General features: G+C 40.1%; 2 protein-coding genes across 3 annotated transcripts; one reads left to right on the top strand and one right to left on the bottom strand.

The window, feature by feature from the left end:
• The first annotated feature begins 10098 nt into the window (after positions 1 to 10098).
• Positions 10099 to 40928, top strand: NSG1 (neuronal vesicle trafficking associated 1). Of its 2 annotated transcripts, none has more exons than XM_074587592.1 (5): positions 10099 to 10772; positions 11359 to 11509; positions 15086 to 15202; positions 33243 to 33353; positions 38677 to 40928. In XM_074587592.1, exons 2-5 carry the CDS (start codon positions 11381 to 11383, stop codon positions 38875 to 38877), a joined length of 558 nt encoding a protein of 185 aa, XP_074443693.1. In that variant the 5' UTR covers positions 10099 to 10772; positions 11359 to 11380; the 3' UTR covers positions 38878 to 40928. The 2 variants fall into 2 exon arrangements, with proteins under 2 accessions (XP_074443693.1, XP_074443694.1); XM_074587593.1 differs by having other exon boundaries at positions 10253 to 10772; positions 11356 to 11509; positions 38677 to 40869.
• On the bottom strand, positions 40320 to 111555 carry STX18 (syntaxin 18). The gene is made up of 11 exons (XM_074587591.1): positions 111224 to 111555; positions 74665 to 74732; positions 63018 to 63133; positions 61028 to 61105; positions 60858 to 60924; positions 57418 to 57533; positions 52593 to 52681; positions 44730 to 44788; positions 44098 to 44167; positions 43452 to 43532; positions 40320 to 41851 (listed from the first exon to the last, which is right to left on the bottom strand). The coding sequence occupies exons 1-11, from the start codon at positions 111383 to 111385 to the stop codon at positions 41756 to 41758; spliced, it is 1002 nt and encodes a 333-aa protein (XP_074443692.1). The 5' UTR covers positions 111386 to 111555; the 3' UTR covers positions 40320 to 41755.
• Positions 111556 to 117870: the final 6315 nt, after the last annotated feature.

Here is a 117870-nt window from a genome sequence, read left to right as displayed (position 1 = left end):
CCTGAGCGCGCAGCAGCTGATAACCACAGTGCTATGCTTACTGGAAGCATTTTAAGTACTCAGCTCTCCCAGAACTGACTGTCAATTGCTTTACTAATAGGCAGGTTTGTAACAGAGATCTGTTAAAATACTGTTCCCCAAAAGCATTCTAAACCAACTTGAATCAATTATTTTGGAGAAAACAATTACTTTCCAAATCTTTGCGTCTCGGCAACCAGGTTTTCTTTAAGTAATCTAAATAAGTTATGTACATTGGACAAGAATGTTAAGGATATTCAGGCTGTTAGACTTGTAAAAGCACTTAGGTGTTTCAAAAAGACACCCTCCCGTACCTCACTGTATACAGGTACCCACAGATACATGTAAAAATGTCTTTAAAAGTTGGCCTTCAGTTTCCAGCAGAGCTGGACATTGGCATTCTTTAAAGTTTGTGTACACAACGTACATTGAGTTGGTTAGACTATTGAAGGAACATGTGAACCATATTTGTGATCCATTTGTACTCAATATCATTATTTATGCTTGACATAAGTGTAATTTTTCCAAGATGAGAGGAACAATAAGCTTCAGGATGAGATGTCAGGATGATCGGATGAGATGTCTCTATACAAATGGAATGGCCATTGCACTATGCTGTTCTGTGGGCATGATGATACCGTTTTTTTTTAAAAAAATCATGTCCCAAACTGACATAGTTATAGCCTGAGCAAAAAGCATGTTTTGAACAGGCCTAAACTTTCTCTGAAATTCGATGAGTTAATATGCTGATCTTCTAGACAAATGTCAAGTAAGAAAGTAACTAAAAAACCCTACAAATTAACATCACAGCTTTTCCCCAAAAGCAAATATTAGAGACTTAGACGTACTCAATATGATCTAGTTTAGAAGCTCAATATGATCTAGTTTAAGAAAAAATGTCTATATGGATTAAAAGTTATTCCCCTGCAGCGGGGAGAAGGCGGCCAGTCCCTGCTGCTGATACTTCTAGAATGTTTTATAATATCGGTAGCTGCACAGTAGGACTAGATTGGCAGAACATTCAGCATAGCTCTTGAATGGCTGATGCCCTCCTTTAGTAGAAGTGATAGATACTTCCTTGCCTTAGCCGAGTATTTCCTTATGCAGCACTCCTTTTTGACTTTCTAGTAGCCGACATCTATGCGTGGTAATTGGAGATAGATGAAAACAAGAACAGACTACTGGGAAATGACAAAAATATCCATCTGCTCCTCTCTGTGTCTGGTGAGCTGTTGCTTTATGATCTTATGACTATCTGCAAATTCTTTTTTTTTTGTTAAGAGCCAGTTGGATCGAGTTCAGCTGAGCAAAATGCAGTTAGGCGGTTGGGAAGGTATTACAAAACACCACTTTAGACTTCTTTGTAGGGATTATAACCTGGAGATTGTCACTAAAGTACTACTGTGAATTAGCTTGGCCACGCCAACGCTCTTGAAAAATTGTCCTTTTCTGTCTCTGAAGCCTCAGGCCTGATTTGCTTTTCTTTTGGAATTCAGCTTTATCTGTAATGGGAAATGGAGCAGGGAATTGTTAGTTCATCTTTGTCCAGTGCTTTGATGATGTAAAGTATATTGGAAGCTGCTTGGTACAGCTGCTCATATTCTCCTCAGGCAAAGGAATCTAACATTTGCTCTCCACAGCCTGCCCTTAGCCGAGCATTCAAGGAGCTCTTGCTCCCCTTCCGTTCCCACAAGGCAACTGGATGTCTTTACTGGCAGTTCTGATTGAACACTGATTCAAGAACCCAATTTATAGAGTCCTGAATGTGTGTGGCAATTTCCTCAGCTGCTGTACTTTACCGCTCAGTAGGAACCCTGTCTTTCTGGAATTGTTCCTCACTTGTCATTTTTATTTTCTATTTTTCACTGTCTTTTCATTTTGACTAATTCTTTTTCAAATGTGCACCACGCTTAGAGATTTGATTTATTTAAAATTCGTAAGTACTGGGTTTAGATTTCTTAGCATTTAGGGTGCTTAATGCTCTCAGTTGCGGTTTCCTAAAGTAACATAAGTAATTCAAATACAGTGGTGACAATGCTGCATATTTTACAGCATGCAAGTAGGTTTTTTTAAGTTCTTAGATCTCTTGCTGTGAAGTACCAGTAATCCCTGTGCGCGTCAACATCTGTGCTGTCTGGGTGTAGCTGGTCTTGGTTTTCATTTTTTTCAGCTAGTAAGTAGAGCAGGAATTATTCCTGTGGCAACCAGATCCTGGAGGGTTAATACTATTTCTTTGAAGTTACTACTGTTATTGCTTGCTACACCTTTTTGTCATCTTCTCGTGCATAGATTGTCAGTTTAAAGCAATGCAAAATGGGTTACCAGGAGAGGAAAAACTCTGCTGTTTTAAAGCCATGATAAAGCTCTAATCTTACAAATGCGTGTGATACGCAGTGCATGTAATCTGTGAATGCGGTTTGGTTTTTTACGGCTCTTAGTAACAGGCAAGACTTGCACGTGTAAAATCCTTTCCATCCAGGGTATGAAATTAATAATATTATATGTTAATAGCAATACACCTTTAAGTCAAGAGTACCCTTCTGATATTAGTTAATTAGTTACACAGTTTTACTTCATTGAGTTATTCTATTTCATGTGGGAATGGTTCAAAACTGCACCGGGGAAGTTTATACTGGACGTTAGGAGGGATTTCTTTACCAAGAGGGGTGTCAAACACTGGAAGTGGCTTCCTAGGGAGGTGGTGAATGCCCCAAGCCTGTCAATGTTTAAGAGCCATTTGGACAATGCCCTTAATAACGTGCTTGAACTTTTGGTCAGCCCTGAAGTGGTCAGGCAGTTGGACTTGATGATCATTGTAGGTCCCTTCCAAATGAAAATATTCTATTCTATTCGCTTCATTTCCTTGCTCCAGGCACCCAGAAAAATATGACTATAATAGTAAGCACGGTACCTTGCTGTTTAGTAACCTCTGTTCGCAGTTCTCTGTTTTTCAGTGTACTGTATTTAGAGATTTACTAAAACGAAATGAATAATTACTTACAGTGGAGAGCTGCTGCAGTCTAGGCACCTAATAATAATTCATCCTTTCAGTAAAGGTGGCTGGCTCATTCATGACTTGCTTTGCAGGCTCCCTCTTATTTTTCACTTGTTAATCATCTGGAGTGAGCAGGTGTTTTGGACATGCCCCTCTCTTTGTCTTTCGACATTTACATATCTTTGCAAATAAGCATATTTAGGAGCCACAAAACAACATGTACAAAAACTGCCATAGTCAATCAATGAATTCCCTACAGATTTAGGCTCCTCTGTCATTTGGCTGTTTTGGAAAACTTTTCCCATTTTGCTACATCCCTTTCCATTAATTTCAGCATTTCTTCTCATCATATATTTAAATATCGAACAACTTTTTAAAGTGTTGAGCAAAATTATCAAAGGTGATCATTATTTTCCCATTCTTCAGCTTTTAGGTGTTCAAATTAAGAGTGGGTCTTGGCTAGCTGGCTCCCTTCCCTTTGCTTCCTCGAAGCCTTTCAGTTTCCGTGCTAAAGACTGAAATACCCCAGAATCACTTGCTGCTTTTGGTAATTTCAGTCAGTGGATACTGAAGTGAAAGCGAAATCTTAGAATTCTGTCACAAGTACAAACTGAATGAAAAAGCACAGACACAAAGATACAGAGGTTTGAATTTACATGTATGTTAGAAAATGTCTGATTTCTTTTTTTTTTTCTCTGGACAAATTCTATTTGCAAACCGAAATACAGCAAGATCAATGCCATGTGCAAAAACTTACATGGCAGCTTTTGAAAAATTGCCCCGTTAACTTGATAAGTTTCTAATTACAGTAAGATGTAAAAGCTTTTTTCCCCATGCTATGTAGGATTTTGTCCTAACAGTTTTTTTTAAAGCTACCCTGCTGTTAAAATAATTTAACTGCAGTGTTTGAGTATAATTTGTCCTATATTTCTTTTTCTTTCTCTGAGGAGTTACATAACTTTTTCCATTTCTAATGAGTTTTCCTAAATATAAATTGTGATGTTATATTATGCACCTCCTTTGGCTCCAAACCAATTAATTTGAAGTGGTTCAAGGCCAACGAGAAGTCCAGGATCGCATCCTAGTGAAAGGTTTGTTTATGCACTTTTTGTTTTAAATAAATTGTTCTGTGGTTAAGTCAATCTTCTGTTGAAATTGATCTTATCCTTTAAATTCATGTAATACTCTAAATTATTGGAGGATCATTTGGATAGCTGCATGACCTTGGGTTACTTACATGCTGTTTAAAATCCATTTGTGTAATAGCCAAAACATTATTGTACTTTCCTAAATCACATAACTTCAGCCATTTAAATAACTGTTTAAATCATAAGCAGGATTAACCTGGGGAGAGATCAGTAAAAGATCAACCTCGCTTTACCGCTAAAGCAGTGCTGCTTTGCCTTTATGTACCTCCCATCACTGCTGTCTTCCCAGATCCTTCTGCCGGAGCTCTGCCGCCTCCTCCTCAGGACTGTCACCTTTCTGCCCCAGCTTAGCAAAGCGGTGGGTCTGGTAGCTGGGACTAGCAAGAGGCCTGGAGAGCAACTTGTCTGTCCCTACTGCCTCTCCCTTTCTCCCCCAGCCCCAGAGCACTCATCTCCCTTGCTGTATCTTGGCACCCGACCTTCACTAAGAGATGAATCTGCAGGTCTACAGAGGGAGTGAGGAGGTAGGGTACGTAGTCTGCCTTGCAGCACGATTTCTCCCTCCTGCTGCATCCGCAGGCTCAGAGTACTGACTCTCAGGGCGATCCTTCTGGCTTTTACTGCGCTGTATTTTATGCGGGTATACGGCTGGTGTTTGCTTCACCATTTGAGAAGTTCTGCTCTTAAGAATCCAAGTGCTTAGAACCTCCTCTGTCTCATTGTCATTTCAATGCGTGGACTATTTTCCTTCTGAAAAATCTTACTTAGATGTCTACACATGAATTCAGGATGATTAACATTAGGAAGCCAGACCTGATGAATTGTTTGATGTTTTAAAGAATTTCACAGCTTTCCAGTGACCATTTCTCAATTTTCCCCAGTCGAAAAAGAATTCAATCTCCTCCTTTTCAGTGAGTTTGGAAATAACAGATATGCATTTTTCAATATCAATACCTTTATTTCCATTCGGTGATTCTACAAATCAGACAGTGACTGCCAGTAACTGAAAAATCACAATTATTTCATTTTGCTGTTTTCTGCCATCAACAAGGTATTACTTTTCTTCATGCACAGTTTCACTAGCCATTTATCCATTTCGGCACGAGTGTAACAATTCTAGAATTGTTCACACATATGCCAAGCCCATACACAAATCAGATAATAAAATCCTAAAGAGGGAGTTCAGCTTTAGCTTCATTGCTGTCCTGGTGTGGATTTACTGGGCAGAGAGAGGGACTTAAAGAGGCTATATAAACCTTAGCACTATCTGGTGAGGGGAACTCCTGGTTGTATCATGGGCTAGTAGCCCTGCAGCTGGCTCTGCCTGTCTGACTTTGCCATGCATTTCTTGCATATCCTTTGGTACATCACTTAATCAGTGTTTCCCTATCACTGACTAAGAGTTTGATATAATTTCTGAAGATTATTGGCTTGTTAAAACACACTAGTGGTTCGTGAGCATTTAAATGAGAATGCTATTTTTTGGTATTTGTAAGTAACCTCAGATATCGAAGGGATGGACCACTTGATGCTTTAGGGTGAATAAACTGCTGGGACACCTGACAAACAATAGGTAGTGCTGCTCTACTTCAGCAGAGTTTGTCCCTTATTCATGAATGCTTATGTTGCAGAAGCAATTGCTGCATTGCACTGCATCAGCACTGTTCCTAATCCTGATTTGGAAACATCAACTGTTAACTTGACAAAGCGTGACACATGGTATGTTGAAGTGTTTTCAGCTGCACTAACACAACAAATTGTAATGGCTCCAGAAGAGCCATTTCAGTTGATTGTGTCAATAAACTACAACCCACAAAGAAAAAGACATGTGGCCAACCTGAATAAAGCATCATCAAATCACAAATAATAGGTTAATGGTCACAATTTTTGTCCTCATTTTTAGAAAAAGTATTTTGCAAGAAAAAAGCCCTGTAATTTCTAGAGCTTTTGCCTGTGATGACTCTAAAGTCCAGCCCTATGGCACTTACCAGTTTACAGTATTTCCTTCGTTTCCATACGTAGACAGTGTGTGACTTTATTCTTCATACTTCTGCTACAAAATAAGGACTTGGCGTGTGTTCCCAGTTTAGGTCAAAATGCAGGCTATCCCATGCAATTGGTCTTTCCCCAGCTTTTGTGAGACATAGGCCTACTGTTATTTACAGAAGACTTCCATATCACTTTCTGGACCAAGTGCCAGCAGACACAAGCTTAGCATTACGTCCTATTTTTTTCCTCCATTGCTTAGCTCATTAGGAAGAACTACATCTGCTTGATGGCAGTGCAAATTTTCTGCTTTCATAGTTAGGCTGATGGTACACACAGTGAATTCTAACCTCGCTGAGACCATTAAGGTTTCAGAGTAAGTAAATCAGGGTACAATCTGACTTAATGAGACTAGCCGCTAGGTCATCAATTCTGTGCTTTGGCTGCTTTTTCTGTTGCCTATGTGCCAGTCAAAACCCACAAGGAGCTATTGTGTTTCCTCAGAGATCACTAACATTAGATAAAGATTGCTGGCCATGACACTTAAGTGGCTCAGCAAGGATGTGCGTTATTTGTTAAGGAGCTGGAACTTGAGTTACTCTGTAGAAGGTACAGAGGAGGACACTCCTTTCCCCAAATTTACAACCCCCTGAATAACTGTAGCCAAATGACCTACAGCAGAGCCCTGGAGGAAAGAGGTGTGCTATTTTTGAAGACACGTTTCAAATATTCTTTACATTAATATATACCTTTTCACATCTTTAAGGCAGCAACTTCTGACTAGGAAGCATGCCAGTTTTCTTATTCTTTCCTTCTAAAACCATCAGTAGCAAACTATAGCTGGTTATTTGATATCAGAAATGAAATCCTTTTAGCTGCTCATTTCACATACCTGGTAAATAAAGACACTTATCAGTCATGGATATTTGTGTGTGTGTATGTATATGCACATGCACACACAAACACATAGCTTTTCTCTGCTACATCACAGTATATGGGATGAAACGCATTTAAAATGAAAAATGGTAAGCCAAGTGTTTGTAGAGGTACTGAGTGGCAACAGTGCAGTATGTAGCTCCTTAACAAAAATGCTATCTAAGGATTTTTCTGTAAAACTAGAGAACTGGATAAGACTACGTCTAGTTAGTTTAAGTTCATAAAAGGCAGATTACCATTAAAGAAATGCAGAGCACCAAAGAGAATAACTTACACCATAGAGAGGCTATCCAAAATTTTCTTTTTCTCTACAAGAGACACTAAGACAGAGTACCCTGTGAATATGCTCAAATATCTGGAAAAAAAAAAAACGCCTCACCAGTCAACTGGGGAATTTACATCCATTCATCTTAATCTGATACTGATACTTCCTCAGGCACACACTTAATACACAGTTGCCCATTGCTTTTGACCATCTTCAGCCAACAGGAGAGCTCAAATATAAAATCACAGAAGCTAGAGATGAAAGGACCGAGTCAGCCAATTTGTTAAACTATTTGCTGTGTTATTTTGGCTCCCTATAGTATACTGTCAAATATACTTCTGATCATCAGTTGGACTTTTGATGTCATCTGGATTCTGAATGACTTTGGCTTCACATACAAATGAATGGATTACACTTATCCGTTGTGCGTGATTCATCTGTTCTGTTCAAAAACACTTGCTTGTAAGACAAGGATATTGTCAAAAATAAATAAGTGCTTCTTGTTTTCTGAGAAACCCTTTCATTTCCACTCACAGGTGCAATTTTCTGTATAAAATGAATAACTTTTTTTTTCTGCTTAACATATCCAAGCATGACTTATGAAATGTTACTCAAGTAAGACAAGCTTATTTTACACTTTATTTACTCAGAACAGAACACTGATGGGAGAAATAAACGAAACAGACAAGATGATCCATAGTCAGAGACATGACTTGCTTTATGCCACAGCCAAGAAGGGAATCTGGGCCTCCAGCATTGCAGACCATTGACCTTGGAAAAAGAGAGATGGAATGCATTTTGGACTGGACAACTGGAACAAACCACATAAGAAATGAGTATTTATTGAGAGCTAGTGACTGAATGCCAGCCATATCTGCCAGACATATGGGCCAAGATGCTCTCAACATGAAAGGCTGCAAAAATAAAGCATTGAGAGGTATCTAAATGCTGCTGCCCTCAGAATGCTCAGAGGTAAATTCACTATTTCAGAGTCCTCCTCTTCTCTATTTCGTATGATCATCAACAACAAAATCAGAACCACTGGCTCCAGTAATTGAGAGGCACAACAATCAATTTCTACCTTGAAAACGTTTTGTTTGGGAGTATTCTGTTCCGTACTTGAAGCTATTCCATTGAGAATGTCTTACAAATAAGCATTAGCCCACTGATCATCTTCGAGTATGTTTATTTGGCTGCTGCAAAGGTAGTTATCCAGCCAGCAGTTTAACTAATTAAGTCTTACTTCCCAGAACTGTGCTGACGACACTAGCATTATCAATGGTGTTTATGACAAAAAACAAAGCTGATGAAGGAAAATCCATTGTTCTGTGCCCTCTGAGAAAGAAAGGAGAAAAAAAAAATCAATTATTTGCCAAAGAGAAAAAAGGAAAAGAGATGACAGGAACCAGAGCATCTTCCTTTAAGCGACCAACAACAAAAAAATCATATTACCATTTAAATGATGAGATTGAGATTTATTTTTATAGCAATGGGATGTTAAAGTCTCGAGTACATTTTTTTTCATTAATTCTGTACCAGATTTGCTGAGATTCTTCTGTGTGAAGTGAGTGAAATGCTGACTCCAATGAAGTCAACAGGAGTTTCTCCAGTGACTGTAATTGAACTCAGGTTTCATTTGCACTCTTGACACCCACTGAAGAGCTTGCACAAGAGCCAAAAAAAGAATGTAGATAGCTAACGTGATTTTCAGACAAAATAGAATTCTTAGATTAAAAACAATACTCACAAAAAAATACGGGTGGGCTTTTTTTGAGATTTGAAAAAAAAACCAAACCAAAACAAAACCCCAAGCAACCCTTAGTTTTGCTGTGCTCTGCATATAAAAGCCTAAATTCCCCTTCAAGCCATGAAATTCTGACGTGTATGTGTAAGGCTCACTGCTGAAATATCTCCGCTGTTTGTCTGTCTACACACATCACAACCTTGCCCATTTTAGAATTAGCCCAAATTCAGCCACCGATGACCAGTGTCTGGTGCTTTTAAACGCAAAGCAGGAAAGCCGTGTCTGTAATGTAGCAGTTCCTAGGGTAAGAGCAGCTGTGATCAGCACGGCTTGACTTTTATCTGCAGTTCACATTTGCATCAGCACTGTTAAATATTTCTGTGGACTGACAGCCGTATCCCAAGCACAAGCAAACCTTCAGTCCCTGCCCCCTGTGGTACCAAGAAAAATGTCGTCCGAATGGTAGAATAAATGAACACAGCGATGCTCTGAGAGCAAGAAAATTTGAGATGAGAATGGAAGTCACTTCCAAGCTCCTGACTATAGTCTCATTTGCGATACTTTGCAGTATTTTGCCTATTAATTTGTGCTCGCTCAAAGCACAGAAGGGAAAAGAGGGGCAGCTCATGCCGTCCCCCATGAGAAGAGGCTGGCTGGGTTTGAGACACAAGGCTGGCTGTAGGCCGGGCACCGATGCCTGCCCCTTCTCTGCCCAGAGCCGCCTGCCATGGCCTCACCTGTTGCGTCCCCCACCGTGGTCCTGCCCTCCACACGCTGGAAGGCGGGCGCCTGCCAGGCCGCCACAGGGGCATGCTGGTGGCCTCGGGCTGTAGGAGACAGCACAGGGAATATGAATCTCTTTTTTTATTTTTTTTTTTTATTTAAGACAGACAAGACCGTAAGACGTTCTCTCTCCCTGGGGCTGCAAAGTCCTGCAATACGCATTTACCTTGAAGTGACGCGAGCACCGGCTCCAATATTCCTGTTTCCCTCCCCCCCCCGCCCCGCTTTGCAGAGAGGAGACTCGGCTTCACCGCCCTTTCCCTGCAGGAACGGCTGGAGGGGGCAAAAAAAAGGAGACGGGCGAAGGACGAAGCCAACCGACCGGCGACAACCTCCCCCCCAGGCTCTCTCGCCGCCTCACGGCCCGCCGGCGGGGAAGGCGAGGCCGAGCCCCCTCACGTAGCGCCGTTTCCCCGCTCGAGGCAAGGGCTGATCCCCGCCGGGGCTCCGCTGGGGCGGGGCGGCCGGGCCAGGAGACCCCCACCTCAGGGGCAAGAGGGCTGCCGTGAGGAGCAGGGCATCAGCCCGCCCCAGCAGCCGGTAGCCCCCGTACCGCACCGTACCGTACGGCTCCGTCAGGGGAGGGGCGCGGAGGGCGGCGCGTCCCGTCCCGTCCCCCCAGCCGCCTCCTCCTCCTCCTCCACCTGCTGCCGCTGCGCCAGTCGCCGGCTGGGGGGAGCCGCCCGCCTCATCCCCTTTGTGCTGCCGCTGCTGCTCTAGAGCTGCCCTCAGCCAAGCGGCGGCTGCCTCAGGGCCCAGGCGCTGCGGCCGCCCCGAGTCGCCCCGCGGAGGGAGAGACGCCGCCTCGCCCCCTCCCACCCCACTCCGCCATTGCTGCGCGGGCCGCGGCGGAACGACGCCTCGCCGCCCCCCGAGGAAGGGCCGGGAGCCGCGGCGGTGAGTGGCGGGGCCGTCGCCTCGCACCGCGCCGGGAGCCGGGGCGGTGAACGGCGGGGGCGCCGCCCGCCCGCCCGGGGGGGCCGTTGTCCCCTGTGAGGGGAGGCCGGGGAAGCGCCATGGCGGGGTGCGGCGGGAGGGGGGCGCGGGGATCCCGTCGGGCACGGCCCCGCTGCCGGGGGCAGGCACTGGAGGGAGCCGGGGCTGGGCGGGCGGGCGGGGAGATGCGGCGGCGGGGCCGGGGCGGGGGCCGGTACCGGAGCCCGCCCGAGCCCGCGGGCTGAGGGGCGATGCCGCACCGGGGCCGTGAAGGGGAGGCGTCGCTCGGATCAGGCTAAGGTGGCGGGGATTTTTGGGTTGTCTTTGGGTTTTTGATGTGCCTTTTTTTTTTTTTTTTTTTTTAACTTGGACAATAAAAGCAGTGGCTTTTACTTCCCAAAACGCAACTGAGTCACAGAGACCAATGCGTAATTTTCTTTTTCCGTAAGATATTTGGGGTTCCCCGGGGGCTGGGGAGAGGTCTGGCGCATCCCGAGTTTCTGACGTTTTGCGTTTCTGTTGTGTGCGTGCCTGTGTGCGCCAGCAGAAAATCCCTCTATCCTGGAAGAATGGTGAAACTGGGGAATAATTTCAGCGAGAAGAGCACAAAGCAGCCCCTTTTGGAGGATGGATTTGACACCATCCCCCTGATCACACCCCTGGATGTCAATCAGCTCCAGTTCCCACCTCCTGATAAGGTACAGTAGGCTTTAGTTTCCACCCTGGAGAATCACACCCAAATCTCTGGCAAACAACAAAAGAATAGGTTACATGTAACGAGCAGCTTAGAAATGTCAAGAAATACAGAGTGTTTTAAGCCATGCTAGTTCCCTCTGGGTAAAAAAACCGTAACGGTTAAGCTGATGAAAATCTAGTAGTAGTGATTTGCATTAAAAAGCAGTGGGAAATGTTAGGAATAAGCATATACAGATTTCATTGCTGCTGTATGAAATATATAAAAATACAAATGCAACCTTCTCTATGCAGTATTGTCGTAGCCCTTCATATTCTGTATCTTTCTTTTTTGTATCTGGAAGGTACTGTGTGTTCTCTGTGAACGACGTGAATTTTCTCTGTCCAGAAAAAGCCCCCCCTGATGAGGGGATAAAGCACTGCTTTATGTCTCCGCAAGATGTAAGCATGCAGACTGGCCACAGAGAAAAAGAACTTCCATGTTCCTTCTGTGCTTCAGTAGGAAATAAATGCTAGCCCCAGACAACCTGAAATAACAAGATGAGAACAGGCCACCGAGTTTTCTCCTTGTCAACGTATTTGGTTCAGAACCCTCCAAATAGGTGATTCAGATGCTCCGTAACTCGAAGGGAGCAGTCCAACATGGTGCTTACAGGTTGGAAGGGAAATGTGCGTCCTGGATTCATCATTACATGTCTTGATTACTAAGGATTTAATCTTAAGTATGTAGGAAGGGGATGTGATAGTCTGTAAGTATGTTTATTCTGCTCACAATAAAGAATTTGGTTAAGTGTTACTACAGGTAAGGCATACAGTAGTAGGATACTTTTAAAGATATTTCAGTATTCTGTTTTTCAGTATCCTATTTTAGAAGGATACTTACTTGCACATTTCTCACAAATGCATCTGGCAAAAAAGCTTTGCAGTTTATGAAAAATGCAAAATTTAACTGGAAAATCATCAGTAATATCTTCATGCTGATTTTTATTTTCAGCATTGTGTCCTTCATGAGCTCAATTCTGCTTGTAGATAAACTGATAACTGTACGTTCCTCATAGCTCAAAAAAAATCATATGATCTTATCTTGGGGTAAAGAATTTTAGCTTGTGAAATTTGCCTTGGTAGGATGTTGCTTGTAGGCAATACAGATAAATTTGTGACCTCCATTTTAATTGCTATCAGCATCATTTTGTGTTGTGTGTGGTGACCAGTTGGCAGGCATAAATGCAGTAAGTCGTAACAGCTGTTAGAGAGCCTGAGGGTCTATTTTCTGCCCTTGGTTACATAGGTGTAAATCTTGTAACTGAGGTCAAAATTGCACCCTAAGGCTTTAAAACAAGTTAGGTCTTACAGCGTCTGATACGCCTGCCAACTAGTGACTGGATATAACCGATTACCAAGGACCAACATCCAAAGGAATTTGTTGCGTTACTGCACTGCTAAGCAGAAGTCTGAAGTAGGGACCTGTATGGTAATAGCTTTAACCTGAGCGGAGCTCTAGTGAACCCAGGAGGTTCTCTGCCAGCCTGATTGCTCCTGCTAGAATGGGGCGGAACTCCTCCCACCTTCATGATGTTTGCCTCTAACAAAAGCAACTGTACAACTGGGATAGAAGCTTAAATAAAGGAATACTTGATTGGCTTTTCTGCACTTTCCACTGTCTGTTTGTGTTTTAGCTTTCCTTTCCTTTCCTTTCCTTTTGCGAACATAGAGGGGGGAAAAATAAAAACGTGTATTTATTGGTCCTACTTGCTTCCCTCTGTCTGGTTAGTCATGTCAGTGTGTCTTTACTGATTGCTACAGGCTCCAAGGCAGTAGTAGAGTGACTGATGTGAAAAAAAGAAACAGTATTAAGTCAAGATTGACACACACATCAAATTCTGAAGTATGAAGACACTCATGTATAATGAATAGGAGCACATACTTCATATATCTATGCTTACAGCATTCCAGTGTGGCAGTGAAGCATAACTTCTTGAACAGTAGTGCCTACAGCGCTAAGAGTTTGATGATTTTGACAGATTCTAAATTAAAGGAATGAACTGATTTAAATTCATATTTAGGTATGTTAAACAAAAGACGACATTACATAACCAAGCAGGTAGAACTGTATGTTCAGTGTCAGCTGAATCTGATTTGAGTTGCCTGAGATTATGCAAAGTAAATGGGGGGAGGAAGGGAAGTAAAATGTTAAAAAACATTCCAGAAATCTTCAGATGTTTTACTTCTGTGGTGCTGTTGAACAATCATGAAGTTACACAGTTAAAATTGTTATCCTATTAATTTTAGCTGAAATAGGTTTAGAAACTAGCTATGTCCTGCGCGTATGTGTATAATGCTGTAAAAGTGTCTAATAAGCTTTATGGTACTGAGTCTAGGTACAGTTACACATTCTAGGTACCGTTTCAGGGAAGTGAGGAGAGGGGAACCCAAAGCTTTAATTTGAGTACCTGGCTACCTGTGAGTGTCACAGTCTTATTTTCAGAATAATGTAGTTGCTATTGATACCAGGGGCTGCTCTAAAGATAGAATCTGGTTCTGAAAATCTAAAAGCATCTAGATATTTATTCTTTGTAACAACAGAGAAAGTCGAGCAAATCTTACTAGCACTGTTGGTATGATAAACTGCAGCCTACCTGAAGAAGTGATACTTTGAAAAAGATCCTGAAAAATTGTAGATGAAAAAGATCCTGAAAAATTGTAGATGAAAAAGATCCTGAAAAATTGTAGAAGGCAAAAATGAGGCAAATAGGTTAGGTTTGTGAAAATTTTGTACAGTTAGAATGCCTAGGAGAGCACTAAAGAGATGACTGACGTAATGAATATTTTAGGAATACAGGTAAGGTGCTAAATTGCGTAGCTTGGGGCAATAGCTCATAGCAAGGAATAAACTGAAGCTAAAGAGCCCTGGGTGTTTAAAGAAACCTCATTAACACAAGGGTTTGTGTGCATCTTGCTGCTTGCAGCTGATAATTCAAAAGTTAGATGTTAAAAATAAAGAGTGCCAAGAGCTATAGTCTGTCACATAGTGAATAGCAACTAGATGGGTCATTTCACTTTTTTTAAACTCAAAATCTTGCCATCAAAGAACATGGCTACTGGCAGTATCATCATCTGCAACATTTCTGTGGGCACTCTTCAATACTCATCTCATCCTATTGGTCTCCAGTTTGAAATCCCAATAATGAGATCTCCTGAAGCAAATGGAGGTGGTTATTTTCAAATTATACAAAGCGGGAAGCTTCATGACTTGGATTTGAACTAAGTTAGGTGCTTGCCTAGTATAGCAGTGCATTACCACCACAGCTGAAAAAATTGATCGTTTGTGAAGTTGTTGCATAACAAGCCTTCTGTAGGTCTATCAGAACCACTTTGAGAGATAATTTAGTTGATGATTGCTGTGGTAGGAAAAATAACTAACAGCTTAGAGCTTCCTAAGAAGAATTGCATAAAGTGGGGGTAGAAAAACCATTGTGCTAGATGTACTTGTAAGCAGGTAAAAAAAGAGTTAATGAATAAATAAGATTCCTGTGGCCAGTTTCAGCTGACAGCTTTTTGATTATTTATTTTTTTTTTAACAGGTTGTGGTCAAAACGAAAACAGAATATGAACCGGATCGCAAGAAGGGAAAGTTCCGTACTCCTAAAATAGCTGAATTCACGATCAGCATCACTGAAGGGGTTTCAGAAAGATTTAAGGTAAGCAGTGCTATCTGAAGGTGTTAATGACTCGGTGGTACTCACAGAAGTGCTTAAAATCAATTGCTGATGGTAGTCAAAACTGGCTGTAACTAACAGAGTGGCTGTTGTGGGGGTATAGCTGGCCATGAGAAAAATAAACTCGATGTTATAATAGGTCAGTATTTATCAATTAGAAGCAAAAGCACATCTTGCAGCATTATTGCTTGTAATCCCTCAGTGGCAGATGAATTCAGAGGCACTTCTGTCAGCGTGTGGGTTTCAGAATGTGGCTGGCCAGGTTGTATGTGGGCTGCACGCAGGTAGTTCTCGTGGCACGGATAAAGCTCCTGTTAGTGTTGAAGGACAGGAACCACAGGAGTATATGTTTTCTTTTTGGCTTGTCATTTTTCACTGTGGCCAAACCATTCTCTTAAAAGCACTGTCATAGTCCATTATGTATTTTTTTTTTATAGTCAAACGTATGACTTGGCAGCTCAGGGATGTATACCAGAGCTCTTTGCTATCAGTTTTCCAGGTCCAATTGTATCTTACAGCTTGGTGACGACTGTTACTGGCAGATGGCAGTTCAGCAAGAATCTGACTCAGATTTACTCTTTAGTGTCCACACCCCTATTACTCCCTTTAGTGGTCCACAAGGAAAGCTGAGAGCTTAACTGGTGCAAGGATTGAATTACCTTTCCCCCATCCATGTCACTGGAGGGTAGGTTTTCTCATTCTGTGTAAGTAAAACAAAGCAGGAAAGTTGTCACTTCAGCTCATGCTTTCCTACCTTTTCCCTTAACAAAGGAAGACTGCAGCTTTTCAGTGCTGTTAATTTGGCATCTTACCTAAAGGTGCCAAAGCGTTTTTAAACCGTAGGTAACCACACTGCTCAGTACACAAGTACAAATACATTTGCAAAGCCTAATGTTTAGTAGGAGGGAAAAATACAGAGTTTCAATAAAGAAGTATATTCTCTTTATATTGCGCACTTCTGACCTCTGTTTGCATGATAGAAGTTTTAGGGCACACCCAAAGATTCTAGTTCTGTAATTTGAAGAATAAAACACAGGAGCTGTGCCTGACCGGTGATTCTAAAAGCTGCCCAGGCCCAAGCCTACCTCCCAAGTGTATCTGCAGCTCTCTGTGGAATTGGAGCATGCTCAACAAACAGTGAAGTGTCAAGGAGGGGTTAGATGCTTTAGGCTACACTTGCAAAAGAACTTTGCAGGGTATTGCCAGGACAAACGGTGGAGTCTTCAGCCATACAGTGAAGCATGTAGGTTCCCAGTAAGATGTGGGGGGAACCACCCCATGTAGCTAATAAGAGATGTTATGGGGTGTGGCAGGGATTTACTAAGGCGGTAATAAACCTAGTTCCAGTTTTTCTATTCCTGGATTTGGAGCAAGGGCATCCCATCCCTCAGGGAAAATGCTACATTCTGACAAAGGTTCTCTTTCTCCTCCTGGCACCATAGTACCAGTCATTGGGAGTAATCCCCATCCTCTCAGGTGAGGGTTGTGCACACTCTATTGTTGGGTAAGATGCAGATGGACAGCTCAGAACAAGGAGGACTTCTGTCTGGCTGTCTTTTGTGCATGTCCTGGTCACACTAAGGTGATCTGAAAATGCTTGCTACATTGTAGAAGAGAAAGAGGAGACAGTGTTTAGTCTGGGTACCCTGTTAGGACTTTGGTTCCAAGCAACTGAGCAGAACCTATGCCTGAGGAATTTTGCACGTATCCACTAAGTGTAGGGACTAAGGGATTTCATCGCTCAAATTGTAGTAAGGATGGGTTTTGAATATCTCAGTTGCATCTAAATGTTTTGCACATCCCTTTGTAGATCTGGGTTCTTTCTGTCTTTGTTGGGAGAGCTGAGCAAATGAGAGCTCGCTGAACAACAAATAAATAGCTTGTTGTGCTGTTGGGTCATCTTTTCTAATTTGTATAACTGAACAGTTAGAAGCCTGAGCATTTCTGCATTGCGTTTTATATACCTTTGGATGGCATACTTAAATAAAATGTCTTTTAGATACTACTTTATGATGATCACTCTGGGATTAATCTCATACTACGGGGTTGCTAGGTTTTGCTGCTAGGTAACTACTGCATCAGAGAGAGGTTTCGGTAAGATTTGGTATCTCTTGGGAATTGCAGGGTGATTCACACTGTGGCTGTAAGTCTAGGCTTTAAAAGAAGAGTGTGGGAGTTGATCAATTAGGAAAATTGTGGTTCAGTTAATTGAAAACAATAGTTTCACGCAGAACGTTCAGATCCTAAAAATGTCCCTTAATCTCTATCTAACAGTTTTACATTGAATTATGCTGCTTGCAACATTTTAAAGAGAACTGACTGGTTCTCCGTCAGGGATGATAGTCATATTCACCACTCCCAGTAGTAAATATTACATGAATAATTGATGAAATTTCATAAATATGTAGATGAAAAGTACTGATTGTGTGAGGTTTTCTCCTGGGTCCTTATTAATTGTGAACCATCATGTTAACTGCTGCTGTTGATTCTGAGAGAGCAAAAGGATATTTGTTTGAAAATTAAATATTTGCTATAATTATGAAATGCATTATTTAACTGGTGGGATATTGACTTTGGCTTGTGTTCATGAAAAAAGCTTCAGATGCTGTTTTAATGACTTTAATATTGTACATCACTGATGCATAAACTTCTCACAAGACACAGCCCAAATGTTGTGCTAAAAATAAAAGAAGTCAGTCAGTCATATTTACAAATAATTCACATGTGTATTCTAAGATGTACTTCTTAAATAAGGACAAAGCAGATTGCATTTTTGGGATTCAGCAATGCAGATCATCTAAAGCTGTTTTTGAGAAATTACACATTATAACAAATGAAGCAACTCCAGCATGTGTGTATGTCATGTAGATCATTTGGTGTTTTAGCAGCTGGGTGAATAAGAAATTATAAAATGTATTTTCTGCATTCGATCCACATTACCACAGTTATTACAACAGAGCGGGGAATGTTTACAAAGAAAACTGCAAGTATAATTTTCCTGTATGAAGCCACATTCTGAATTCAAATCAGGATCTGTCAGAAGAATGTGAAGACTTCCTGATCCTGAGAACCGTGTTGTCTTAATTTAGTTTTATGGCACTAACCGCACCAAGGAAGATATGATTTTTGAGTGAAGATTATTTTTCATTGAGAAATAGAAGTCTTGCTTTTGTTCTTTGAACAATGTAGGCTTGTGTGGGGAGTTGGTCCTTCACATCTGGAAAGCAACTTTGAACGAGGCAGATTTTTTTTTCTCCTATAAATTATTCACTGTACAGAATAATGTAACAAGGCTGGAAATGTCATTTCGAAGGAGTCTTATGAATCAGGACATAGGAGGAAGCTATTGCAGGAGAAAATTGATGGTATCAGTTACCAAAGCCAAACCTTTGCCTCCCCCTTGACAGAGCAGCGTTTTTACGAACTCCAATTGGATTTTGCAGTAGGATGTCTGTTCTGGCACCCATTGAATTGGTCTACAATTGACAGTTGTGCATAAACACAAAAATGTCTGTTGTATCGAAGCGCGAGATGTTTTTCTGTCTTTGGGGAAGCCTGAATAAAGAACATTCAGAAGTATTTTGAAAGCAAACACTTATGTTTCCCGATAAATTTCAAGCCTTTAAATAAACCCAAGCTGTGGTATGCCTTCAACAATTTGGTTCTATTCAAAGGCAATTCAGTTCTTCAGCCTTTACCCTTGACATCTCTACATACATCTAACTGCGGAGCCAAAGCCTCAAGCTTATTTCTGTGGTAAGACCATATGGTGCAAGCCACGTACTATCAAGTAGCAAGTAGTTGTTGAAATGTCTGCATGAGGTTATGGAAGAGGAATCGAGACTTCCTTTCAAAATCAGTTCTCGCAGTTCTACCTGGTCATTTTAAGACTGCAAAAACATGCAATACATATTTAAATATTCCTTTTTTGATCTCTTTAAAGGGGCATCCTTTAAAACATGTTTCTGCCTCAAGACTTTTTTACCTGTTCTTAGTAATACCAATGATGATGATTGCAGCAAAAATAATCAGACAAGGAAAATACTTTTCTCTCTGTTTCTGTGTGATTATTCTGTGTGTTGAGTAGCTCTTTCTTCCCACTTAAAAAGTTTCTGAGGTTCATGAGGTGTCAGCTGATTCCTGTATGGGATATCACTTCCTTAAGTATATTCTGTGTCTGTCACTTAGTGCTGGAAGAGTGACAGGTACTTACTGCCATGAGTAGTTCTGTTTTCTTCAGTAGGACTACTCACAGGATTAAAGTTGCACACAAGTATAAGCATTTGGCAGGTTTTGAATTTTTCTGTTGCTACTTCAAGCAAGAAAAATAAAGGAGATTCTTCTTCCAGTGTAACTGCTATTTTAAAACAATTGATGTAAGTAAAGCACTGCATGGCAACTGACATTTTTCCATTTTTTTAAATGTTTAATAATTCTCTGATACGACATTGATGATCCTCCTGCTAAATTCTTGGCTAAAAGGAAGTTTTTAAAGTCAGAGATGGAAGATGTAAGTAAAGTGGATGCCTAACAGCAGCTCCGCTGCTCTAAGTCAGGTGTCCTCTGCCATTGTATCCATTACAAATCCTTTTCTTGAAGCAGAACCAATGACTCTGGTGACACAGAAGATGTTTTGGATCTCTCCAGATACAACACTTAACACAGAGACTTTTTCCTCTTCTGTAGTAGCGTTTTCCATCCTTTCTTCTGGCCTCAGTAACGTCTTCTGGGTTTATATGGGAAGGTAACAAGGTTCTTATCTCCAGGCCACAGGGTTTCTTGAACTGCTTCCTCAGATCTCGGTAGTTAAGAAACTAATAGATGGTGCCATATGATGGAAAATGATGGGAACACTGTCATGAACAACTCTGTTAAGCCACAGCGCTAGGTGCTCAAGGCCACTGCCTTGTTAACCTGTTTTTGTCTATAGGTATCTCCCTCAGGTTTCACTAATTGACTCCCTTGCAGGCTGGTTCTGTTGTCTTGCACTGTCACTGTTAATAAGCACTGGGTCTGTAGCTTCTTTTCAGTTACTGTCTTTCATGAATCTGCTTTTTTTGCTGCTACTCCCAGTCATCTCCAGGTAAGCGTCCAGGCCTCTCTTCCTCTTCGACATCTCTGTTTGAGAAGGACAGTCTTTTGATTTCTCCTGCTTTTTCTGTACAGTCTACCCCAAAACTATCATCCTCTTTGAGCACAAATGTTTGATGGCAATGTTCTGGTGAAGGAGTTTAATACATAGATACCAGTCATACAGCTAAACATGACATGTGGTGTTAGAAATACTCTTCTGACATGAGGCACCTGGTTGTCCTTTGAGTCATTGGGCATATTCTATGTGTATGTATATTCCTGTAGCAAGTATGGGAAATTGTGCCAGGTTGTTCTATATAACTTGGGTTGTTCCGTATGATTTGTATTAATTGTAAATGAATACGAGTCAAATGTTGCATGTATAGATGTGACTGTTCCTTTTTTTCTTTCATGTTGCCTTTTACTTCAAACTGATAACTTCTTAACCCTTAAGTGCATTGTTTCGGACATGTTTTCATGTATAGTTCTAGGGACAGGCCCAGGTAATAGCAAACAAGAATATAGTTTTGGAAAAGCAGGAATGTTAGGGCAAGTGGAAAGCTGATTTCAGTGTTCTCTAACACGCTGGTAGAGGGCATTGTGCAGCTGGAGACGTGAAATTTTCGTGGAGAGGGGTGAAATGGAGGTCATGGCCATTTGCAGGGAAGTCAATGTGGTGTTTTACGAATTTTAGTCTGTGAGATATAGCCAGACGCAATCTATTGTAATTACAGTCTGCCTGCCTAAAATTCTCTTGTAGTTTAAATTGGGTAGCAATAATCTCAATTTCCTGTCCTAAATGGTTGTACAGAGTTGCTGTATTTCATCCCAGAGGGTTTTGCATTTCGCTGGTGCGCAAAGCATAGATTGGTTATAAATCTTTTCATACGGAAGTTGCTCTATTAATGTATGTCTTCACTCTTTTTGTTTGGTGCTAGCACCAGGTCTGTGCCTAGCACTTCAGAGACAAATCAGAAATGAAAGCTGTGTTCCCAGGAGTCTGCAATTGAAATAGATAATGCATAGGTGTAGAGCAGAGATGAGATGTGACCAAGTGCTAGTGATTGAGCAGTGAAAATTACTGCATGTCTTGTTAGTTCCACTTTAGTTTCACTTCTCGTGATTATAGGAACGCTCCTAGGTGGGACTGTATGCTGAAAGGTGCATGATGGAAGGAAAAGCACGAAGCAAAGCAGGTGCAAAGCAGCACAGTAAGAGTAGGTTAATGAAAGAATTTCAGGGAAGAGGAGAAGGCATGACGAGAAGAGTGGAGGTGAAAACAGAGGGAAAACAGGTGGCACACAGGCTGTAGCGGGACAGCAGGATACAGGCAAAATGGAAGGAGATAAAGCTAAGAGGAGCAAAAGGGGCAGACTTGTGCATGCCTTGAAACATGGCTTGTAATTTGTTCAGAAAGGGACAGGAGCCGGGAAAGGGTGTGAAGACAACCTGGCACAGTTGGTGCAATTAATGAATTTTGCCATAATACTCTGGCTTGATTAAAAAGGGAGCACAATAAATGTTAGCAAAGTGAGGAAGGAGGAGAATGCAGTAGCTGGGCTGAGAAAATAGAGCTTTCAGTGTTTTGCAGGTGTAGCAAAGTAGGGTGGACTGACTGGGAAGATCTAGCAGATCTTGATGGTAAAGCCTTATCACGAGCTGTTTGCACGTTGGTGTAGCTGTCAGATCTGGTGAGTTTCTCGTTTGTTCGGCTAAATGCTTACAGAGACTGAAGACAGTTTTTTTTTGCTGTGGGTACACTTAGTTCATTCATTAGTCATCTCTCATTTCGATTACTGTAATGGCTTCTGGCTAGACATTGTCCTTCTGCTCTTCACTTACAATCTATTAAAAAATCTGCAACATACATAATATCTTGTCATCTTTTCTTTTCACTTAGTTTTGCTGCCAGATCCCCTTAAAACCAACTTTAAAGGACACTCTCAATATGAAAACAAAACTACACTTTGAGGTCCTAGTTAAAAGAAACGGTTGTTTGTGCTATCTTGTAGTTGTTTCATAAAAAGTATTTTAAAAGCCCATCACTGGTGTGGTGTGACAGGCACCTTGGAGTTCTGCAGGATGTACGTGGCAGTGAGTGATCATAGTAATTCAAAAGACTTCTGCTCCCACTGTGTGGGGTCCTGCACTCAGCCAGCTGGCTACCCACAAGGAGAAGAAATTCAAGATTTCCCTCTAGAAGAGAGGGAGCGGTGCTTGCGCATGAATTGTATCCTCTCCTACCTTCAAGAGAGGAAGAGGGCAAGTTGCTGCTAGTGCCTTGGTAGGAAGAAGAGAATAACTTTCCTTTGGTTTGTAGTGAGTATGCAAAGTTGCTCTGGAAGAAAGCAATAAAATGACAGCATTGGTAGCACTTGTGGTCTAAAGAGCAGCTTGTCGCCTTCCCTCTCCCCATGCTTTTATTTCTGAAAGGCCTCTGGGAGGAGAGGGCTCTAAGGTGAAGCAGAGAGGTAGGGTCGCACTGCGTTACTGGCAGGGGAGGGAAGCTGACTGTCTCAGGTTAGAAGTGATCTGACAGCCGTGGACCGTTGGTGGTAGGTGATTATGAGAGTGAAGAAAATGGTTATTAGAAGAAAGTGAAGGATTTTCCATTTATAAGGGAGAAGTGGATTGGATTAACAGGTGATTGGTATCACCTTGGAATCCAGCGATGTATTTCTTTCCACCTGTGATGTTTGAATGTGCAACCGTCCTTTATGTAAATAGAAGTTACTGGTATCCTGAAGGATGGTAAGGGAAGGGAGCATCTCTTCTGAAAGGAAGGAGACAAGCTTACTTGATTAGGGATTTGCAAATGGAGTATGGTTGCAAATTATTGGATATAATGAGAAAAATTTTACATGTTAATACCAAAATTAGTAACATTAGGAAATATAGTAAGTGAGAGAGGAAGATTCCATGAGAGTTATGAATGAAGAGCCCTGAGAGCCCTTCCCAGTGGCTTACTGTGTGTCAGTGGAAGAACTGTGCTGGGCGTGACTTGTACAAGCAGTGAGAACTTCCAGCTCCACGTACATCGATGAGACAAGTAAATGTTCCACATCTCAGCAAATCAGCCCCGAGGCTGTGACTCTGCAACTTGCCAGGCTCCACGAATCCACACAACACTGGGTTTTTGACCTCTTTCACAAAACATAATTACTTTCCAAAACAGTTTCAGAGCCTTGGAGAGAGTGATTCTGCAGTGATTGTGGAAACACAAATATTTTTCTATTGTAAAATATTTGGCCTCAACTACAAAATAGCTTGTTAGCTTTACAGAGTGTTCCTGAGGCCTCATCTGTATGTCAGAATGGTTATGAATGGGAAATAATGTTGTAATTCTACTATTCCTTGCTAGTAGGATGTCCAGGGAATATGGTTAAAATGCTTTGAAATTTGAGAATCTTTTTCAAAGCATTTTAAACTGTTTATGCCTGTCTGTGGAGGAGACAAACGTGAGCTGATTTGACCTGTACCATAGCAATTGTTCTGCTTGGTCTCCGTGTCCCGTGGCACAGACTTGTGCTCCTGGAGAGAGAAGCCTTTCTGGAAGGCAGTGTGGAATATATCTTGTAGGGCATGGGGAGCCTCAGCAATAATCCCATTTGGATTTTATCTTTTCTGTCCCCTCTTGCTAGTCTCTGTTTTCTGTTTCTTCTCTAAGGGAAAGAGCAGTGACTGTCAGAGCAAAAGGCACAGGATAACATACGCTTTGAGTCAGTGGGAAGTGAATGACCCAAAACCTGCAACTTGGGCCAGGCCATGTGTATTGTAGAGCTGCTGGGCTGGGTGAGGAGTGCTCCCTTCTTTCTGGTTCCTCATCTTCTCATGCTGCCCAGCAGCAGCTGGAGCTCAGTAGGGGAAGAAGTCCTTGTGCCCATGGGCAGACAGGGCTGCAGACCTGCGCTGGTGCCCAGGCATGGTTAGGGCTCCTTGGCCTGGTGGGGCAGGTGGACCGTGGGCATCCGCATACGGGTACAGTGTGACACAGGCAGTATGTGGGACTTAGAGACACCAGCAAGGGGTTGGGGAGGTGGGACATGGAGGCCCAAGTGGGAACAGCAAGCTTAGGGGAGAAAGGTGCCTGGAGTGCAAGGAGAATTTTGGGAGGAGAATAGAGAATGAGACTCGTCACAGTTGTGGGGAGGGGAAAACACTGGAAGATGGGATGCAAGGTTTAGGCCAAACCAGGGTGCGTGAAGATGGTTGGGTGGTGAGTGGGATGGCTGAGGAAACACGGGAAAGGGCCCCAAACAACAGTAGAAGAAAAAAAGGAGAGGTCTGATTAAAAACACATGAGAAGGGCTGGGCTAGGGCATGGCTTGGCCAGGAAAGGGGGGGAGATTATGTTCATTACTAATCTGGGCCACAGAGAATGACCAGGAAGGAAAATGTGTGTTATCTCTTTGGCTTAATGGAGGACATACTGAGACGTGGGACATGTGAGCAGAAAGTAGGAGGTTGGCAAGACAGAGTGATCTATCCGTGTTAACCTTTGTGTATGCAAACGAGTAACAAACTTGGGGGAAGACTAATTGGATTTGAAAATTGATGTCAGTGTGATATTTTTGGAGGGTAATTAAGACTGTGATTTTTTGGTTTTTTTTTGCAATCCAGTGACTGTTCTGACAAAATGAAGATGTTGCTATTAACCAGAAAGGTCCTTGTCGTGGTTTAGCCTCAGATGGCAACAAAGAACCACGTGCCGCTCGCACGTGCCTTCCTAACACAGGAAGGATCGTAAGAAAAGGCAAGACTCTTGGGTTGGGACAAAGGCAGTTTAACAGAACAGCAAAGGGAACAGGCAAACAACAACAACACGGATAGGGGAATATACAAACGCGATTACGGAACCGCCGCTCCCCGCCGCTCGCCGACCGGCCGGACCCGGGACGCCCCAGCCCGCTTTTAAGCAGCAACTTCCTGCCCCCTCCCCCGGCAGCTCAGGGTGGGCGTGGCTCACATGGCATGGAATACCAGGAAAAGTTAACCCTATCCCCACCGGAACCAGGACATTATCCACCCCTTATTCCATACCATCTATGCCATGCCCAGCAGGTTCCAATGAATTGCCACCACTTTCCCCTGTTATATATATATATATACACACATATAATGCCCTTAGTTTATGGGTCATCCCTCCAAAGTGTCCGTTGAGTTCTTTTAATCCACGGCTTTAGGCTCCATCTGTTAGAACAGTCTCTCAGGGCAGGTGAGATGCTGGGTGGTGCTGGTCTGTTGCATGCTGTATTTTTCGGAGCTTGTGACTGGTGCACCTGGTGTGGCTCACGCACGCAGTCCGTGGGCTGAAGATGTAGATCTTGAGGAAACTGCTGGGCGCCAGCTGCTGAGATCAGTTCTTATCCCATCATCCCTGTGCCTTACTTGTAGTACAACTGATATCAATTATAGCAATGAGGACATACAGTGACAGTGTTACTTATCAATTAACAGCACACAATCTGATTCATTGGCTATTCTCGCCCAAAATCAGATCCCCATGAGGTACACATCGGACTTCCCCATCCTGCCGCATCACCCACCAAGTGCACCCAGGTCCTTGGGCAAAAGCAATCCCACGGATGGGTTTGCCTTTGCCTGAGGCAGGACTAACCCAGACTGTCTTCCCTAGCATATTCTTCATATGCACTACGGGGACTTTATCCCCTTCTACAGTACGTGGAAGTTTTGATTGGGCAGGGCCAGCCCGATTGTTAGATCCCCTGGTGTTAACTAGCCAGGTAGCTTTTGCTAAATGAGTATCCCAGTGTTTGAAAGTCCCACCACCCATTGCTCTCAGTGTAGTTTTTAACAGTCCATTGTATCGTTCTATCTTCCCAGAGGCTGGTGCGTGATAGGGGATGTGATACACCCACTCGATACCATGCTCTTTGGCCCAGGTGTCTATGAGGCTGTTTCGGAAATGAGTCCCGTTGTCCGACTCAATTCTCTCTGGGGTACCATGTCGCCACAGGACTTGCTTTTCAAGGCCCAGGATAGTGTTCCGGGCAGTGGCATGGGGCACAGGGTATGTTTCCAGCCATCCAGTGGTTGCTTCCACCATTGTGAGCACATAGCGCTTGCCTTGACGGGTTTGTGGCAGTGTGATATAATCAATCTGCCAGGCCTCCCCATATTTGTATTTCAGCCATCGCCCTCCATACCAAAGAGGCTTCAAACGCTTGGCTTGTTTGATCGCAGCGCATGTCTCACATTCATGGATGACCTGTGCAATAGTGTCCATGGTCAAGTCCACCCCTCGGTCACGAGCCCATCTATATGTCGCATCTCTCCCTTGATGGCCTGAGGAGTCATGGGCCCACCGAGCTATGAATAGTTCACCCTTACGTTGCCAGTCCAGATCCACTTGAGCCACTTCAATCCTGGCGGCCCGATCCACCTGCTGGTTGTTCTGATGTTCCTCCGTGGCCCGATTCTTCGGTACATGGGCGTCTACATGGCGTACTTTCACAACCAGATTCTCTATCCGGGCAGCAATATCTTTCCACAGTTCAGCAGCCCAGATGGGTTTGCCTCTGCGCTGCCAGTTGCCCTGCTTCCACTGCTGTAACCACCCCCACAGAGCATTTGCCACCATCCATGAGTCAGTGTAGAGATAAAGTACTGGCCATTTTTCTCGCTCAGCAATGTCCAAAGCCAGCTGAATAGCCTTCACCTCTGCAAACTGGCTCGATTCACCCTGTCCTTCACTGGCTTCTGCAACCCGTCGTGTAGGACTCCACACAGCAGCCTTCCACTTTCGATGCTTTCCCACAATACGGCAGGACCCATCAGTGAACAGGGCATATTTCTTCTCATTTTCTGGCAGTTTATTATATGGTGGGGCCTCTTCTGCACGTGTCACCTCCTCCTCTGGTGACATTCCGAAATCCTTGCCTTCTGGCCAGTCCATGATCACTTCCAGAATTCCTGGGCGACTGGGGTTTCCCATTCGAGTTCGCTGCGTGATCAGTGCAATCCACTTACTCCATGTAGCATCGGTTGCATGATGTGTGGTGGGGACCCTTTCTTTGAACATCCAACCCAGCACCGGCAGTCGAGGTGCTAAGAGGAGCTGTGCTTCTGTACCAACTACTTCCGAAGCAGCTCGAACCCCTTCATATGCTGCCAATATCTCTTTTTCTGTTGGAGTGTAGCGGGCTTCGGATCCTCTGTATCCACGACTCCAAAACCCTAGGGGTCGACCTCGAGTCTCCCCTGGTGCTTTCTGCCAGAGGCTCCAGGTAGGGCCGTTCTCCCCGGCTGCGGTATAGAGCACATTTTTAACATCTTGTCCTGCCCGGACTGGCCCCAGGGCCACTGCATGGACTATTTCCTGTTTGATTTGTTCAAAAGCTTGTCGTTGCTCAGGACCCCATTTAAAATCATTCTTCTTCCGGGTTACTTGATACAGAGGGCTTACAATTTGACTGTAATCTGGGATATGCATTCTCCAAAAACCCACAATACCTAAGAAAGCCTGTGTTTCCTTTTTACTAGTTGGTGGAGACATAGCTGCTATTTTGTTGATCACATCCATTGGGATCTGACGGCGTCCATCTTGCCATTTTATTCCTAAAAACTGGATCTCCTGCGCAGGTCCCTTGACCTTACTTCGCTTTATAGCAAAACCAGCATTCAGAAGGATTTGGACTATTTTACTCCCTTTCTCAAAAACTTCTGCTGCTGTGTTTCCCCATACAATGATGTCATCAATGTACTGCAGATGTTCTGGAGCTTCACCCTGTTCCAGTGCAGTCTGGATCAGTCCATGGCAAATGGTGGGGCTGTGTTTCCACCCCTGGGGCAGTCGATTCCAGGTGTATTGGACGCCCCTCCAAGTGAAAGCAAACTGTGGCCGGCACTCTGCTGCCAAAGGGATTGAGAAGAATGCATTCGCTATATCAATCGTGGCATACCACTTGGCTGCCTTGGACTCCAGTTCGTACTGGAGTTCTAGCATGTCCGGCACGGCAGCACTCAGCGGTGGCGTGACTTCATTCAGACCACGATAGTCTACAGTTAACCTCCACTCTCCATTAGATTTTCGCACCGGCCATATGGGACTGTTAAAGGGTGAGCGAGTCTTGCTGATCACTCCTTGAACCTCTAGTTGACGAATCAGCTCATGGATGGGAATCAGAGAGTCTCGGTTAGTGCGATACTGCCGCCGATGCACCGTTGTGGTAGCAATCGGCACCTGTTGTTCTTTGACCCTCAACAACCCCACAACAGAAGAATCCTCCGAGAGACCAGGCAAGGCAGACAACTGTTTAACTTCCTCTGTCTCCAAAGCAGCTATGCCAAAGGCCCAGCGGTACCCTTTTGGGTCCTTAAAATACCCTCTCCTGAGGTAATCTATACCAAGGATGCATGGAGCCTCTGGGCCAGTCACAATGGGATGCTTTTGCCACTCATTCCCAGTTAGGCTCACTTCTGCCTCCAGTACAGTCAACTCTTGGGATCCCCCTGTCACCCCAGAAATACAAATGGTTTCTGCCCCTCTATAGCTTGATGGTATTAAAGTACACTGCGCACCCGTGTCCACTAGAGCCTTATACTCCTGTGGGTCTGATGTGCCAGGCCATCGAATCCACACCGTCCAATAAACCCGGTTGTCCCTTTCCTCCACCTGGCCGGAGGCAGGGCCCCCCTAATACTCGTCATAGTATCCATTACTCACTTCTTGCATAAATGACTTGGAAGTTCCTTCAAGAGGATCAGAAGCAAGATCAGGCCTTCTGCTTTGTCTGGGGAACGGCCCACTGGAAACTGGGGCGGCACTTTTCCTGGAGGGATCCCCTTTTGTGGTTGTCCTTCCTTGCAACTCCTGTACCCGTGTCCGCAGGATTGAAGTAGGTCGTCCATCCCACTTCCTCATGTCCTCTCCGTGGTCCCGCAGGTAGAACCACAGGGTGCCTCGTGGTGTGTACCCTCTGTACTCTCTCTCTTGAGTGGGGAAATGCCTGCTTCTAATAGCTGAGATACTGGCCCGTGCAGGTGGGGAGTAGAACATATTCTCTTCAAGTTGCTGGACCTTCCGCGATAGTTTCTCCACAGCTGAGACAAGGGGGGAAGAGAGACTTTCTTCATATCGCCGGAGCCGGCCAGCTACCTCATCCACCGTTGGTCCCTCTTCACCTTTCCATTCCATTACTGCCAGGGAGTTGGCATATGACGATGGTGCGCTCCGTACAAACTTCCGCCACATGGGCCTTGTGCATCGCACCTCATCAGGGTCTGTGGGTAAGTCGGCATTGTCCAAGTCATAATAAATCATCTCCCGCACGGCTAATTCTCTCAGGTACTGGATACCTCTTTCCATGGTAGTCCACTTGCTTGGCTGACATACAACATCCTCACTGAAGGGGTACCTCTCCCTCACGCCTAACAGGAGTCGTTTCCAGAGGCTGAGGGCTTGGGTCTTTTTCCCAATCGCCTTGTCAATGCCGCCTTCCCTAGACAGGGATCCCAGCTGCCTGGCCTCCCTACCCTCTAATTCCAGGCTACTGGCCCCATTATCCCAGCACCGGAGCAGCCAGGTGACAATGTGCTCGCCTGAAAGTCGGCTGAAATCTTTTCGCATATCCCGCAGCTCACTCAAGGATAGGGATCGAGTAATTATCTCTGGTTCTGCCTCTTCCTCCTGCTCTCGTGATGGCCCTGGTTCATCATCATCTCTTACTAAGCGAACTGATTTCTTTGTGTACTTCTTCTTCTGGATGGGGGCAACTGATACCGGCACGGGTTGGTTCTCTGGTTCAGTGGCAGTGGCTACCACGGGGGTTGCAGTAGCCGCAGTGTCTGTCACAGGGGTTGCAGTAGCCGCAGTGTCCGTCGCAGGGGCCGCCGCAGGCGCAGGGGCCGCTGCAGGGGCTGCAGCAGCCGCAGGGGCCGCCGCAGGGGCTGCAGCAGCCGCAGGGGCTGCAGCAGCCGCAGGGGCCGCCGCAGGGGCCGCCGCAGGGGCTGCAGCAGCCGCAGGGGCCGCCGGTCTGGTTTCCATCTCTTCCCCTTGAGGGTGCTGCATAATTCTGAGCAGTGCCTGGTAGATACTAGCCAGGGCCCAGCACAGCGCGGTGAGTTGTGCCTCTCTAGAATAGCCACAACATTTTCCCTTCAGATATTCTACCACTTTATCAGGGTCCTGTAATTGTTCAGGGGTGAAGTCCCAGACCATTGGAGGCGAGTAGTTCTCTAGGTACCTGCCCATGCTCTCCCACATGCCATGCCACCCCTGACTATCCAGCCTCGGAGCAGATCTCCGGGTGGTAGTCTTAAATAGTTGCTTAACCCTAAACAAGACCTGGAACGTATTCAGGAGACATAGCACTAGGAACACACTAGTTTGAGTATCCCAAGGATATTCAAGATTCTCAAAAGCTGTCATACCTGACCCGAAGGAGAAAAGGGAGGCAAAAGGGCTGGGGAAACTATTAACAAATTCTGAGAGACGGTGTCCAATGTACGGACAGGACAACAAAACCACATAAACACCCCAAAATAACCGTCTGAACAGTGATGTTATCATATCATAAACAGATATCGCACAGGACAGCAGAATGATAATCCTCATCCCTCTTCCAGACATGGTAAACAGCATCGCAGGGAGTACATAAGCCATATAGGAATTTATGTAACACAGCCATGAGAACAAACCAAGCAACATGATGACCAGTGACTACTTACCTAATAAAATAAATGCATACAAGAGAAAAAAAAAAAAAAACCAAAACCGTTTTTTCCACGTTCTAGTTGGATTCTGTCGTTATGTCAACCCTTGAAGCCCCACGTTGGGCGCCAAAAAGGACTGTCGTGGTTTAGCCTCAGATGGCAACAAAGAACCACGTGCCGCTCGCACGTGCCTTCCTAACACAGGAAGGATCGTAAGAAAAGGCAAGACTCTTGGGTTGGGACAAAGGCAGTTTAACAGAACAGCAAAGGGAACAGGCAAACAACAACAACACGGATAGGGGAATATACAAACGCGATTACGGAACCGCCGCTCCCCGCCGCTCGCCGACCGGCCGGACCCGGGACGCCCCAGCCCGCTTTTAAGCAGCAACTTCCTGCCCCCTCCCCCGGCAGCTCAGGGTGGGCGTGGCTCACATGGCATGGAATACCAGGAAAAGTTAACCCTATCCCCACCGGAACCAGGACAGTCCTTTGCTGCATGTCTCGTTTCAATTGGCATTGTTACATTAATACCTACATTTCTTCTGCTAGATTACTTTCTGATCTGCAGTTCTCCCTGCCTCTTCTCTGGCCCTCCTTTTTTTGCTTTTTTCTATGGAAAATTTTTATAAAATCCTTGGCTTCAGCAGTACACGATCCTCCCCAACCTTGTTTCAGCCAGGAAATTCAGCACTGGCTGTTGTCTGCCCACGGTGAAGTTCGCTTGCCCAGCATGAGACGTCCCTAAAAGTTCATTTCAGTCCTTCAATGTACCAGTCCCGCTGCCTCACACAGTTTGCAGTGTTGCAGATGCTGTTAGTTCTGGGGTTTATCGTAAAGGGGGTGTGTGATGGTTTTTTTACCAAGATGAAAAGCTACAAATTTTTTTGTTGCTTTCTCAAATACCATATTATTCTTGTTTGCATAAGTGACACTACTGTGCCTAAATTCTCTTTTTAGGAAGTGTATGGAGCTGGTTTACTCCTCTTCCTTTAAAATTTAGATCATATCATACTTTGTTTTAATTGATCACATAATCTTGTTTGTTTCTGTTTATTACTATTTCTTATGCTGGAGCACATGCTGGTTTCTTTCTAACTTGCCAAAAAGAAAAAAAAAATGCTCAACCACTCTTAATCTGTAATCTCCTCAAGCTATTAATTTGTCTGTCAGTAGAAACTTTAGAATAATAAACAAACACATCTGGGACACTCTTCCAGGTAATGAATATTTGCTTAGCTCACACCTTCTCCAAAAGTGGGTCTGAATTAGGGAGCTTTGCAGCGTAACTGCTAAGCCAAAATCTTGTGCTTTCTCTTGTCAGGGGGTGAGGTAGTTCTAGAGGTAGTTCTGTCTCCCATCTCATCTGGGCTGCTGGTCTGCAGTTGCTCAGACTTTATTCCTGGGAAAGGTTAGCTTGGTACTGACACTGATTTCAGATTCAGCTTAAAGTGTATCTTGGGTTTTCCTCCTGCCCAAATTGAGGACCAGAGAGGTACTTAAGGACACGGTGAAAAGCCAGTGCTGTGTAATGCAGTCTGTAATGGCTTCTCTGTGAGCGCTGTGGAAGGAGGTGCAACAGAACTGCTTGAGGCTAGCCCGATGTTGAACACGGTGTATTCCCTTACGGACCTGGCAGTGAGCTATTCCTGTGCAGTCTCAGTGTGATGAAGAAGTGCTGTTTCAACCTATAAAGTAAGGAGCATTGAGCAGCCAAGCATGCAGGCTACTGGTGTAACTATGCATATGTTCATAGCAGGCGCAACAAACTCTCATCCTAACAAGGGAGGGCAGACGTTACTTCCTCCTTGCCCTGCTAGAGTCACCTTTGTATTATCTGGATGACACCTGTGCCACTTACTGTCACCCGACTCCATTTTTGGACAGGCACAAGGAAGACAAACATGCTTATCAGCTGACATAAACTAGACTTACATTTACATCATCCAGATACTGAAAAAGCTGCAGACCCGAGCTGCTGTGTCCTTCTGGCCTCACGTGTGCACTGAACAGGAATGCAGCCAAAAAAGCCTTGCAGTACAGAGGCAACAGGCCACTGACCAGATCATGCGCTTTATTCTCCAAGAAGGGGGAGGTGGAAGCACTTACGTGCTGCCTCCCTGTTCTCCCTCAATAATTAAGAAGCTGGTTTTATTCTTTGCTTGATTTTACTGTAAAAGTGTGTTCATAGCTGGCTTCTGCTGCCTGTAGTAACAAACAGACATGTAATAACCAGTGCATTACTAACATGAGCATGTTTTATCTTTCTTTACAGGTAACTGTGCTGGTCCTTTTTGCCCTTGCGTTCTTAACGTGTGTTGTATTTCTGGTAGTCTACAAGGTTTACAAGTATGATCATACCTGTCCAGAAGGATTTGTTTTCAAGGTAAATCACATACATGTTCTAGAAAAATAGAAGAGTATTTAACATTCTCTGTGTTGTTTTCTGCATAACCTTGGTTAAGTCATGCTGTATTGCGTAGAAATTTGTGTTTGGTTTCATAGGTTAGTGTGCGTCCTGCTGTGGTTTTTTTCTGCCTAATTTATAGTTGAGGTTCTACTATTGCACAGTTTTCGTAATGTTACTTTGCTAACGCTTTAAGCATTGAAAATATAGCAGAAGTCCCAACACCAGTGTCCTTCAAACTTACTTCATCTGCAGCTGTCTGGACAAAGCCCTCATTTATTGGGTCATATGGTTTAATGTTGCATGTCCCTCCAAATTCGTGTGTCTTAGGAAAGAGGAGAATGATAAAACCTGGAGGACAAAAAAATGACTCTGGAATACGTGTCAAAGAAGCAGTAGAGTGATGTTCTCATTAAGAGTAGCAGAGTTACCTTAGGGTTATTTTTGTAGAAAGAACTTCTTGTTCTAGAACACTGACCTCCGAGTCCTACTGCCACAGGCCAAAAGTGATGCCAAAAAAAGGGAAAACACAGTTATTGGAAAAAATACTGGTTCTAACCGAAAGGGAGGCTGGGGCTCACTTATTCCGCGAGATGGTAGTGCTGGCTTCTCAGCTCAGACCTGGGCTGAAAGTCAGAAAGGTAACATTGATTTCTCCATTGTAAATTTAGCAGGATTGAACTTGGCTGCAATTAGATAAGAAAAGTAGCAGTGATGATGGCATTCTTCCCTCTAATTTTTTAAGAATATTTAGTCACATAATGAATCAAGTGGGTACCTAGCATGATCTTCAAAAGGATTTAAGAAGGAACAGCTGCCTCAGCACTCCTTGACGATCCTGTTCAGGACTTTGGATTCTGTCACTTCGGGCATGTGAATATCTTTACAAGAATCTAGTCCAAAGTTACAATCAGCGATGCCCTGCTGGATTAACGTGGCTCCAGGCATTCAGTTTTAGGTTACTGCGTTCCCTTGGTTCAAGGGGAAAAGCTACTGTGATTAAAATATTTGGCTGTAACTCAGGAGATCCAGCTTTTGGTTCTGCTGTTGGTTTTTTGTGTTGTCTCAGGCAAGCACTGAAACCCCTCCGTCCTCTTGGCTCAGGGGCCCTTTTTTCCTAAGCTTTCTCTTGGCTTTGAGTAATTTGGAAGAAGGACTGTATGTTCCTACCAAGCCTATCTTGATGAGATCCTGACTTGACAGGGATGGCCAGTTACATGCTCCTGTCATAAGTCTAGTAACAGTCTGCTGCTTCTGCTTCCTTTCATGCCACCTTGTCCTTTCCTTTGAGTTGCAGCCTTCTGGCTTCTTCCTAGTGTCACAAACATTTAAGAAGAGAACAGTTTCTCAGCTATATTTCAGTTGCACTGTGATCAGAGTCTGGTTGGGTTTCTCTCCTTCGGGCGCTGCATTTGAAACAGAAGTTAGGCAGAAGATCCATAGCTCATGCTTTGTTTTTACGGTGCAGCACAACCAGGGCTGTGTTACTGTTACCCTCCGGGTGTTGGGTTTTGCGGAGGTGGTTTCCTAGCTGCTCGGTGGCATAACGCCAGGAGACACAGCATCTTGGTCATGTAACTCTTCAGAGTTTTACAGGATAAACATGTTAACAAATGACACGAGGCCTGAAACTACCGGCGTTGGCATGAATTTTGTATTTGCTGCCTTTGCATCTTTTTTGGGGAGCGTCCATAATACATCATGGCATAGCCTGGCACAGATGTCCTAAGAGAGCCGAAGAAGTCTGTCACCTTGTGACCAATGTCTCTCTGGACTGGCTTTGTGCTTCAGGTGGACTCAACAGCATTCTCTGGCTGGGATGTCACCAGGCTTTGGATGCTGATGTGATTTCCTGGTTAAGGGCAGAGGTGTCCCCTGCCTTAGGAAGCCCAAAGGCATAAAGGCTGAACTACCGCAGCTGTGAGTCAGACTCGCCCTTCTCTGCTCTGATGCTTTCCTACATGGAGTAGTTCCAAAGGTTTCAGTGTTTTCAGCCTTTCTTCTGCCCTACACATCCAGGGCATGAAGGTGTGCTTAAAAAGGTGCTTATTTTCCTTTGTATGGCAATCTTAAACTGCTCCAGCCTCAGTTTTGTGCTTGCTCAAGCTTTCTGACACAGCCCTGATACTGCTGTTGTGTAGATCACTCCTCTGAAGCGCTCTTCACTGGCTGTTGGTGGGACTCACTGGAGTATTCCTCAAAGACCTGAGTGCACTTACATCCTGGAGGAATTTCTGCAGGGCTTCAGTGTGCTCCATACTGCATCTGTTACCCTTTAGCTTTCCCTGCCAAGGCACCTGCGTTCTGTCAGACTCATGGACACTACAACAAAGTAATTTCAATGCATTAAAGACAAGATTGTCAGCTATTAAGTTTGGAATTCCTGACCCAGCAAAGTGAATATGACAGAAGATACTATTTAAAGTGGATACCACTGGGGTCTTTATGTCCAAGGACCAAAAGCCAGATACAGACTGGCAACCAGGATTTTCTCTGGTTAGGCTTTTGAAAGCCTTAACCTTAACTAATTTCTGAAATAGAAGGGTTGTGAAAGAAACCAGAGACTGGTGACTCACTCTGGAGCATCCCAGTGTCTCCTCGTGGCTTTCCTTTTGACTTCTCTCACCTGGGAACCATGGAAACAAACAAAAAGGCTGGAGAGAAATGTTCTGCATAAGCTGAAGGTCTCGGGCAGGCAGCAGGAAGAGAATGGGCACCAGTTGCCATCGCTCCAGTCACTCCCGAATGCTGCGTGGCTTGGGCAGTACACAAGGAGCAATGAGTAAACGGGGAGGTTTTTCCCGTCTTTTCTAGAAGCATGAAATCTGGGGAGCAAAAACGCAGTCGGGATGGAATCTCTGCTGTGTGTTTCTTTAGGCTCTTCTGTCAGATGTTGTGTGTGTTTGTGACTACAAAAAATAACGTTACTGAGTCATTTTGTCTGTTACAAAGCAAATGGCTTCTAAAAGCAGCAAAAGATACTGTGGCATTTTGTTAGACTGGCAGTAATCTTGGCTTGTCTTCAGCACTAATAATTATATTTGCTTGCATTTCCTTGGCAGATTTCATTAGATCAATGGATTGTGTTCCTTCTTCCATTTTAAATATTTAGAATTGTGACTACATCCCATGACTGGGTGAAATAATCACTACAAAGATGTCTGTGTCTATGTAATTCTTAGTCATTTTATCACATTGGAAGTAGTGTCAGTTATTCCAGATAAAGCATGGATAACACTTCCAGAAGAAGGTATCGTTGATGTAGATGATGTAGTTGAACACGCACATCAAATAGCTCTATTCCAGAGTTGTCCTGGATTATTATTTTTTTTAAAAATATGGTTTTTGCAGCTGGCATATACGATGATTACTGCCATGGGGAAACCTCCATGGACTTTAACGGTGCTGAACAGGCCCAAGTGTCTGCTTAGCCGGAGTGAAATCCCATCTGCTCCGTAGTGCTACTCCAAACAAAACTGCGAGGGAAGATTTGCCCTGGCTGCTAAGTTGACAAAAGATAATGAATAAACGGCACCTGGGTGGATGTGGTGGCTTTGAGCGCTGTCGCGAGTCTGTCGCTTATCCAGGCTTCCATCGCACAAGCAGGTTGGAAGCACCGCGGTGTCGGCTCCGTGGGAGGGCTGTTGGTCTTGTGATTGGCGAGTCTTCTTTCAGCACTCAAATTTGCCACAAGATCGTATTCATGGGCAGCTGGCAGGGTCGTAAGACTACCTGTAGGCCTGCTGTCTTGCTTTTTTTTCTTTTATACCTTTTGATACTTTTTTTTACTCTTAACATTTCTAGGATGCAAAATTAATTAATTATATTAAGCTAAGACTGTCCGCTGGATCTTTCCCCAATCATTTTGTGCTTTATCTTTTAAACCTGTTGTGACTACAAAAAGCCTGTTGTTACTGGTGTTTATTTATGCCACTTCTGTGGGTTTTTTTCTCTTTTTTTTTTTTTTTCTGAGAAGGACAAGAGTCAACGCAAAAATAAACATGGACATGTGGACACATTTGAGATAGCGTCTGGTCCTAAACCCCATGACATCTCTGCATGTGTTTTTGTGCTCAGAAATCTGCAATATTAAGTTTTGTTTGCCAGGCTCTGTGAGAACAGTGGCAGTTCAAAGTTGCTGTGCTGCAGTATTGTAAATTTTAGTCTTCCAGGGCTGGAAGCAGGAAGACCAAACAGCCTATTTCTTTTTAAAACAGTCAGAGTGGAAATGATTAAACTTATTTTTTCTTAAGCTGCAGCTACTCATAGCTTATATTTTAGGGGGTCAATCAGTTGCCCAGGTGAGTGCCCCAGCACTCTGCGGTATCAGGCAAGAGTGGCAGATGCAGCAGGGGACCTGCGGAGAGACCCCAACCTTCTGGAGCAAAACCCAGGGGCTCACAGGATACGTCTTAAGTCATTTTTTTCCCCTTCAGTGCAACTCGCTGTTTCGTAGGCTTTTACCGCATCATCACTGGAGCGGTTGCTAGATGATACCTGCTGACTAATGCACTGCACGCGCACCTTCACTTTGGTTTTTAAGATGACGGCAAAGTTTGGATCCTACTTAGCATTTAACTCTCTAAAATCAGGTATTTCACTTCCAAAAGCTCTGAGCATCGAGCAGTTTCTGTGTAGCACTCTTACACGTCTGGGAAATTAAATAATGTAGTCCCATAGCTAAAGATAGCTTTTTAAAAGCCTACTGTTGGCTACATCTTTCTGACAATCAAGAGTGAAGTATTTTGTATGTGTGTACGCGCTTGCACATAAGCTTGGCCACCCACAATGTTTTCCCTGTATGTCTTATTTACTGGGCTATAAAACTGTTCGTTCCTTGGCACCAATATATCTCTATTAATTTCTGTCCCTCAGACTGAAAACACCATATTTGAGAGAGTTAAGTGCCTGCAGCTGATCTAAGGGTAGGATGCAGCCATCTGTAGTCATAGCCCAAACAGCTGGAACTAGGTGGGGAGGAAAAAACAGCACAATATGGCTGGAACTAGAGATCGAGTACTTCGAAAAGTAATTTTAGGCAGGCGTGTTTCTTGTATGTTAATTATTCTGGCACATAAACCCAGATAGGTCTTCTGGCAAATGCAGGAGCAGTTGAAGGATGGCAGGGAAGAACATTTTGAACACAGTAGGACAACACTGTAGTTAATTGCTGTATGTTGCTTCTTGACTCACAGAAAGCCAATGTTGCCTCCGACTAAAAGGAAAAGAGAAAAAGAAACTAACCTCCTTGTGGTGTGTGTGGGGCCGTATCCGTAATCTAAGTGATGGATTTTCTTTTCAGAATAATCAATGCATTCCAGCTGGGTTGGAAAACTACTACTCCGAACAAGACTCCAGTGCTCGAGGGAAATTTTACACAGTCATAAACCACTACAATCTGGCCAAACAAACCATCACGCGTTCAGTGTCCCCGTGGATGACGGTACTGTCAGAAGAGAAACTATCTGAACAGGAGACTGAAGCTGCTGAGAAATCAGCTTAGTATGATAAGCTAATTATTAACATCTATGTCATTTGAAGGTAACTAAGGGACTTTAAGGAACTTTTCATTAAATATAATTATGGATAATTTAGAGGTTACTCATGTTTATGGTGCAATTGCTTCTGTTTGCTGATACTGCTTTGCAAAAAAAAAAACCAACAAAAACTTGCTGCAGAACATTCATGGGCATAAAACAAGGTGCATATCAGCATTGCTTTAGAGCTTTGACACCATTTTCAATGTTAAAAAAGAAAAAAATCCAATATTAGATATGTTCTTGCAGTTTATTGGATACTGACAGATTTCTTCACTGGATTTTCAGGGCTTGGACCTTAGAGAAATCATGTGTTCCGTTGTCTGAACTGATACTTTATTCATTAATTTTTTTTATTCTTTGTCATTTTGCAAACTGAAACACCCCAGCCATAACTAGAGTGATCTCTTGTTTAGCTGAAAGCTATATTTAATAATTAGTTTTGGCTCAAGCAAGAATGCTAGTCAGCATTGATATCAAGGGCATAATGTAATGACTTGTATGGAGGAAGACACTGTCGGGTAGCATTTTTCTTACGTTTTCTTTACTGTTGTTTATTTGTAAGTGATAATGAAGTTCTCTGCAACAAGGCATGCTCAATGTTTTATTCTTGCTGTCAACAGGATTTAACTGCATTTCCACTGTGGCTTTAGCATCTTGGTACGGATGTGCACTGAAACACAAACTAGATAGACATTATGGAAAAAAACACAGGCAGTTTTAGTGATGGATGTTGAGGATAGTGTAAAAAATATACAGTTTGGGATGTTCTAATGAGAAATGACATCTTTTGATCATACTTAAGAGGCAGAAAGCCTCTTCACAGTAGATGTAGTCCACTATGTAATTTGTTGGATACAGCTGAGGGAGTAATATGTCTAAATTTTCTCTTCTTATTACATTAACATTTTCCCTTTTTACGAAGTAGACGGAGCTTTCAGTTTATGTATGGTTTGCAGTTTGATATTTTTTAAAACACAGAGCATCACGAGCGAAACAATAGCATATTAGATAACACAACTGGCTGTTTTAAAGCTACATGTGAACCTGAGTGAAGAGTAGAACTGTTTATGTATGGCTTGGGAGGGGAAAAGATGTAGAAGAACATAGTATTGTGGATGCACGTTAAAAGTTCCATTGTAATTACAAACTTATCTATTCTTTGTGTGAAACCATGTTTTCATTTTTATTATAAATCTTAAATATATATTACAAAAAAGAGACATCTTATTAACTTAACAGTTGGACAAAGTAAGTGTGTGAAGCATCTGGGCAAGCAAGTCACCTTTTTTCTTCATGTAACTTAAATGGGACAAGGTGTAGTGGACATGTCAAAAGTTCTAGATTATTTATTATTTTTTTTTTAGTATGAAGCGAAAACATCAAGATCTATAGTAGAACAAACATGGTCAGCTCTACCTTTATTTTTTTCTCTGGTAGAATTACTTTATTGACAATACAGTAAAAATAACCACTGTTACTTAATTCTCTCGGTTTGATCTGAAACGTGCATTACACAGTAATAGCTGTAAAAGGCTTTTTATTAAGTCGTTATGGTATGTGGAATGCATAAAAAGCAATAAATTGTGTGCCAAATTTTTCTTTGCATTTAAAAACGTCAAGCTTACATTAAGATATTCAAAACATACCATGTTTGTATTTTCTAATAGGCATATGCTTTATTAAATGTAATTAATTCAATTCACATGTAACTTTTGACATTTTCACTCTGCGCAGAGTACAGAATAAGGATGCTGCTGCTTGTTGCTTATAATGTATAGAAGTACACATTTCAGAGGAGTGATAGCAAACCCCACCATTCATATCAACATCTTTACAGAGGACATTTCAGATTTTACAAGATGGAAAGATCTGTCCCCCCAGAGTGTCCTACATAGAAATGATTCATGATACATCTCCCCTTAAATTTAGGACAATAAAAACTTTAATGCACAAGTAAATACTGATGAGAAACAACTTGTTTTTCTCTCTTATAACAATAAATATTAAAAACCACTGAGCTTTACCATCTAGGAGAAAGAGATTGATTATATTTCTTGAAGTCAAAACCATTTTTTTCCTCTGATTTAAGAGGAGGGAATGTATTGATTCATCTGTGCAGTTGGTTTTGAGATCTTTTATTTTGCTCCCCATTTTAGTACTTTGAGTATTTTGGCTTTAATATTGTCTGTCCTTTGACTTTGTTCTGACATCTCAGAACATCTGTTTGATGGCACAGTCTGTTTGTGGTGTATTCTCTCTTTTCACCTAGAAGTAAAGCTTTTTAGTTGACTTTTTATCATTATTACTAAATCAACCTGATCTCTGCCTGGAGGAGTTTGAAAGGCTGAGGAGTTGAGCTCCTACACGTGCAAAGCGGTCCCTGTGTGCCAAAGTGGTGGCATTGCATTAACAGCCTGAGAGGGTGCCGATGCTTTTGCACAGTGACAGTTTCCTCTTGATCTGGTCTGCACGCTGGGAGCGGGACTTGGAACCTTCATCGCTGATGTGTGGGAGACTACGATAAAACCATTGTCCTGTTTGGTTTTTTCCCTATGTGAGCTGGGCTCCAGCTTGTGGCTTTCTTACCGGCACTTTCAAAGGTTTCTGTGTTCTTTGCGGGATTAAGTGGGGATTTATGTTCCATAAAGGGATTTAAAATGAATGCTGTCAGCCCCCTCTGCACTAGTGGCTATGTACACAGGCTTAGTTATTGCAAAATATTTCCATCATAGCGGTATGAAAAAATGCATAGAATATACAGGTATGCTGTATACCCTGCTCCATAGAAAAAAATGTCAAAAGTTCTACAAACAAAGCATGTAAACAATAGTAGACTTTTAATTAATTATCATACCAGTCCAGGAAAAGCAAGGAAAATGAACACATCACAAGGAAGAACAGGATCCATACTCTAAATCCAGCATTGTTTTTGATGGCCTGTGAGGAAAAGATTATCTCCGTTACCATCACCAGTAAACATACCCTAGAATTCCAACAGTGGCAACCCAGGATGGCTGTTAGTGGCTCCGCTCGTCCCTCCCACAGGAGAAAGAACAAAACTTGCTCTTAATTTCAGGTGAATAAAAGTCAGGTTGGCTGCACCTCTTTAGTTTGGTAACACTAAAGTTTCTCTCTAAATCTTAAAATTGGTCATTTAAAAAAAAAAAAAGCCCAAGATCACACACCATGGACATATACTCAAAACATTAATAACAACATCAAAACTTAAATGTTTAAAGGTTGGGTTTAAGTTCCAAAAGTGAAATTCTGTGATTAAAAATAATCAAGACCTTCGTCATTCTAATAAACACCTTCTGACTAAAACAAACCAAAACCTGACACCTGTATCTGGAGGTTTTACCTGACACTGGCAGTCCCCTGTTTCAGTCTCAGAGCAAGGGACCAGTATAGCAAGTATTTTTCTTGGATTTTTCCTTCACAGAATTGAGTCCGGCACACAGCAGGGGGCCTGTTTTTCATTTTTCAGCTTTACACATGGAGTAGATTATTTTTTTTTTTATGTGGTACCAACATTAACATGAGTGACGAAGGTTTGTATTTATCACCTTTCTCTACTGTTTCTCAGTGTGGTTTAGGAAACAACTCTACCTACAAATGTAAAAAATGAAGCAAAAGTAACTTCAGTTCATGCCGTGTTGTTGAATACTGATCTCTTAACTACGAACACGGGGGCACTCAGCTGACATCTCTGTACCCCCCAAGCAGCCTGTCTGAGGTGCTTAAGAACCACGATTTAAAAGCATATTAACTGCATGCTAGATTTAAGTCTTTAAAAAGCCAAACATCTTGCCCACCCTGTGCCATGCCACCATGCCTATTGGACAGCTACTGAAAAGAATACTCCAGATATTCTACTCTACTTGAAGAAACGTGGAAATAAGTTTCAGATCAGAAATTTTAAGTCCTTAAGTTACGCTTGCTAACGTAGCTTTGATGCGCTTTCCAGGAGAGCTGAGCAGTAGATATAACTCATCCTTGAGTTACGTATTCTGTGGTGCTTTCAGGAGGGAGAGGAAAAAAAGGAACTGAGCCACTTACTTAGTAGCCTAATTTAGGAACTGTGTGTTTTATTGAAATCTCAGTTCCTGAAAGAAAACATCATTTCGTTCTAATTAGAAAGACAATGGGATAGATTTGTTTACTAGGAGCACGCGAGATGCGTTCAGCATGGTAAAGAGACTCTTCTGCTAATGCTCAACATTTCTCCAGTTTCAACGATTTCAGCGCCGTCTTTTATTCTTAGTCTCCAATTTCTCCCACTTTTTTTATTTTTTTTAAACACATCACAGGTGCTTAAATGCATGCTAGGTGACCTTCGTGTACAAATCATGGTTAGCGAGACAAGCAAGCAAACCTCAGCTAGCTCGTACAGTTTTTCCAGCATCACGTCCTGCATCCCAGCAGACGCTGCACCTGCGCTGCAGCGAGCTTCTGCCTGCTGTTTAAAACAACTTTCAGGTTTGCCCAAGCGTTAAGAGAAACAAGTGAGTTTAAAAACCCAAATCAGAGACCTTACCTCTCGTATGTCTTCGTTCCCTTCTTTGATATTCTCTGTTGCACCCACAACTAATTGATGGATATTGTCAATATCAGTTTCCTGTTAAAAAAAAAAAATAAATTCATCACTGTTTATCAATTTTAGGAAAAACACACTTGTAAGGACCTGGGGAACAAGCAGAACTCAAGAAGAAAATAAAATCCAGTATTATTAACATCTTAGTTTCAATGATGCGTAAGGTATACAAGCAATTAAGTTGTAATTTCTTTACCTGTGACTTTATGAGCCTGAACGGAGACCACCAAGATCACAGGAGGTCTCCCATTTATCTAGAATCAAATCTAACCTGTCTAATTGTTGCCAGCTCTTTTGGAAGAGGTGCCACCATTTACAGAGAATAGCGCATCCAACAGGACACTAATTCTGAGGCAGAGGCATCGCCCTGACACATCTGTTGCATTTTCCATTCCCAGTACACGCCGATAAATAACAACACTAAATATGTTGATTTTGCGTTTGAAAAACACACAAAAAAATCTTTTCCTTCATATTTGCATGAAAGATTCACTAATCTTACGTTTACATCTTGCATGCAACCAAGACCAAAATACCCCCCAGAAAACTGTCAAGCTGTATTTGCTCTGTAGTATTAAATTATACTGACCTGTTGCAAGACTTTTTCAGTGAATATCTCTTGCAATCTGGAGATTTCCACCACTTTTCCTTCGATTTGTCTTGGCAAAGAACAGAAACATTCTGTTAGAAACCAGGGCAAACATTTCCTGCTCCTGCAGATTCAGGCTGCAGGCCAGTAGGGGGGCTGTTCAGAAGGGCTGGCTGTTCGTAGCCGTGGGCCCTGCAGCAGTAGCTGCCATGAGTGCTCTGAGAATTCAGGGTTGGAAGTGGACCAGCCCACAGCCAAGCTCTGGGAAAGGCTCCAGCCGGGAAGTGGCTCCCTGCGAGAGCTTCACCTCACCTCTCTTCCTTCTTTCATCTAATGGGCAAGCTTTTAAAACTTAGATAAGCGAGACAGAACCTAAACCTTCCAAATTTAACCAAGACTATTTTGGATAGTTTGTGTGTCACTCAGAACCATTCCTTACACTGTGGGACAGCACAATGTGTAAACTCCTACAGTTCAACTCCTGGGCACTCCTGTTTTGTCCCCCCTCCTACCACAGCACCACCACTCGGGCTGCCGGGTGTCCCGCAGCAAATTCACTCTCCGCGGATGTTGCCCGGGGTCTGGCACTGGCACATGCCCGCACACATCCATCAAGGACCAGAAAACTCTACCTGACTTCATCAAAGAGATTATTCATTTCGCCAACAAGCCTCTGGTTCTCCTGTTCGAACTGGAAGAAAGAAATCGCACACGTGAGTTCACATGCTTGGACCCAGGGAACTTTCTTCAACCCCCCCCACCCCTGACCGGCCGACTTCCACCCTTCCCTACAACCCATGTACAACTTCTCAGCTAAAATGATCTTACAGAATTACTAATACCGGCCTAAACGAACAATATGAATCTGCTTATTTATTTGGAACCAGTCACTGCAACACTTGTCATTCTCCTCCCATTAACGAAACGAAGCCCAAAATATCTTGAAGATCTTCCTCAAGTTACTTTGCAGTAAGGAAAGAGATGGCAGATGAAATCTGTCCTTTTTTATTATTTCAGAAATTTGAGTGGGGAAAGCTTTCATGCTTGTGAAAGCGTTTGATGCTCTTCGTGCTGTCTTTGTATTGTCATTCACATTATTCGTGTGCTGCCCCTGGCATGAAGTTAAGAGCTTGTAGATTGCGCTACGATATGAAATATTTTGACATCTGGTACTTTATACTTACAAATGCATTGGCTTCAGTTATTCCAGCAGACCTCTGCCATTTGAAACTCAGGAGTAATCAATGAAACATTTAAATACACTTTTAGCACTAAATTTTTCAAAATCCAAGCATAAATAGAAGCCTTTATAGAGGAAAGTAAGGTTTGACTTTTGAGATGTACTTGACTGTCGGATCATTCGGGGTTCGTTACAGAACGAGTGATCACGCAGCAAGTATGACGACAGGCTTTGCTGAAACATCTGCGCAGCCACAACACGGGCGAGAAAGGTGTCCCGTGGTCGGAAACCGCATCCTAAGGACTGTGTTTTAGAAAGGAGCCGTGAGGACACCCCGAGCTGGGATTTTCAAGGTGCCCGAGTGAGCTGCATCCCGCAGCCTGGCAGCGGCCACCCACTGGTGAAAAGCCGGAGCGTGCGGCTCCCGGCCCCCCCAGCCCCTGGGCCAGCCCCGGCCCAAAGGCTCCTGCCAGGAAGGGTGACAATCCCGTACTGGGGGAAGGAGGGGAAGCATATTCCCAGGTGTTCTGCCAATGAATCCTGCATGGGCAGAGCCCCGGTAAGAGCTCAGCCTTTGTGGTATGGACCCAACCGGATGGATCTTTGCGCTTTTCTCACAAAGTTGGAAAAGACCTGGTCTATGCGGTTATATAGAAACAGCACATGGGATTTACGTTTCTGCTGAAAACATTGCCTGCTACGCGCCTCTGACAAACCCAAGTGAAACATGCGGCAGTGCGAATAGCAGAAAACAGGACGCAGAATGCAAAGAACTTGACGCAGGAGCGGTGCAAGACAGCAAGGCCTGTCTAGGTCAGTTAATCTCCTTATTTTGAACCAGCCTACAGAACGCGCCGGGATTTTGGCATCATTCAATCACGCTACAATTCCATTAGCAGTAAAAGCGCAGCAGTCCTCTCAGCCACCTTGCAAGGTCTCGTTGTCCTTTTCAAGGCAGAGCAGCGTGCTGTCAAAGATGAGAACGCCGGCAGAGCGGCACCACGTACAGGTCAGGCGCGGGCTGCAGGCGGTGCAGTAGGGGCTGCTCGCTCTCTGAGCACGCGCCCAACGCCTGAGCTTGCAAGAAAAGGAGGCGTTGCCCAGAGAATATAGCGAGTATTTGAAAACAACCTGTGCAAAAAGCAAAAGAAGGAAGGAGGGGGGAAGAAGTCTGAATCGCAGAGAATTGTGGTAACAGAGGGGGGCGCGTTACATCAGTGAAAGGCGAATGGGCGTTTCGCTTTTAGAGCAGTCCTACCAAAATAGCTGAAAACGAAGCACTTGGTATTTCAAAGTAGTTTAAACAACAACCCAGTTCGTTATTAAGATGCAACATGAAAATCAGTGGCTATAAAATGACATACAGTTCATCTGACCCATAGCTTCTTTCACAGAGCCAGTCTGTCGGAGTACGTGAACTGAGCATTATTACAGTGCTGCGTTTCGTAACCATCTTTGGCTCATGGCTGTGACCCCCCCACCCTGCCCCACACGCGCCACCAGTGTCTCTATCCCAGGTCTTTTAAGTCCTTCCTTACACAGGTTGTGCAGCTCCTCATGTGCATCGCTTTGGATGCCGATGTATCTGGAAATGATCCAGAATGTTCCAGCTGAAACTTCTGCCATACCAAGTACTTTGATAATACTAACACCGAGGAGAAATAGTGTGTCTGTGCTACACAGGGTGAGGTGGAAAAGATCTAGTGCAGCCACTGAGAAATTTGTCCTGCTCCTCTCTCCCCCCACATACAGAGTCCTAAGGAAGCGCTGCTGCTCGTCTGATGTCACAGTATGACATCATAGCTCACTGACCCCTTCTTCCTCCTGAGTTTTCTGGTAGATGAGTAAACTGAATCCCTCCACAGGAGCAGGTGATAGCGCTGGCTGAAGGGAGAGTGGCTGGCGGGAGCGGAGCGGGACCTCTGCACTGCCACAGACCAACGCAGAAAAGGAAGACAGCAAGAGAAGGCAAGCCACCCTTCATACCCGCCACCTTCACCCCCCTGCTCACACCCCGCACCATCGCCGCTGCCCCCCCACGCTCTGTGCTCTAACAGTTCTCAGCTTGCTTCAGGCCCATCAGGACCTCAGAGAAACAGAACCTGACTCTCTGCCAATGGCAAATTAAATGTCAACTGGCATGACATGGGGGAAATGGGGACTGTGTTAAAAATCAGGAATTTGTAGGTTTCATTTGGCAGAAGTGAGTGTGAAATGACAGGTATGTTTAAAGAAGGGTAACAGTGAATCTCATAGAAAAAGGTTTAGTCTTCTGACATGGGCAATTTACGTCATGAAGAATAATGCAAAATTATTATTTCTTTTAAAATAGAAATTTCTTTTTGTACTAGAGATTCACTATCTACCTGATTGGCAAGAGCCGCTTTCTCTCCTTGGTTAAGGACTCCAGAGAGTCCAAGATCACAGAGGAGGAGGAGGGCTGTCAGGTACTGTCACCTTCACCGTGGGGCAGAGGCCTCAGGGAAGGACCAGCCCCGTGGGCCGAGGGGGAACAGAGAGGAACATGCTGCACAGCTCCCTGAAGCCCCACTGATTTCCACCCTAAAGATCCAACGGTTTTGTTAAATTAAAAAGTATCAGCGTTGCAACACATTCAAATGTCATTGTCACTGCAGTCTGTAGTGTCTCCTACAGAGCAGAGCATTTGTTAAAATATAATTGACTGGTACAGTGATATTTACTTCACAGCGGCGGATGGTTAGAGGTGTTTCATCCCTGCACTCCTTTACGTTGGCACCACCGTATGTCTCTGGTTTTAGTGGAGTCACCTCAGAACAAAGCCGAGGAACAGAGCAATGAAACAGCCACGAGATTTAGCACCGAGTCACTGGTTGGTCCTTAAGTGACTAAATGAGGCCAGCAGACTCTAATTGGTTTTTTGACTTCTGTAAGGATGAGTATTTCTATACAAATATTCAACGTCGAAAATTCCCTATTTTGCTGCCTTAGTAAAACTGAGATGGTAACTAATTTAGAACACAAATTTTCAATAAAGAAAGAGTGAATGATTTTAATCCCTTACAGATAGCACAAATCCATTTCAGGACGTATTCTTTAAAAAGTCCCTTTGATATTTAAAAACCTCCGCTGGCACGGATCGCCTTTTAAACTGCTAAATGATCTTTGCAATTTGAAATCACGGCTGATGGATGGCCTGGCGCAGACAGCGGTAAGATATGCTAAAATGGTCAACTGAACAAAAGGTTCCAGCGCAGAACACATCATATTCCGGTGTGTCGCAAAGGGATTTACATGATGGGAACACAAGCCAAACTCTAGCAATCAGTACATACAGCTCAATGATTTATGGCTTTTAAAAGTCGCCTCTTTTATGCCAGTGAAATATTCTGTTATCAAAATAGAGCATAAAGTGACGAACTGCTTAAGATGTGGCTAAAAATCTAATGCATATTAGAAATAATCACAGTTCTGTTCTGCTGCCCATGAGATAAGTCGTTATATGTACTGTACCTGAGTTTAAGACAAAACCAACCAAGCAAAAAAAGATGAAGTCAGGGAAAACGAGATATTTTCACAACTCAAACAGCAGAGCCAGATTTTTTCCCACTCGATGCAACCACAAGACATCTGCTCACAATAACTATAAAAACCATTAATACACCTGTACGCAGAGTTATAAACTGAAATTTATTGTGCAAATCATACAATAGCCTGCAACCACTTGGAACGACGTAAAGCTCGCTCCTGTGGGTAAAATACCGATCGAAATCGCTGCTGTAGCAATACGATAGGGCTTTAATTCATTATTTTACCCACAGGAAGGATCACGGAACCCTGACTGACAATTGTTAAGTATGATTTGACACAACACATTCCAATTTAAAACCAACACAGCAGCTTCTACACTGTAACCTCCCCTCTTCTGAGAGCTGCGGGATTTTCTCAGTAACTTAAATGCAGCTGGCCTACGCTTCACAAATTGGATGTTCAAAAAGTAGAAATTAACTTCTCTGTAACAGTAAACGTAACGCAGAGGAGAAATAATTAACTGTCCCTTGAGTGAATAAATTAACAGAAGCTGTAAGGGTTTGTGATGTGTTTGTGAAAACCCTTTGATTCCTGCATTAAAAGCACAATGAAGTTATTAAATATTGCCATGTTAGCATGAAGGATTTGTGTGAGCAATGAAAAAAGCAACGCACGTTCAAATACTCAAATGATTTCCAAGTTACACCTGTGTTTACACCTTGGACTCAAATGTACCTGAAAATGAGAATAATGGATCCAGTGACTTTAAAGTCTTGTTAGGAGTGAAATTATACAGTACCCAACTTTTACTAATAAAGGTCATCTCTTAGCTATAAGTTTCTTCAAAAATGCACTGAAAGAGCAGTTTCTCTATGGAATAGTCACGACATACATCCCTAGCCTTTGTAAATTAGCTCATTTTAGTGTTCATAAAACAACAAAAAAAACCCAACCCCTCCAAAAAAAATCACATTAGGTCCAGAGAACAGAGGGATGGCTTGCTCAGCTCTGAGCATCAACGTCTTAGTAGCAACATTTTACATTTGACGCCCTGCTGTGCGCATATAGGTATGACACAAACACAACTCTCTGTGTATGGCTTAAGAACTCCAATAATATGCAATCCAGTCCAATGGTAAAAGAAGTGACCCTCACTGGGGGACATTAACTATAATAACTTCCTATAACTAGAAAGAATCCGCTCACTTTCTACGTGACAACAGGCGGAGAAAGAAAAAAATGTCTGCATCAATGCTGCCACGAACGCTGACTCACTTTTACATCATGATAAATGTAGACTCCTTCCAAGGCGTAACGTGGCAGCAACTGATGGCTGTTAGTTTTCAGGAGAGGCAGAAAGCAAGCCTCCGTTTCTTCACAAGAGTGCCAGAAGCACAGACGGTGCGAGAAGCAGCTGAGATACGGCCAGCCCTGACTTGTGGTGGCGGCACGGCCAGAGCCTGCAGTGAGGCACAGCAGGAGGCAACGGCTCCGGGGGAGATGAGAACCACAGCGAGATGCAAGGGGAGATTCAGACATCCAGCTCAGAGCCAGCCTTCTGCAAAACTTAGAATAATTTATAAGCAGAGAGGAGGCTGTTCTAGTGGTAACTTCCCTTTGTATGCTTTTTTCCAATTCTGGTTTAGTTTTAGTACCAGTACTAAAACACAAGTACTGAGAGTACATAAAAATAAATTTTAAATGAAATTCGCACATGGAAATTTAAGAATAAACTATAGCACAAGAGCAGTAATAATTTTTCAGTGTATTAATATACATAGGTCTTCAAATACGCTATTTGTATTTTGGTAGCATTTTGATCTTCTGCTTCTCTAACCAGTCTCGTAAATTTGTTGCTCTTTTCCCATGGAACAGGCCAGTGAACTTAAAGCTGAGATCTAAAGTCTCCAGCACGAGTCATTTTTCAAGGCTTAATCGTGGCACTGACATCAAGGCACCTTTATATACTATAAGTTTTCTGGCAAACTGTAGGCAGAACTGCGTAAGTTAAGAGTAAGGATGTATTATAGTCTATCTGAGCTAAAAGTTTATTTAATTTGGAGCATCAGTGTTATTTTTACACCCCTGTTCACAGGGAGCACAACAGAAATAAATCAGTGTAAAACAACAAGTTTAAAAAAATATAATGATAAAAAAAGCATAGCACAGGAGAGCTCTGAATGGGTAAAGAATAATAATGCATTTTTAAAAAATGTCTGTTAGTTCTCCCCTAGGAAGAGCTGTCTGAACGCCTGATAAGAAGCAGTTTAGGACTGCAGATTTAGGAGTCTGGAAATCCTTCAAAACATTACAATATGAACATAGATTTTTCTCTTACTTAGGCCCCTTCACAGGTCAATAAAGGGAACTTATTCCAGGGAAAAATTCAAATCCTCAGTGGGCAAAAATCAGCATTTTAAGATGTTCATCTTTCTTCGCTCTTGATAATAGAAATAGAGAAAAACTCACAGAGTTCGTCAGCTCATCTAAATCGTGAGGTATCTGGGGCCTTACTCTAAAAAGGATAAAAGGATTTAATGAAAAAGAAATGTATTTATTCCCAAAGTACCATGGCAAGGGATGTAACACATTTAAAACTTAATTACAGTGTGAGGCCTAGAAAAAGCAATCCAACATTTAGTAGTCAGTTATTAGTGAGCGCTCTCAGAGCCATTGTCTCCCATGCTTGTTTCCTCCTGATCCTCTGGAAGCTTACAGCAAGGGGGCTAATAATATTGTGCCTACACAGAGAAGAATGAAAATACGTAAAGAATTCTCTTTAAAAAGAAAACAGAAAGCAGGAGTAAGCCTTTTGATTTCAGGCTGGCACTCAAGAACAATATGAGAGCCTCAAAAGCAGCCTCTGAAGAACCTTTTCTCTTTGACAAACCTCACCGTAATTATGTGCAACTTACTCATCTCTGATGGGAAGAGCGATGCATATTGTGCTTGGGAACATCTCTCATCACTGCCAAGGAAGCTTCACACATTCATACTGCAGCAGCCCTTTCCCTTAGTGGAGCTCACCACTTTGAAAACAGCACATCTACTGGCTGGTTATAAATCAGTTTTTCTTTCTTTATATAAGAGAAGACAATGTGTGCTAAGGTAGAAAGGTATTCTAAGAATTTTGAGCCATGTTCAAAATGGTAAATTTTAAAAATATCAAAAAATCTAACAGATAGGTTGTTGGCAAGCATGCCTATGTCAGAAATTTTGTAGTGTAGCAGTTCAACTGTAAGCAGAAATGGATCAAATAATAAATGTGCTGATAATCAGGAAATGCAGAAAAAAATGAATGAGATTCTGTTGTGACAGAAAGCTTGTAGCTATTCCTTCTAATAAACCAATCTGATTTTGATAATCCAAAAAAATAAAAAAGCAATAAAATGAAGTATAACTTCATAGTTATACTTCAAATAGTTTAACTATTTAAAGTGTGTTCTAGAAAGTCCAAGTAAAAAATGGCCAGCACTTTCTTCTTTCAGAAGTTTCATAATGCTTTTTCTAATGTTGCCTTGACTTCTATTGTTTCGTGACTAAAAAAAGCAATTAATAATTGTTGAAAAATAGTTACTAATAGTTACTAATTTCATGGCTCCATGTAAGTATTTTGTAGCAATTTTAAATACTAGCAGCTACCAGAAGAACCCAGAAACCATGTGCAAATGTATACCTTGTTATGGCATTATTCTCCATAAAATGAAAGCTGAAAATGAATTTGGGTGAACCTGTACTTTCTTAACACATATGAATACAGCAGAAAATATAATAAAACGGACGATAAGACACGAGATATACCTACCATTTGTATTTCTTCAGGTGACAGCTCATCTTCACCTTTGCCATCCCCCCATAATCCAAGGTTACTTTCGGTATCAGGCAGATTCCTGTCTGTAAAAGAGCCACCAAACGCTTGAGACAATGCAGGACACTGAGTAGTGAAGTGAAAATCATTTTTTATCCATTTCAGAATGCTAATGAAATTGTTATATCTCAATTGAAATTCACTGAGATTCACCCTATATTTACAGCACAAAATTACACCAATAACCTTTAACTTTAAACTGGGACAACAGCCTATGCATATGTTTAATTTTGTGAATTACAAGGAGTTGCACTAATATATTGATGGTGAAGGATGTAAAACAACTCACAAAACACTAAGACTTGTTAGGGCACAAAATACCGTAGCATTTGTCTTTTAACAGAATAAAACACATGATTTTCCAAATGCCAGTCTATTTGCAAACTATTGTCTTCCAATGCAACTTGACAGAACCACCAGCTCCTCATTCCAAAAGGTAAAAACAGAATCTCAAAGACATTTTGAGCAAAGTTCAGTGGACAAACTATTTCCTCATGCTGTTCAAACTGCATATTACAGTGCAAATCCTCCAGCACGCTGTGCAAGGGATCTTCCTGCGTGTAAGAGGAATCCGATCCCACAAACGAACCCCTACACATCACGGCTGCTTCATTGATTTCAATAGTACTTCCCCTTTGATTGAAGCTAATCATCTGCGTAAATCTTAGCAGGAGCTGGGCATAAAAGATCATAAAAACGGCTATTTCTGGGATATTCCCTTCTGGAAGTTTTATTTTTAGGCTTAATTATATACTTCTGATTATAGATGAAGAAGTTAGAATGGGAAAGACAAGAAAGTATGCTGCAGGAACCTACTGTTTCTGAAGCTGTTCTTGCGTCAGTGTTTGAAATCCTAACGGTGAGACTGCACTCTTGAGAAGGCCCCTCTTCTCCCCGCTGCCTGTCAACATTTTTACAAAACCCAAAAGAGGGATTTACACCACCCCACAGTGGATCAAAGCTGAACCTGCTTGATTCAATCAGATGCAGGTTGCAAATTAAAAATACAGAAAGATTTACTTTTTACTTTTTCATAGATTTCAGACTTCCTGTTTATGCCAGTCAATTTTTTCAGGCACTTACAAGTATTTTCAATTGTTTTGTTATAACCTTCTAAACCTATTTTTTTTTTCAATTGCATACGCAGCACTGCTGTGTCATCATTCAGATTCTCTTGGGAAGCCTCTGAAAGGAATAGTCCTATTTATAAACAAATATATGAAAAGGATTATAAACAGAATTTTCCCCCTTTATCCTTCAAGAGTGAAAACTCTTGAAAAATAAATAAGAGCATTATTGTGTATGTCTCCTTTATAAATGTATATTTTGCTTCCCAACAACCAAACCAGGATATACAAACAATAACAATGTTACAAATGAGGGATGTGGATAAGGAATATAATAAATTAAAAAAAATAAAAATCCAACAAAACCAGATCTGTTCTTTCTTACAAGAAATAAAAACAAGAATATCTTTACAGATTGTTTAGAAAGGACTCAACTCTATGTTTTCCATGGAGTATCATGACTATTTCAAGCCTATTTCACAGAAACACAAAACTAATTTTCTTAGGTAATCAATGTATTTACATTATATCAAGATTACAATGAATTATTTACTGGATTCAAAGAAAAGAAGATAATTAGTTCACGGAGACAAGAAATAAGGTATATTCCTATTTTATCCCAGAGGAACCAATTACTTTCAGGAACTGTCAGCCCTGTTAAAAACCCAGCACCTGTACCCAATGTGATTGCTAATAAGCAAATATACTTATGGTAAGAGGTAAGTGAGAAACATGTATCTCCCCAGGGTTCCTCCTGTCCCTGCGGTACGTTTGTGGCTACTGGGAAAGTTGTTCTGCAGCTTTCATTGAGCTGACATTAATGCTTTTCTACAATTCATCCGGCAAAAGCCAAACTACGCTTCTTTTGCGGAAAGAGAAGTAGTTAACGCACGACGGAGGTACAAAGTAATGATCAAATCCTCTGAACCCTTTTCCATGCTGAAAGCAGACAGCTGCTAAGCTTATGGACCACTTCAAAAGCTACTCATCATTTACATTTATATCCATAAACAAAATGTCAAATTTGTAATATGCAAACAAATACTGTCGGCATGTAAAAGCAATCTCCAGAGAGACTATTTTCCTACCATGAGCCATGTCCCGTATAATCCTAATGTAAACAGGTGCTTTGCCTCAAAACAAACGTAATCACATTTTGCTTTGGTTTCTGACCAAAAAAACCAGACAAAACCCAAGTTGTGCTTCAGCACACTAAGTTGGACATTCAGCTGTTCAACCGTAACGTTCAATTTCAGGACAGGACCGCAAGCTGCTCTCAGAAGAACTGTCTTTACAGCTGAGATATTTATGCAAGGAACCCAGGCATGCTGATGATGGCTAATTCATAAATGCGAATGATCACCATTCTCTAAACCACCAACATCCTGAGGATGAAATAGTTTATTTCTAAACATGGTGATTTCTTAAAAATTTGAAAAGTTACTTGTAAAAAAAAAAATAAATTATCAAAGGCTACAAGATTTAAACGGAGCTTCTTGTTTCCTAGTCATCTCGTTCATGCTATTCCCATGCTTTGACAACCACCTACCAGTGAAGTCACAAGGCTGATTTCTATAAGCAGCAGCAACCAACACTTACACTTAGGTGAAGAATCACAGGCTGTGTGCATTTATAAACTGTTTCAGACAGATTTATTTTGACATACAAGTTTCATTGTTTTCTCAAAGCCTAGTCAGCAATCCCTCATAAGTGTTGCATCAGCATCACTTATGTGATGGGACCCCTACTTTCTAATTAAAAAAATTAAAGCATAAACTAATAAAAGTGAAAACTGGAGTACTCAAAATTAATGTGCAAGAAATAAAGCTTCATTTCTGTTTATTGCAGTGGTTTTCTGTGTCCAAGGCAACCAAAGAACAGCGTTTTCCACGGTGTGACACAGATTTTTGGAGCTAAAAATTCTAACGACATGATGTGGTGGGAGTGGGGACTTTCAGAGATTGCAGAGACGTTCTGTAACAAGGCGAGAGCACAGGGCAACAGAGATGCTACTACGCTGCCGCTTCTCTGCTGGCACTAGCTCACAGCTGCAAAACGCTGATAACGGGTTAAGGTGAAACTCATCTATATGCCCGTGTGCTGCATCACTTAAGACATACTATGAAAACGTAGTAAGCACTAGAAATGACACATAATCAAAACCTTTACTCCTTACAACAAATTCAGTGGCAGGGATAAAAAAAAGCATACTGATAGGGCTGCAGGAGTACAAACTGGTTAGGAAGATAAGCAATGCTGTATCAGAAAATGAAACCGTTTGCCCGCCGGAGGTAATTCAGTATTAGAGTCTTCATCTAGAGATAGAGTACCCACTTCACATGAATCCACCCCTTGTATGGCCCTGAAGCCACCAACAAGAGGAACTTTACTCTTTTAATAAAGATCACCAAAGAAACAATAACTGATTATCAGAATAATATGGCTATCCAGTGCATTTCTTCTATCTTGATGAAGTATTATCTTAATGTAGTGTCACATTTCATACAGTTTGTTTCTCTCCAAAAATAATTTTCACGCTGTAAATCACAGGGTTACCTTGGACTCTGCTAGACCAAGCGGGTGTCTGAAGCAGGAGAACTCAAGCCAGGGAAAGCAACTCCAGAAAATTAGAAACGAGATTTCTCTTTAGGTATGCAACCTGCAATTATCTGCATAGTGGTGGTACTCCAAAAGGCACTCTGCAATGAAGTTCTGCCAGCGTACTGGCAGGACAGACCGAAATGGCTAAGAGAAAGGACTTACATCTCCTGGCCTCAGAAGCAGGCCACCAAAGAATCGGAAGCAGTGTTTGCAAGTTTCAGAATCACAGAATGGTTCGGGTTGGAAGGGACCTTAAAGATCACCTAGTTCCAACCCCCCTGCCCTGGGCAGGGACACCTCCCACTAGACCAGGCTGCTCAAAGCCCCATCCAGCCTGGCCTTGAACACTTCCAGGGATGAGGCATCCACAACTTCTCTGGGCAACCTGTTCCAGTGCCTCACCCTTCCCTAGTATCTAATCTAAATCTACCCGCTTTTAGTTTAAAACTGTTACCCCTCGTCCTAGTGCTACACTCCCTGAAAGAGTCCCTCTCCACCTTTTCTGTGGGCCCCCTTTAAGTACTAGAAGGCTGCTATAAGGTCTCCCAGGAGCCAGCCTCCCCCGGCCAACCTCCATTTATATGCGGAGCGTGACATCGGTGGTACAGAATATTCCTATTGGCCATTCCATTGTTCTGTCTGTGCTCCTTCTCAGCTTCTGTGGGAAGCTGAAAAGAGTCCTTGAAAATTATAAAACATCACTTGGCAACAAATAAACAAATACACATGATTGATTGACATTTTTTTCACAGCAATCACTAGAAAGAAAATTAACTGTTTCCCAGCTGAAACCAGGACAATCGATAGTGACAAAAATAAATAAACGGAAAGAGTTAACACGGAGTTTATGGAGAGGATGAGGAATCCAGCAAGGCATAAGACACTTCTATCTGGTTGGAAAAAGCATGTAAAAAAGTTGAAGATTTTGCTTCCTCAGTCTCACAACGTGCTTCACAAAAGCGTGATCAACTCAGAGAAGATGAAAATAGAAAAGGTGTCAGTCACAGGAACAGGCCTTTGTGATGTGAAGGAAATACTATTGACCAGACAGGCCTTGCCACAAAAGGTAAAATATAACTACGTTTTATTCTTACCTTTGCTTTCCTCAGCAGAAAGCTTTTCTTCAGAATCATCTGAAGGATTCTGTGAAGATTTTTCCGGGGAAAGAGGTGATTTGGACACATTGCTCTGCTCCGGTTCAAGTCTGGACCTAGAAGCACAAGAGCCTATAATTTAACTGATTTATTCCACAGTTGAATTTCTCTAAAATAAGAGCAAGCACAGATTGCTAAATTCGACACTTTAACTCTTGCAAACTTCACATTAAAGGTTTCCCAGACAAGATACAAAATGTACTTAGCAACTTTCACTGAAATATTATTACAAAAGCAAAGAGGGCACGAATAGTATTCCTGAACAAAGCACATTACATGTTCAGAGTTGGGGAGAATTTTGAAGGCTATAGCATAAAAACACAGATATTTTATTAAACTTCCTTTCAAAAATCCAGTGTATTGAAATATATACATTTAAAAAACCAAAACAACCAACATTTTGGTCATACTGAAAATTCTTTTTAGTAGCAACGGCTAACACCACTACTTTTTTTTTTTCAAGTAGTAATTACAATTTTACTTTATATTGTTAATTATCATAAAGGAAAAGTAAGAAAATACAATAGAATCACCTTTTTCCTGAAACAGCTATTTTTCTTTAACTAGCTTTAAAGAATAATTTAAACAGGATGAAACTGATCCTTCCTCGTCTGCCAAAAGACACTTCAGAAGCAAGGAAAAGAAAAAAACATATGCAGTGGACAGATATATACTACGATTAAGTTCCTGCTATGTAATTTTAATACAAAGACAATGTAAAAAATGAGGCATATTCATGGATTATATATTAAGTACTTGTCAAGTACGTTTCACTGTGGCACCAAAAAAAGTTTAAAATTAGTGTCAACATATTTTTTGCAGTAAACTTCTCTGGTTTATCATTGTCTACAATGAATTCTATAACTGCAACGTAGTGGACAGTTAAATGTTTATTAATTACGCTGTTAGAGAAGCTAAAGAACAAAAAACCCAAAAGCAATGGGCTGAATCACCTGCTGTGCCACCTTCATCACTTCCTCCCCTCTTAAATGCAATCAACAGTTAATCTCATCATAATCTGTAATTTTCCCCTGCTGCTTAACAGAAGGTGTTGCATTGTGTGTTCCTTTCCTTCTTTGTATTGTGTCTAAGTTCTAACCCATAATTAGAAAATTCTGAGAAAAACAGAATATAATGCATTAGTCATCACTGAACAACTGTTATTTAAACAAGAAAAAGCTGTAACAGTGAACCTTTCTTAGTTCTAATAACTCTGCAAGTACTGGCCTTTTGGTAATTTTACAAAAAAATAACTCTTCTTCTCTCATCTACTTCCTCTCAAGTCCCAAATTTGCCTAATAATGAGTAAAAGACGACTTATCTGGATGTCCATGCAGTTCGAATAATAGTTTTGATACTGAGAAAACACCAGTTCCCCAGATAATAAAAACATCAGCTTGATTTGAATAACTGCATACATAATTCACAAGATATTCTAATGGCAAAAGAAGTTTAAAATTGAAATCAAATATAATTTTGGATACTAATAAACATAAAAACTGAAAATCACAACCTTTACAGAAAAAAAAGCTATTTGTGTTTTTATTTCTCAACTTTTCATTCTGGGGAACCAGTCCTATGTAATTGGCAGAACTTGGCAGAATCAAAAATTATGAGTTAATAATTAAAGGCAACTTACGTAAGAAAATTATAACACTCAGTCGATTTGTTGAAGAGCTTAGGATGTTTATCAATATAAAAGGAAACATGATGAAGTGTATTTCTACTGCAGACACCTTTCAGTATTGCCTGAGACACACATATTTTAAGTTGACTAAATTGCAGGAAAGAAGATGTGCACTAGGATTAATTTACTTTTAAAGAAATTTATTCCTTTATTGTTTGTTGTCCTTACTTTGCACTAATCTATGAAGTTTTCAATTAAAAATGAACAAAATGCCTGGGATGCACTATATAAAGAAAGCTTAGTTCTTTTAAGTAATGGAACGCATTCTTATTATCACATTGAGCGTCTGCTGAAATCCTTGGGGAAATTATGAATCAACATGAAAAATATCACAGAGTTTGTTTCTGTATGTTTTTTCAGAGAAGTTACGGGAGTTACAAAAATACCACTGCCTTACTTTTCTCTCATTACTTCCTACCAAATTTCAGAACTGGTCTGGGGTATCTTGTTTACTTGGTTTTGGCTTGTACTACTATCAATGTCTCAGGAGGATACATCTCAGTGAATCTAATTGTGCTTAATCATGCTGAATCAACCTGAATATAATGCACTTATGGACTTCTGAAAACTTCTGTCTAATGTCAACGTAAATAGTTGATCAAGCCAAACACCAAACTGAAAAGCAGCATCGAGTCTTGGAAAAAAAAAAAATCAAGAATTTATGTATTGATATGTATGTTCTATAATTTGTTCTTTTTAAATTAAAATGTACATAACTGAACTTAAGGTTAGAATTCAAATAATGCAGATTGAGAAGACATGGCAAGTCCTTCAGGTATTAAATAAATTGCAAACCTTTTCACTCCCCCTGTCATTCTTACACCTGGGAGCGTGCAGAAAAAGAAACTTGAAAAAGTATGTTTTTTGATACTCGACTGGTAAAAAACCCAGACAAACCAACCAAACCAAAAAGCCAGCAAGTACATCATCTTGATCTTCTACTAGACATTGCCACCTCTACATTAGCAGCCTGAATGTATGCTACGATTGGAAATAGAAACTCTTTTGTTTTAGTTAAGAAGTTGCATTCAAGATTTTTATTTTAATCATGTTTCTACTTGCCACAAAGACCCGCCATCTCAAGTAGCATTTATTCACAACATAATAACTTGCTTTAGCAGATAGATAGTGGCTTAAAAAAAAAAAACAACCAAACAAAAACCAAAAAAACACTCTCTTTGCCTTTGTAATAATATTTCAGTAAAGTAGTTAAGTGCTAAGTACATTTTGCATCTTGACTGGGAAACCTTTAATGTGAAGTTTGCAAGAATTAAAGCGTCTCTTTTACCTAAACGTCTAGACAGTAGCCTAAATAGCATCTTTGAGACCTATGACCTATGTCCTTCTAAATTATTTTATGCAGAATATTACTTAATGGGACACACAAAAACACTTTGTTGCATCTGTAGAAGTTCAATAGGTTTATTAACCCATATTTTACTGATCTGATGCTTTAATCATTTATGTAAATGAGAAGTAAAACACTATACTGGCACTCTGCCATTTACAGATTTAACTTCACATGCCAGAAGTGTAAAAGAGTCCTGGAATGCACCCACTGACAGCAAAAGTTGCTCATCCAACTACAGATTTCCACTAAAACGATCTCTTTAGAATCTAAACATGAATAATAGTTTTGTTGACAGTCCTACAAACAAAAGGCAGAGTTAAACTATTTTTTGACACTACTTACAGTCTCTTCTTATCTATTACTCGCTTAACACGGATGGCTCTTTGTTCAGAATACAGCTTACACACTCCTGTTCAAGATTGCAGCAAACAAAACTTCAGGTTAGAAAAGCATGATTTCTTTCTTGGAAAATAAAATCATTAATTTTTAACCACTCAATAAATACTAATTACTTTTTAAGTAATCTTCAATGAAGTCCAAGACAGCTGTTCTATGCTCCTTTACCTGAGCAGACTGGACACCCTTGTGTGCTGAGAAAAAAAAAAGAGATATAACACAATCTTTTAACTTCTTACTGAATTGCACAAAAGTTTGTGTTTTCAGTTGATAGGCAAGTTATATTGACAAGTCTATTAACAATTTATATTACATATTAGTATTTATTTTAAACATAGCTATATTTAAATATAGGTTCTGTAAACCAGCAAATCATTACAACGACCAAAAGCTGAAAACAACTAGTGCCTTACAATATTTATGTTATTGATTTTTTACCTATGCCACTGACTCATATCAATTAAATTGTATGAGGTTTAATAAGGCCAAGTGCCAGGTCCTGCATTTCGGTCACAACAACCCCAAGCGATGCTACAGGCTTGGGGAAGAGTGGCTGGAAAGCTGCCCGGCAGAAAAGGACCTGGGGGTGCTGGTGGACGGCCAGCTTAACATGAGCCAGCAGTGTGCCCAGGTGGCCAGGAAGGCCAACAGCATAGTTGTGTGTAGTGTAGAATAGTGTGGCCAGCAGGAGCAGGGAAGTGATTGTGCCTCTGTACTCGGCACTGGAGAGGCCGCACCTCGAGTACTGTGTTCAGTTCTGGGCCCCTCTGTACCAGAGGGACATTGAAGTGCTGGAGCATGTCCAGAGGAGAGCTACCAGGCTGGTGAGGGGTCTGGAGACCAGGTCATATGAGGAGAGGCTGAGGGAGCTGGCCATGTTTAGCTTGGAGAAGAGGAGGCTGAGGGGAGACCTCATTGCCCTCTACAACTACCTGAAAGGAGGTTGGAGAGAGGTGGGTGTTGGCCTCTTCTCCCAGGTGAATCATGACAGGACCAGAGGAAATGGTCTGAAGTTGCGGCAGGGGAGGTTTAGATTAGATATTAGGAGGAATTACTTTACTGAAAGAGTGGTCAGGCACTGGAACAGCCTGCCCAGGGAGGTGGTTGAGTCACCATCCCTAGAGGTATTTAACAAATGTCTAGATGTGGCACTTCAGGGCATGCTCTAGTGGCAGAGATTGTAGGGTTTTTTGTGTGTGTGTATGGTTGGACTCGATGATTTCAAAGGTCCTTTCCAGCCATGAAGATCCTATGATTCTACGATTCTAAATTTCTAAACAAGAATAGTTGTCACCAAGTTAAGCACAGCAAAACAGATCTAGAGATTTAACTTGCTTAAAACATTGAACTTCTAACATTTTAAATTCTCCAGTGTATAGATTATGTGGAAATCTTTGGGATTTATTATGTCAAGCATCCTTTTAATTCACATACATTAATATTTCTTATTTTGATACTATGTAGTTCCCATGCGTGACTTTCAGTGATTCTGAATAATGCCACAACTATGTTTAGATAGCACTTCAAAGCTGATGAAAGTCTTTGGCATATTGATAAATAACCCACACATACAGCAAATCAACTTGAAAATGGCAAACCAGAAGTTCTCTCTACAACTTTCACAAGATAGTGTCGTAAAGGTACGGTCCCATACTCAAGTTGTCAAAAAACGCAGTTACTTTATCAGGACTGTGTTAAAGTTATTTAATTAACTCAAACTTGGAAAGATTATACTTGTAATACCTTACAGGTGGACAAACTAGAAAGAGACAGCCATTGAATCTAGTGAGCTTAGGTTCAGGCCTCTATGGCACAGTGCTAAATTACTATCCAAGTAGTAAATATTTAAGACTATGTTTTTTACATTTCCAAGTTAGTGTATTTTAACAAATAAAATTCTACCCTCTAGCTTCTCCTTCCACTAACATTAAAGAAAATTAAGTACAGTACTAATCAGCCAATGGGATTACACAGATGCAAACAAAAAGGCAATGAGACTTCACCAATCTCTTTCCAAAAGCATCTGAGATTCACCATCCAATATTCAGCATTATATTAGCCTTTATCAATAACAAAGGAAAAACATTTAAGAGTTGCTCAGTTTACCTTCTGTTCGCAGCTGATGAATGGCATCGGCACAGGTCCTCATAAATATCTGAGCATCTTGGTCTATCTGATCACGCTCCGTATCTGTCATCCTCACATAGTCAGACATAATATGGCTGAGAAAGAAGACAAACTGTCACTTAAGCAATCCTCAACATAAAATACACAAGTACACATGTTAGACCTTCTTCCCACTCACCATCTCCACAGCAGCTTTTCTGCAACACTTATTTTCACAGAAAAAGAAGTAAAAAATACAATAACCATCACTGATAAAAATGCCACTTCTATAAAGCTGAGAGGTTTTTTAAAACATTTTTTGACTAGTAAAAGATAAGAGAAAAAGCAATATATGCTATCATCTCGTACATAATAAAATACTCAGCAGATAAGGAGAAAATACAACTAGAAAATCTATCATTACCCTCAGTACTTATTCCAGTGAGGCATATTTCAAACCTAAAAATGTGAAAACAAGTAGATAAAGGAATAGCTCAAATGTTGAAAGAAGTACAAAAAATTGGAACTCATTTTACTTAAATGTATGCTTTCATTATCCTAAATACTGAGCTTCATTTTTAAAGTAGCTGTACTATGAAATCTGTGAATTCAAACCATAGTAAAGAAGAATATTGGAAAATAATGCACATTTTTAATATTGAGTCAATTATAAGACTTATTAAAACCTGTTCCTGTTGCTTATTTCTGTTTTAGATTATATATTATGTAATATTTTCTTATAGGATTAATATATCTTTTTGTTACTGAATTAATAAAAATGGAGGCCTGTCAGTAAAATATTAACACATTGTAGACAACCACCAGAAAAGCATACTGTATAAAGGTATTTAACCGTGTTTCTGCAGCCAGAGATAACAGGATGATAAAACTCTGCTACAGCAGCTTATCTTATGTTCATCTTGGGTTTCCTGATGATACAGTCATCACAGCTTATTATATTTGCCTTTTAGAACAGGAAAGAAAGCCTTAACTCATATCCTCATTTTAATTCAGATTTTTGTTTACATGTGAAAATTTCCCCGCTTGCTCAAGTTATGCATAATGCAACTATATTAATGCAGTAACGCAAGTAAAAAGAAAGGATCTTCAATTTGCAAAGCTAGCCTGATACCCTTAGAGTTCTCTCACATACTTCACTGCAGCCATGCCAAATCTTCCCTGTGCCTGCTGCAATCCCTGGCATGGGAATGCCCTACAACCAATTCACATCACCCCACCGAATCATCTCTCATCACATACAAAACCACCAGCTCCTTCCTGCATCGTCAGTGTGCTGTCAATGTGGGTCTCCCAAATCTCCTCCAAAAAGCTTTAAGTTTACTCTAATGTCCCTCAGTATTACACGAAAATGTCTTCATTCCCATCCCACGTGACTGATCGCACATGAAAAAAGTGGCACATGGTTCACCTGGCTTGAAAATTAGCTTCTGCTTACTGGCCAGCTAGTGCACAAGCACAGATTAGCCAGCAAACAGTAAGGCAAACTGATTAAAAGTAATATTCTGTATTTTACGTGTTTTGTTTCCAACATTACCGTGTACTTGCCTTCTAAACATGAGGATTTTTCCTCCCTCTCATTAAAACTACTCTAAATGTCATAAAATTATTTTTTATAACTTACAGGAAAGCAGCCTTATATAGTGTTTCTATTCATATTTTACTAGCCGAATTGTTGTTCTTTGGTCAGGACAAATGGGTTTCATAAATTTGTAGCAAAATCCCTATTGCAACTGTAATCAGTGGTCTTCTAAGCTGTAACTCTAATTCGCACTCTCTGAAAAAGTAGCTTCTGAATGATGGAAGATTTGAAATAGTCCAATTTTAGAGACATCTGATGGAAAGGCTTTCCACAGCGTGGTTAAGATGACATATTGATAGTTACGTATGCAATATAAGTTACTCATGCTGTTAAATATATTAGGACAGATCTCTCCCCCACTACCTTTGCACAGCTTATATAGATGTTTCTTTTTATCACCAGTTCACGGCATAAGCAAGCTCTCAGCATGCATAAAGCCAGAAAATCCATTCTTACATCCATCTCTGCACAGGCCCAGACAGAAGGGGACCATTAAGATCAGCTGGTTTGGGATAACGCTTAACATCGTTCTGCGATCCATGCCTAGAGTTACTTCAGCATGTCAGTGCACATGGATTCAGATGGAAAATGAGGATGGAGTAACAGCTTCACAATGGCCCCTTGATGAAGCAAAAAAAATTTCCACTCTTCTATTTCAGATTACAATAATAAGTTCTGGCTGGTCTGCTACTGAACAGAGTATAAAGTTCTTGTTCTGTACGCGTCTAGGTTCTTGTACCCTGCCCAGCTTTGTGGTATTTGCAGAGTTCTATGCTTTCAATGCACTTTTCACATTACAGGGAAAAATAATGATTAGAAAATACAAATCAGAATTTTCTTTTAAATCAGACATATGGAAAAACCTGCCTCAGGCACACTTTATTTTTTACTATCAGTGTAACCAGTAGTAATATAGTGATATACTGAGGATAACTGTAACAGCTTTAATGTTGGGAAACAAGGTTGTTCAGTTACTTTTCATAGTTCCTAATACAAAATTATGGTAGATCAAATTCTTAAATAGGAGTTTCTCAGCTTCAAAGGTAGCAAAATGCAGCTTAATCCAGTAAAAAGAGAAATAGAAAACTTTTCCTTTTATAACTGCTTACATCTTACATAGTGTCTGGTACCAGCACTTTTGAACGAGAGCTGGTCAAGCCACTCGGCGGCAAGGGTACCTGAAACCGAGCCTCCTTGGGAAGGCAAGAATGGAGTCACACAATCCCATCCCATTATATCCAAACACATATGGCATCCACTAGTACTAACAGGGTACTGAAGTCCCCACTGCACTCCCCAGTAAATCTGCATGCAGATGTTATACTGAAAATCCATCTAATCACCATCCTGTAAGCCTTACCGTAAAAAGAACCATTCATTTAAAAAGAACAGGCCAAGGAAAAACAAAAAACACACCAAGAAAAACCACAACTGAACAAAAAACAATCCAGCTGTGTCCTGTATGTCAGAGATACAAATACTTGCTCAGAAGTGCAGCAGCAGTATCACAGCAATGGGCTGATACACCACCAAATCAAGAAATGTTGAACGAACAAGGTTTCAGCAGCAATCAGAAGAATTAGCTAAGACAAACACTGCCTAATGCATGCAGATAAAGAAGGGAGAAAGGGGAAAAGAAATTCTTCTATATTTTTATCCTAATCAGTAGGAGAAAGCTTCATGAGAGACTTGGGCTGGAAGGCAACTTGGGTAATTTGTGATTTTTAAGAAGGTGGGTGAAGTGTAAGATAAAGACGGTGTCCATCAAGTAGGCAGACTTCAATAGTCTAGAAAAATTAGTAGGTTAAATTGCATAGAAAAGGCAAACATAAAAAGGAATGGAAAAGAATTCAGGTGAACTAGTAGTTTTTGTACAGAAGTGACATTACAATAATTTGCAATTCTGCCCTTGATGAAAGAGAAGAATAGGTAATGCAGTAAGAGATCAACTTAGCTGCTTCATGAGCTCTTCAGTGAGCTCAAACACAAAAACCAGAATACTGAAAGTGCAAATTAGGTCTGATTGCTACTGACAAGTCTAAAGGAACACAGCACGTAGGGACAGAATCAGAAAAGGGTCAAGTGCAGGATGAGACACAACCAGCAAGGGACACCAACGATAACAAGATTACTCTGAAATATTACCAAGAGAAACACCTAAAATAGGAAATGCGTCAAATGAAAGGATGTATCCTCAATGCCAAGAACGAGGGGAGAACAAGGGAATGCTAGGTCAATGAAAAGATGAAGTATAACAACTTATTTTTAAAAATAGCGTTAAGGAAAAAAGAAAGCAGAGGACTTACAGAGCACTCAGACTAGGAAAATATAGGAATAAATAATGAAACAATTTTTCAGCACTTAGGGAAGAACAAAAAGATAACCAGTAGCCAAGATATATCAAGAATAAGTCGTACGCAGTGTAATTTACTTCTGGGGTGCAATAACAGGTCTTATGGATGGATGAAAAGCAATCATTGCTATATATCTTCTCTTTAGTGGGGCTTTTGTTACCATCTCACATGATATTCTCACAAGCTACCTGCAAATAAATGAGTTAGAAACAAGCACCACATGGATGTGAAACTGTTTGAAAAGCAGAACTTGGAGCAGTTATATACCAAAACAGAAGGACACGCCGAGTTGTGTTCCACAGGAGTTTGTCCAGAATCTGACGCTATTTAATACTGTAACAACAGTATTGAGAATGGAGTATACACTGATTAGCTTTATGCCTCTGCAAATTTAAGTGAATTAAAATTGTATCAAGGCAACCAGACTTCAATTCAAAACAATACTGCCAACTTGGAGAACTGACATGAAGAATTTAAATAAGGAATGGTCAGAGGCTCTTTGTTGCAGCAGGAACAATTATCTGAACCCACAGAGAATGGGGAATAACTGATTAGGGAACAGTTCTTCAGAAAGCCATCTGGGATCACACTGGATCATAAACCAAACATAACAACGACGTGCTGCTGCGTCAAAAGTCATCATTACAATGGGAAGCATAAATGCAGTATAATCTATTACAAATGAAAGGTAACTTTTCTGCTACCCTTGGCTTTGGGCAAGGCCTCAGCTGGAGTTTTGTTTCATTTCAGCACCTCACCGCAACACCAACCGGGAGAGTGGCCAAAGGAGAGGAAAACGCACGATCAAAGGTCAAAGAGAACACATATGAAACCCCAAATATACAGTAATTGTTGTTCTAGAAGAGACTGAGGAGAAATCAAAATAAGCTAATGTAAACCAAAAAATTCTAGTAGCATGGGTAAGGAAACAGGAAAAAGCAGAGGGAAGATATGGAATCTCCACTGAAAGAAATATTTAAAAGCAAGCAAAACACGGTGGTGGAATGGCCTAGTCATTCTCTTTTTGAATGTGTCAGCCGTTCTCCTTCCCACCTACCATTTCTATGATCCTATTTTGCTGGCAAAGCAGAAGGAACCACAGCTGATGGAGGCGTTACACCAGCTTTTGGAATTAGTAACTCTTTCTGCTGGTGCATAAAATATTTTCTGCTTACTGGTTCAATAAAGACACCGAATCAAGCAGAAAAACTTGATTTTCCTCCAGCAATGTATTACAAAAGAGAGAGAAGCGATAAGCTGAAATAAACCAGTTCTAAAATACTGATTTGTAGTGTTTTAGCAGAGATAGGCCCCATTTACCACCTGCAAATATTGCCTTACAAATACATACATAAATGTCCCCCCGCCACATACACATATGTATAACCTTAATTGTAAATACAGCAGACATTTTTAAATTTCTTCCCTTTGAGCATCTAGTATGTTGTAAATTATTTAAATTTTAAATTATTTTATTTCTTATTTAACTACTAAATTTAAACATTATTTATTATGTTTTGTGCATTTTAATTTACTACCTTTTTCCATCCAAATGCTGTCTGGTAAAAACCTGTCTAATTCAAATGGCAAAACATTCCACAACAACATATTTAAAACTTTTTTTTTTTTTTTTTTTTTTTTAAGTCTGTGGGAAAGCTTCAGCTACTAGAGCAGGCAGTATGGGCATACCTGAATTAGTATTTTCAGTTTTGTAAAATATCGCTGAGAAATTCCAGAATGCTACTATGAAGAATTACTATTTATAAAATGTAATATATGAACATAGTACAATCAAAAAAGAGGAGAAATAATTTGAAAATAATTCCCTTGAGAACTATATACTCCTCCATGAAGAAAGTCCTTACAGATTATCTACATGTTTTACTATCTTAGTATAACAAACAAAGCCTCACTTCTTGTAAAAACACAATTAAGTGAAGACAAGAAAGCAGTCTGGCTTTGTACGGCAGCCAGTAAGGCACTATTTTTAGAGTCCTTCTTTTCTTTTATTGGTTAGGCCAAGGGAACACTCTCCACAAAACACAGGGTAAACATTCAACAATTTTCTGCTCGGTGGAAAACCTGTAACTGATTTGTTGCTTCTTTTTTTTTTTTTGCTTTACTAAGTAGATAATTGCTAGGGCAAGAGGCATAATTACTGGGCACCAACATGATTTTTTAAGACACATAATTTGTTAAGAATTTTTTCAAAGTGTATTATTTGCAATAAACAACATATGAAATGTTCAAACACTTAACTGTACAGAAGGACCACAGAAGCATGCAATGAAGACACACCAGAAGCCACCCATCCAGCCTTTCCCATGGAAAAAGCATCATTTCTACTCAGAACTAATCAATGCTACACTGATGAAGTATATGAGCATCTCTGCAGTTGCAAAAGACAATAAATTAGATGTCTAATAATCCCAGATGGAAAGCTCTTCTCAAACATTTTCTTTGAGAAGTACAAGGTGTTCTGTAGTCAAAAATCTAGAATTCTCTCAATTCTTTTCCAATGCTTGATTAAAACAGTAGGAGTAACTACTGGTCTTTAAACTGTCTAAACCTTGAAAGATCCTTCAGGGAAACTGGAGGCTGTGAAGGAATCCCAAGAGGACCATTTCAAATTCCCAAGTGTTAGGACACTACAGCTAGTTCCTCAAACTATATTTAACACAAACATACAAACTGTCTCGGTGGCTCAACGATCAAAAACATGAAGGAGCCGATGATGACAAGCGAAGGCACAAGTTGTTCACAGACGAAACATTAGACAATTTACCAAAGACTGAAGGCAGGATCTCACACAGCACAGTGTAGAAAGCAATGTAGGAATTCATTACAGCAAATGGTCTGACAGGAAGAATATATAGAATATATAGCAGTCACACTAAAAATGGAAGGTAAGTAACAATCCTCATCTGAAAGGAGTGATCAGTTTGCTTAATAAGCAAAAATAAAAAAGCACCTACACATTGTTAACATCTTCAGGAACCAAGAGTCCCTGCTTTCTCCTTTCCAGGAAGAGAGATCACCTTGTTCTGCTGGAAACAGTTTATGACCAAAGGGAGACAAAAGGAATAGCCCCTACCCTTACAGCTAATTCTCTACAGAACTGAAAAAAGGAAAGGTACTATTCATTTTTCTGTTATGGCAACATAAATGAGAAATTATTCCCTAAGGTCCATAAAGTCTCATCAGCATATCACTTATGAAAGACGACTAAGAATCTGATATTCAGCCTTTATAGAGTCGGGAGGGGCTTTTTTTTTTTTTTTTTAAGGTAGTGTTCATCACTAACTCACTAAAGATATGCATTAACCAAATGCAACAATGCTGGGAAAGCCCTAAAAGATCACACGTTAGAGGGGATAATTTTCTAATATATAAGTGTCTGGTGTTTAACATATTTACTTATCAATTGAAAATTACTTTTGTGATTATCAAATAAACTTTTAAAAAAAGTTAATCGGTTCTGTTTTAAGGAAAAGTCCTTAGTTATTTTTCTTATACATTGCCTCAAGGATCACACCCCATATGTGCTTTCTGAACAACACTCTGAAGCTTAATAACCCTACTTGAAAAAGCTGGTGAGGAAGTCCTTGAGATAAACCATAAACCAGGTATGAACAAATAGCCAAATACTGTTTACCATTGCTGTTTTTAAGTATCGCCCGAGCATTTTCCAATAGAAAATAATTAATTTGCAAATAGTCTGAGATGTCCTAAAGCATTTCTTGATTGTTTAGTTTCACTTCTTTCCAAAGATTCTTGGCAAGATACTGCAGTTAACAACATCACAAGTGATAGCTCCGAGACAGCTGTTATTAGCAAGAACAGTGATGATGCAATGGCCCATGATTTAGCTACACATTTCTTATGAAATACCCTGCCACCGAATGCGTTCACTGATCATGAGTGTGATACCCAAAGGGCTTCCTTAGGTTTCAAATGTGTATACAAAACCAGGAAGAAAATAATTTAAATGATTTAAGTTATTTTTCTTTAAGACAAGGCTCTAATGTTAAATAAAAGCAATGGTACATATAGTGAGTGGTTCTTCCTTTAGTAGGCATAATAACAACACAGTCTTTGATACTCATTCAGCGTTTTCACTATTTAATACTTCTCCTTAAAATGGGTGTTATAGAAAAAGCCCAAGTTTTCACTATTATTGCCATGATTTTAAGATTAATACAACCTCCAATTTTCAAGCCGAATTACGAGAAATAAACACACATTTGGAGAGAAGTTTGAACGAGGACCTTCTATATGTGCCTCTGTATATCAGAGTTTTCTAACAGGCCATTTCACATTTATTTCCACTGTAACTCATGCTGTCAGTGGAAGATGATACCACATCTCTGGTACTGCTAAACCTCTCAGAAGTTCTATCCAAAGGAGAGAATCATGGTAGACAGGATAAAACTGGCAAGATGACAAAACAGAAAAGCTCCTTATCACAGAAAGCTGAAAACCAAGGTGTAAGAGAAAGCAAATGAATCCTGATAAACAGGAGAGGATAAACATGCAATTGCTTGAAAGTCTGTAAGCTTAGATCACTGTATGATTAGTTCCATGTGTTTTGCCATTTGCATATTTTATAGCTAACAGCCAAATCAAGAAGAAAGAAGGTAAATAAGCAACTATTAATTCTTGAGCTTTTGGGAGTCAGTTTAGGTATTTCAGTTAAATATTTAAATCTTGATAAAATGGGTCAGGGCCTTCATTTCAATTAACCCTTCTTCCAGTTGTCTTTTGCATTGCTAAAAATATTCCTCTAAAAATTAATTAAAGACATCCCCTCTGTAGCAGGATATTTTATGTATGCCAAAAATAAAAACTCTATTAATAAAGAATTTATAGTCTGCAAAAGTAAGGTCAAAGAAGCAATCAAGGACTTGGATGTAACAAGGCATACAATAATTCAACTTAGTAACTCAAAAGCCAAATCATGCTATAGTTGAAAACACATCATGCTATAGTTGAAAAACAAATAGCAGGGTTGACAAAAAATTTTCCCCATAGCTTAATTATTGAAAAGGTATTAAAACTGCTGTCTTGAATGAGTGAGACATTTGCTAAGACTCCGAGACTAACAGCACGGATGCTACGATCCTCTTCACATCCACAAAGTAGAACAGCATAAGCAATGCAGAACGGAATTTGACAGTGCTATCTATTTTAAGTCTGACCATTAAGGACAGGATCTACTGCAATCACAGATGAGATCTGGAGGAATGACACTTCATTTTTCCTCTCCATAGAAACTTAGTTTCTCAGCAAAAATCACTGAGAATTACCATAATAACTGGTTAAAAGAGAGTTTACGAAAAGAACATTAAAAAACTTTTAGAAACCAAAACAGCTTGGACAAATTTTTACTCCTCTTACCACTTCTGCATACTACTGTTAATAAAAGACAAATAGTAGCCAAAATTTAACCGCTACTGACTGTTTGCTCTTACTGCAATTATTTGCAGTTATTCAGTTTATGCATTCACATGAAGCTTTCACACAGTAAAAATGGTTATTTCAGTAGCAAATTGGTAGCTCCACCTAGTGTTGCTCATGACATATTCCAACAAGAATTGAAAAGCAGAGAGTTAGTCATAACGCGTAGCTGTACACTACTTCTGCTTGCTCCTTGGAAAAGCAGTTCTTCGTACACCTTGCACACTGAATTGACACCCCCACCTGTGAAAGCTTTTGGAGAAAGGTATTAAATTGATTTGGGACTCAGTGTTTTCAATCCAAGATGACTTTAGACTGCTTTTTGTCTACCTTGATTGCAGCAACAGCTTAGCTTTAGTCAGGGTCGTGGCAGAATCGGAATGCAGACAGGGCTGTCTCACCCCATGCAACACTGCAGTTATGTTGAGGGACTGGAGAAATACAGTACAGGAAATTGTAAAGTTTCAGGAGATCCTTTAAAAGGGAAAGCTTACCTACACTGTTTCATTTGGATATACGCCCCTCTTCCCCCCTAAAAAAAACCCAACCCCAACCAAGTTGTGTGCTCTCAGGTGACTGCGAAAAAAATACATTTAGTTGTTTTAAGTGATACCCCCTGCCCCAAGAAGGGCATTGCCACAATGATCCACCTTTGTCACCTCAAGAACAACTTGCTGACATTCTCTTTAAAGTGGAAACGTCACTTGGGATAAATTAATTTGCTTCTTTATAAAGAGTGCATCCCAGGTCTTTAAAGCATCCCAATTGGGATGCATTCCATATTGCACACACTGTACATTTTTCCAATTTTACATCTGGTTGGAATTCTAAAAATTCGTAGTTTTGAACCACAAATCTCAAAATAAAATTGTTTCCCAGAACCCGGGAGAACACCTCTTTCCCTATGCATAACCAGGGTGGCAGATCAATCCGCTTTAAATGACAGTGTGACAAAGGGCAGGCAGTTTCAGTGCGTGTTTTTCCCCATCCAAATATATTTCCCCAAAGACAGCTTTCACTGTATGTTATGTTGCATTGTTCATTTTTTATCTTAGACACAACTACAGACTGAGAAGGAAGGAAAGGCATCATTAGTTAGATGTTGTGGGATCTGCACTATGAAGACACACAGAGGGTTATCTACTTTTTTCCAAATAAATATTTATAGCAGTCATAAGTGTGTCACAAACCCACTTCTACAATATGAAATAAAATAAACCGGTGATGAGTTCAACTGAACTGTTAAACTTCTATTTACAACCGCAAAGTTAGTTAAGGGGAGATACCTATGAAGTATTTTCTATTTCTGTAATGAAATATTGTGCAACCTATAATATGACTACTAAGTTTGCACGTAACAAGAGTTTCATTAAAAAGCAGGCTTTCCATTTCTCAAATGATATGATTATTTGTACTCAGTTCACCAAAATACAAGTTGCAGTAAGATTTAGATCTTAGGATAACTTGATTTAGTAATTCATTAGGAATGTTAAAACTGCAGATCACAAATAGTCTTATTTTTAATTACTAACACCAAACTGTAAACTTGTGCTTTAATCTTCTAAAAATCCTACTACTAAAGCTATCAGCAACTAAGCAGATACAGCAGTTTTGAATGTTTCCTAATGGCTGAAGAGAATCAAGTCTTTCTCCACACAATAATAACTATCAGCACTGAAGCCTACAGTTTTTGTCACAGAAAAGCAAATTCTGTGCTGCTGTCCCCTGCCACCGTGTTCTCAATAGTGTCCTTCATAAGCAATTCACATTCCACTCTGTGGAATTTCCATATATTTAAAATATTTAAAAGTCTGAAGAGTTTGCATCATTCTCCACCAGGATGTGCTGATGCTACCGACTGTATACTTAAGGGGTAACAGGCAGGTTTAGTGTCACAAAGTGACACTAAAAGCAGGGAAAGCCTGGACCATTGAATCTCCTGTTCTGCTGTCTCAGGAATCACTTCAGAAACCTACTCTGCAGGTCCTTAAAAGGTGCCAGCTTGTTTTGTTTCAGAATTCACTCCTAAGAGCCAGAGAACATCTTCAAATTCTGAGTCTCATCTTATTTAGAACCATTTTCTTCTTGTGATGTGTCTTCATCTTAAATAGTTTACAGTAAACCAATTAATAAGCAATCTACGTTTTTAGTCATTATACCTATAGATTTTTAAGCATTTCACTTTCTAAACCTGAAAATAAATAAATAAATCTTCTTAAGCACAATGCACGCTTACCTGTAAGCATTAATGTAATCCTTTCTGTGTTGGAGAAGAAAATCTTTCAGCTTTCCAATATGAGAAATCTAAGTGAAAAGAAATCATAATTAAACTTCAGTCAGATACCTGATTACTTTTATGTTTAAAGTTCAGTATTCCATGCTTCAATATGAATTTGTAAAATTTATTCTGTAATTAAACAGAATCATAAAATTTACTCTTCTATAGTAGAATTTTCACTTTTTGCAAGCAGCCAATACATAAAAATTATCTAAAAAATATCTGTTGTATGAAAGTACAACTCAGAGAAAAGTAGCAAAAATGCAAGTCTTCTATCCAAAAAGCATAAACTAAACACTACTAAACACTAAATATAACTACAGTATTAAGCATTAAGAATACTAAACGTGATAATGATAACACAAAACATTATCTAAACTGGTAATCCAGGATCTAATGCACATTTTAGAAAATTAATTCATTTTAGAAGATTACACAAGAAAGTTTTAAATATTTTACTGATGAGACATGATATAAATGTTCAAGTTCAGTTATTAGAACTTGCAGAACAAGGTGCTGTCCCGCTCCTTTCTGTTTTGCCATAATGGAGTGACCAGTGTGCCCAAACTAAAGTAGTATCTCTATCATCTGATAATCATTAGTAAGTTTTGCCAGAGCATACATCCCTATCAAATTTCTATTTCTGGATTTCCACTTCACTGTGGATACATTTTGCTGCTTGATTTTCTTTACTAAAAGTCTTTACAAGGATTCTTTGAAAAGATAAAAAAACTCCTAAAAATCTGAAAGAACTTTTGCAAACTTTAATCTGATTCAAAAGATATGGTGTAGCACGAGACACTGCTTATCTTAAAAAATGGAAGAACTACAGGAATCAAGTTTAATTGCCCAGAGAAATTAGATGACTACCAATATGACCTCCTTGGCAGGTCCTGAAGGAGACATGATTGGGGCGGGGGGGGTGGAGAGGAATTGTATACTATATACATTAGTGGTATATATTTTTCAAGGGGGAGGCAGGAGAAACCTTTCTAAAGCAGCTTCTCAAAAATTCATTAATAATTAAGTGTAAAAAAGCATGCAAGGAATTTTACAAAACAATAGTTGTTTCAGTTTACAAATACAATAAATGTAGTTTACTCCTTGTATCTGGGAAAAAGCATCAGAAGCTGTTCAAGTCCTAAAATCCTATTTTCATGCAAATGTTCCTTGTAATTAAACAAACAAAAAAACCACAGAGAAAGAACACAGAACAGTTTGCATAAATAGAAGATTAATTCCCCCAATTACTTTTTTCAAAAGATCAGCAGCTCTTTGAAAAAAGTAAGAGCAAAAAAAATGTACTTAGTAAGACCGCAGTGATTTGTACAACTAAAAATAAGTGTTTCCTTGTGCAAATAAATACACATACATTTCCCTACTATTATTTGCTTTGTTTCATTTTTACTATAACTCATCGTATCAGATAAGAATTTTCCCAGTTTTCATGTTTAAAGTTTTCCATGTGATTAACAGGATGGGAAATTCAGCCCATTCATAGCAAACTGAGTTCTGTTAAGATCCCAAGTTTCCTAAAGCGTGTTAGCACTGTCATAAGCAATAAGAAGGGAAATACTGAAATCACTACAAGATCAACGAGGCACAAAGAATAAGCTAAACCATTCTACAAATGTTCCTTGTCATCACCACTGGAACTTATTTTTTGTATACTAATCTCCTTCTCAGCTCAGACTTGGTATGTCATGAAATTTGCTGAATAGATAAATTAAGCTTGACTATGAAAGCAAAACATTTAAAACAGTCATACAGTGTTTCAGTAGAACAATAATACTTAATGGGCAGAAAGAAAGTACTACAGAGGACAATGAGTAGAAATGTAAAATAAGGAACACATTTCAAAACATTTACATTAATATGTGAACAAACGCTAAACTAGGAAAGAGATCAGCAAAACTTTATAAGTAATAAATCTTAATATTACTGCAATAGCTACAATTTAGGAGTGATTAACAAGCAGAAAGAATCAGAATGACAAGCAAGAACACTGTCTTACAGTAATTAATTCATCTAGTCACAAAGAGCATTCTATTTAGGCTAAAATTGTCATCGTGTGTTTGAATCGCACTGACCCCACTTTGCCTCTCCTTCATTTGTAAAGCTATTTTCATGAATTTAGAATGACACCATTATGCCCATACTCGCATCAAGGTCTTAGTTCCCAAGATTTGCATCAGAAGTGAGACTTCTTGTTCTACTTTTCTTCAAATTCTAACAGCATCTTCTGCGATCCTGCACTGCTGCTATTTCTCTTTTGCCTTTTCTTACCATGTGCTACTGGCATAGTTTTGAACTCAATTCGTCATTACCATATCAACAAAATTAAACAATTTTTACAAAAAAGAAGGTCTTGCTAGGATAACAGAGAATATGAATTTAAAAAAAAAAAAAAAACAAAACAAAAATAAAACGACAATTTTTTTTTTTTAGTACAATGCTTAATTTTCTGCAGACACAAAATATCCCCAATTATACAAATATAAATCTTGACGATATCTCCAGTGTAATCAACCTGCAATTATTCTGGGGTTATCGGAGGCACACCATATACTCTTTACAAAGTTATCAAGCTCCAGCCTAAAGGTAATAGAGCATCTCCCTCTTTGAACTGAACTACTTTATTAGAATCCTATTGCTCTTATTACGAATACAAACCATCAAATTCCAGGGTTTACTGATGACCAACTTCTACCCATCTGTTCTTGCTTCAAAACAGTCCTTTCCCTTAAGGGCTCTGCTTCCCTGGCTGTGTATTTGAGTTTACCGACAATCATCCTATCTTCCTATAACTTCTGTAGCCCCAGACAAATGACCCCGAGCTTTTAGTTTCTTCTCCCAAGACAGTTCCAAAGTTGCCTAACCCCTAACTTTCCTTTGCATTTACTCCAGTTTGTATCCATCCTTTTCCGATGCAGATGACTAGAAGTTGGAAATATCTTTTCTTCCACTGTTTTCATTGATTAATTCCGAGCTTATTATTTGTTTTGGTCTCTAAATACATATTCTGTTGCTGAATTTCTTTCTTCTCCCCACAACTCCAGACCTCAAAGTCACTCAGCACTTGCTGTAATGTATCATGCTCCTCCCTCTCCTTCCTCTCAGCATTCCCTCATCAGTAAATTTTACTGCTCCGTCTCCGACCAATCTCTGGGATTGATTTTAGAAACTCATCTCGTTTAGTATTGTTCTTATTTTGGGGAATGGAAAAAGCAACTCCACTATTAACCTCTCTTCAGCCCAACCTTTCTTTCAACACAGAAGCATTGCATCTGCTTATTCATCTTGTTCAGTCAATATTTTCTCTGCTAATCTCCTCTAGATTTCCTATTATCAGACACTTTACCGTCAGACACCAGGTCACCTTAACGAAGGAAAAGCAGATTTTTTTAAAGCATCAGATTGGTCGGGCACATCCTATCTTTAGTAAGATAGCAAATTATACTGCATGGTGTCTTGCTTTCTATTTATCTTTTCCCCCTTAAAATATTTTCTGAATCCTGGAACACCTCTGGGGCAGGCCCTGATGATGATGCCATTATCAGTTTCCCTCTGCTGACTTAATTATAGGCATTAAATTTTCTTCCTCTGATCAAATGGTACCATCTTCAATTCAATGTATTTTCATTAAAAATAGCTGCCTTCAGAACTTGGGATTTCTTGAGACACATCCACTGTGTCTCAACTCAACGGAGAGATTATCTGATAACCACAATTTGACTGCATTGAAGTTCTGAGATTTCGTACAAATTTCCAATTCCATGCTCTGGTTCCCAGTACATATCTTGCTTTTACCCATAAATTTATATGGCTTTTTCCACATAAATTTACTCTGGAGACCATGCCTAAACCATTCTTAATCTATACCCCAGCTGCATGACAAATCCACTTTTTTGCTAATTCTCTTTTTATTTACATAGCTAAAGAATGTTTAACTTTGGGGGGTTTTAATACCATTAGTTAATTCATTATGAATTTTACCAAACCTGACTTTATCTCTCCAAAGTCTTCCCTTCCGCAACAGTTTTCCTGGGCAGTCAGTCTCTCTCTCTCTCCCCCCCTGCTTTTTACTGCCTCCATGCTAATCTTTTGTATCTTCTCTAATTAATCTTTCAAGTAGACCTAGAACAATTTTAAATCCCACTTCCATTTCAGCATATCCATTTTTTCCGCTCCATCTACACATCCATTGTAACTGCAACTTCCTATTTTTCAAAACAATTACACCACCGGTTGGCACAGCCATCAAAAGACTATATGAAAGCAATTTGAAGACGAAGCACAAACACATCTCAGTATTGGCCTCTTATCATGGTTCCCATTCTCTGCCTCTGGAAATTAGCGTTCTTCTTCTCTGAAAGTCTGGAGCAGAAAAATAAGCCTCTCCTTCAACCCTGAAATAATGAAATTATTTCCTTTTTTCCCTGAAGGGACAGGAGGGCTCAGAAAAATGCCCTTCATAGTTGCACTCTTGCACTACATTAAGACTAACTTATGGGAAAGAACACTACTGAATTTCCAGATATAGCTGACATTTTTATGAGAATCATGGGAAAAAAATACCTTTCCTCCTATTGCCAACATCAGTTATACCGTTATATGAAAAGGATGTTCTTGAGCTTCTGTTCACTACCAGAATAGGGAGGGTTACGTTCTTTCCGACAAGACCGCTTATGAAACTCCAGGCTCTCCCTCTTCTTTTTTCATTCCCACTGGCACTCCCTTGAGGGTCAATACCACACACCAAAATGACTTTTTTTTTTTTTAATTACTCTTCTGGAAAAGGGGGTTAATAATGCTTAAGACCAAATACAAAGAATCAGTTTCTTTCATTTCAGCTCTACAAATGCCTGGATCAGCACAAGGGAGAGCAGACGCTGGCTAGCACGAGTAGGGTACTTCCTAAACGATGCATCTGCCATGAACAGAGGTATATTTAGTTACAACTGAAGAAACTTACCATGATAACCTCCTAAGCTTAGGTACCAAAGCTGGAGACTCCAGCTGTTACTTAAAAACTCCCAAGCGTAGTTCTGATCATGAAAAAACGGTTGGTTCTCTATGGTGAAGCAGCAGCAGTTTTCCACTCAGTGGCAACAAAAGCATCGGTATCACACAAGTAAACAACACTCCATAAATTCACATTAAAGCCAGTAATGTAACTTTTTAAAAGTTACTTTAAGTTCTGGTTTGCAGTTTAGAAAGCTCCTCTTCATTGTAAACTCCCCCTTTAATGCATATATCTGTGTTTTGTTGCCACTGTAGATTTTTTTTTAAACAACTCTTATTAAAACATAAAAGCAAATATTGTATATAATGCAGGTCCAACACAAAAGGAAGCTGTGAATGGCTGCCATCTGCTACCACAGGTGGCATGCACAGCTCTATTTATACTTGGGGCCTTCACTAGAAATGGTAGATGTTCCTCTATTTAGAGATTTTTCTTATGATTTTGGAGCAGGCTCTAAATAAACAAGAAGAGAAATAGGAAAGCATTCCCTCCAAAGCAGCATCTTCAAAAGGCGCGTATACTTAGAACGAAGACGCTGACTATGCTTCCTTCAGTATCTTAGCAATACATACAACATTTCTTTCCACTCCCAACAAAGAATTGACCACTCATGAAACAGTAGGTTCCAATTTGCATACGTTTAACCCACCGCAAGAAGCAGCAGCATTGTCTGCGATTAAAATGATTGGACTAGGTTCCCGTGACATATTGTAGAGAGAATTCGACAGCGCTGAATAGTCAGTTTCATTGAACAAACATAGCGTTTTATCAAGTTTACTCTTCCATCAGAACAATAAGCAACTATTTACTACCATATAAAATTGACTCTTACACTTCACACAATATTGCCACTCTGAATTTTTAAAAGATGTACTTTGTTAAAGGAAACTTTAAAGATACTTAAAACCAAAGCATGAAAGAAAGGCCCTTGCAAAAGTCATAAGAGACATGACATTTACTGTTGATTCAGCAGCACTGCCAGGCACTGATGATGGTAGTGCCTTACTAACCACAAAAAAAGAAAAAAATTTTTACATTTCATTTTTCTATATGTGCAAAAAGCCTGATCTTCATATATCTTACCTAAATAGATTCCATCTACAGATTCATGAAAAGGTGTCTAGATTCTACAATCCCCTCTGCAAAGAGCAGAAAATTTAAGATTGTTATAATACGAATATCTAGACACCTGTCACGCTTTCAATTCCAAACGTACAGTCAACCCAAACATACTCACTGCCCATTTCAGAAGAAATTAAGAATTTCAATAAGACATTAGATGATGTACAGCGATTGCATGTTTCCGACCAAAAAAACGCACAGTCTCAGTACTAGGAGGAGTAACTGATGTAAGAACATAATCCCGTTTTTATTTAAAAAAAAAAAAAAAAAGAAGCTTCCAATGTCTAAACCATATTAAAAAAAAAAAAAAAAGGATTAATTTTTCCATGGTTAGTGCATGTAATGAAGGCAAGCATTTTCAGAAATCTGGCATAAAACCCAAACAGAATAGATACTATAAACAGAAACCCAGTTCATACTAAATAAATTTTAAAATTAAGGGCTTGGGCTCTTACCTAAACTATTACAGTTGGGAAACACTAGTCAGAAAAGTTTTGCTGAAGAAATGACTCCTCTGGAGAAGTTTTCCATGGCAAACTATCTTTGATTAGATAGAGTTATGAACTTTTTAAAAATACACGTGAAAAGCCAGGTTCCACACAGCTTCCTCCAAGGTTATATTTTAAGCACTGTCAGCCCATAGAATTCACATGGGCTCCTGCAGGATATTGCCTAAGAACAGACAAGATTTTGTTTTTAAAATACTATTACCTGGATTCTGCATTTCAGAAACTGGAACCTTCAAAAGATGAAATGATACGATTCCTCGGCACAGTGACATCCAAGAAAGATTAAACCAATGCATCTACACCAAAGTTTAAATACAGAGCTGAAGCTTCAGCTCTGAATTTCACAGTGTGAAAACTGTTATTTAAAGGGGTTTGGATGTAGTAGGCCGTGAGGTGGTGCTGTCCTACCAGAATTCATTGCAGAGGAGTACTGACTGCCTCCAAATGTCAACTGGCCAGTTTTCAGCTGATTTGTCTCTGGAGGGGATACATTTGGTTTAAGTTTCCCAAGAAAACGTGAAAGTTTCTAAAATAGGTCACGCAGATCAATTGCTCTCGTAATCTGAAACCCGAAAGAGCAAATAATATCTAAACTGTGGCGTGGGGGTGGCCCGACGCTGGAAGTGGGTAGCAGGAGGCGAGGAGACAGCCAGCCTGGCTACCTCTAATCTCAGGAAAATTGTGACTTTGTTCAGTTTCTGCTTTACATCAGCATATATGTTACAGCAGCAGCAACAAGCGGGGAAACATTTCAATTGCATTTTATTAGTAGTCTTGCATTCAGAGCAAAGGGATTAACATAACCAAGAACGAAGACCCTGGATTAATAAAATGTGTGGTACATGGGACAAGAACATTCAAAATTGAATTAATTGAATTAAAAGCCATGAAAACGAAGACTGAGGCATTTTGACCTTTCAAGGTGAAGACAGTACAAATCTTTTAAAGAACATTTAAAAACTAAAATGTGTAATATTGTCAGTATTTTTCTACTTTAAAATAACACAATTTTTTTTTGTAAAACCGAAGTAAAATTGTAAGGAATCACTGCAAAAATTTGCATTAGCCATTGTGGGATACTGGAAAATAAAACCTGTTTGCAGAATACCACAGGGAGTATTCAGTGATCGTTAACAAACTGACGAAGAAATCTCTAAACTGCAGTAAGAAGCAAAGCTAATTTCCTAACACCTGGCCTGAAGCAGAAAATGCTTCCTTTTGCTTAATATCGAACTCGGAAAAAGGAAAAAGTAAAAAAGCACTGTCTTGCACACTAAAGAAAAAAAAAACCAGTTTGCTTTTAAAGGAAATCTTTTTTTGATTTTTAATTCCTGCTTTCCTTAGCATATATTTATAAATACTAAAAACTGTCTCTCGTTGATTTTTGCTACTGTCAGTTCACATTTGAAATACTCAGCTAGCCGCTAAAGTGCACATTAGATCTGCACTTGGTTATTTTGATTTTTTATTCACCGTTTACTATACAGAACAGAAAATTTGGTAGTAAATAATTCACTATCAGCCTAAAAGCCTCACATTTCATCTTACCATGCTTTCTTTAAAAATAATCCAGAGTTGGTATACGATTTGGTCAAATGAATGATGATGAGATTATTTTTGGAATTTTGTGACACAATTGCAAACCATTTTTCATTCAAGACTCTTCTAAATAGTAAAGTAAAATTAAGACCTAAGAGCTCAAAAGCTCCAGTTCCCCACTGACCAGAATAAAGACTAAGAGTACCCAGTATTACCACTGGAGGAAGGTTCTGCTGGGGTGTTTTTTGGTGATGGGGTTACTGTATGTTTTTAAAATATACATGGTACCTACAGCAAACTCCAACTTTACAGAAAAATTATTTTGAAGCCACTGAAATTTTTTTAAAGATTGAAATTATCCTGAAGTATATTGTATATTCCTAAAACCATTTTAATACTTTGTATTTCAGGCATTTATAAATACAGAAAAAAGTGGTCTTATTTGATAGGATAACTACTTATAAACACTGAATTTCAATTCAATTCAGAAAACTGCAATACATGTAGAATTTAAGATAAAGAGGTCTGTGTTAATTTTGCCACTGTTTTCTTAGGTCTTGTGGGAACACACTGGTTTGATATCGCACATATACAAGCACATCTAAATATTCTGAAAGTGGTCTGTAGAGAGGAGCATGAGGTGACCTACAGCAAAAATTAGCAGTAGGCTTTCTACAATGTAATGGCATGCTAAATGTTTTTAGTAACCAGTCTTCATTTATTCTCTGTGGCAACAAATACTCTCTCTCACAAAAAAAAAGCAACATCTGATTTTCATAAAACTTACTATTTCCCATTTTCTTGTTTACTGTCCAACTCTAATCATAACTTTCTTTAACATTTATATTTTTACACAATCATCCAAAACCTCACTGACTAAAATATAAACCCCACAACAATTGTGGGGAATGTTTTGGTTGAGAGATAAAAGTAAATTGGTCAAAATACATATTTGCAATAATTGGCCTTTACCATTGCTGTTCAAAACGCTCCGTTTACAACCTTTCAGTAACTGCATTCAACTTTGCTTGTGTCTTTTCGTAAGAGATATTTTTCTTGTCCCTTATTCTCACAGCCTGAGCTCGTTTAGTACTATGTTTTCTTGACTCAAAGATGTTTTATGCCATAAAGAGATTTCCAGTCCCATGTAACAGATACACAGTGATAAAAGGTTACTCTGTCTGACGATCATTATGAAATTCAGAATACAAGTTTCTGCAGCGCCATTCAGGGAGAGTCACATACGCATGTGTTCACTTTGGGACGGAAGTGACTCTGCTGCAGCAGAAGCCACCACAGGCCACCACCAGAGTAGTTACAGCCGTGGCACCAGCCGTGCCGACGTGCTCTCTGCCGGAGCCCCCACCACACCACAGCCTTCCTCACGCCCCACTGTCCTGGCTCCTCTGCCAGGCCTTCCAGCAGTCAGAGTTCTACATTTTGGGTATATTTACACTAACACACCTATACACTGATACAGTACAAACCGACACAGCACTTACTCTGTCTTAAAGCCCTACCCACTCTGTCAAATAGGATTCAGGGGGACAAGCACCGTTCTGTGTCAGCATTCAAGTATTTTCCTGGATTTTCATCAATGGTACAATAGTATTCTTCGTGCAAAAAATCCTTTCATTATGTTTCAACACCTTCATTTGTATTATGCAGACGAAACATGACTTTAGTGGTTGATTTAGGATTTATGCCAAATAAGTTGCTCCCCCCATTAAAACACTGGACTGGATCAAGGAAACACCCAGTTGGAAATGAGAAGTTTATGATTCTTTATCTAAAGAACACTTACAGACCAGGCACAAAACGAATAAACAAATATACTGGAAACAAGCCAATTATGAATGCATTAGGATTTTCATCCAAGTGCTTTATCGTATCGGCAGAAAAATTAAGACAAAGGGCCCTTCTCCCCCCCTCCAAATGTAACAGAAAACCTCAAGACCTGGATCATCTGCCCTAAATCTTAGGAATTTACTGGGCCCTGGTCAGCGTAAGTCCTTACGTGGCTGATGCGGAGTGACACACTGATAGAGGCTATTCACATCTTCAGTAAATCTAGTTAAAGTTTCTCAATCAGGCACACAGATCTCTTCTGTGCTGCCCCACTTCAAATGGACAGCTTTGCTGCATTTTCTGAGCAAGCTACTCTTCGTCTGTTATAGCACCTAGGAAGTAGAACCAAATCAAAAAAATCCCTTCTCCATCCCTGGGGAAAACAACTCTTCTCCTCTCGCCCTTAAAAAAAGCAAAAATTTTGTCTAAAATGAGAGAAAAAAAAAGGATAATCCTTATAATCCTTTTAAATAATCCTTTTAATAACTCTTGGACCAGACAGGGATACTAACAGAGCCAGTCTGAAATCCAGTCTGCTAATATTATCCTGTTCCCACCACCCTGCCCCTTTCTAAGAAATAGAAGTGTCTTATAAAATGGTAATTAAGGCAAACCATGACAGGTTCTCAACTCTACAGTAAGGGCTAGAAGTTTATCAGAGCACAAGCTGGCTTAAAAGCATGACTGAGAATGAAGGCATCTTTCTTTGTCCCCACTCAAGAATCTTCTGACGTGACCCAAGTCCACCCGTAATGACTGAGAAAAATCCCTTCCTTCAGAGTACATCACTCTGTCATATTTCTATTAAGTTAACTACCAAACGACCATTAGCTTCCCAGTTAATGTATGATGTGGCATGAAAAAGTGTCTCTGGATCCCCGCATTTGTTCACCACAAAATGTTATTTATGTTGGGTTTGATCTGCTTAGGGGTATCTGCCAACTGGTTTGATCTATGAAAAAAACAGTCCTCCCAAACCACAAGGGAGAATAACTTCTACTTGAAAAAATTCCAACAGATAGTCACGTAGAAATTTCTCCTGAGAAAGCGCTTGCAGAATTTGGGAGCAGTAAGCCTTAACTGTAATTAAAAGGGAAATCAATGCTATTCTTTTGCATCTGAGTAATGCTGACAATTCAAAAGTATATTTTTAATCACTGAAAGCAGAAACTCCTGACAAGAATTTAAGTTGTGAAGTAAGGCACTTTTCCTTTCTCACTTTTTCTCAGCTATGAATCTCAGTAAGATTTTTTTAAATGTCTATTTCCCGTAATTTTGGTAATTTTAGAGTATAATTATTTTTACATTTTTATGATGCCTTTGGGGTATCATTACAAATATTTTTTAAGCATTTAAACTTAGAAAAATAAAATTAAGTAATAGCGTCTCTTAAGGAGAGACTGTCAGCCCTGTTCTGAATAAACAATCCCTTTTAAAAGCAATCTGAAGATTTATATCTGCTGTAACCATAGAAATTAATCTTGAGTTTAAACAAAATAGAGTAAAACATAATTTATTTAATGACAATCAGAACACTGCTATTGCAAATGAAAGTTGGATTTCTGGTTTTTTAATTCAACAGACAGCTTTGTATGCAGTCATAAGATTTTTACTTGATGGGATACTTCTAACAACTTAATCATACTCACTTAACCAATTTGAACAAAGCATTCAGATTTCTGAGTATTTCAATTTTACTCGAGATAGATGTCAATCAGTAAGAAAAAAATTAAAGACTTTTCAGATTTAAGAAGCTGAAGTTAAATGTATGAAACATTTTTAGTGATAAGAGCAATCATGAGAAACTGCTACGACATTGTGAGGCCAACAAGAAGACAGCACAAAAATTTTTACGAGTTTTTCATGTAAAAAGTTTTAGAATAGCAGAGAAGAAGAAAAAGCACAAACTGGGAAATATTTTTGTATGTCAGCATAGCTAAAAAAATGACCTTATATTCAGAAAAAAGTGTTTCCTATAGTCTAAAAGTATTTACAAGTTTGCATGAAACATTCCAGCATGCAGACCCTCAAAAACAATGGTACTGCATAGAGAACTTCAAAGTTAAAATAATTACGTATTTATAGCTCAGTTAAGTAAGAGCTAAAAGAGCATCAGCATTGGCTGTATTTTCAAAAAGCAAGAAAAAGAACTTGAAGTTCACATGAGGAAAATTGTGATATGCTTCACAATTTAATATTAATTCAAGAAGTCATAGCCAAAAACCTAGAAAATTTTTCACATTACAATAGATAGAAATAGTTTCCTGTTGGAACACCCATAACAGCCACACAAATTTAACAGGAGATGTGAAAAATATATATATATATATACACACAGTATACAGTAGAAGGAATCTTTAGCAAAAGAAATGCAACCTAACAGATCATTTCTCTAATTCCCATATGTATTATGATAAAGTATTATGTGGCACTTCTAGCTGTTACATTACCTGTATATAAGGCCCTCTTCTAAGCCTCCCTCAACCATATCAATAGGAAATTATCAGACCACATCAGGAAAAAAAAAAAAATTCAGCCTTATTTAGAACTAGAAAGCTAAACTCCGAACTCTATACTCTAAACCCAATTATTCTATCTATTATACAATGACAGATATATAACTGAAGAAGAGAAAGAAAGAAAATTAAGCTGCTTAAAAGCCAGAAGCTTCTAAAAAGACTAAAAAAAGTTTATAAGCCAGAGTACCAATTCTGAAGTCCTCAGGAAGCCCCTCCACACGGGGTGACTCACTGTCTAGCTTTGTGATTTGAAAAACAGCAAGCTGCTACGATACTTGTAGCTGAAAACATAGTGTTGCCCATAATTTAAAACTTTTTTTCCAACTTTAATTTTTTTTCCTCACTGCCTGTGATAAAGAAATGAGTTTCCAGTATGCCACTGCCTTTACCTTCTCGACTGAGGGTCTTTTAAGGAAGGAGGTGAACAGCTGAACGTAAAAAGGAACCGTTACAAAAGCACTGATTTCAAAGAGTAGGTTTTTGTTGACAATACATAAAATAATGACATTCTCTACCCTAATGTATGAACGGTTCTAGAATGCCCCTATCAATCCAACCAGACTACAATCTGCGGTGTTACTGGTTTACTCCAAATACTTTTGGCTGTAGATCCCCCTGTAAAACCTCATTTTAGCAAAACCTGGACCTGGCTCTTTATTCACAGCCAGAAGCCAAAGTGTTATGTACAACAGCTTTAACTTATATTGTCAAGAAAACAAAGGTAACGCAATGGCACACTGACAACGTTTTAAGATGAGCTCCTTCCAAAGTCATCTCTCTCAAACAGAGAATGTAGGTGACTTTTCCCAGCAAAGTAACCTTCTCCTGCCTTGCAAAAAAGGTAGATTGCACGCTCCTGTTATCCTCCCCTCACTCCCTCCTTCACACACATGCACCCTCCCAGGAAAAATTTCTATTTCTTCCAGCTGCATCCAAAGCCCAATGACACTGAATGTACTATATGTTCCTCTTACCACCACCGCAAAGAGAAATTTATGAAAACCCCTGTGTCTACCTCCTTAGCGGCAATGGCAAAAATATGTCAAATTAGCATACATTTAGGACTTGGAGCATACTGGCCCAAAATGATGCTTGCTCTTGCAAAGTCACTACTATTAGTCACCAAAAAAGAAACTTGGATGCGATTGCGGCAAGCTAAGCAACTGTGTAATAAGAAACATAAATATGCATTATCCTAACCAATGCTAATATGGGAGATACAAGCTTTGGTCTCCTCCTCTTACACCAGTCCATAAAGGAGAATGATCTAGGAGACTCAGCCAAACTCAAGGCTCACACAAAACTAAGAAAACTTAGCTTGTAATACAAATGGCAAAAGAAGAGACTCAATGAAGTGAACTTTGCAAGGCCATACAAGACACCTGAAAATACTGTCTGCTAGGTAACTCACCTGTTTACTGTGATAGGCTACCTCTCCCTGCAACGTCTTACTCTATTCTGAAAGCATTATGTCTATCTCTACAAAGCCTCAAATTCATAGGAGCCCAGAATTCAACATAGTATGTAGCTTTTTGATTGTGTACATCCACAGTAAAGAAAATACAGGATGTGCAAATAGGGAGAGAACACAGAAACAAACCAAAAAAAATCCCCAAACAAACAAACTATGGCAAAAACACAGAAACACAAGAAAAGGAAAGAAGAGAGTTGTCTGAAATAAAAGGTAGCAGCATCTGCACTGAGTCATACCACCACCATATACTGCTGCATCAAGTCTGAGGTTTCAGCCAGCAGTCAACTCCAAAGGGCCTCCAAGAAGAAAGGGCTGTAAACTACCAAGTTATCTTCGTGGCTGCTCAGAAAGCAACACAGCCTCCATTCTGAAATTACTAAGTGACTATAAATACAACTGAGCACCCAGCCAGCTGTGAGACAATCATGAAGCAAGATGGTGAAACACACACTGACACATCTTATTGATAGATTTATGTCCACAAGCACTTTGCAGCGAGAGCGCGCTTCAGATATCCAGCACCTAAGTACGCTGAGATAAGATCTCACTACCAGTGAGAGGAAGAAGATTGTGTTTATTCTGTAAACTCTGATGACTCAGAAGATCTTCAGAAGACAAAATGTATTAAAACTTTATTTTTCAAAATAAATTTGAGTTCTGATTTTACTTGAAACAATCTGCTAGAAAGAATAGAACAGGGACTGCTTCCCTCCCCCTCGATTTTTTAAGATATATTTTATAGGCAACATCACGGTTTTTCAACAGCTTGTGGCACATGAACATTTCAAAGATGTTACAGTCTTCACAGAGGCCTTACTTTTCACAACTTTCTGCTAATGTACATACAGGCATTGCTGTACAATGTAGGGGAAGAAGGAATCATCAAGTAACTAAAACATCACCATGTCAACAGGTAAACACATACAAACCGTCTAGGAGTTTATAGATTAAGCCATAAGAGTTACTAAAAAGCTTTGTGTTAAGATTCAGTGTCCATCAAGCAACTTCACTGTGACTCGCCAACCTGTACACACTGAAGAAATCAGTGTTGACTCTGTGTCTTTTGCCATAACAACTAGATTGCCCAAGTTGGGCTGCAATAACTAAATACATTGCAGGGGGAAATGACAAAACAACTGGATAGAAGGTACTTGTTTCAGCAGATACGCATATGTAGAAACAGAAGTATCTCCTGTAAGATGGATACTGGTTTGTATACAATTTTCACTCAAGGTTAGAGTAAAATGCTACTGCAGTTTGCCACACCAGCGTTTCACAGCTCTTGTATGAATTCTGTGAACAGCCTCTTATGTCAAGGATAGAGGTGATACTATTTGGGTTACGAACACCTGATTTACAGATGTCATACCACCTCTCCACAGTTCTGCTCTGCATTATAGATGAGTCAGTATTACTGAAATATATTTCGTTAGTATTTTAGTATTCTGCTGATGCACTGGCACAATGTACTCGGGAAGAGAGAAGGGTAAACATGAGGTACCTCCTCACTAGGGAGCTACCTCACTAGCAACTTTAAGACTACAATTTTAAGGCTATGAATCAGAATTAAAACATGAAAGCCTAATACTAGGAAGAGAATCTACCATAAGGAGACTGGTCAAGATTACATGGTAAATGTCAAGCAGATATCTGACTGTATGAGTAGATGGAACAGGAGTCGGTAAAGCTCACTGCAGCATAGAGGTGAAAACATAAGAGCAACACTGAAAACTGAAGGAAGGGAAGAACTGAAGACGGAAGAGGGAATAAAAACAGCAGCAGAAGGGCATGGTCTGAGATAAAAACTGAAAAATCCTAAAACATCATAAGATACATCCTGGCTAAAGCAATAATCATATTTTCAGTGCAAATGCGAGACAGATACCAGGGACACAAGAGCTAGCATGTACTTGGAAGAACAGGCAGTTACCTTATTTAGGGTAATAAAACAAAAAAAACCTCCACGTAATAGGTGGAAGAAACCCCCCCCCCCCAACCAATTATTAAATCTATTAGGATGTGAAATATTCTCCTTGAAAGTGTTCAAAAAAGCCTAAACAAAACACTGTATACTCTATATATGCTAGTAAAGAGAGGGTTAATGTGATCACATGTTTTTAATAGCATGTTGTAGTCCTTGGCACATCAGCATTAGAACCAGAGCAACCCAAAAATACAACTTTTCCCCACAGAACCACACAATTTCAAATGCCTGCAGCTCTAATATTATACCAATAGAAAAGCATATTGTTGAATGCACTGTATAACTGCATGCAGCAGTGCAGATATTGAAAGCCATGACACCTAAACCAGTTTGAAGGTAATCTTTTCCTTTTCGTCCTGAACGTTCCTCAGTCCCCTTCATAATGATTCAAACACTGTTTCTGTAATAAGCAACTCAAGCGTCTGTCTGGCATGACTACAGTATCAATAAGGTGTAATTAGTAGCCATTATCAATACTAAATAATGATATGAATGGAGTCAAGAAAAGGAAAAAGTCCAAAAAGCAGGCGCTGGACAAGAGAGGGGAAAAAACACAAAGGAAAAATTAATTATGTGGATTACAGCTTCACATGGACTGCCCTTTTCCTTTTAATTTCTTTGTCTTTTAAGACAAATTAGACATCAACCAAAAGAATAAGTCTGCCTTCTGCTGTAGAAGAAAAAGTAAAACAACTGACTAGATATTTGTGGGCAACCAATTTATCCTTCCTGCAGTTAAAGTTTTCTTACTATTTAAATAAACAAGCAACTATTAATTCTGCAATATGTTCTAGTAGAAACATCAGGAAAAATACAGTAACAAAGAAACCAAATGGACTGCAAAAGAAGAAGAAAATACCAACAATATGAAATCAGTAACACTAAAATTGTGAGAAAGAGATTTCAACAGAGAGCTATGATGAAACACAACATGCAGAGCCAGAAATAAAAGCACACACTGTCAAAAAAATATGAGTTGGAAGTAACAAATGAAGGCAAAAGAAAGCCACTCTTTAAATGACTGAAACTGGAGAAAATGGGGCGACCCCTGAAGAGCCACTATTTTTTGCCAAAGTGAAGTCCAGCAATTATAATACAGTTAGCATTGCCTTTAGTTTTAAAAAAGATTCTACATGGAAAATTAAATGCGTTTACTTGAACAGAGGCAGTTAAAAGATGTGTGCTCTCCGCCTGGTTCGGAGTGTGTACTCCCAGGCAGAGGACAAATGTACAATTGTAAGAGCTGACTTAAGTAATCTGCTTTGAAAACAGCAAGACAAAAATATCCACTGAAGCACAAAGGACAAATACTTTCACTTTTAAAATTTCCCTTTCCATTGAACTGAAAACACAGTTGATTTATAAAAATAATAATAGTACTGACTGTTTTTCACTTAAATGACAAATATAAAGTGTACGCAATGCACACAGCAGAAAATCTATTAGGCAGCGTTAGTAGAATGTGACTTCCTGACTGAAATTCAGTAGTTTCTTGCAACAGTCACAAAACAAACAAAGTCCTTTTGCTAATGAGCAAAGAGGTGGAAGCGTACCAACCAACCCTCACTTGGGACAAACAGAGAGTTGATGAGGTCATGAAAAATCTTGAGAGAGACTATGAAACATTCATTTTTCCATTTTTACTGTAACACAATTTTTGTGTATTGTAGCAGGCATTACACTTTTAACAACTGCTGTTAGTAGTCTTAGCATTTGGGGTGAGAGGAGTGTCACTACACCTTAGAATTAAAATTATCTAGATCAAACTAAACACAGTGCAAAATCCAGACTTCTCATTTCAGGTAACCTGCAATCTAAAGGCATTGCCTTAGTTTACTCTCAGAACAGACTCATTTTAGCTGTTGGTCTAAAATGCTTTTGTTTCTGAAGTTCTGTGCAACACTGAAACCCTATAAAATAAAATAGAGCATAAGTAAATGATTCAGCATCAGGGATGTAGTAGCCTTTTCCTATGAAGCTACAGCACAATTTTATTACATAAACTAAAAGTTCGGAAATTTATATCAACCATCCTAACTTTCAATTACAAAGCCTGATGGTATGTTGAATGGCAGCACCAACTTTACCAGAATTTCCAGGTGAACTGTTTATTTCTTATGGCCATTATGGTGAAGGGAAGAAAGAAAAAAAAAGTGCTAGGGGGCTTACTGGAAGCGATCAATGTTTTTAGACAGCTTATGGTCCTATCTTCTATGATAAGACTACTAATACAAACATGATTGTACAACAACAGCTGAAAGGTCGTCTTAGCTCCTGATGTGGAGTGAAGGCAGGGAGGAAACAAGAAGTTCTCAGTGCTTTTGAAAACAGGATTTTGATGAAGGACTGAAATTGAAGACTGATTTCCTGACTTCCGAGGGCATGACAATCCTTTTTTGCAAGAGAAAAAACCAGACTCATGTTATATACCAAAAACTACTGTTTCCTCAACATATACTATTACAAATTTTGCCTTACAATTATGATTATGAAAATAATTTCATATATTTCCATATTACCTTTTCAGAACACTATAATTCATCCAGAAAACTGCTGTACACTACAAAAAAAAAAACAAACCACACAACAAACCAGAAGACAAACATTAGAGAACTCTTCCCATGCTTACAAAATATAGAGACAAAATACATTCAGAATAACCAATGCATCTCTCGGGCCTCTCAGCTTTACAGATATGTAACATTTCATTAGATCATTTTTTTCTCAAGTGTTACAAGGAAAACCAATTAAACATCAAAAGATTCCTGCTTGTCACATCAAATTTACTACTTATTGGAACAGTATGCCTTATTCACTAAATATGTGTTGACTTGGAAGTCATCATGAACCACATTCTTAACTAATTACAGCAACTGCTACAAAATACTGATTACTATTAAGAATCAGTAAGTTAAACTAAAAGCAGCAATTATCATAGCCTTCACTTGCCAAGAGAGACCATTCTATCAAAAGCACACCACAGAATTAAAAGTTAAAAAAATAGTGTTTATTCTGTCCTTAATCATTGCTCCTCCACTGCTACCCAAGCGATAGGAAATGTACGATTGCAACAACAAAAGTCTCCCACTCTACGGTTGGTTTCTGCAAACTACACACATCTTTACTGCAAAGAACGCTTTTCAAGTGAAGGTTGCACATAAACCATCGTATAAGGAATAAGAACATCATGTTGGCAATGTTGTTATGTCAGACAGTGAATGCAGCGCGAGATACTTCTCAGCAAGACATATATTATGTGGCTTGTTTCGGTTGTGGGATAATATCAAAAGATGCCTGGGCTTCAATTTGGCGGTCAAAGGAATAACCTATACTAGCTGCTACAATTGGTAACTATGTATGTATTTTTTAACACTCTTTGTATGGCTGAATAGATAGTCTATTTGCTCTAACTGAAATAAGTTAATAAAATAGTTGAAAACATATTCAGCATAGTTTCTAATCTGCGTCAACTACTGGCTATATTGCAGTCAGGTAGGCTTGGGGTTAATTCTTCTGAAAGAGCAAAAAGCATCAGTGTTTTGTTTTTTTTTTTTTAATCTGCAAGCACAAAGAACAAACTACGTAATTTTGTTCAGATAGTTTCATTGCAGCAATATTAAAGACTCAAAAGAGCTGGTTAACCCACTTTTGTTACATTTAAAATTACTTATCCAGTAAACTCATAGGACTTGGTGTCATTTTATTAACTTCACTGGGATTAAAAATGCATCCATAAACACTAGGTCAAGAAGTAAAACCCTTCATGATCTAGCAACTAGGTAGCAAAATAAATCCTTTAAAAACTATCAAATGAAGCTAAAAATAAAATTAGATATAAATTCAAGTTTTAGACTGTGGTCAATTGAGGTCTAGACAAAACCCTATGTTTGTTCACTGCCTAGTCTCCAGTCTGCTCCAAGTTTGAAAAGGTAATTGAACTCAGTCTATAATTACTGGATTAGATACAGATGGGCTCTGTACATTTCAGGGGAGGAAAGAACTGTTTTGATTCATTTTATGATTGCCTGTAAGGTCAAACTTTTCAAAATGTACTTTCATCTGTTAAATGGTTTCTCAAAGTCCCAGGGGGACATCTTCAATAACTGATGTTTTAAGCAATTTGGGTCTATCAGATCCAGTCTTTTGAGTGTAATATGCTGTCCATTTTCTAGAATTATAAATGTGCATGTAGGTTAATTGCTACAACTCGTATATATTTTCAAAACTACACTTTTTCGAAAAATTTTACCCAACAACTGTTATGCATAAATATTTGTAGAATTGTTTTGGTTTAGGGTACAGAATATCTTTGGAAATATGAATAAATAGCACAAATTAGAAATGTCCTTACTCGGAATTCCTTCCCATTTGTCAGAAGTTTCTGAGAATGCCCTCTTAGGACCTAATTCAACAATGTATGAATAGTCCCAATGAATTCAGTTTGCTTCTTACAAAGCAAAACAGTGAGGAACGCACCTCAACATAAAAATTCTAAAAAGCACTTGAGAAGACTTCTCTTTTAGCACTCTCTTATTTGAGCCTTCATTCTCACTCTCACTCGCAAGATAAAATGTGGAAGAAACAATGAGCATTAAACTTTCACTCTACTAAGAATTTTTTGCAAAATCTTTTCTTCAATTAAATCAACCATAATTCTGCAGCCTGTTTCAGTACACTCAGCATTTCATCTTGCACCTTTAAATGTCTTGCTTAGTTACAAATTCAAATGCTCCACAAAGGATATCTAGCTCTGCTCTCAGTTAGAGACTCTCAGAGCTACCGCAATAGCAATTTAAAGCAGAAAACACACCATGCAATCAGAAGGCAATATAATAGTTCGGTTCATGGCCTTAAACGAGGTAGGAAACTTAATTCCAAACAACTTACTATTCAAGAGTTTCAGTTTATTTGCATTAGAACAATCTTCTTGCTTATAAAGATCCAACGAGAAAGTATTTTTTGTTGCAACATACATTTGTGTTTAATCAACAACAATATCTCACTGGCAACAGCCACAGTCAAACAGTTATCTTTGTGGGATCAGACACCTACAGAGTTGTACTGCCAGAGATTTAGTATTTAAGCACCAGTAATATGGATAATAGGAAATACATTAATATAACCTCCCTCTCTCTTCAAGCATGCTAATGAAAAGAGGCTTAAGAGCATAGCAAGTTACCCCACGTAATTTCCTTGACTAACATTTTATTCATATTATTTCAAAGTCCTCCACATAAGGGACAAAACCTGGAGTCAGAACCAACCGCCACAAAGGCCCAGCAGAAAGAAATACAATAGTAAGAGAGTTATTCATAAGCCTGCTCTGACAGAAGATCGTGTCTATCATCATCAGGCTTTGCAGAATTCTCACTACAAGTCTCACTGAAAGAAGAAACTTTTTCCACTACATTTTAAGAACTGATTGATGCGAATCAGTTTGTTCAAAACAGTTCAATCCATAAAATGCTTGCAAACAAATGATGGGTTTTTGCAATGGTAGCTCTTTTTTAAACATAAAAGCATCAGTAACAACCACGTATAAACCAATTTAGAAAATGGTCTTTGAAGTAAACTTCTGATTCTTATTAGTGTCAGAAACAAGCACGCAAATTTACTCAGAAGATAAAATCCATGTAATATTTGCATTATCTTCCTTCCTGTATCTCTAATGGATGCTTTTAAATGTATTTCTTTAATATTGGAATAATATTCAGATTAGAATTTACATACGGTGCATATGCTTAATTTGATAAAACAAGAATCCATCTTTAAGAGCTATAGAGAAAAGGTTTCTTTTCATTCATTGTAAGCAAAAAAGTTTCCTTCAAAAAATGTACACGCCTTATTTTCCCTAAAAAATAAAATTATTGTGTGATCCCACAAACCACTCCTGAAACTACTGTAATTTTTCAGACAATAAATTGTGAAGAAATGGTCAAGTACTAGCCAGACCACAGCACCATCCATTCTGTATGCCATAAAAGAGAAGAAAATAAATATAAGAAGTTATGCTAGATCACATTTTAGACCAACTAATTAACTCTTTGATATTTTTTCCTTTTTCTTCTCCTTTACATTTTGATTATCTTTAAGAAGTATTTTCCTGTATTTGCTGTATACTCCTTTACATTGTATTCAAAAACATAAGAAACAGTATCTTAGCTCTTGTAAGTATTTCCCCTCCGTACTTTAATGGGTTCCACAGTGAGCTAAATAACTTGGAAATTGGAAACAACATCATTAAGAGAAATTAAATGTATTCCTATAATAGACTAGTCTCGCTCATATTATGGTGTATCATTTTGTCTTTACACAAATCTTTAAAAAACAAAGAAAGGAGATATCCAATTAATCTACATGAAAGTCAGTATGCAGACTACAGCAATGTAATACTGTTTAACCAATGAATACCTCACATTAGTTAATGACTCCTTCAGCTTTAATAAAAGCAAATCACTTAACTGTCTTTGTACATCCATTCATCCTCTGAAATTTGTGAGGAAGAAATCAGAAAAAAACAACATTAAAAAGTGTTTGCTTACTTCGCAGTAAGTAACTTCTGCGGTAGATAACTAGATTAAGCACCCTGTTAAGTCTAATACAGCTATTTTATTTTAGAAATACTTTAACATGTTGTTTCCTGTAAGTTCATTTATTATTAAAAATGAAGACAGAACATTCATACATTTGCACAGCCTAAGGTCAGAGTGATCAGAGTCATAGGTCACTGAAGCAGTAGTCTGGGATTTGGGAAACCAGTATCCAATTCTTTGCTTTGGTACAAAGCAGTGTCCCATATGTAAAAAGGAATTCCTGAGCCACCCCCATGCATTAACTCCTGCATTACTAGTTGAGTACCTTATGTATTTTGGAATATATGCACTTGACGTAGAGATTCAAGTGATGCTGAACCTACCGAATCAAAGATCAGCTGAATCACACCACAAATAATGTGCACTTTTTTCAGCACTGTATCTTATTTTCCCTTTTTCATAAGATCCATGAACAAATCGGAGACTTTTTTGTGTGTGACTATGTCCCCTAACAAAATATATAACAATTTCCTCACCACAAAGTATATTTTTCAGACTTTAGTTCATTTTTGTAGCTGTTTTCTATAAAACACGAAACAACCTCCCACCATCACATTTCTGAAAAAAATTGACATCAGAACTGGACACAATATTTTGTCATTTTAGTAGTGCTATCTGCTTTTCCTTTAATTGATAATTCCCTCTATGTTTCATTAGCTTAGGTCTTTTAAAAACTTAAGTTTCTTTATTTTGGTATTGACTCCTATGTGCAGTATTTACTAGGAGATGAAGAGATCAAATTATGCTTGACCGTATCTACAACCAGGATCGATAAATGACCTACTTACACATGCAAAGGTAATATCACGCCAAAGAATCTTTGCGTACATGTAATAATTTTTCTATGTAGTTGAATGGCCCATGCCTCATTTTAAGCCTACAGAAAGGAACTTTCCATTGAGTATCACAACAGAAACCACAGTATGCATCACACTATCCATCTGAATCGACCCAAAGAAAATAATATATAAGAAAGACAACTGAAGAAAAGAGAATTTGAAATTAATCAAAAATTTGTAGTTGACACTTGAAAATGGGTACACAACAAGGTTCTGAAAGAAGAATATCCCAAGAACACACACATCTGTTTAATATTACAAGCCAACTGTCAACATCCTAAGTGAAGTTTTAATTTAATATTTTTTCTTTCTTGATGTTTTACCTTTAGTCAATGCCTTGTGAGAGTATCAGCTTTCTATAAGAAACTGTTAAATATAAAGAAATGTTATTGTAGCATGTTTATAAAATCATAGTTCGAGAACTTTTTATTTTTCTAAAGCCTGACCACAACTTAATTATCTGCAGGACATTCCAAACTCACAATTGCAAGCTCCAGTTCCCAAGCAATTTTAAACAATATCTACTGTACAGGACATACGGTATTACAAATACCACAACATGGTAGTGTTTCCAAAAGTTAGCATTAGAGTCTTCAGACATGGGTTTTATTTTCAATAAATATTTGTTTCCCTACTAATCATTAAATGGTTTTCATCACCATTATATATTTGTCTTTCCCATGACAGTTTGCTATCACCATTTATTTTTAATATAAGTGAACTAGCTATAAAAAAGACAGATATAATGTACAACATGCCTTATGTTATACACAAAGAGTCATAAGAGTAAGTGATACGTTCCTGTGCAGCTCATACAATGTTTTGCTTCTTTTCCAGGAAAGAGCAAGAGTAAAAGTAAGGAAAAAAAAATTGTTAAACTGAGACAAGGCACGGGGTGGGGAGGGCGGGAATAAGACCATTAGCTCAGCCAAAAACTGTCAAGGAAAAGAAATTCCAGTTTAAGAAAGAGAAATCTCAAAAAGCTTGGGAATTCAAAATTGTTCCTACTTTGTAAGAGCATCCAAAACACCTGAAAATAGGCAAGAAAAAAAAAAATAATCAATGATGCAATTACATCTGTTTTTTTACACATCAATCTGAAAACCATCAGATGATACAATACTTCTAGAACAACTCAGAACTCCAAAACTATGTTTTCCTCCCCAAAATAACAATACTCGGTAGAACACCTTGGTTTCAACACATTGCTGACAAACTCCCCTGTCTTCCTGCCCCTTTAATCAACTTTAATCAATCCCTTCTCTGGAGTCTGTTTGAGGACTCCGGCTACCTTGCACTCCCTCACACACTGCCGCCATGGAGCCAGCGTGAGGAGTCCCCACCGTACTCACGGTGGGCTGCCGTACAACCCCGTGCTTCGTTATCAGCTCCTCTTCTACCGGCCAGGCCTCAGGCGTGTATTTGATTCCAGAAACCCCCCCAAGTCCTGCAGCAAGATTATTTCTGGTCTTGTAAATGTAGTCATACTTTACTTTCACCTCTACTAAACATCAGAGGACTTACTTATTTCCCTGTAAAATCACTGAATGACCATATTAGAGTTCTAATTCGAGTATTACTCCATATTAGAGCTCTAATAAGCTTATGAGTCAAACCAAGACCCCTTTTCCTATTTCCAGCAATAGACCAACAAAACATTTAAGAGCTTCTGGGTATTCTCACAGGACCTCCACTGACACTTGAAACCCATTTCATACTCACTATCCAACTGAGACGTGGAGAGGTGACAAACACCAGTCACTTGCATCTTGTACTACAGAAATGAAATATTCAATTTAGAATCAGTGAGAATCATCCACATTCAAAACCACTTAAAAGTCAACCAAAAATGGAAATATCCAGTGGGAAACACCAAGCAATCTATTAATAGTGGAAAAGCAAAGATTGAAAGGAAGCTGGATTACATTTAACTGTATCCGGGTTTTGTTTTGTTTGTTTGTTTGTTTTTGAAATGCTGGACAATACCTACGGAAATGGAATAGATTTAAATTTGAGTAGATGCAGTACATCTGCTTTTCTATTGCTCTCACCACCCTCCATTAAAAGGGAAGGCAGAGTCAGAATGAAAGGGTAAAAGGGGACAACAAACACCTCAAGGCTAGTACCTGATCACTATAAAAAGTCATTTTTTTGTCAGACAGCTTTGACACACCACCCTGAAGTCAGGAAACTTACATTTTCAAGAAACTATCCATCATTTAAAATTCTACGCAATTATATCACACTGTAATACGTGCAACACTAAAGAACATTTTCCCAAAATTGCTGGAAACGATTCATACCTCCAATTTTCACCCTTTAATTGCTTTCACTGCTGAAGTTATCATACCAGGTTTTAATATTTGCCAGTCTGAAAAATATTTTCAAGCATAGTGGTCTGAAGTTTCAAACCCAGAGCATATAATTATCTAATCTTGCACTGGAAAATTATATCCTTTTGTCTATGGTGAAACACACAAAAACTTAAACTACTCATTACCAAAAATCACAAGGAATCAGCTTGGCATTACAGCAATTACTAATCCTAGTGACCAAAATGAGCCCCAATTAGCAAAAACGCAAGTATCAGTACTACTTGTTGAAAGCAATGATTTGTAACTGATTTTTTGAAAAGTTGCAAAATATTAATGCTTTGAAATAGCCGTTCCCTGAGATCAAGGGAATTTAAACTTCTTTTTCTGATCACACATGTGAAGCATAGCTAGCATCCTCAATTACAATATCTCCCCATTTTATTAATGTTTCAACACACTCCAGAGTTCAAAGCAATTAACGTGTGATGACTCAGAAATTCTGTTCACTAATTGTCACAGAGAAGAAAACTCCTTAGTCCAAATATAGATTTAGCAGAAACTAATAAAAGTAGTACTTTCAGCACGTCCAAGAACATCCCTCTCTACCTAACTTAACAAGCAGGATACACCATGCACACAGAAAATGAAAACTGCAGGATGCTGGGAAGAGTCATGGGTAAGTTCTTCTCTGGGCTACTATCCACCAGACTCCTCCTATTTTCAAAAAAGAGGAGGAGGAGGAGAATCAGAACCTTAATGTTACTAACTTCCAGAGAAATTATCTTTATATTTGGCCTCATGCTAATACCTGGAAAACATAAATCCCAACAGTTAAATCTCTAACAAATCAGGCTGATATTCTTTTGAATCTGCTTATTTTTAAGTTAATTTCTGTCCCAAACAAGAGGTTAAATTTTAAAAAATATAAATACAGAGCCTAAAGCTTCTAGCGATTACTGTATCAAAGTACTCAAAATAATGAGCTGTTCTTGCTCCAAAATCTTTGATAAAGAACTCAGAAGAACAGTAAAAAGCATAAATGCATCAATTAAGTTGATTGCTCCCCCAACCTGCTCCTAGCCCACCTTTCTCCTTCTTCAAACATCATGCTAATGTAACCTATGTTAAAGAGAAAAGAAATAGGCTACATATGATAAATGACAGTTTTCTTCCACTTCCATATGCACTACAAACTTACATAAATGTTATCCTTATTTGCAGAAAGATGACAAATCAAGAACTCACAGGAAGTGTCAGTTTAATGGACAACCATAGTCAGGAAAGAGTTTGTAGTGACCAGCTACATGATGTAACAGTTCCTCCAAAAATTCTAAGTCGGGAAAGAACCTCCCACAACCAACCTGGAAGGAGGTGAGGATGAAGACAACATCCTCAAAATGGGAACTGCAGCCTTAGATACTTTTGGACTCCTCAGCATGACATGAGGTCCAGTTAGTCAAAACAAAACTAACAGGCGACTAAGGAAATTTGTCTCCCAAGCCAACTTCCAATCCTGCTCTTCAGTTATATTCAGAAAACAATTCCCATGGAGTTAAGAATGTACTTAAAAACAAACAAACAAAGCAGAGGGGACAAAGACAGGCATCTGCACAGACATTTCCCAAATGTAAGAGTTCACAACTCTTCCCCCCAGGCCAGCCTATACCCTCACCACTGTTACTCATGTGAGTTTTGCTAAAACCAGAAGCATCACATGGGGAACGTCAGTGATTTGGCATTTAATCCTATTGCATTAAACAAGGTCAGCATTTCATTCCACTCCAAAAATCTTTTAAAAATAAAAATAAAAAAAAATCTTTCCTCTGCTATTTCATTAACTGGCTTTTTATGTGTTTTTCCTCTACTAATGAAAATTATCAACTTCTTTCCCTTCCATCTCTCAGGCTAAATTTCTTCTCTAACATGGATGAAGGAAACGAGAAGTAAAAACAACAAATGCTCATAATAAAAAACTAACATTAACCATAATTTGCAGAGCAGAAGAGATAAATCTGAAATATTAGAAAGCAGTACACTGTAACTCCCCATTTGAAAAAGTATAATTCAGAATCGTATTTTCTGCCTAGAAAATGGGGGAGGGAAACCCATGTGCATGTAAACGAGTACTTTGAACTTTGAGGAGAAAAGTGACTGTTCGTAACTGTATGTGGGAGAAGTCAGAATTAATTCTAATGACCTCAGCTACGGGCTCAATTTATTAGAGCTTACCTCTCATTAAAAGTTAAGAAGTGAACTGAAATACCACTTGCCGTCCAAAATTTGGCACAGTCATTAATTTCTAATAAAGACTATAATTGGCTATACTATAAGCAGTATATATTTCCCTTGCATCCAAATATTCTCTCATGGGAGTTATTCTTACGTAATCATTAGAGTCAAAATGATCGTATAAACTAACCTTAGTAAAACAGGTTAGAATTTTTTAGTTTGAGTATAAAACCAAAACCATTAAAGCACACCATTTAAACCATTTTGGGCCATTTCCCTCATAGCACTGGTTAGTATCAGCTATTCAACTACAACAGTAGTTCACTATGTGACCATGCAGTCTTAGAGCACTGCCTGTGTTCTGCTAGGGACTTTAACGGTACCAGTCCCAGATATGGAAGTTTTCAGGATTAAGCCCCATTCAAGTCTATTCTAGACCTGGCAAATACATATCCCATCCTATAAAGACTTAACATAGCCTGCTGGCTATTTCATCATTTTCAATATTTCTCGGTCTTTTAAAAAACTTAGATGTAATCTGGTACATTCTAGAGACACCAATGTGAACTTGACTCAGAACCAGCAGCATAATTACTATTACCATATTCCAATACAGTGTTTAATACTTGGCATTTTTATTTTCATATACTTTTTACTTTCAGAACAGGGATGGTGTTACTCCCTGCATCAGCAGATTGGTACCTGCCTACCACTGAAGCTACTATATATCTGAAAGTAGGCAGTGGAAAAGTCTGTGGACCTCCCAGCCTGCAAGCCAACTCTTTCTTCTTATGATACTGAAATGGTATTAAGCACGAGGAATCCTTCATTTGAAATCTTGATCTAAACATCTAGTAATGGTTGTCAAACTTATTTTGATTTGTAAAACCCTAGAAATTTTCCAGTGCGGGTGCAGACTTGTCTTTCTCTATTAACGCCATGCACTGGCTACTGATTATATACTGTAACCAGACCCATGACACAACTTCGGTGGCTGAATTTTATTCTTGGTACCTCTTCAAACAATCCTGAATAGTCTGAAAGGGATCAGAAAGTAACACTACTTTTAATTGTGTTATGTCAATAATAATGTCATGCTATTCAAGGTGGTCCTACATGGTCAATTTGGGGGACCAGCTACTGGTTTGGGACTTCCCCATGCTGGTTTAGGTTTTATTAATGCAATAACAGTGGCAAAGATTAAGCCACTGTAAACGCCATATACAAACAACCCTACCCCTTTTTTTTCCCCTATGAGCACGCTCTAAATATTAAACTGTGCAAAGTTGTGCAGGAAGATCCCGTGTTTGGAACTAAGGACAAAACATCAGCTCTCCATCTCTCCTAATAGCAAGGCTATTCTGAATTATCCCATGGGCTGCATCCAAACAATGAGATACGTTAGACTTACGCTGGTATGCATGGAGAGCTGTTTTGCACAGAGTAAGTAGAATTAAAAAAGCAAAGCAAAACAAACAAACAAAAAAGCCACAATTAACCTATGCGTAGCCAGAGCAGTATACTACAAAAGTCAGGTGGCCTTGTAATTAAAAGGTTTGCTCAAAATTTATATTCAATGCCATTTTTTCTGGCTTTCATAAGAACAAGTTCTGAAGACAAGTTTTATGTGGGGATTTTTCCTCCTCATTACATGTTTGTACAGAGCAGCTGAACATATTTTTGATGTGAATATTGGCCTATCATACCAATTTTTTTAAAGAATCAGTTAATCATCCTACAGATCCATACACAGAAGTTATATGAATAACAGATGTTGTAGCCTCATGAATCTGGCATCCTTATGCGTTCAACAGCTTCAAACACAGACATTTGATCATTCTGAAATTTTGCATTTAAAGACTTAGAAACATTTAACCTTTCAAATTTGCCATTCTCAAGGACATTTTTTCAGATATGTCTGGTATTGCTTTTGAAGAACTCATGCTCCAGCACTTCATTTTTTAGCTTTTCACAAAATCTTAAATAAGAAGAGATTCTCCCTAGCTAAACACAAAATTTCATTCATGGCTGCAATCAAGCCCACCATGAAATTCTGCCTGACCATTAATTTATCTTTATTTCTGTTAATAGGTTGTATCAGCCCTGATTCCATTTCTCCAACAAATATTAAACAGTCAGCAGTGATAAAAAGTTCTCATTCCCTCAATATTTTCAAATAATTAAGAAGCATATTTGACAGATTATATTCCCAATACCTCATACTTGCCATAAAAAAGTAACAGGAAAGGCATAAATAGTCAGATTTCCTCAGACTGTCCTAAGACAGAAGTTCAAGTGTCAAACACCTTCCAAAACTGACAGTCTTTTAAAATATCCAAAACTGCAGGTTTAAGACCATGGTAAAGCTGTGAAAAAAGTGTCACATAAACTGGGACTATGCTATATCTGAACTGCTTATGTTTGTCACTGAGCACTTACTTCAAGCCCAGGTTTTTTTTTATTATTTAAATACTTTTGCTCTAATCCTTAAAAATCTTCAATCACTTAGCACATTAACTCAGCTTAATCTCAAATCTGATACCGTACCAAGGAACTAATGTACTGTGTTTGCATGGCAAGGTTTTAGTAGTGGGGGGGCTACAGGGGTCGCTTCTGTGAGAAGCTGCTAGAAGTTTCCCCATGTCTGACAGAGCCAACGCCAGTCGGCTCCAAGATGGAGCCGCTGCTGGCCAAGGCCGAGTCCATCAGCAATGGTGATAGCACCTCTGGGATGACACATTTAAGAAGGCGGGGAATTCCTGCTGTGCAACAGCAACTGCAGCCAAAGAAAGGAGTGAGAATATGTGAGAGCAACAACTCTGCAGACACCAAGGTCGGTGAAGAAGGAGGGGGAGGAGATGCTCCAGGCACCGAAGCAGAGATTCCCTTGCAGCCCGTGGTGAAGACCATGGTGAGGCAGGCTGTCCCCCTGCAGCCCGTGGAGGTTATCGGTGGAACAGATATCCACCTGCAGCCCATGGAGGACCCCACGCTAGAGCAGGTGGATGCCCAAAGGAGGATGTGACTCCATGGGAAGCCTGCGCTGGAGCAGGCTCCTGGCAGGACCTGTGGAGGCATGGAGAGAGGAGCCCACGCTGGAACAGGTCTGCTTGCAGGACTTGTGACCCCATGGGGGACCCACACTGGGGAAGTCTGGTCCTGAAGGACTGCACCCTGTGGAACGGACCCAAGCTGGAGCAGTTCATGAAGAACTGCAGCCCATGGGAAGGACTCATGTTGGAGAAGTTTGTGGAGGACTGTCTTCCACAGGAGGACCCCACTCTGGAACAGGGGAAGAGTGCAAGGAGTCTTCCCCCTGGGGAGGAAGGAGCAGCAGAAACAACGTGGTGAACTGACCATAACCCCCATTCCCTGCCCTGAGCCACACGGCAGGGGGGAGGTAGAGAAAATTGGGAGTGAAGTTGAGCCCAGGAAGAAAGGAGGAGTGGGGGGAGCTGCTTTTAAGATTTAGTTTTATTTCCCATTATACTACTCTGATTTGATGGGTAATAAATTAATCTAATTTCCCCAAGTCAAGTCTGTTTTGCCCATGACTGTAATTAGTGAATGATCTCTCCCTGTCCTTAAGTCAACCCACTTAGGCCTTTCATTATATTTTCTCTCCACTCTCCAGCTGAGGAGGGGATTGACAGAGTGGCTTTGGTGGGCACCTGGTGTCCAGCCTGGGTCAACCCACCACAGCTATGTAAGCCTGTAAAAGTATGATGAACAGCAGACTTTAATATCCCTCTATACTACATTTTAAATAGCTGTATCACTGTAAAAAAAAAAATAAATCTGCTTTTGTTTTAATTGACCAAAAAGCACTAACATATACATAATGAATTCTAGCAGTGTTTTATGAATTGCAAGCAATTTTTTCCCTACAGAAAGTTGTAGGGAATCCCTCAACAACCATTTCTTACCTGGTCCAAGTCAATATGTAGCTGGTGAACAGGTGGAGAGATGCCAAAAGCATTCACCATACACACAGCACTAGTCATCTTTCATTACATATTAGACAACCCAATGGTTGTACAATGCAGCTGACAGACCAAAAAAACCCAAACCAAATAAACAGTGATGGGTCAATGCTGGGGCAGACAAAATACTTTCAAAAGTTCATGGCCATAACATTTGTCTTTGATTCAGCAAACAGATCAGTTTTGTCACAGTTTAACAGTATCACCACCAGCAGCAGTCTCTGCAACTAACATTACAATGGTTTTTAGACAACATCGTAACATCCTTGTTACCAACTTAAGTCTCAAATACAAAAACCTTCATCAGCTACCCACAGACTGCAGCAATACAGCATGCCTGACCATAAAATGGTCAGCTTTGAAAAAAAATACAAATTAATACAGAATGTTGAAGTATTTTCTGTGTCTAACATAAAATACCAAGAGCACACAAAATGTATCCTTCCCATCTCTAAACCAGTTTCCCCACACAATACTGATTCAAGTCAAAGTTCTTATATTCAACATTCTCCATGCCTACTTCAATCCACCTAAAAATCATGTTAAGTTTGAGAATGTAAACCAGGACTTTACAACTGTATCTCTCAGGTGCAATGAAACTTTACCATAAATACAGAAGCCCACTGTGCAGACACAGAGCTTTCTTAGGAAAGAAAAGTTAAATTCAACAGAAAATAAGGAACTGTTACAACTTTGACAGGTTCTTCTCCGAATGCTAAGCACCTTCAATTTTCCTTCTTAAACACCAGTTAGAGTCTGTCTAGGAGGAAGGGAAGAGAAAAAAAAAGTGAACATTTCTACAGTCCTCAGATCCTACAGCAAAAACGATAGTCCTTCAGGGGAAAAAAGGAGGAAGAAAATATACTATGTATGACAGAGAGCTACATTGCTTCATTCAGTTCAGCCAAGTGCTCAAACACATTAATAATGTGATACAAAACCTCAGTGTGACAGGCTAGAAAGGAGAACTCTGATCCTACAGCTGTGTGGCTGCCCCAGGCAGGGCTGAGCACCCGCCCAGACCCCCCCACTCCAGCTGTGCTGCCACATGTTTGGACCAGGGCTGGCTGCTGCTCCAGCAGCCTGGAGCACAAGCAAAGTCATCACAGCTCCACCTGGAAGAAGCCAGGCAAACCCACACAGAATAGAACACTGAAAGGAGTAGATCTGTGTGTAGACTCTGCATTTCAGTATCTCCATATTTGCATGTCAAATGGAAATCTTCAACTGAGGACTTTGGCTTTGTCTAGTTTGGAGAAAAGGAGGCTGAGGGGGGACCTCATTGCTCTCTACAGCTTCCCCAGGAGGGGAAGTGGAGAGGGAGGTGCTGATCCCTTCTCCCTGCTATCCACTGATAGGACACGTGGGAACTGTTCAAAGCGGTACCAGGGCAGGTTCAGACTGGATATTAGGAAGAATTTCCTTACCGAGACAGTGGTGAAACACTGGAAGAGGCTTCCTAGAGGGGTGATCGATTTCCCAAGCCTGTCAGTGTTTAAGAGGCATTTGGACAATGCCCTTAATGACATGCTTTAACATTTGGTCAGCCCTGAAGTGGTCAAGCAGTTGGACTCAATGATCATTGCAGGTCTCTTCCAACTGAAACCATTCTATTGTACTCTGCAACCAAATAAGGCATGCTGAAAGTGGTGACTAGGTGTAGATTATTCAGGGTCTCCACTGTTATCCTGATAGGGATTCTGACCAGTATCTTTCTTGACAAGTTTTAAAGACAACACTAGTTAACCATTTGATATGTTCCTCAGATTAAACAATAAATAAACTGTACATAGACATGGGAAAATTCATTAGCTTTTGGGGAGCTTTTTAGAAAACAAGTATGTTAAAGAATTAATGCATCTATCAAAGATTACATTTGCAAGCTAAGTTGTATAGTCTTGGCAGAAGCAGCTAAAATTTTAATTGCGAGGCTACAACAAAGTATTTGAAAGAGTTTGACACATACTTAATCAAACCAAACTGTATTTGGCTGAAACAAGCAACTACAATCATAATTTTTTTTACTACAAAGCTGCTTCTTCTAGCTCCATTTCAATGTTTTATTCACACGTTAAAATGGTGGCCTCTGGTCTGGCAGGTTGTTGACTCACTGTCACAAACGTAACTGAGTTACAGGAGCACAGCACAGCCCGTCCATCTCACTCCTACTCATTGATCAGCATGTTGATAGAAATCATGTTCAGACATGCTTCAGCAACACATTGTTAGCCTTGGCTTCTTCTCCAAGGTCATTGTTTATGTAAGTACCATTAATTAAAACCATTCTTCCCCTCAGACCATTCAGCTCATCCACTTTGGCTTTAGCTGTTTACTTCACTTGAAGCTCTTGCAATTAAACAAGATACTTTTATCCACATCTTTGTTGTTCTTTCTGTTGCCTGGACAGTGCCCCAAGGAAACTCAAAAAGGACGAGGAGCTCAGAGAGAAGACTGGGACCTGCAGGAAACAGTAGCTGTGAATACGGTAAAACAAAGGACTAAGGCAGGAGGAAAAGGACATAGCTATAGCATGTTATCACTGCAGAGGACTACGGCAGGGCAATGAGAAGAAGGTAAAGGTGAGGCTAGGCTTGAGTATGAACAGAACTTAAGAAAGAAAACCAAAACTGGGAGGAAGCAAAAGCAAGAGAGTGCTGATGGTAAGATGGGAAGAGAGAGAAAAGACTAGAAGGGAAGAAGTGGGTCTGAGGTTATAGGTTATTTGGAATACAGACACTGAAACTGAGGAGGAGGAACCAAAGTACAGACAGACAATACTGGAGGCAATAGGGAAGAAAGTAAAAAGCTTTGGAGGCAATGAACAGAAGTCTGTGGCTATAAAAGTACCTAGAACGGAACCTAAAAACTTCAGATTTTCTCTTGCTTCCTCTGCTACCGCAAGTAACTGTGAAACGCTTTGGCAAAGTATCCCAACACCATCTAGTGATAAATTCTTAGAGGGTAAAAACCTGCACTCAGCATCAGCCCAAGTGCTGAAATTCTGAATGGCAGATTTAAAAGTTGCATCTGTGTTGATGATGCACATAAATGTCAACATGATGCCCTGTGACAAAATTTCAGTCCTTTTCAGAATTCTAAGAATTCTCACACATACAAATTGTGTTAAAAATTAAAAAGGCACCCTATTCTGGGGTGAGACTGAAGGAGCATGTTCTCTTTAACACTGCAGAATGTGGAATATCTTTAGTTAAAATTAGGAGATGCAACAGGGGAAAAAAGGTAGGTCTCATGGACGAAGATACTGAATGTAGTTTTATGGACTGGTCAGATGACTGCAGACAGATCCCTACCACATAACTCACAGTTGACAAGTCACTTAAATCAACTTTTTGTAACGGTTAATAATTATACATTTATTTAACAGGTACCCAACTTGACACCCTCTGCTTAGGCCTCAAAACAATCACTGAGCTACTGAACATCAAATATTAAGTGTTATAAAACACATTAGTTTTTAAGTACTCTCTCTTAGAATTAGGAAAAGTACAATGAGAACAGAAATGTGACGTTAATATCTGTGCTTGAAAACTAAATCATAAATCAGAAAAATCACAGAACAAGGTTACTTGTGCATTCTTTATTTAGTCCTAAACTTGCATATGTGTTCTGTAAGCCTGCCTCCTCAGAGAGTGTACCGAGTAGTCATTTTCATTTAGTTTTTCAAAATGTGGTCCAGCACCTTATTAAACATGCATTATTCAAGCCCTGCTTTGGTATCAGGCTTTCCCCCCTTGCTTTTACTCAGTATGGAGCAAAATAATCTGCAACAAATTTGTTTTTACAGTACCACTGTGAGATGAGGACTATTATTAGTGCTGGTCAGCCTTCAGGTCTGTAATTCCTGAACTGCTCAGCACTTTCCTTTTCAAGCTTTAAAACGTTCCGAGTACCTTTTTATGTGTAATTTGTATAAATCGGCACTTTACAGCCATACTGTGTGACAGAAAAAGCATAAATACTGAAGACAGCATATACAGTGAAATGCTACAGACGCTGATGCTCATATCTGCTATGGAAGCTTTCTCCTGCGTGGCAGCTGGCATGAGGAAATACCCGTGCGAATGCCCGCAGACCGAAGGAAAGTCTGTTTTGCTCGATGAGAAGCGCCGGCCCCATCAGGCAGGGGAGGCAGCCAGCACAGCCCCCCCGGGAGGGGCCGGACCGGGCCGGCCCTGCCTGCCCCTGCGGCAGGAGGCGCGGCAGGAGGCGCGCCGGGGCCGGGGGGGGGGACGCGGGGCGACAGGCGGGCTCGGAGCCTTGCCCAGCCGCCACATCAGCCGCCGGGCTCCCGGCTCTCACGCCGCGCTCCCGCCCTCCCAGCCCACATCCGTGTGGGAAAGAGCTGCCCCGGGGTTGTTTGCGGGCGACTCCGGGGAGAGCCGGACGCGGCGGCCCGGGATGGGGGGGGGCGGGCTGCCCGCGGCGGCGCCGTCAGGCGCGGGCCGCCGGCGGGCCCAGCTGCCACTAATTCTACCCCTCGGGTGGTGCCTGGGTGCCCCGCCGCCGCCATACTCACCACCTCTCGGGCCCGGCTGGTGAAGTCGCTCTTGGAACGGGCGGCGCTCCGCTTGAGCAGCTCGTCCCTGGCGCTGTCCCCCACCGCCACCCCCAGCGCCTTGTTGCGGGTCTTCACCGTCTTCACACTGGCCTTGAAAAGCAGGGTGATGTCCACCGCCATGGCGGCCCTCCCTCAGCCGCCGGCGCGGGCCGGTGCCGCCGCGCACCCTTCCCCGCGCAACGCGGACCCGCGCGGCGCGTTCCGCCCTGCGTGGGAGGGCAGCCGGGGAGGCCTCGGCTCCGCGCCGCCTGCCCTGCGCTCCCGGGGGAGCTCGTCCCGCCGCCGGCGGAGGGGGCCGAGCTCCCGGTCAGGCTCCGCGGAGCCCGGCGGGCCGCGGCGGGAGTTTGGCTTCTGCCCGCAGAGCTCATCTCCTGAGCGCCGGGGCCAGGGCTGGACGCGGCCCCCATGCGCCCGGCTGCCGCTTCCTCCCGCCGAACGGCAGCTTTGCGGAATAAAAGTGATATTCCCACAAAACAGGGACGTCCAGACCGCCCCGCCATGGCGTGTGGCAGGTGTCGGCAGGTGGTGCTGTTATACGCCATCTCCCAAGGTTCTAGCTTGGCAACCTAGTCATGGAAGGACAGGTTAATTTGGTTAATATATGTTAGCTGGTCTGCACTGGGATCTTGATTGGAGCTGGTGTAAGATTCCCCTAGGAAATGGTGACACGTGTTTAGGCTGGAGGAGAGAAGACTGAGAGGGGATCTCATCAATTCTTATCAATATCTAAGGGGCGGGTGTCAAGAGGATGGAGCCAGACTCTTCTCAGAGGTGCCCAGCGACAGGACAAGGGGCAACGGGCACAAACTGGAACACAGGAAATTCTGTCTCAACATGACGAAAAACTACTTTACTTTGAGAGTGGCAGAGCACTGGAACAGTCTGCTCTGGAGATATTCAAAACCCGCCTGGATGCGTTCCTGTGCAGCCTGCTCTAGGTGAACCTGCTCTGGCAGAGGAGTTGGACTAGATCTCCAAGGGTCCTTTCCAACCCCTGCCATTCTGTGATTCTGTGTGTATGTCCCCTGAGCTGTACAGGTGGAGAAACCTTCTTATACCTGGAACGTGCAGCAACAATTTCTTCTCCACCAGGAAGCTGACCTCCAAGGTGCTCCGACCTGCTGCCATCCAAAGCTGGGACAGTATCACACCGGTACCTGGAAGATGTATCACCATCAGTCAGAACACAGCACTGTTGGTAATCTGACTGATTCTGAAGAAACCTTTGTTACTGAGCCAACTTTATTACCATGTTCAGTGCAGTAGACTAGCTATGTGAAATTGTGTGGCACAGAGGGGAAAACTGTTGACCAAATAAACAACTGGTGGTGTTATGTGTGTGTGTTTGCTCGATGTATATGTATATGTACATAAGAAATATGCCATATAATGCCATGTAGTTTTTAACTGTGCTGTCACTGACCAGAAGCACGTTCCCTGAGGCAGTCTCCAAAGAACACAATTTCAAAATCCTGCCTCTCCCCAGCAGACTGTAACTCAATCAACCACAATTATGTTTCCTGTCTGCTCCGGAGTATCAGGCTTTCTTCCACTGATCATTACTACTATGCTTTCAGTTCCATTCTCATCAATTCGGCCTTAGCTATAGATTAGGTTCCCTCATAGTTATATTGGGATTAGCATTCATTCATACTTTGCTATTATTGTTCTATTTTAAATTGTGTTTTTATTACAGTACGGATATATATATATATTTCTAATTAAAGGAATAGACAGTTTTAAGTCCCTGTCCTCGGTGCTGGATTTACCATGAAAATATGTTTTAAGGTATTAAAAAAGTGGGCAATGAAGGAGACTAAACTCTTCATTTCAGGAATGCCAGCAGTATTTCATCGAACCTCGAGCCAAATGCCTTCACTCTTTCAAGGTTAAGAAATTCAGTATAAAGATATAGGCAATAATAATGCCTATAAAGGATGTATTTAGTAAAGCTGTGTGAAAATTTACACATAGTAAATCAGATACTTTATGGTATGTTTTCTGAAATTCGTTGTTTTACTTTTCTTTGCATTACCAAAACAAAAGTAAGCGCACTTAATAAAATTCCAGGAATGCCTTATTGATCCCAGTGACACCCTCAGTCTGAAACTCTCTGAAGACACTTCTGAGACATGTTCACCAATGCTACGTGTTAGGGTAGTTTTCATATGCTGTGGTTCTGCCATCCTTATGGTAACTAATGCCTCACTCCACAAACACTTTACTTCACAGGCACTTGCACGGGTAGCTTCTTGCCAATAGAAACAAGAAATTCACAGCTTGGCCCACAGTAGTATGCTCCTGAAAATGTATGTGATAGAATTAACCTCTGGTTTTGTGCATATTCAGCTATGTAGCTTGTTCCAACATTTAATGAAGCTAACGTTTACACTCCCTTGAAGAATTCCTACTTAAGTGGGCATTGGATAAGAATCTATAGATTTTTACTATTAGAGTGCTGTTGTTTTACAGTTAAACTGTAGGAATATGAAAGTTATTCTGAAATTTTGAACTTCACCTTCCCTTCCTGCTTTTAGAAAAAATGACTTATTGTCATGTTATAGTTTACTCATTTTCTAATGAAATGTAGGTGCTTTGAAATAACTGGAATACTCTATACATTTTTGGATGAAAAAAGAAACTACAGTTTGTTAAAGCAAAGTAAATTTTAACAAACATACGTAGTTTACCTCCTAGCTTTGCAATGATTAATACATGTACTCAACCACTGTGAATACTGTGAATACTCCCACTGAGGTCAACAGAACCACACATGGCACATACAGTCAAGCACATAACCCTTTTACTGGATCAGGACCTTATCTGAAATTTTTTGGGGAACAAGATTGTGTCTTTATTTCTACTTTTACATATTTGTTTGTACTTTATGTATGTGACCAGTAGTTCCTGAAAAACACCTCAAAACAGTAAGACTAATATTACACAAACAATTTTGAACCTCAGCAGTCTTAAAACTTCCATTTGGGCACAAGGAAATAAACAGAGACACATTTTTAAAGAAATACAGTGTTGAAATTCCATATAGCTGATTTCATCTGTCAAAAATGGACTGAACAGTTAATCTGGCAAAGGAAAAAGTTAGAGTACCTTTTTAATGTCAAAGAAGGTTGCTCAAATGGTCTAATCCATTAGGTATATAATACCGAAGGCCTCTGCTGTAGAGATAAATAGATAGCTTTGAAGATTACAACTGCTTTAAAATCAGTTGCTAAGAACTGGTGCCCAGAGCTTTTATTTGAACTTGATCCTAGCTTCCTGTATAGAGTAACTGCATCTGCTCGGTAGTTTTTTGCACTTCCACAGCCACCTTGTTTTGAAAGTTTAAAGCTTACTTTGGAGCAGATAGGTTTCAATAGTACACGCTGGAGCTTCCTGTAGTTGCTAAAAAGACTAACCTTGAAATTTAAGATTTTAAGGTTGGAGTAAAATTCCAAAACACACACAAAGGACTACAGTCCCACCACAAGCAATGCAGATAAATCTGTAAGAATGCATGCTCTGTGCACTCAGTTGTGCTGCAGCAGGAGCGTGTCTGGAAGAGGAGGAATTAGGAGTTTGCAAATGACAACGGTTTCGTGTGCAGTGTGAGGACAGCAGGTTGACCATCGGCTCTTGGTGTACCTGCATAACAGGCGTGTCCAGTGAAATATCCTAGGCAAACCTGCAGTGAAAAGGAGACAATGTTTCTCTGTGGTTATCAATCAATGTGCCCATTAAAGAGGGGCACATTAAAGGTGGGGTTCATCTCCACTTGCAGGTAACTCCTCATGTTTTAAGTTCCTTTCGTGTGAGAGGTAAACGAGAGAGATAAAGCTCGTGAACTTCTTCCCTTCCAATGCACTTCAGCTACAAAGGTTCTAATTTGGCATGGACAACAGAAAACTATCTGTGGTCCACTTTATACATTTTATATTTTTTCTGGCGTAAAACCAGTAACTTACCTTATGTGATGGCCGTGTTGCACACTGAACAAAATATCAAAAGAAAGGCAATTTGCTTACAGTGCACATTTGTAATCAAGACAAATCACAGCGGGAGAAGCTGTATTTGATGACTGTTTAAAATTTTAAGCCAATAGCATGCATGTTTATTGGCTTAAACTCAAAGTAAATACAACAACTTTGTAGAGGTGTAAAGAAATCTTCTTTGGTGTTTAAAAGCAGGATTGGAAGATAGTACAACCTGTACAAAGGAAGCATGGTCACTGTGTACAATGAAACAAAGTTTTGTGAAAAGAACGACTGTAAACTGCATAGATTCCTGTATTGTCTGTGGCAACCTGTACTGTCTGTGGCAACAAATATTAACTGCTAGAAACCAGTTCAATTGGCAGTAACATCAAGGTTCTGTTATTCCTCTTGAAATAAGACCATCACACCAAAATTTACACCAAAAATAATTTTAAAAAAATAGAAACCCCTCATGTAAAATATATTTTTGCCTTAAAATATATCTGTATATATGATGTCTAAGAATAGAAATTCAGGGGGAAAATGATAACTTGATTTAGCTGGATTACCTGCTAATTTTCATCAGTGAAGTAATTTTTGAAAGCACCTACTAAAATATTAGCAAGACAGTACAGGAAAGCTTGCGCTGTCACTACCCCAACATTTCATATGCCTTGAAAATGATATATTTTTATCTCCAGGGTTATCATGCACATTACATGTATTTTTAAGAAAAATACTTCATGAATGAAAAATGTATTCAGACCTTCCAACACCACTGAAAAAAATAGTTGAGCATATACTCAGACCAATTCTATGTTGCACATACAAGAATCCCACGTCTCTGCTGCTAGACCTGCAGCATTTGCAGACTTGCATATTCTGTAGTTTAACATACTGCTATTGGAAGAGCTGCTTCTTTGAACAAATGATGGCAGTTAGAAGAACAGGAATTCAAGAATGAGAAAAGAAATAAAATGAGCTTAGAGGAAAGACAAAAAGTGGAAGAAGCAATGCAGATACCAATTCAAATCTTACAATAAATTCAAGCTGGGAGCAAAATGTAATGCAAAAAAATTTAAGAACTTGTAAAACAAATGTGGGACTGGAAGGTACAGGGGTAAGGCACAGACAACTCTGTGTAGCTGGATTTTAAGAATTGTGAAAATATACATGTCAATAACCCATTTGAGACAAAGTGAGCCCTTTGAACACTCTCTAAATGGCACTGACGAATGTTAAGAGGCAGCTTTGGTCAAGCACAGGAATGTCCAGATGTTTTAGGTAAAGCTTGTTTTAGTGCCTAGTACATTCACAACTTAGTTTACTGCTCACAAGCTTCCCTGAGTAGATGAACCCTTATAAATTGAGCAGTGGCCAACACAAAGGAATCTCAACACCAATTGCTTACAAGTGTAATTTAATATAGGTAGTGAAGAGAATGAATATCCCTAACTACATGTCAGCCTATGGGGCCTTAGAAATGGGATACAATGAGCACAAACCAGACAGGCGTGGATTTTGCACACCACTGCCCACCATATTGGATGCAAGAGAATTTGGCTTGAAAATATATATGCAATAGATATAGTATACGTGGGATGCTCACATTATCCTGCAGGCTCTGAATTACTGTGAGACCTGTGAGGCAGTGAGCAGAGCTAAAAGTAAATATGCAAGAGGTCCTTTAGAAATTCCCCAAGAAAAATAATGTTGATATGCCCACTGTGAAAAGAGTAGGAGAGAGGTTGAAAAGAAACACTTTTCAGGAACCATCCTACTATGAAGGCTGAAAAGCAGTGCAAACACAGCAGTTCCCCATAACATAGTCCAGATTCAATTTATTTCTCAAGATTCATGGGTTTAGGAGTGAAATCAACTTAGCTATTCTCTAAAATTCCAACCCTTTAATAAAAATGGGGAAGAAAATAATGTTATAAAGTATTAAGATGAACTTCAGTTATGGAACACAGTACAGAGCATACTAATGTCTTGCATTAAAGAGGAACTGTATTTAAATGTGATCTTCCATTGATTCCATGTTAACATGCAGAAGTGATGGTGGGGTGGCCCTTACAAGAGGATGAATAGAACAAAAATGCCAAAAGGGTAGAAAAGTTAAAATATAAAAAGAACCTATTTAAAGAACTATTTTAAAGGAGAAGAGGAAAGGAAAAGGAAAGAGCTTCTCTAAAGTTATTTACAGACAATGGTATAAAAAAGGGAATTGTGAAAGATGGACCATTTTTGTTCCATTTTCTCATAAGAAACTCAAATCCTGGTGTGTACATAACAAATCATGATGGTTGGATGGGCATTGAATTTATGTTATTATGAGATCTTTAACAGTAAAAGAGGAAAAAATCAAACTGGGATTCTCATTCTGTTTCATTTGATGTTAACTGAAATGACCAACTGATATGTTAGAGAAACAATATCTTTCTTAATGCCTGAGTGCTCCTCGCATTTATAGGGTCAGAAATAACAATAAGCCAAATCAAAGACATTTCCGTTGTTGGGATTTGAATCAGGCCCAGCATACGTCACTAGGGATCCTACAAAGTTTTTGCCAAACCCACAAAGGACTGGAGTAATTCCATAGCTCCACTCTGGCATTTCTGAGGTTAGGCAACA

This window comes from Larus michahellis, chromosome 5 (genome assembly GCF_964199755.1).
Source record: "Larus michahellis chromosome 5, bLarMic1.1, whole genome shotgun sequence".
NCBI classification, from domain to species: Eukaryota; Metazoa; Chordata; class Aves; order Charadriiformes; family Laridae; genus Larus; species Larus michahellis.
Note: the sequence above shows the minus strand (reverse complement) of the source record. Positions and strands in the feature narration are given on the sequence as shown.

Coding starts and splice junctions, on each gene's coding strand:
- NSG1 (XM_074587592.1), top strand. CDS start 11,381: ATGGTGAAACTGGGGAATAATTTCAGCGAGAAGAGCACAAAGCAGCCC. Junction 15,203..33,242: donor GGGTTTCAGAAAGATTTAAG/GTAAGCAGTGCT, acceptor CTTTCTTTACAG/GTAACTGTGCTGGTCCTTTT. Junction 33,354..38,676: donor CAGAAGGATTTGTTTTCAAG/GTAAATCACATA, acceptor TTTTCTTTTCAG/AATAATCAATGCATTCCAGC.
- STX18 (XM_074587591.1), bottom strand. CDS start 111,385: ATGGCGGTGGACATCACCCTGCTTTTCAAGGCCAGTGTGAAGACGGTG. Junction 74,733..111,223: donor CCAGCCGGGCCCGAGAGGTG/GTGAGTATGGCG, acceptor CTTTTCACTTAG/ATTTCTCATATTGGAAAGCT. Junction 61,106..63,017: donor TCATCAGCTGCGAACAGAAG/GTAAACTGAGCA, acceptor TTTTTTTCTCAG/CACACAAGGGTGTCCAGTCT.